Source organism: Vicugna pacos, chromosome 11, assembly GCF_048564905.1.
Source record: "Vicugna pacos chromosome 11, VicPac4, whole genome shotgun sequence".
Taxonomy (NCBI): domain Eukaryota; kingdom Metazoa; phylum Chordata; class Mammalia; order Artiodactyla; family Camelidae; genus Vicugna; species Vicugna pacos.
This window is the reverse complement of record NC_132997.1, coordinates 18,103,939-18,215,751: the sequence shown is the minus strand read 5'-3', so window position 1 is coordinate 18,215,751 and position 111,813 is coordinate 18,103,939. Positions and strand designations below refer to the sequence as shown.

The 111,813-nt window shown below is 43.6% G+C and overlaps 1 protein-coding gene and 1 long non-coding RNA gene across 2 annotated transcripts; one reads left to right on the top strand and one right to left on the bottom strand.

Moving 5' to 3' along the window:
* The first annotated feature begins 18,045 nt into the window (after positions 1-18,045).
* On the top strand, positions 18,046-64,488 carry LOC140699555 (uncharacterized). The gene is made up of 5 exons (XM_072972210.1): positions 18,046-18,241; positions 26,262-26,736; positions 51,638-51,831; positions 62,629-62,739; positions 64,056-64,488. The coding sequence occupies exons 1-5, from the start codon at positions 18,046-18,048 to the stop codon at positions 64,121-64,123; spliced, it is 1,044 nt and encodes a 347-aa protein (XP_072828311.1). The 3' UTR covers positions 64,124-64,488.
* LOC140699193 (uncharacterized) lies at positions 54,478-56,623 on the bottom strand. The gene is made up of 2 exons (XR_012077203.1): positions 56,293-56,623; positions 54,478-55,937 (listed from the first exon to the last, which is right to left on the bottom strand). It is a non-coding gene; the product is annotated as an uncharacterized lncRNA (long non-coding RNA).
* Positions 64,489-111,813: the final 47,325 nt, after the last annotated feature.

Genomic DNA, 111,813 nt, shown 5'->3' with positions numbered 1-111,813 from the left:
TCTCAATAGATGCAGAAAAAGCATTTGATAAAATTCAACACCGATTCATGGTAAAAACTCTCACCAACGTGGGTATAGAGGGAACGTATCTCAACATAATAAAAGCTATTTATGACAAAGTACAGCCAGCACAGTACTCAATGGTGAAAAACTGAAAACCTTCCCACTAAAATCTGGGATAAGACAAGGTTGTCCACTCTCACCACTTCTATTCAACTTACTCTTGGAGGTCCTAGCCACAGCATTCAGGGAAGAAAAAGAAATAAAGGGGATCCAAATTGGAAAAGAAGAATTAAAATAGTTTCTATATGCAGATGGAATGATACTATATATAGAAAACCCTAAAAATTCCACACAAAAACTACTAGAATTAACAAAAGAATTCGGCAAGGTAGCAGGATACAAGACTAATGTACAAAAATCAGTTGCATTTCTTTATGTTAATGATGAATCAATGGGAAAAGAAAGTAAAGAAACAATCCCTTTTAAAATAGCACCCAAAGTAATAAAATACCTAAGAATAAATCTAACCAAGAAGGCGAAAGACTTATACACAGAGAACTACAAAACATTGATTAAGGAAGTTAAGGAAGACTTCAAAAATGGAAAGATATCCCCTGCTCCTGGATTGGAAGAATCAATATTGATAAAATGGTCATACTGCCCAAGGCAATCTACAGATTTAATGCAATCTCTGTCAAATTACCCAGGGCATATTTCACAGAACTAGAACAAATCATAATGAAATTTATATGGAATCACAAAAGACCTAGAATTGCCAAAGCATTACTGAAGAAAAAGAATGAGGCTGGAGGAATAACCCTTCCAGACTTCAGACTATACTACAGAGCTACAGTCATCAAAACAGCATGGGACTGGTACAAAAACAGACATATGGATCAATGGATCAGGACAGAGAGCCCAGAAATGAACCCACAAACTTTTGGCCAATTAGTATTTGACAAAGGAGGCAAAAACATACACAATGGAATAAAGACAGTCTCTTCAAAAAATGGTGTTGGGAAAACTGGACAGCAGAATATAAATCAGTGAAGCTAGATCACTTCTTCATACCATACACTAAAATAAACTCAAAATGGATTAAAGACATAAACATAAGAAACAATAAACCTCCTAGAAGAAAACATAGGCAAAACATTATCTCACATACATGTCAGCAATGATCTCCTAGGGCAGTCTATTCAAGAAATAGAAATAAAACCAAAAATAAAAAATGAGACCTAATTGAACTTAAAAGATTTTACACAGCAAAGGAAACCACAAGCAAAACAAAAACAATCTACAGAAAGGGAGAAACGTTCTGCAAAAGATGAAACTTGACAAAGGCTTGATCTCCAGAATATATAAAAAGCTCACATAAGTTAATATGAAAAAAAAATCCAAAAATGGGCAGAAGACCTAAACAAGCAATTCTCCAATGAAGACATACAAATGACTAGTAGGCATATGAAAAAATGCTCAATGCTATTTATCAGAGAAATGCAAATCAAAACTACAATGAGGTATCCTCACACCAGTCAGAATGGCCATCATTCAAAAGTTCACAAATGACATGCTGGGGAGGCTGTTGAGAAAGGGGAGCCCTCCTACACTGCTGGTGGGAATGCAGTTTGGTGCAGCCACTGTGGAAAACAGTATGGCGATTCCTCAAAAGACTAGGAATACACTTACCATGTAACTCAGAAATCCCGCTCCTGGGCATATATTCAGAGGGAACCCTAATTCAGAATGACACCTTCACCCCCATGTTCACAGCAGCAGCATTTACAATAGCCAAGACATGGAAACAGCCTAAATGTCCATTGACAGATGACTGTATAAAGAAGCAGTGGTATGCTTATACAATGAAATACTACTCAGCCATAAAAATGAAAACACAATGCCACTTACAGCAACATGGGTGTCCCTGGAGAATGTCATTCTAAGTGACGTAAGCCAGAAAGGGAAAGAAAAATGCCATATGATAATCATTCGTTTGTGGCATCTAAAAAAACACAAAAAACAAAAGAAGATAAATGAACTTAAATGTAAAACAGAAACAGACTCACAGACATAGAATACAAACTTGCATTTGCCAGGAGGGAGAAGGGTGGGACGGGACAGACTATGAGTTCAAGATTTGTAGATACTGACAGGTATATATAGAATAGATAAACAAGGTAATACTGTATAGCACAGGGAAATTAATTCAAGATCTTGTAGTAGTTCACAGGGAAATAGAATATGAAAATAATATATATGTATATATTCATGTATGACTGAAAAATTGTGCTGTATGCCAGAAATTGACACAGCATTGTAAACTCTCTATAACTCAATAAAAATAAATTTAAAAAAAACATAAGAAGGTCTTTGATATTTATTTATTCAAGGCATATTCATGGAGCACCATCTACTGAGTTATGTCAGAAATCGTTCTTGACTGGGAAGCAACTGGAAGTACCGCTGCCATGTCGGAGGACACAGCACCAGCATGTTTCACACCACGGCGAAGAAAGACATTGTCAGTTTAATATGTTTCACATGTTTGCAAGAAACAGTTCTTCTCAAATATAACCAGTTCAGAAATGCCTTATTGTAGGACATAGCAATGTTGTGAGGGAAGGCAGTGACAGAAGTTTCTGGTGCACTCTAAAAGTGACTTAAAAGGGAGAGAGGAAGGGTAATGTTTTATCAGGGCTTACCCAAGGATGATACTAGTTTGGGGTATTATAGTCATTAGAAAGTTATACTCTGTAGTGAGTTGGCAGAGTTGTATGTACTGTGTAATGGGTTGGCAGTAATATCCCAAATGTAGGAAATATTCTGCAAAACCACTCAATTCCCTTTGGGATTACCCACTCATGTGTCTCAGTCGTCTAGGTTCTTTTTTTGGTATCAAATTAGAACACATTATCTTGACCCACTATAAAACTGCCTTCGTTGAATTATGCCTAAGGCTTACGCCCTCGGCATTTACTGAAGGGCAGCCTTATGAATTTCATTGCTGCATCTGTCACAGAAATAAGGACACTGTCTAACATCATTCATCCCTCCCTCATGTGACACTCCCTCCAAAAACGTCTCCCATTCCTTCCTCCCTTCCCTCCTCTTTTCTTTCTTTCTTTTTTCTTTTATTTAAACTTCTGAATGCGGTTGATGTAATTAAGTTCTGACATTAACTACATGGAACCCTGTCCATCCTCTCCCCTTGACTTCCCACTTCTTTTTATAAGTCCTTCCTTCTAATTTATTTTCACTTGCGTTATTTTATTTCCTCCTTGTATTTTTTGGTAACGGGTCATTTGCTCTGACTTCAAATAATATTCTGACAAATTGTTGCTTCCTAGGTATTTTGTTATTAGGAAGAACAGCAGTGGCAGGAGGTTTTGTTCTTGCATGCCAGCACCGGGCGATGGCGATGGCTGCCTGGAGCCTGGTGTGGAGAAGGAAAGGGGTGCCATGCTCGATTGGCAACATCTGCGATGAGCATGTTAGGAGAACTTGTTGGCGCTTCTACCAGGTGTTTGACATCTATGTCTTAAGTGGAATACATGGCTATTCTAACAAGAAAGCATAAACAAGTGAATTAATGACTTTCTGACTTATAAACCTGTGATTTGTAAGTTTCATTATCCCACATCCATTCTCCAAAGCATGATTATATTTACGTGAAATGGAGGGAAAAAAGGGGGGGGGGTTCCTAAACTGCGATAAAAAAAGAATAAAATAGTACAAGCCCCCTGGCCGGGCTCTGCTACTATCTGGATGCCCTGATTGTAAACATGCAGAAACTGAACCTGGAGAGGATGGAGGGCTGCCTTCGTCTCCCAGCCGGCCAGCGGGAGGAGGGCTGGGTGCCAGACCAGGCCCGTCTGGGCAAGAAAGTGGGCCAGGAAGCCCAGCCCTGCGCGGCTCCTTTGGCAAGGGGTCCGCCGCCGCCGCCGCCGCCGGGGGAACTTTTCGGGACTGCAGGCTGGGGCAGGGGCCGGGGGGCGGGGAGCATCCAGACTAGGGATTAGAGGGACGTGGACCCAGAGGAAGGGGGATAGCGGCGATGGCCGGTTTAACGCCAAGAGTGCCCAACGTGCAAGGCGCGACCCCTCGGCCCTTCCGAAGGGAGGTGGCGAGGGGGGCGCCGGGAGGTCTGGGGCCTCGGGCGGGCTGTTGCGGGGTGGGGGGAGCGCAGACCCGGGCCGGGGCGCGGGAGTCGGCGCCGGGGCAGAGGCACCGGTGGGCCCGGGGTGGGCGACTCACCCCGGCCGCCGAGCGGCTCCACGGCGAAGACGCCCCGCCGGCCCCGCGTGGCCCCGGGACGGCCCCTCCACGCCGCCTCGGCCGCGCCCCTCCCGGGCAAGCGGGAGGGCGGCTGGGCGCGGCCCCGGGACACCCCGAGCCGGAGTCGGGGAGGGGCGGGGGGCCCCCAGTGCCGACCAGGAACAGGCCCCTCTCTGCTGCCCTTGGCGCTCCCAGCCTAGGAGCGGGGACCCCCGCCTGGGGAAGCCCGGCCCTCGGTCCAGCAGCCGGTCTGCCCTCCTGACGCCAAAACGAAACCGGGCGGGGGGTGGGGGGGCGACAGCGACCAGACGGGAGCGCGGAAGGAAGCGCAGCCGCTCGTGCTGGCGGTGGGAACAGCGGTGACCGGGACGGCGGCGTCCCCGCGCTCCCAGCTGTGTCCCTTAAGGCAAGTCACTCAGCCTCTCACAAACCTGGTGAGATCCGAGCGGGAAGTGATTCTCAAGACAGGGAAACCCTTTCCAACAACTGCGTAGAGCCTTGTGTCCTGGGCCTGATCTCAAACACCTCCTCGGCCCAAATTTCTTCCTCACTCGGGTACCCTAAAGCTGGGGGTGGGGGGACTTCAGGATCTGAGGAAGTGAGCCGGGGGTGGGGGGGAACAACCCAGAGGCGGTGAACTTATCAAGGCTTCCCTGTCCCCACCCCCACCGTCTTTAGGTCCCTGGGATACCACCACCCCGACCCTTAAGGGGGCCCTGACAGCTGCTAAAAGGGAGGCAGCCTGGTGACCAGATGGGCTGGTGGCCTCTAAGGTGACCTGGCTGGAAAAATCCCAGCAGGACCCAACTTCCCTAGAGGAGACAAGGGAGCTGGTGGACATTCAAAATTGCACCTGAGCCTCTGGGGGAGGGGCTGGAGCAAGTGGCTATTAACTGGGAGGGAGAAGGCAGTCTGCCCATCTCCTGCTCTCTCCCACCGTTCTTCCAACAGCCAACTCAGGAGCCCTCATCAGTCAGAGAGTCATGAACTGCAAGATTCTAACTTTCTAAGTTGGGGAAACTGAGGCCTGCAGCCAAGCCTTGGGAAGAATGAGCCAAGTGCCTGAATTACCAGCCATTTTTAATACCTTGATTTTCAGGCCAAACCCTTCCCTGCCAGCCTCCAGTCCTCTGGGTTGCCCTTCCCAACCCTATCCTCCTGGGCAGCAGATGCCCCTCATTCCCCTCTTACAGGTACAGAGGGGGAAACTGCTTTAACTCAAATCTGACAGGTCATGCAGATCCCAGCCTGGGTCTCCCTAGAGAGAAGTGGAGGAGGGCTGGCTGCTCAGGTGGCTTCCTCCCTGCAAAGTGAGAAGGTGGGAGGTAAAGGGAGGGAACCTTTGCCAGATCTTGCCCTGAATTTGGAAAGTATGGGACCAAATTCCAAGCAGTCTCCATGGTGCATCTGGGGCAGGAAGTCATCTTGAGCAGGAAACTCTACCAGCAGAAATGCAGTGTCTCAGGGTGAGGCTCCATGTAGGCTCAAACCACACACACACACACACACACACACGCCCTCCCACACTCCCCTCTGGGCCACTACCTGCTCCCTGTGCAGATATGGCAGAGACCTCCGGTGAGGGGATTGGGATCCCCCTTGCCAGGGGCCACATGCTGCGCTCTATTTTGCCTTCTGCTGTGCTAACTGTGGCAGCCCCGTGCCCAGAGGGTACTGAGGCGTGCATGACCCCCTCTGCAGTCCCTTCTTTATCCTCCCTTCCACTGGAGGGGAATCATCTTCCTCTGAGTGATGCTTGAAGGAGTGGAAGGGGCCACACAGCTGCCCCCTCACCACCCCCCTGAGGAGGCAGCAGCTGACATGAGTTCCTGAGACACGTGGCTGCCCCCACAGAGTCACCCCTCAGGCTGAGGCCGGGGGTGCCCGTTGCTGTCAAGCTCCACGGGGAAGCCCCAGCTTCAGGAAGCACATTTTCCACAAACTCAGCACCCAGCTAAGCACTGTGGGAGGAAGGGTAAAGCCAAGAGCCTGGGGCAGCTCCTGCCAGACTAGAGATGGCTGGAAGCTGTGGGCACCTCTCTTGTGGCCTGGAAGGCTCCCTCTGGGGATGGAGGGTCAAAAGCACCCCAGGGCAAGCCAGAAATCCAGGAGTCAGCCTCCTGGTTCCATTCTCAGCCTAATAACTCCAGCTTCTGAAGAAGTTCACCCCCACACGGGGCTGGCTGTGTGGCTGCAGAGCTCTGATGTTGAAACCTTTAGGCCCCAGGGAGGAGAGCTGGCTGCCACAGAGAGGTGGGTTTTAGCTTGAACTCATCCAGCCTTGGAAAGGCGTTCAACAGCTCCCTGGCCTGCCTGTTTCACATGTGTCTCCACTCCTGGTTTGTTCTGCATTCCTTAGAGCACTGCTGGCCCTGCATGGTTGTCACAGGTGGGATCTGACCATATCAATATTCCAACCCACCCTTTTCAACCTGTCACTTCCTGCTGAAAGTTTTCAAGTATCCCCAGAACTTTAAGGTGAGCTTCAAACTATATCTTCCAGCATTCAAGGCGCTCATCTTCCTTTCCAGTCTTATCTTGGTTTCCCCTTCAGCCACTGCTGTAAACTGATCGCCCCACTTGCACTCACCCCCTCACTCTGCATTTCCTCCTCCATCTGTCCATGTCTTGTTCATCCTTTCACACTCATGGCCCCTGCTCTGAACTCTCAGGATGATCCAGTGTGTTCCACATGAGCTCTTTGTGTTCACTACCATGTAGCATTATTTCACTCATGCCAGCTCAGTCACTGCCACTTGACTGTTATCTTTAGGAAGAAAGAAAAGTGCTCTCTCTACTCCCATTGTGCCAGGACCCAAGAATTTAAGTAGAAGGTGGGCGAATCCCCTTTTGCGAGCATTCTACTCAACGACGGCTGTGCCTGACACAAGGTGGCGCCAAGGAGCCCACCCCACTTGGGCCCGATGTTCTGACCTGACAACTCCTGAGCCACAGACACCCTTGATCTTTCCCATGAAAATAAAGGCAAACGGTGAGACAGTTATATCAAGGGGTGAATTATATCCTGGTGCCTGAGGAGGCAACACACAATCTCTGCCAAGATTCCTTCCAAAAGGAGACAGCACAGAAGCACCCACTGAAGCCCAGCTTTGATCTTTCCCTCAGGCTGACTGGGGCACAGTGTGGGTCTAGGGCGCCCAGCAGTGCCCATGCCCCTTTCTGACATGGCCTCTGGGATTAGGACTGGGGGTGATGGGTGAATCAAGCCAAAAATCTGGCAGGTGGCCACTGCCTCCTGCCTGATTCAAACATACCCCCAGGGCAGGCAAGCCTGGCATCCATTTCCAAATCAACCACCAATGACGCCAGCTGGAGCTCCCAGGGAAGTGGCAGGCAGACCATCCCTGGCATGGAGGTGAGGCCCATGGTGGGCGGTGGTCCTCAGGGGCAGTGCACTGCTGGGTTGTCCCTCCCAGACAAGGCTAACTTGCAGCCCTGTCCAAGGTTATTCCTGGGGGTGACCTTTCTCACATGGGTACAGACAGCCTCAGGCGAGTGCAGGAAGCCTTCTAGCTGTGGCCCCCTCTCCTGCCCACCCAGCTCCTCTGGGTAAGTCAGCAGGGGGTCCTGGTAGCATCCACACCTAGTAGAGCAAAGGGCACCCAGCGCCAGCCCAGCAGGTGCTGGCATAGAACGACTGTCTCACGGACACAGGCCTGGGCAGCAGGGGGCTCAGAGCCTGCCTCCTGTTTACTGCCAACCCTCTAGCATCCCTTCCCCCATCCAGGTTGCTGTACCAGGGAATCATCCCAGTAAAACAGGTATCTTTACAGAAGGGCCCAGGAAGAGCAGGACCCGCCACTAAAAAAAGCAAGCCTCAGGGGAGGGTAAAGCTCAGTGATAGAGTGTGTGCTTAACATGTACGAGGTCCTGTGTTCAATCCCCAGTGCCTCCATTAGAAAATAAGTAAGTAAAATAAAATAAAATAAAATAATGCCATTTGCAGCAACATGCATGGACATGGAGATCATCATTTTAAGTGAAGTAAGCCAGAAAGAGAAAGAAAAATGCCATATGATATCACTCATGTGGAATCTGTAAAAAAAGAAAGAAAGAAAAGAAGACACTAATGAACTCATCTACAAAACAGAGTCGCAGACATAGTGAACAATCTTATGGCTTACTGGGGTAAAGAAGGTGGGAGGAGATAAATTTGGGAGTTTGAGAATTGCAGATATGAACCACTATATGTAAAAATAAAGAACAAACTTCTGCATAGCACAGGGAACTATATTCAATATCATGTAATAAACTTTAATGAAAAATAATACGAAAACAAATATATGTATGTATATGCATGACTGGGACACCGTGCTGTACACCAAAAATTGACACATTGTAACTGATTATACTTCAATTAAAAAAAAAAAAGGAAATTTTACAATGGAGAACCAAAGAAAAAAAAAAGAAAAAGAAATGGGTGCTTCTTCATGCACAGGTAAAATGGGGTTCTTCCTAGAAGGGGAGATTTAAGGGACCTGATCCCTAAATCTCTCTCCCACTGGCTTTTCAATATATGAAAGTGTACAATTAGAAATAATTCTTCTTAGATTCTAAAAGCTAGCTCTTAATGACTTTTTTCTAAAAGACAAATAGTCCTATACAGGGGTAATACGTTAGCTCTTTACAGCTAATTAATTGGTTGGCTACTAGTTAGGAAGAAGATGGAGAGTGGGGACAGGGGATACTTTAGGAGGGTGTGCACAGCCAGAGGAAGGAGGGGCGGCAGAGCTAGATTTTTCTTATTTCACAGTCTAGCCTGGCTTAGTCCAACAGCCCACTTGAGATAAGCAGTGGGTAAGCTTATAGATGCATCATCACTGGATCTAAGAATGAGGCACGCTGTAATTGTCTAACTAGGAGTTGAAAGAAATATACAGGCAACCACTAATTATGCAAATTACAACTTATATATAGATGGAGAATTCTTACATTTTTTAGTAAATAATTTGTTACTCAAATTCTCTCAAATCCAACAGACATGTTCCTGGGGGGAGCTTTTTTTTATTATTTATTTATTCAATTAGCATAATAGGAGAAATGTGCACTGCTGTTAATTTATACATTCATTCTTTCTGTGGTTAAACTGACCAATATTCCTTCTGTGCTTACAGGAGTCCGGTACAGGGCAATGCTATTCAGGATGAAAACGTAATGGAAGACACAGTTCCTGCCTTGAAGAGGTTACATCTGGGTTGGGAGATGAATGATACATACACGAAACAACTGGGGAAAACACCAGGCTGGATAAAATCAAGTGTTCGGGTGCTTGGTTCAGACTGCAAGCACTGTAGAGTCTCAGAAGCAAGAAAGATCACACAAGAAGAGAAATCAAAGAGCAGTTACTCTGAAAGGTATTTCATGAAGCTGCTCTTCCTGTCTCAGATGTCAGCAGTAAACTCTATGCCTCTTATCACCCTGGGAAAAGTTGAGATCAAGACCGTGTGATATTCCACACCTGCCCTGGACAGATCCAGCACTGCCCACTCTGAGAACAGCCTGCCAACCACCCAGAGAAGGAACTCAACCATAGACTCTTGAAAGTTCTCAAATAATATTTAAAAATGAAAAAGAAACAATTTCTATTCTTGGTGTGTAAGTTCTTTGTGATGAATTATGAACTTCACTATACTGGTCTGTGGATTGTGGTTTGGACCTGCTACATCCATAGACAAATTCAGATTCATTTTTGTTCAAATTTAGGAAACTGTTGTCACAATTCCATAATCTAATGTGCAGTACACATTTGAATGTACAAGCCAGCTGTTTGGTAGAATGTCCCTCAGTTTGAGTTTTATCAACTGTTTCTTCATAATTAGTCATTTCATGCCTCAGAACCCAACTTAATTTCTGTTTTATGCCTCCACCACGCCAGTCCCTTGGGTCAGGCAACTGCGGCGGTCATTTCAGGCCCAAGCTTGAGGGCTTGTCACAGGCGCTGCCCCTTACCCATGTTGATGAAGCATCATTGAAATTAAATTTCAAATTTTCTGTCTTTAACAGTCTCTCAAAGAGCCTATGAAAGACACTAACAGCATGGACCCTTTCAAATGCCATGTCTTTGTTGTAGGCCCCTGGATCCCTCACCCTTTCAGGGATGGCCCTGGTCCTCTTCCTACATGGTGGTGAGAACAATCTAAGTCCATTTGGACATGTCAGCACTTTCCCTCAGTTCTTGTTCAGTTCTGGAGGCTTCTGAGGTGCTAACTTGTCAGGGTCTGAGGAGGGGAATCTGCCTGATGAACTCATCTCTCCCCGCAGGCGTCTACTGACATGTGACCGCCATGGTTGGTGCCTGGGCCTTGGTTCATGCAGGCTCCTTGGAGGAATGTCTCCCTGGTGCTTTCTGGACTGCTGGCTCTTTCTACTACTTTCCTGCCACTCTCAAGCATGGGAAGCAAGAAACTTGATGAGCGAAATACAATCCCTGACTCACTAGGCTTTGCTGCCTCCCCGGAGCACAAAGCAGACAGAGCCATTCTCGGTGTAAATCATTGACATGTGAATGTAGTTGTACCTCTTCTCCCATTCCCAACCCACCCTCAAATCTTCACTCCAGAAAATCCTTTTCTAACCTGAAGTCTTGCCTTTACTCAAATCTTTTATGTAGACCAGTGGTTGTCAAAGTGTGGTTCCTGAATCACCAGCATCAGCATCACCTAGGAACATGTTAGCAGGCAAAGTATCTTCCACCCCAACTAGCCCTACTGAATCAGGAACTCTAGTTAGAGTAGGGCCTGGTAATCTTTGTTTTAATAAGCTCTCCAGATGATTTGGATGCTAGATAAAGAAGTTTGAAAACTACATATCTACACCTTGAGTTCGTTTTCTTCCCCTACTGCATTGGTTCTCAAATTTACAGAATACAGATACAACAGAATCACCTGGATAGCTTGTTAAAACAGATTCTTGGGTCCAACCTGCAAAACTTCTGATTCACCAGGTCTGATGTGAGGACTGACAATTGGCATTTCTAACAAGTTTCCAGGTGATGCTGATGCTGCTGACCAGGGGACCACATTTCAGAGAACCATTATCCCTAGAAGAGGCTTTAGCTCCTTAATTCTCTTCCTTCCATCTCTCCCTGTAAGATCCATCTAACTATTATTGCTAATGTAATCAAATATATTCTCTAGAAATCTGCTTACATGTAGCTTTTTCCAGTACAGAACAATCTTACACAACTTTGCCAAGTTCACTTATATTTTTGAAAGCCAATATCTGATGTTAGACCAGCAGTGCTTAAGGCTTTTCATCCCAGGTTCCTCTCCAATTCAAGGGCTCCCATAGCTAATCCATCTGTAGGACATCCCACAAGATTCAGAAAGAGGAAAAATGCCTTCTGTTCACCTTGTAAGATCTGTCTTACAAATAGGTCAGCATTTCATTGGCTTCTCCCCAGAACCCAGAGACTGAACAAATGTACTTCCTGGGGAAATACAGTGGAGTCAAAGAAAAGGGGATGGACAGGCAGTTGGAGGGGGCAATGAATGAGCAAATGCTTTGAGAGTCATTTACTTACTCTTTGAGGTGAAGGGGTTTTATCATGGTTTGGGTAAGAAGAGAGAAACAATTTAACCTCATGACATCTTGCAGTTTAATTTTTGGTTTCAATATCCCCAGATTTAAGGAGAAAAAAAGTGGCCACCTCCCCCCTTTCCTGCTTAGTTGTATTGAAATCCACTTCTCCCCTGCAGCATCATGAGGGCCCACAAAGCCCCTGATCCCACTTATTTTTCACCTGGTATCCTGAAGAGACACCAAGTCTTTTTTGGCTTAATTACCACAGAACGATTACTTTAAGTTTGCAGGGCACAGTCACATTATTAGCTAGGCAAGGAGCCACTTCAGAGAACTGTTTCTTCTAATTTGATCTTTTTTTTTGTCATAAAATTCTATTTTGTTAAGTGACCCACATGGTTCTGAATGAAAGCACTGACCAAAGAACAGATTGAATATTAGTTACTACAATCATTTGGATGGGTCAGCATCATTTATTAATAATCCCAAGCATTGTAATATTAGGACAGTCTTGAGGGTGCCCTGCACATGAATAGGACTATGGCACGTAGAGCAAAGTTGCAGAGACTTTTCTGCTGAAACAACGCTCCTATTCCCACTACAGGGACAGATGCGGATTTGTTTCCTTATGCTTGTGTCCAAAAGAATGGGAGTGCTTGTGTTTTTCAGACATTTGCTATGGTTATCTACCTCCATCTTCTTACCCTGCCTGGCATTAAACACAGCATCTTATTCCTTGTGGTGTTAAGTAAATATTTATTGAGTGGAAATCTGGAGACCACCAATTAAAGACTGGGATCAAGGTTTTCTGTTTTACTCTTCTCTTCACAGTGATGCAGCCACTGTGGAAAACAGTATGGAGGTTCCTCAGAAGACTAGGAATAGACTTAACATATGACCCAGTCATCCAGCTCGTGGGCATATATCCAGAAGGAACCCTACTTCAAAAAGACACCTACACCCGTATGTTCATAGCAGCACTATTTACAATAGCCAAGACATGAAAACAGCCTAAATGTCCATTGACAGATGACTGGATAAAGATGTGGTATATTTGTACAATGGAATACTATTCAGCCATAAAAATGACAACATAATGCCATTTGCAGCAACATGGATGTCCCTGGAGAATGTCATTCTAAGTGAAGTAAGCCAGAAAGAGAAAGAAAAATACAATATGAAATCACTTATATGTGGAATCTGAAAAAAAAAAAGGTAAATAGAAAACAGAAACAGCCTCATAGACATAGAATACAAACTTGTGATTGCCAAGGGTGTGGGGGGAGGGACAGACTGGGAATTCAAAATTTGTAGATACTGACCAGTATATGCAGAATAGATAAACAAGATTACACTGTACAGCACAGGGAAATATATACAAGTTCTTGTGGTAGCTCACAGTGAAAAAAATGTGACAATGAATATATGTGTGTTCATGTATAACTGAAAAATTGTGCTCTATACTGGAATTTGACACAACATTGTAAAATGACTATAACTCAATGAAAAATGTTAAAATAAAAAGAAACCAGCAAGTCCAAAACAACAATAGCACCTCACAGAGAAGAGCATCAGATAAGGGAGGAGCAATGCCAGGGAGCAACAGTCTATGAGGGACACCTGTCAACTGTGGTGATATGTGGACCAAACACAGGGACTTGGCCAGAATGGGCAGATGCCTTGGCAGGTCTTGAGGAGCACACGGACTTCTAAGAAGCTGGCCACGTTGAGGGCCAGACCATATTTACTCTCTTGTATCAGTAGTTCTGGCAGGGTGGAGGTGGGCTTTTGGGAGTATCCCAAACCTGGTCTAGCACCATAGAGAGGCAGGAGATGTAAGGCTAAATGAAAATCTGTGGGACCTACCATTTCTACAAGAGGCTATCAGTTTAATGGGGTAAATGAGTGAATGAGCATAAGTGACAATGAGCCCAGCTGCTGCTGATACTAGATAAAGAAAATAATCAGGAACAATAAACACTTAATTACCATACCAAAAAACCATTGCATATAGGAGACAAGCAAACTTTCTGCTTATCCCAAAAGTGATTCTAGAACGTTAGACTTTGAGAACATGCAATGTGTACATGTATATGGTATGAAAGAGTGAGGAAGTCCTAGCCCAAGCTGCCTTTTGTTCATTACTCAGTTCACGAACCCTCCCTGCACAGCCTTTCCTCATTAATTGATCCAGAAGGAACTGGTCCCATTCAAAATTGAGTAATAATCAGAAAAAAGCCACAAAGAAAAAAAAAATACATGACAAGCAAAAATCAGGTTATGGATAGTCACCAGAGGAAGACATGCCATGGAATATGTTTCCCCTTAATTATCAACTAAGTTAAAGAAAATGTTGTCTCTAGAAATAAGAAGTTAAAGGAGAGGAAAGTATTCAAATATATGAAGGAAGGAGCTGATGAGTGAGAAGTCAAAGCTTTGGAAAGGATGAGAAGAGTAAAATAAAACCATTATAGAACCAGAAGCCACAAGGACTCAATAACAAGGGAAAGAAGGCAAGAGAGAGACAAACGTGAAAGAACATAATTAAGCAGACTCTAAGACAAAAAGGAGCATACAGAAGACAAAGGAAAACTATCCTTACTGTATTAGGGAAAAGAACAGGTTAAGAAGAAAAAAGTGCTAAAGGTATAATAGAAAAAGATTTGGAGGATGCTGAAGACTTGACTCTCTTGACCTCACCTCCTTCAGGACATTGCTTGAATCTCACCATAATAATAAGATTTTCCCTGATGACCATAGTTAAAATATCCACCTGGATTCTATCTCCCTTCCCTACTTTATTTTTCTCAATGCAATACCTGAAGTATAAATTACACTGAATGGGATTAACCGTAGCTCAGACACCACAGGGAAAAGACATAACATCCAATAAAATGCAGAAGGGGAAAAACCTGAGGACAAACTGAATGGAACATCAGTGTTGTGAGATCATATCAAGCAGTTAAAATATGTGTAACCGGAATCCTGGAATGGGAGAGGAGAGAGACAAAATATTTGAAGAAATAATGACTTAAAAAGTCTAAATTTGATGAATACTCTCAACTTGCAAATGTAAGAAGCCCAATGAACCACAAAGAACAAAGAAAATCACACCAAGACACATTATGATCAAATTGTTGAAAAGCACTAGCTACAAGAAGAAAATCATAAATGCAGGTGGGGATGAGGGAGGACACAATAACAGAGAGGAAAATGAAAATATGCAGACAGCAGACTTCTGGTCAGAGCCAGAGGACAATGAGGTGGTATCTTTAAAGCACTGAAAGAAAACAGTGCCAATCTCGAATTCAATAAACTACAAACATCTTCAAAAATGAAAGTTAAGTACAGAGTTTTTAAAGGTGAATAAAAACTGAGAAAATTTATTGCCAGCAAGCCTGTGCTACAAATAATGTTCAAATGTACAAAGAAATTCTTCAGACAGAGTGTGAAACTAGAAGTAATTTGGATCTACACCAAAGAATAAAGATCACTGAAAATGGTAATCTGTGATTAAACATAAGATACATTTTCCTCACTTTTAAAATCTCTTTAAAAGATATTTGTTTAGGGAAAGTAAGCATATGTTGTGAGGTTTACAACATATGTAGAACTAAAATATATGACAATAATGCATTTTTTTGAGGGGAGAAGTACCCTGTTATAAGGTTCTCAAAATATATAGGAAGTGTTATAAAATTATTTGAAGGTAGACAATGATAAAATATGTATCTTATAAATTGTAGAACAACTGCTATAAAAGAAAAAGGGGCTGTATCTTCTAAGCTAATAGTGGATAAAATGGAATACTAACAATTTTTTAAGTAGAAAAGGGAGAAAAAAGCAGCAAAGGATAGATGGGGCAGAGAGAAAACAAATAGCAAAAGAGTGTATTTAAATCTAATATTATTCATAGCATTACATGTAAATGACATGAGGTTTCTACAAGCAATCCACTTTGCATGTAAAGTTACAAATAGGAGAGAAGATAAAAAATACCTATGTAAAAAATTCTACATTAATATCAGACAAAAGAGGTTTCACAGCATGGAATGTAACCAGGAGTAAATCATACTTTTTAATTTGTTGTGTGCTTTGGTTAATTTCTAGAGTTTGAAATAATACTTTTTGTTGACAATTTTGTCAAATTTTATCACAGTTTTCTGGGGATAGTATTTTCTGAACTCGGGCATTCTGGAAGTTACACCCCCTACCTGGATCATTATAGGAATGATTACTGAATTTATTGTGTCTTTTTAAGCATCTTTGGTATGATCAGATTTTCCCCTTGTTGCTCTAACAGATCACTTTGATAGATTTCCTAATGCACAGCAGCCTTTGCACTCTTTGAATAAACCCTAATTATTCATGTTGTTTTATTCTTTAGTTACACTGCTAGATTCTATTTGCTTTTTGGAAAAGAGATTACAGTTATCTATTTCTTCTTTACAAAGTTCTGGTGTAAAACTTTGTGCAGTAAAGCTGAGTGAGCTTTGTCAAATGAATCAGGAGCATCTGGATTTTTCTCTCTGGCTTAGAATCATTTAAATGACATAGGAACTATCTGCTCTTTAAAGGTTAGATAGATCTCAGCTATGAAACCAGTAGGTAACATTTTTAGTGAAAGGTCTTTTTGAATTTTCCAATGTCTTCTGTGGTAATTGGTTTATTCAAACTTTTTCATATCTCCTTCCTGGGTTAATTTTGGTCATTTATATTTTACTGAGAAATGATCCATTTCCTCTAGATTTGCAAATTTGTTGCCATGGAGCTTCATATAATTCTGTCTTATAATTAAAAAAAACTCTCTTATATTGTAATTTGTCTCTTTTCTCATTGATAATTATTCATATTTGTACTTTTTCTTCTATTTTCTTAAATCAAGTTTGCACTAGGTTATGTATTTTATTGTTGTTTTTAAATACAAGCATTTGGATTCACTAATTATTCTACTAATTTTTTTTCTCATTTCGTCAGGTACAATTTTTATCTCTATAAATTCTCTCTTCCTAAACTGCAAAATAAAAGTTTACTAATCTTTCTAAAATTTCCTAGATAGACAGCAAATTTCTTCATCTTACATCTTTCTTTTTTTTAGGGATGGGAGTGGAGGTAATTAGGTTTATTTACTTAATTATTTTTTAATGAAGTTACTGGGGATTGAGCCAGGTATGCACTCTACCACTTGAGCTATATCTTCCCCCTGTCTTTTACCTTTCTTACTTAAAATAATTAAAGCGTTATGACCATTATGATTATTTTTTAGCTCAGAATACACTTTTGACCCATAAGTTCATGTGTGAAGTGTCCTCCTTTTTCACTGCTTTCTATAGAGTTTGTCATTTTAGTTTGAAATCTTCTTGACCTAATGTCTATTTAGAAATATATTTCTTACTTTGCAAGTACTTAATGTTTTCTACTTTTGGTCACCATTTTATTATTTATTCTTAATTTTATTGGATTATTAATAACCTTAATGTATACTGTTTTCTTTTTGGATATGTCTGTTACTGATTTCTGTAAATACTTTTTGTATATGAAGACTGTATATTCCACTGGAGGTTTCCAAAATTATTCTAAAGATTTATTAATTTGAATTTGTTGGTATATTATTCAGTCTCTCCTTGTCTTTATTTTTGAGTACCAGGTTCTCTGAGTCTAAAAGAAGCGTACTGATGTCTCCCACTCTAATTACATTTTAAATAGATTCCAATAGGTTTGCTATATGTATTTAATTCCTATTTTATTAAGTGTTAGAAAGCTTATGATATTATAACTTCTTCATAAATGTTGTGCTTTTATTCATCACATTAGATTCATCTGTATTCCGTTCAGTACTTTTACACGTAGGAAAGTGCATAAATCATAAGTACACATAGTTCACAGAATTTTACAAAGTGAACACGCCTGTAAATACTACCCAGATCAAGGTATAGATCAGTAGTTCCCGGGCAGAGGTTGCGGTCCCTCGTCACTGGCAGAGGGTGAAGGAGGCGGCAGGTCTTGTGCTGCCAGGCTTGGGTGGGCCGGGAGGAGGCCACCGCCCGAGGCCAGGCCAGATCAGGGGCCTGGATTCCGGGGTCGGGGTCGGGGCGGCCGCCTCAGCTGGGAGGCAGAGGGGCGGCTGCCGGGGCCGGAACGTGGGGCCCGAGTGTGCCCCGCGGTGCTGGAGGCGGTGGGCGAGGCGGGCCCCCCTCGGCCCTGCCCGGCGGCCGTTGTTGGGGGATGTACGCGTGGGGGGTTCCGGCGGGGGAGGGGGCGGAGGACCCGCCACCGCCGCTGCCTTCGCTGGAGCGCGGGCGGATGCACGGGGCGGCGGGGCCCCCGGCGCGAAGCGCCTCGGCGCCTGTGGTCCCCTCGCTGCGGCGGCCGCCACCGCCGCCGACGGGATCAGTGGAGAAGGGGCTGCGAGCGAGGAGCAGCCCCTAGGGCTCCTGGCCGAAGCTAAGGGGGTCCTGGGCGGGGGCAGGTTATCAGTCACTCGGGCGGGAGGCCGGGCAGGGGGCGGGGCTGATAGGGAGACACGTGCCTGGGGAGGAGGCTTGGACTGCAGGGCACAGGGCCAAGGCGGCCAGGCCCGCTCTCCGCTCATCCTGCAGGCTGGAGTGGCTGCGAGAGGCTGCTGCGGTCACGGGCACGACTTGCGTGCAGGGTGGTGCTGCGCATAACCAGGTCCCGCAGCGGAGGGCATTTGCCTGTTGACAGTGTCTTTAAATTGACATGCGTGTTCTGGATACTCCTGACTATGGTAGTCGTCTCTGTTAGTCCTCTGTGGTGCTCAGAAGTAATGGAAGATGTAGGTGGGAAAAAAAGAAAAAAAAAAAGATACAGAACACTGTGAGCACGCCAGAGTCCTCCCTGAAGCCCCTCCAAGTCCCTGACCCTGCAAAGTTAACCATTATTCTGTCTCCCATAACCATACTTTGGTTTTGTCTATTTTAAATGCTACATAACTGAAGTCATATAATCTGTACCCCTTTGTTTTTGGTTTGTTTGGTCGAACCTTATGTTTGTGTATTTTTCCATGTTTGTGTGTGTAGGGGGAGTGCACATTTTTATTGCTACATAGTATTCCATGGTGTAAACACACTAAAGTGTCTTTACCCAATCATTGATTAACATTTAGGTTGCTTTCACATTTGGTGGTTACAAATTATGTTGCTATAATGATTTTTGTAGAAGTGTTTTTTGTACATATGTGTGCTTAATCCATCGTTTCTATTCCTAGGTATATACCCCACAAAAATTCATAGAGCTACACATTTTTGATACATAAATTTCTGTTCATATGTTTTACTTCAGTAAAATGTTTACTTAATACAAGATGATAGAGAAAGAATATAAATAAGAATCAAAACTAAAAAGCAAAAATGTCAGCCTCAACAAAGATTTTAAAAAATAATTAAGTAGTATTACCAAATAGCATTAGAAAACCTATATATATTAGACAGATGCCAAGAAATTACAGGATGTCAAAATTGGAATGAGAAAAAATGAAGAACTTAAATATTCCAGTTAAATTCCAATAATACTTAATACTTACATATCAATAGTTATGAGCTGAAATGGTGTCTGAAAGACAAACCATCCCCTCAAATTTCAAGTACAGACTGTTTTACACATCAGTGTTACTAACATTTCAAGGAGTAGTCAATTTCTGTCTTATAAAGATACTTACAGAACACAGGAAATGAGTTGCCCAGATTATTCTAGGAGGCCAGTGCAATGACTTCACAGGCAGATAAGGATGACACAAAAAATACTCAAAAGACAAATCAAAACTACGATGAGGTATCACCTCACACCAGCCAGAATGGCCATCATTCAAAAGTCCACAAATGACAAATGCTGGAGAGGCTGTGAAGAAATGGGAACCCTCCTACACTGCTGGTGGGAATGCAGTTTGGTGCAGCCACTGTGGAAAACAGTATGGAGATGCCTCAAAAGACTAGGAATAGACTTACCATATGACTCAGGAATCTCGCTCCTGGGCATATATCCAGAAGGAACCCTACTTCAAAATGAAACCTGCACCCCAGTGTTCATAGCAGCACTATTTACAATAGCCAAGACATGGAAACAGACTAAATGTCCATCAACAGATGACTGGATAAAGAAGAAGTGGTATATTTATACAATGGAATACTATTCAGCCATAAAAACCGACAACCTAATGCCATTTTCAGCAACATGGATGTTCCTGGAGAATGTCACTCTAAGTGAAGTAAGCCAGAAAGAGAAAGAAAAATACCATATGAGATCGCTCATATGTGGAATGTAAAAAAAAAAAAAAAAAAGAACATAAATAAAAAACAGAAACAGACTCCTAGACATAGAATACAAACTTGTGGTTGCCAACGGGGTTGGGGGTAGGAAGGGACAGAATGGGATTTCAAAATTTGTAGATACTGACAGGCATATGCAGCATAGATAAACAAGATTACATTGTACAGCACAGGAAAATTATACAAGATCTTGTGGTAGCTCACAGTGAAAAAAAAATGTGACAATGAATATATGTATGTTCATATATAACTGAAAAATTGTGCTCTACACTGGAATTTGACACAACATTGTAAAATGACTATAACTCAATAAAAAATGTTAAAAAAATACTCAAAAGAAAATGATATGTCTATTTCACTTGTGATGATAGATGCCAAACTCTATTTGAAAGATTAATTATCTATTTTATCTTGGAGTGAAAGGATGGTTTAACATGAGAAAAGTTTATCAACCTAATTCATCACACCAGAATACAATAAAAATTTTAAAATATTTATAACTATTTATTCAAATATTACTAATCCCAATTGATGAAGAAAAATCACTTGATACAACATAAAGAAGTCAATACACATTTATGGTAAGCCCATGAGGAAACAAGGACTGAAGGGAATCACTTTAACTGAAAACCCACAACAAACACTATACTTCTGGGAGATGAAGACATAGTATTTTTAAAATTGGGAACACGAGAAGGATACTCACTATCATTGCTACTTTGTAATATAAACTGGAGGTCTTTTCCAAGGAACAAGAGAGAGGGAAAAAGAGCTGCAAGCATTGGAAGGGGAAAAAAAAAAGCCCTGATTACTTGCATCTTGGTCATGAAAAAGGAGTTCCTAAACAATTCAGAAGCACAAACCATAAAGAAAAACAGAAAAGATAACTTCAATTTTATCAAAGTAAAGAATTGATTCAACAGGAAATAACACTGATAAAATTAACAGACAGATGATAGTTTGGGAGAAAATATTTTCATTGTCTAGCATTGATCAAGAGACTATACGCAGAATTTGCAGGGAGCTCTTGCAAAATTAGCAAGGAAAACATATAATTCTAGTGGAAAAAAATTGGTGAAGGCTGTGTACAGGCAAATTACAGAAGAGGAAACCTTAAGTTCTATGACACATAAAAGAAGCTCAAAGTCATTAGCTATCATAAACTTTCCTTTATTTGAGGGATGAAATTCAGAAAGCAAGATTATACCTAGGCTGGCAGGGACACAGCGCAGGGGATTTATGGCCCTGTTACGCATTGCTGGGGGGAACATAGAGTGAGAGACTTCTGGACAGCAATTTGGCAGTGCAGTTTACCAGCAACTCCACTCAGATATCTATTGCAAAGCAATGCTCAGATAAGTTTCCAGTAATGGGATGTTTATTGTTTGTGGTGCTGGGGAGCAGGAGCCAGGCTAGCCTGGGGGTCCACTCCTCAGGGGATGATGTTTCAAAAGGTGACAGATGCACCAGAGACTACTACACAGCAGTTAGAAGACACAGACTAGAGGCAACATGCAACATAAATGGATCTTCCAAACATGACACTGAGTGAAAAACGTATGAAGCAGAATGTGACTTATTACACAGTATCATTTACATAAATTAAAAATATATGTATACAAAAAAGCAATATACAATTTATAATAACACAGAAAAAACCATATTAGAATAGTTGTTTCCCTTAAGGAGAGGAATTGCAAAGGGGGATTTGGGCAAAAGGAAATAAGCCAACCAACTAACAAACAAGTGTGGATCATGTGTGACAAAGATGATTTGGCACCATGTGTTAAGGAGTGTGAGTGACACAGCCCTCTGTTGTTGGGTTCCCCTTCCCTAGCAACAGCAGCAACAATAACAACAAGGACAACAACAATGAGGATAGAACACTGGCAGGGATGCCAGACCAAGTACAATTTTGAAGTCTGTGGTGGAGTTTGGCTCTAAGTGTAATGGGAAGAAGTCCCGGGGCGGGTTTAAGGAGTGAGTGGTGAGTTTTCCTAGAGATGGTGACAGATACCATGGGATGGACAGGTGTGTAGATACAGGGAGTCCGATCGGGAAGCTCTTATCTCAGGTGGGAGCTGAAGATGTCTCAGATTAGGCTAGTAGCAATGGTGATGAGAGAAGTGGGCTGATTGAGGTTATGTTTTGGACAGAGCCAGGCAGGAGGTGCTGAGAAACTGAATGTTGGTTTTGAGGACAGGAGAGAAATGAAAGATGACACCGAAGCTTTTGCTTTTGGCAACTGGGTGGTGCAATTGACTGATGTTGGGAAAATGGGAATAAAAAGGGGAAACAAAAAATTCTTTTTTCTTTTTTTTGGGGGGGCCATGTCTTTTTGTAAAATATTGTAGTATGATTGATTTACAATATTACACTAGTTTCAGATACACAGCTAAGTGGTTTAGTTGATTTTTGAAGATTATAGACCATTATAGGTTACTACAAAATATGGGGTAACATTCTTTGTGCTACACAACAAAACCTTGTAGTTTGTCTATTTTATGTATAGTTGTTTGTATCCATTAATTCCATACTCTTAATTTGTCCCTCTTCTGCCCCTTTGGTAACCATATGTTTTTCCACCTATGTCTGTGAGTCTGTTTTGGTTTTATATATACATTCATTTGCATTAATTTTTATATTCTATATATAAATGGTATCATATCATATTTGTCTTTCTCTGACTTATTTCATTATTGAAGAATAATATTCTCTAGGTCCATCCACATTGCTACAAATGGTAAAATTTCATTCCTTTTTATGGCTGAGTAATATTCTGTTATATATATGTACCACTTCTTCTTTATCCATTTGCTGTTGATGGGCATTTGAGTAGCTTCCATATCCTGGCTATTGTCAATACTGCTACTATGAAATTGGGGTGCATGTATCTTTTCAAATTATTGCTTTTGTTTCTTCTGGAATTGCTGGATCATGATTGTTCTATTTTTAATTTTTTTGAGGAACCTCTATACTGTTTTCTACAGTGGCTGTACCAATTTACATTCCTACCAAGAGTATACAAGGATTTCCTTTTCTCCACATCCTTACCAACACAAAATTTCTGATTTGGATTATTAAGTGTGTTACATTTAAGATACCTATTGGACATTCAAGTGGACAGATCAATAAGGCAGTTGGACATATGGTCTGAATTCAGGGAAGATGTGTATCTTGGGATTGAATCAGTACATAGAGAGTTAAACAGATGGCACCAACGCTCAGTGTTTATGTCACCTCAATCAAGGTTCATAATTTCTGAATATGAATTTATTTATCTATAAAATGACAATAATATCTGTTTCCTAGCACTATTATGAATATTAAATAAGATAATGCATATAAATCACTTGGCATAGAGCACATAGTAAGTGCTTAACCAAGGCCTCTGTGACTGGAGGACAGTGAAGGGAATGTCAACATCAGGAGAAAGAGGCTGGTGGTTGGGGGATCATGTCAGAATTTTCCCTCCGTGGTAAACAGTTTTCAGTGAGTGGCTATCAGGGCCTTTTTTGCCAGGAGGGACTTGGCCTGGCATTACAAATCATACTGGCAGATCATTGAGGCATTAGAACTCAATATTGTTTTTCAAGACTGTAGATAAAAAGCTTGGATTCCTGTGAACACACACATGCACACAGAACTAAACAAATTTAAAACTTTGATTCTATAGGAATATACTCAGAAATTATAATGAATTGAAGCATTTTTGGCTGAAAGGCATTAGAATAGTCCTGACAATTCTTGAGTCTGCAGTATTGTCCAGGGCTTCTCTGCCAGTCTGGGCATAGTTCTATTTTGTACATGGACTGTTGGTGAGTAGTAAGCACTTGGAGCTTAGGGACAGCTGGCATTTTGTAGCTAAGCACAGTTAGGCCCACCCAAATAGCCCACAATAATCCTCCTTGCTGATTACTTGGTTAGCAAATAATTCTATCCATCTGCAGTCTTAATTCTTTTTCACCAGGCATCATAACATATTCACAAGTTCCAGGGATTAGAATACGGGCATCTTTGAGGGCCATTATCCTGCCTTCCACATGTTAGAGCTAGATAGGTGTTAGCCTTCCTTGAATTATTCTTATTATTACTAATGTTCCTTAAAGACTTGCCTTCAGATCCTGGGGTCCCCACTTACCAGCTGTGTGATCGTAGGTAAGTTAATTTCCTTCATGAAATCCCATTTGCTTAGCTGTGAAATTCCAATCATAGGAGCCATCTTTAAAAAATTTTTATGAGGAATATATGAGACAGGGTAAGTGAGGATGCTGTATACCCCACCCAAAGCAAACAAATCCAATTTCCAGTTTAAAATGGTAGAGTCAATGTACAAAGTTATCTTATCTCACTATAGGAACCCCACTAAAGTGAAAAAATAAAAATGTGAGCAAAAGAAGCCAGCAAATTGTTGGTTGATGGAGGATAAAGGAGACAATGGAGTGGTGCCCTAAGTCCTAGCAGAGGAAATGCCACTGAGAAATGTACTCATTTTCCTGGTAGACCTCTAAGAAGAGGGGAGCTGAGAGGCACTGGGGCTGTGGAAGGTGGGGAGGAAGCCCAATGCTGGGAATAGGCGACTGACTGGTGGAAAATCTATTCAACTCCTAGGCCCTCTTCTGGGAGGCCACTCTCAATGGGATTTTTCTTTGGGAGTTTTGCTCAAGGAATAAATATATAAAAATAGCAAAAGAAAATTTGGATAGGAAAGCTAATGAGGACAGGTGAGGGTGAATTCATTTTACCATTTTACTACTCATTAGAAGATAGATTACAAAGCAACTGTAAAGAGTGGCATTTGCACAGGTATGGATCAATAAAAGAGACTAGCCCTCAAAAAAGAAAGCACCCTCACATGTACAATGGCTTGAGATACTGTAAAGGCAACATTACAAAACAAAGGAAGGAATAGATCACACAATAAATGGAATACGAAAACATGAGGCTAGGTCCTTAGCCTGTCCCCTATGTCACACACACTAAGCAATTCCAGTGATGTCTGTATAAAACAATGTATATAACAAATAGAAAAACACGAATATTAGAAACAAATAAAAATGACTCTCAGGACAAGGGTCTTTTAATTCTTTATTTTTTAATTGAAGTATAGTTGATGTACAATGTTTCAAGTGTACAGAAAAGTGATTCAGTTATATATATATCATCTTTTTCAGTTTAGAAAGAAAGTTTGAGCAAAGGACAAGATTGATAGAATTGATGACATAAAGTTTTAAACACTATATCAAAACTCTCATTTCTTAAAGTAAAAAGAATGTCATGGGAAACATAAAATGAAAAAGTTGAAAAATATTTGCCACTGATGATAGGTAAAGAGGTAATATTTTTCCTAGAGTTTTAATAAATTTGTAAGAAAAATACTAACACTTCTATAGGAAAAAAATGGATAAAGAGGCATAAGTCACTTAGAAATTACCAATGGTCAATAAAGATGGAGGAAAGTTCACATTTCTGATAATCTCAGAAATCTCAGCATCACTTTAACCCTATTTAATTGCCAACTCAGGGTGAGAAAGGGTCAGGTGGTGGCTACTGTCAGATAACTGGGGTTGGGGGGGAGTGTCCAGTCACTAGCTTCCTGGGGAGATATTTGGTGGTAAGTTTCTGGAGACTAAAATCCTCTGGTCAATTGGCCGGGGATTCTTCTTCTGGAAAGCCGTCATTAGAAATGAGAAAGAGATGTGAACAATGCTATTTGAACAGAGATGTTCTTTATTTTCTATTTATACTATCAAAAACTGGAAATAAGTTAAATGAAAAAGTGTATTGGAATGGTAGATTATGGTACATTGGTGATTCTGAAAAAAAATCCGATTTTAAGGAAATATGATTTGTAAATGTTCACTATATAGTTTCTCAGTAAAAGTATAGAATTCATCCTAGAGAACGTATCTCTAGAATTTAGGGCAGGGGATTTCAGTTGGGATCATTATTTGCGTCTTTAATACTTTCTTGGTTTTTATAAGAGGTACCGTATATGTATGAGTCTATGTGTATTTGAGTTTTGAGGTGCAGTATGTGTAAGTCAGTCAGTCTGCTCTACAAGAAACTGATCCAACTCTGGCGCCCCCCGCCGAGCCGCGCGCCGCCTTCCGCGCTCCCCCCCCGCTTCCGGCTCTTTCGGCCCTGGCCTGAGAGGAGGCGCGGGGCCTAGGGAGGCGGCCGCTCCGGCTGCGGGGGTGGCGGCCGGGGCTGCCGCTGCGGGGACGGCGGCGCGCCGGGGGCCGCGCCCAGGGTGCCCCCAGGTGTCCGGGCTGCCCCCGGGGCCGCGGCCCCCGGAGCCGTGTGCCGCCGCCGCGCCCGCCCCTCCGGCTCCGCGCACCGGCCTGAGGAGGACGGCGGGGCGGCCCGCGCACCGGCCGCAGCCCCGGCTCGCCCTCAGCCCGGTCGCCGCACCGCTCCGCCGTCCTCCGGCTCCTCCTCGTCGCGGACACGGGCCCGCCGGCCCCGCTCGCCCTCAGGGCACCGCGGCCGCCGGGCCTCGCCGTCCCCACGCGGGGCCGACGACCCTTCGCGCCGGGCTCCGCCGGTTTCCGAGGCAGCGGCTGGGTGAGTCCTGCACCGACTCCGCCCGGGACGCCGCAGGGACCATCCAGGCGACAATGGCAGCCAGGTAATCCCACCCCTCGACCAGGACTGCGTCCGTCCTCCAGCCCCCTCGCCCGGGGTCCCCACTTCCAGAAGCGCCCAGCGCCCCGAGGCCTGCAGGCCAGGGTCCCCGCATCGAAGGCCCTGCACTCCCGCGGGTCCCCTCGGCGACGCCGTCGCCTGGAGGGTCCCGGTCTGCCCGGGAGCTTCATTTGCACAACGACGGACTCAGGATGCAGCTGGGCGCCGGCTCGGGAGGCAGGGCTGCGCTTCCCGGGAACAGACTGGTTCTGTCAGTCTGGGTGAGGTGTGGGGAAGTTGGCCAGGGCGAGGGGACTGCCCTCCAAGCCGTGGGCCTGGTACTTCTTCAGTAGTTGGTGTCCTCAGGGTTCCGTGGTTTTGTATCCCCGTAGGCCAGAGCCTTGCCCTGGATCTGAGAAAGGCGGGAATGGCTTTGCGGTGAGTTCGGGTTCCTCCAGCCTTCCCAGGGTGGACACCTGGAGCGTAAGCGCGTGGCTCTCCCAGTGGGAGCTGCCTCTGACGTCGGAGTGCGCTTCCCCACAGGCGTCGTGGGTTGTGCCACCACTTACTGGGTTGTGTGGCAGGGATGATGCTCAGCCCTTCACTTTACACGTTCTCTTTGACATTCACAACTCTGCGTTAAAATAATTGCCTCAGTTAAGATAGAATGCTTCCTTTTGAACAGCTGAGGAACCCACAGAGGTTTAAGTAACTTAACCAAAGACCACACAGCTAAGAGGTGGTGGCGTGTGATTCAGTTCATACCTGCCTGGTTCCCAACACCCTGATTTTAACTCACGTTTCCCTGCTGAAGACACAAAGTGTATACGTAACGCTGACATCTCACTGTAACCACCATGCTAGTAGAGCCTCTGGCAGAATTTGGTGTTTTGGAATTTGTTTTCATTATCAGTTCACTAATCTTTTCTATTTTTTAAACCCTGTGATGAAGTTTTCTTGAGTGACTCTCCAACAGTATCCAAGTGCTCTGGGTGCTCTGGTCATAGGTGAATTGACTTGTCACTATGTTAAGATTTCCATAGCTGAACAGGTATTATCTGAATGTTAAGCACTACAGAGAAAGCAAGGAAAACAGAGAACTACCAGTTTCCGTAACCTCCCCTTTCTTCTTCAGTGCACGACCTGTTTGCTCCAGTCTTCTCTGTCTCAGTAAATGGCAACACCCATTGCTCAGCCAGAAACAGTGATGATCTCCCTTCTCCCAATCTGTAAGAATAACTTCATTTGTCTAACCTGTCAGCTCTCCCTCCAAAACACATCCCCCAAACTGTCCTCCTCCTGCCATCACTCTAGTCTAAACCCTGTTACCTCTTGCCCAGATTGTTGCATTAGGCTCCTCTACACTCCACTCTGGTTACCTTCCAGTTTATTCCATACCCAGCAATCAAAATAATTTTTTAAAAAACCATCATTTATACATTTGAGAAGTATTTATTGAACATCTACTATGCGGTTCTGGGCACTGGGGTTACAGTAGTTAAAAAAACAGTCAAAAACCTCTGCCCTCATAGTACTTATATACTAATGGGGGAGTTGGATAATAAATAAGGTAGAGAAGTAAAAGGTTTAAAAAAAAAGAAACTGATCAAACTTTGGAAATTAAAAGTGGATTTTATTGGTATTTCAGGATGTTTTTTTTCTTTCATTTTGAAACATGCACGCTTCTCTCTGTTTCCAAATTTGTTCTCCTTTCTCCAAGAAACACAGTCATACATGCAGTCATTTATACTTATCCCCACTCCCCATTTTTTTTCTTTAAGAGAAAGGAACATATTTAAGTTTGGCTTTTATTTTTACAAGTTTAATAAAAGAGTTTAAGATTTCACTTTGCTAAAAAAGAAAAAAATGTTAGTGATAGAAATCAGGCTTTGTTGCCTAAGTAGCAGAAATGCTAAAAACTCTATCAATATAAGAGTTCTAAATAAACCGATGTCTAAATTAAAATGGTATTTCCAATGGTTAAAGAGGTAAAGGGGCATGGAGAGAGTTGAAGAGAAGAATCAGCTTGGAATGAGGAAGGAACAGGGATGGGCTTGGAATGAAACTTGGAATGAAGAGGAATTACTGAATAGATACACACACAAGCAGTTCACATGACACAGCAATCACGGGGTAAACCTTACTAGGGCATCTTGTCAACGTATTTTTTTTAATTTCTGTAAGTTCTATAACATATAGAAAAATCTGAAAGGTATTGAAAATACAAAGAAAAAATTATCACCAATAATCCTACCATATATTTAAGTGGAGTTACTTCTGATTTCTAGTCTCTTTTTCTCTCTGTGCAGCCTCCTCCCAGATACATTATTTTTAAAGCTATTTATTCATAACTCTAAATAAAAATTGGTATCTCAATTGGTCTTCAGAACGAACCCTCTGGGAAGAACTTGGGTATTTGCTCCCCAGTGTAACTTCTTCTCTAACCTCCCCCCTGAGATTCCCAGTGTGATGGGTGGCTCTCCTCATGGGCAGCAGCCCATACACCCAATCTAAACTGAAGAAGCCAGTTGACAAGCCCTTCACATGCAGATGCAGCTTTTATTGCTTCTTTCTTAAATATGAAACAATTTATTTAACAAGTGCTTATTAAATACCCACTCAATGCTGGGCAGAGTTCTTGGCATATAGTAGTGAATAAAAAAAGGCAAAATATGTGCACTCTTGGAGTTTACATTCTAGTGATGGAAGAGGGGGAAAAAAGGTAAAGTAATTATTCAGTGTTTTTGAGACTGGTATGCGCTCTGGACAAAATCAAGGCAGGGAAGGAAGACAGACCGAATACTGGGGCAGGTCTGCAACTTCAGCTGCGTGGTCAGGGAAAGTGTCACTCAGATAGTGACATTTGAGACACCACAGACTCACAAATTCCCATAAAATAAGAGCCTATTGTATGCCAAACAGGATTAGTGAGTCATTATACACACTTAGGTTGTACACAGAATGATATTCTTCTGTGCAATTCTGGATGTGAGATCATGAAATTTCCAGCAGTGGGAGCAGGACTGGAGCAGTAGGAGGGAGGTCACATGCAAATAGATGAGACCCAGATTGACATCAAAATTTTCAACAATAACGGTGATGCTAAAAGGAAGTGGATCAATGTTTTTGACGTATGAGGGGAATTATTTTCAATTTAGAATGAAATGCTCATTCAAATGGTCAACCCAATAATAAACATACTCAAATGTACCAGTATATTGAAAATCTGCCTCCCATGCACCCTTCTTAAAAGTTACTTGAAGATGTTCTCCTCAACAAATGAAGGGTATAAACTAAGAAAAAAAGTACTGATGGGAAGATATGTTTAGATGAATCCAATAGAGGAAATAAAAATAGGTATTCTACTTCTAATGGAGGTTCTCCAGAGAAACAGATTATATATACAATCCCATTGGTTCTGTTTCTGAGATTATATATATATATCTTCTAGAAAGAGATTTATTGGGAGAAACTGGCTCAATTATGGAGGCTGAGAGGTCCCATATGTCTGCATGTGGGAGACACAGGAAAGCTGGTGGCATAGTCTGAAGTCCCGAGAACTTGGAGCACTGAGAGCAGGAGAAAATCAATGTCTCAACTCAAGGAGTCAGGCAGAGGGAGGGCACATCCAGCCTTCCTCTGCCTTTTGTTCTGTTCAGGCCCTTGACAGGTTGCATGATGGCCACCCACACTGGGAGGGCCATCTGCTTTACTCAGTCCACCAACTCAAATGCTAATGTCTCCCAGAAACACCCTCATAGACACAATCAGAAATAACATTTCATCAGATACCTGGATAGCCCATGGCCCAGTCAAGTTAACATGTAAAATTAACCATCACAAGTAGGTAGGAAAAAGGAGGGACAAGAGGAACATTTTTAGAACCAATAACTAAACAAATGCTAATGTTGATCAATCAAGATATAATGGTATAAACCCAAAGAACATGGTAACCATTTCCATCTCTTGTCAGTGGAAACTACAGCAACACTTAACCATCCAACTAGCTGTCAATAGTGAGGAGACAGGTGGAGAAGGAGAACACAGGATCAGGATGAAGCAGAAACCCTGGAAATCGCATCAGGGCTAGATGGTTGAGAGTAAGTAGACCAGAGAGAATTTCCTGAACTAAAAGGGAGAGTACTTACAGGAACATTTCATAGAGTGTGGTGCCCAGGAAAAGAAAGAGTGCTTTAGGTCATTTTCCCCAGCAGCCCTCCACTCTGATGCAAATGTAGAAAAGACAGAACACACACATTTTTTGCTTGTAGTTTAAATTTACACAATACTGTGAAAGCTAATTTATCAACGCTTCATTCATCCAGTCTAGATTATTTATGTGCTTATTATGTATCAAGTGCTATTGAACTGATGGAACAATAAAGATTTAAAAATTCTCTCAATAAATATTAAAGTAATTGGCTTAGCGATTCACAGGTAAGATCTGGTAAGGAGAGATAGGCATGTAGGTGCAACAGGAGACTAAGCCAGCCTTTCCTGGATGTTTTAATTGTAATGGAGAGTTTGGCATTAGTTTTGATTTTTAAGAAAAAAGAGGACCAATCCAAATCAAAGGCAGCATAGCTCGGAACTGAATTAAAACCTTAGGGGTAAGGGCATCATCTTAACACTATCAGCTTTCTTTCTGATTGTCTTCACACAATGAGCAAAATGTTCTGCTGTAGAAAGCACCAGCACGGGGATCATAGAAGGAGGCTCGATCCGTCATTAGCTGATTTCCACTGTGTCACTTTGAACTCCTCTCAACCTCCATGAACCTCAGTTTCCTAACGTATATATAGGGATAATAATGCCTAACTTACATGGTTACTGAACAGGTGAATCACATTATTCCTAATGCAGCTGGATATACATTAGAGTGCCTGGAACCCAGTTTGATTTAATATGAAATGGTTGTTAATTCACCATGAAAAAAAGATTTTTTTTTTAAGTAACTGATCTCCTGTGTGAGAACAAGGGTAGGTAAGTTCAGACCTATCTAGATCTCAAATAAACTTACTGGTAAGGAAGAGAAATGTTTAATAATAATAAAAAAAATTTAAACCTTTCCATGCTTTGATAGAAAAGGTAACTGGAATCATATTAAGACCAAATGGAAACATATGATCCAGCAATCCAACTCCTGGATGTATAATGAGAGGGAACTGTAATTCAAAAAGATACATGAACCCCAGTGTTCATAGCAGCACTACATACAATAGCGAAGACATGGAAGCAATCTAAATGTCTATTGACAGATGACTGGATAAAGAAGTCGTGGTATATTTATACAATGGAATGCTACTCAGCCATAAAAATAAAATAATTCCATTTACAGCAACATGGATGCACCAAGAGATCATCATTCTAAGTGAGGTAAACCAGAAAGAGATAGAAAAATACCTTTGATATCATTCATATGTGGAATCTTAGAAAAAGAAAAAAAAGACATCTATGAAACAGAAACAGACTTGCAGACATAGTAAACAATCTTATGGTTACCAGGGAAAGGGGTGGGAAAGGATAAATTTGGGAGTTTGAGATTCACAAATGTTAGCCACTTTATATAAAAATAGATTAAAAAAACTTTTTCTTCTGTATAGCACAGGGAAATTTGTTCAATAACTTGTAATAACCTTTAGTGAAAAAAATACAAAAACAAATATATGTATGTATATGCATGACTAGGACATTGTGCTGTACACCAGAGATTGACACATTGTAACTGACTGTAGTTCAATTTTTAAAAAAAGAAGACCAAGTGGAGATCCAATGAACAAAATAACATGGTGCCCTAGTGTCATATCACACTTTAGGCTGGGTGTTAAAAAACACAACAAAATAAACAAACAAAAAAACTTCCTATCTTAAATCTTTAGGAAAATTTATGGGTCTTAACTAATCATATTCATAAAAGAAATACTTTATAGAGCCAATTTTTCTTTTACTAGCATCTTGCATGTATAGCAAAAGAAATATTTCATTTAACTGAAGCCAACAGGTAGCTGGGCAGATTCGGAACACATCTGCTGAAAGTGAGATTAATCATTAAAATGTAAAGCCACCATTATTAAGCTACAATTATTGGCTTCACTGGAGTGAACATTCTCTGAGTAACTGGCCTTTACAGTCTCTCATTCATTGCTTTTTAGTAAATGAGAGTGCTTTAAAAAACTAGCTTTAAACCCCTGGTCAGAGATGGTCCATTGGTGTCACTTGGCTGGAGTGAACTGCAGAATGAAAAAGTTGATGCATTTTTTTTTTCTGTTAAAATGTTCTGTATCCATATTCCTAATTTGTCCATAGCCATTAGGATCAGTGGAATTGCAGATTTCATCCAATACTGACAGGCCATCTCTCAGATCACTAGTTATCCATCCTACTGCTTGGAGTGGGAATTATGGCTGGGTAGGAGAATCATACCAAGCCTGCAGAGACATGAGAGAATGGATTTCTAGTTTCATAAATGCATAGCTGTTTGCATACTTACAACCATGGAAATCATTAGCTGTTTACTGGCAATATGTTTTGCCTTTGCTGCTACAGGGTATCGTAATTGCAAGGCAAAGCCAGCTTGCCAGCATTTTTAAGAAAGGAAAAGTTTCTTATGAAAGTTTATGACACAGTGGACCTCCTGTGTTAGTGCATTAACATTCTTAAAAGACAAAAGCATGGAATAATTTATTTTTTTTCTTCATCAAAGAACATGTAGCATTTATGTTTTATTTTGTTGGGTTTTTTTTTAGATTCCACATATGAGCGATCTCATATGCCAGTTATAGAGGATGAATACAGAGGTGCAAATGTGCTTCACAATGTATGATGGTGAAATTGTGGCTCATTTGTTTATTGATACCATCATTTAAGATCAACTGGAAATTTGGTGACAGGACCACCTATTTTTTATGAAAATATCTTAGTACCTTTCAGTTTTGGCTTCTTATTTCTTAGGAGTCATGGGGAGGGAAGAAAGCAAGCAAGAGGTCAAAACACTCAAATGTTTTATCTGACATCAAATTTTAATATGTCAAAATGTTCCTGATAAAATCAGCACCTCTCTTTCCCCCTCGCTCCCTGACTGCTTCATGCACAGAGATTGATGGTAACAGTTCAGGACCTGAATTGAATGTGACATCTTAATTTGATCATCAAGTCATTTGGTATTACCTAACTGCTAAAATTCCAGTGATAATTTGGCATATGTTAAAAAGCCACTAGAAAAGGAAATTTCACCTACTTCTTACCCTCCCATTTTGCTTAACTGGCTACTCAGCTAGTGGTTTTCTCATCTGTGACATTCTAAGACCCAAGGCCACCCCTTAACCCCGCCTCTCTGCGAACTCTCATTCCCTTTTCTAGTTTATTTCTGACTTAAGCAGATTTCAGTGAATCCCATTTTAGACTGTGAAAGAATTTGTGCTTTTCACTTGATGCCAAATGATAAAACTTAATGTTACCAGCTTTTTTAAATGTTAACTGCTCATTCCTTATTGTAGTTTGATATTGTTATTCAACTACTGTTAATAAATACTAATTAACAAATTGTCAATTGACTTTCCAAGCAGCTGCAGATGGCTTTTACTTTTCAAAACACAGTTTCATCTTTATCAGCAACAGATGAAGAACCACCATATCTGACAACACAGTGATCCATTATCGTCCCAACATATGCATTTTAAATTAGGCTCAATGCAGTGTCTACTAAATGATATATTTTAATTGATTTAATAATGTCTAATGGGTTTGTAATAAATGGGCCTCAATGGATGGAGTCTAAATACAGTTAAAAGATTTTTTTTTAAAGAATCACAAAAGAGAAGAATAGCAATGTTCATAGGAACAGATCTACAAAGGAATGTCTCCTATTTTCCTTATTTTGAAGCATTTTGTAACAAAAGTGTAGGCTCAGAAAGCAAAAGACCAGGAAATTACTGGGGCTGAATAAATGTTTGCAAGAGAAATAAGGAAACTCCATCTCTAAACAACAGAAGAATTTCACTGAATTAGAGACATTCAGAAATTAGTAGAGATTAACCAGAAGCCTAAAAACTCAAATTAGGGAAGTATGTCTTCCCAGACATTGGACCAGAAGACCACACTTCAGGCAGCATGTGACAGACACATTCTTTTACTTGAAGGTTTGGACATATTCATACATGCAAACTAGGTAGACTTAGCCCTGAAGTAATTAAACTATAAGACATCTAACTGGTATTGGAAGAAGATTCTAATGTATCTGAGAAGATATCTAGAGTCTAATTTCCTTGTGCCTGACAAGTGATGAAAGCAGAGAGACAAGTGCGTGTTTCTGCTGTAGGAAGCTTATCCTACTTCCAGCAATAATGGAGTCTCTCACAGCAGATCAAGTCTCCTGCTGAAACCCCTACAGAATCCACATAAAACACAAAATACACATTTTGCTAAGCTATTAAAGAGCAGCCAAGATACCCAGGACTTGAATGGTTAAGATCACAGGAGAAGAGAAACTCATGTAAATTGAATATTCTCTGTGCCACATTCAGGGTAACTGCCAAATTTTGGCATAGGAGGAAAGGCTGGGCATTGGGCAGAAAGTGGATTCTAAGAGGCATGAATCCATCACAGCTTTCAGTATCTCACACATTTAGGGACTCAAAAATTGGAGTTCAGGATTCCCTGGGAAGACAGGACCTGAGGCTAAGACCTCTGAGATGAGAAGTGTAGAGAATACTCTTGGTTTCACCTGAAGGCACTTTATAAATTCTTAAGGTGTACAGGCAACAAGCTAAAAAGTCAAGCAGAAGGCAGGTTGAAAGAAAAAAAAAAAGGAGTTTAGGGCAGTCTCAGATGGGTGACATGGTAAAAAATGGAGCTCAGGGTCTGCTCAGAAGGACTTCAGAACCAAGCTCATTTCCCTCATGGGCAGCAAGCAAAATGCTGAGATGCTGACATTTGCTGCAGAGAAGCAACATGGATGTCCCTGGAGAATGTCATTCTAAGTGAAGTAATCCAGAAAGAGAAAATACCATATGATATCACTTATATGTAGAATCTAAAAAAAAAAAAAAAGGCAAATGTATTTATTTACAAAACAGAAACAGACCCACAGACAGAAAACAAACTTATGGTTATGACTTGGGGAAGGGGGTGGGAAGGGAGGAAGGGATAAATTGGGAGTTTGAGATTTGCAGATACTAATTTTATATATATATATATATATATATATATATATATATATATATATATATATACACATACACATATATATATATATGATAAACAACAAGTTTATACTGCATAGCACAGGGAGCTATATTCAGTATCTTGCAGTAACTTATGGCGAAAAACAATATGAACATGAATATGTATATATTCTTGTATGACTGAAGCATTATGTTGTACACCAGAACCTGACACATTATAAACTGACTGAACTGCAACAAAATATATATTTTAAAAAAAGTTTATTCATGAGGCAGCCAAGTGAGAAGATGAGATGGGAGAACCAATCTCAAATCTGCCTCCCCAAAGGTGAGGGCTTGGGATATTTATGGGATAAAGAGAAGGATGGTCTGAGGCATGGTGGGGAAAGGTGACTGGAGGCAAGAAAAAGGTGATGTCATCCTTGTTCTGTGCAGGGGCACCTAAGGTACATGCTTCTTCATGGGATGTGTGTTCAGGAAATGGTGGTGTTAGCATGTTCTGAGGGTGAAGTTTTTGACCCTCTTATGCCAACAGATCATGGATTGGACACTTGCTGCATAACCCAGTTGGTGGGTCAGTGGTCCCAATTAATCTTAACTAGCTGGGGCTCAAGCTTGAAAACAACTGACTTCAAGTTTCTGAAAAAAACTTGGGCAAACATTGTTTAGGCTGCATGATGCTTGAAGGATATGTGAGTCTCTGTAAAGACAAAGTGAGCTTGATTATTGAAGGCAGGTTACAGTTTACTGTTTCTTAAGCAGGTTATAGTTTAATGGACCTAACCGATGACTGTCCTCAGTTTCACTAGTAAGTACCCTAGGCACTCAGTTGATCTGCCAGAGGTATTAAAGCCTTTCAGAGATTACAAGTTGCTGGAAACAGCCCAGTCTCTTGTTTACTGTGCCTGTTTGTCAGACGATGGGATAAATTTCCTTGGAAGAAAGATAACATAATCCTGAACATCTACAATTTTCATAAATAACATTACACATTCAGTAAAATAGTACAAGATATGCCAGGAAACAGCATTCTAAACAAAAACTGACAGTAGAAACAGATCCACAGTTAAGCTAGATGCTCGTATTAAGAGACGTGGATTTTTAAAAATCCCGATTAATACATTCAAGAAAAATCGATGTCAAGAAGGGAATTTCACCAGAGAAGTAAAGTCTATAAAAGCATCAAGTGGAATTTCTACAACTGAAGAATGTAACAACTGAAATTAGTATCTAAATAGAAGGTTTAATCACGTATTGGACATAACAAGAAGGAGGATTTGTTAACTGATTAAGTCAGTAAAAATATTCAAATTGAAGGACAGAGAGCAGAAAGTTGAAGAACGCAGGAAAGTCACATAAGAGATACATGCACATGGAGAAAAGATCCAACATATACACAGTTGGAATTAGAGAACAAATGGAGGGAGATAATAGTGCAGAAACAGTATTTGAAAAAACAATAGCTGAGCTCCGCCCACCACCAAACTGATGAAAGATATCAAAGAAGTACTACAAACTCCAAGCTGGATTAGTACAAAAGAAGCCACAATTAGGCTCATTGTTGTAAATTTCTGCAAGCCAAAATCTTAAGAGCATCCAGAGAAAACTGACACATTTAAAGGATCATCAATCAGACTGATAGCTGTTTTCTCAAAAGAGAACTAAGAACCAGAAGACAATGCGATGATGTCTCCAAAATGCAAGAGAAAAAAACAAAAATATCAACCTGAAATTGATTATCTAGTGACAATATTTTTCAAATGTGAAGGTGAAATAAACAGTTTTCTAGACAAACAAAAACAGAGAAATTCATCACCAGGAGACCCACACTAAGATACATGCTAAAGGGAATCCTTTGGACAGGAGGAAAGTTACCCCAGAAATCCAAAAAGGAATAAAGAACAAGAAAAAGAGTAGGTGGTAAGCACAATGCTATCGATAGTTTTGCAGGGCTTAAAATATACAGAGAATTACAGTTTAGGAAAACCGTAACACAAAATTAGGGCGGGGTGTCATTTAGACTATCATTTATTATTGGAAGACAAAAAACCTCAATCACATTGAATTGGTCAAGGCTTTGTGATCCCTCTGAAGGTATCTGGGCAGAGTTCAGTCCCAATGAAGTTAGGTACAAAAGGGGCCGGGGACCTCGGGAGCATCAGGCTAAGGGCAGTGTCCAGGGCTGAGGGAGAACAGGATTACACGGCCCTCTCTGAGCAGCGGGACTACCCGTGCCACCAACACTCTCATGTGTAGACTTTAAAATATCCTTACATGAAGAAATATTTTTATTAATACTCTTTCATTGTTTTTCCCCCTCAAATCCCAACTCGATTTATGTTTGGTTATTAAACACAAGGGTCTTTGATGAGTAGCAGGCTGTTCTTTTTTCATTTCATTATCTAGAAAAAAACTGAAACTGAAGTTAAGAACTTGAATGCCATTGTGGCAGATCAAGTGAATTTGACCACAAGACCGAAACTCCTAGATAGTACAGAAGGATCAATGTCCTGGTGGCCTGATGGGGAGTTTGTCATCAGGAGGCAGAATGAAGCTCCAAAACTGGATCAAAAATCATCAGTTTAAGGTGGGCAGGAAAAGACGGTAAGTTTTCCTCTCTCCCTTAGCCGTATAAACACATATAATCACAAAGTTGGCCACATATTGAAAAGTTAGTGGGATGTTCAAATCCAAAGAAATAAACTTACCATTTTGGGGCCCTTGCTACTTGTGGGCTATTGGGCACCTCTTCTCCAAATATGGGGCTACCAATATCTAATTCTCTCTTATTGTGTGTCTAATCTGCTATTAAAATTTTCTATTAAGTTTTTAATTTTTGGTTGTTTGATTTTCCTTTTTTAGATGTTCTATTATTTCTTTAAAGAAAAATTTACACCGTCATTTTTATGGTTTCCTGCTATCAATCCTGCTCGCTCTTTTCCTTTAAGAATAGTAGACACTTGCTCTCTAAGCTGTCTCTGATACTTCTAACAGCTAAAGTGTTGGCAGATCTGTTCTTGTTGACATCAGGTGCTCTGGTTAATTGTGTAGCTTATTTTCTTGCTGACGTGCTAGGTCCTCCTGCTTGGGAAATCATTTATAGGAGTAATCTGAGGCCCAGAATAAAGTATATGTGCCTTCATCTAGATGTGACATATCTTTGCTTCTGAAAGATGTCTGGAGGAACTATCACCTTCAGCCAAGTTCAGGGCTAGAGGGTCTTTGATCCACGTGGGGGTGTGAAATCTACCCGCTTATTTGCAGTAAGTCAGCTTCATTGCTGGCTCTCTTTTACCCCGGGCTTATTCCCCCTTTGAGTTTCAAGTATATAGTACTGGTGATTTCTTAAAGATTTTCTAGTTTGTACAGGCCCTAGGCTTTGATTCAGCCCGGATCACCCCATGAATTACCAAAAGCAAAGTTCAGTTTTGCCAGGATCAGCAAACAGTGTCAGGGCAGAAGTTGCTTCTGAGAGTCTTAATATTTTCTCTCCTTTCAGGTCTGGTAGCTTCTTCCTACCTTGCTAGCTCTCAGGTGCTTTTAGGTAGATGCTTTTTGTATTATATTCAGCTTTTTCAGTTGTTTTCAGTAGGATGCTTGGTATGGATAACCCACCCACTATCCCCAGAAACCGGAAGCCCGAGATAATAGATAATCTGCACTGTGATGATGTTAGCTCACAGAATTTGCAGTTCAAGTAGATAATATGTACTTTCTAAGCTGAAAATTGCTGTTAAATTATCAGTTATTATTATTGCTAGAAAGTAGAAGAAAGAAACCCAGTTATTGTGTGCTGGCTACCACCTCATATGGGGCTGTGTCATCCCCTCAGAATGCCTTTGGTTTTACAAGCTCCCATTCACTATTTAGCCAAAGAAGAATATTTATTAGGGCTTTGCTAGGAAGCAGAGGTCAGCCAACCATTACCTAAGAGCCAAACCTGGTCTGTGGCTTGCTTTTATAAATAAAATTTTATTGCAACAAAGACACACATTCATTTACGTATTGGGTATGACTGCTTCTGTGTTAATAAGTAAAGAATTGAACAGTTTCAGCAGAACCAACATGGACCACACAATATATGATATTCACTCTCTGGCTCCTTACAGAAGAAGTTTGCAGTCCCCTGATGTGAAGTATTATTCCACCCAGCTCTTGCCTGACAAGTGGATGAGCTGGGAGCAAGTCAATTATTTTCTGCAAAATTTTCATGTAATTTTAAATACTGGAAGCTTAGACTTGATGTGATAGACTCTTCAGTCACATTGAAAAATTTAAATAGGAAACAGCAGTAATGCACACAATAAGAATGTCTTCAAATAGCAACATGGTAATTAAATCTTCACTCTTATTTAGCTTAGAAAAATCTTTTCTTTATCCTGCACAGGTGTTACTTCACTTAGTTTTTGCTTTTATAGAGAATGTATTTTCCACTCTCTTTATAAAGTCATGAACTTCATTTTTTCATTAACCTCTGCTCCTTGGGGCTACATGAGGAGAGAAGGCTTAGAGGAAATGAAAATTCACAAGCAGCAAAGAAAAGGGAATCCAGGCACCCATATTTGTGGGAGAGTGGCTTTGAGCAGACACACAGCCCTCTTCCTCTATGCTGGACTAGCAGGGTTTGTGGGGCAGGATGAGTCAGCAGGGGTTTCTGCCAAAGAGCAGGATACTTTCTCAGATGGTTCCTGCTTCTCAGGAATACTGATAGAGACATTAGCACAAAAATCAAAGAAAAAGAAACTGGAAGAGGAAGTAATGTTCAAAGCCCAGTACATTTCTTTTTTGTTCAGCACCAGCTCTAGTGAACAGATCCCCTGTTTCTGTGCATGATGCCCATTAAGCTCCTGCTGTGGCTCCCAGACGTGCAAGGGCTTTCTATATGTAAATGGTGGTGATGTCATTCATTCTATAATTGTTAAGACTGCATCAGTGTCTCTGCAGAATTTTGGTTCAATTGTGAATACCACGGAGTCTAGAAGATGACCAGGTTGAAATGCACCTTTCTGAGGTGAATCAGGAGTTGTGAAAAAATGCACTGGTCCTGTGGTGAAAGTGTGCTGCTAAATTAAATACAAGGAACACAGTAATTTCCCCGACCCAGAGCCCTGTTGGGCAGACGCCTTCCAAGATGTGGTGAGTATATAATAGGCACGGGATCCAGGAGTGAGGAATAAAGAAATAATTAAATCATTTCTTTATAATCAGTTGCCTTACATGCATGCCAATTTGCTTATTAAGCCATCTGAAATTCCCTGGGGATCTGGAGCTGGCTCTTTGCCTACTGATGAGTCTGTAACTCTGTGATAATTAACTGTAATGACTTTGAGAAATGCCCCTCTAAATCACCACCCCATCCTGGGTTGTCAAATGCCACCTGCACCTAGGTGGCTGACTAAGAGCACCCCCATTTTATTCCATTTTTCATGTGGGATCCATTGTCCTCTGTCTTTGCTGGAGAGCCAAGATGCCTCTAAATTCCCTTCTGTGATGTGGTGTGGTAGCGAAGGAGAAGCTGCGGCCACAGAAGGTGGGTATGTGGGAAAAGCTAAGGGGTTCTCTTCTCTAAGACCAGGACACAAAGCCCCCTCTGTTCCTGACCACCTGGGCTCACCATGCTTATTCTGTGAGAATGTGGGTGTTGACCAGACAGTCTGAGGACCCAGGAGTGTCAGAGAAGGGAGTTCTTATGTGGCCAGTTCCTGGTGGCCTGGTGCAAACTACATGAGGCTGCTGGTAATTTTCTGGGCACTCAGCATGCCCTGTGGTGCCCCTGATGCAGGCACATGGCCACGTGGCCAGGGAGCCAGGTGGACTCTGTTCTAGGCAAAGGCAGGAAAGGGATGAGAGAGTCTGGGTTTGCTTAGCCCCTTAGCCTTGCTGCTGGTCCTCTGTCTTCCAGGGCCAGATTTACCTTTCAGTGGTGCCCAAAGGGAGGGCACAGCCCAGCTGGGTCCCCTGGGAGCTGTAGATTTGCTGACTTGCACCTTTGTTGTGCATATTTCTATGTGGGCTGGGAAAACAGATGGCTCCATCCAAGTTGCTGAAAACCCAGCTGGTTACTGCTGCACTTGAATGACCTGGGTTTGGGGACCTGAGTTTTCCTTACCAGAGCCTTGGGCAAGTTGGGAAATATGTCAGTCTTTGAGTTGGAGCACAGGTGGATGAGGTCTGAATCACTGCATCCCTCTGTCCTGTGTGCGGTGGGGATTACAGGAAGAGTGACGCTCAGCATAGTACAACACACCCGGTGCCCCTACTCCCTTACACCCTTCTGTTTTAAATTAGGCAGGATAAAAATTAATTCCAATCAACCAACCAACCAACAACAGAACCATCCTATGGTCTCTCCCACATTTTAAACCAAACATGCACCCAACCCTCCATTATAGGTAATGATGAAATAGACCTTCATAAAAGAAATTCAGAAATCATTTCAATTCAACATTTACAGAGCACCTATGTTTCAGCTGGGTGCTGAAAATACAACATTGAATAATGCAGGCCTTTTTGATCAGAGAGCTCCTAACCCACCTCGAAGAGATATGCATAAAAAGAAGATGTCTGTTTAAAAAAGAAGAAGATGTAGGAGCTATAATAGAGGCTGGTATAGAGTGGCATGGAGCCATAAAGAGGAAAGAATTTCTTTTCCTTCATAGCAGGACCCAGTCCTGGAGCGGTGATGTTTGTGGGAAAGTAAGCCTTTGTCTGAGTCAGAGGTAGGAAGGACTTTCCCAGCCTGCAGAGGACACTGAGGGCTGCTACCCAGTGTCCACTCCCCCGGCTCTCCCTTCCTAACCTCCGTCTATTCGGGTGTCTACCTCTGCTCACGTAATTCTGGGGAAGCCAACCCCACCCCCAGCTCTAGGGGACGATCCCGGTGAGTGTAAGATAATCACAGCAGCCTCATTTCTGCAAAAGTTAGATTTAGAAATGGGTACTTGACCAAAATATTCCGGCCAGTGAGACAGCTGGTTTGCTGTGGAATACCTAGAAATCGCTCTCCTTCCTTAGAAAACAACCCTTGAAGAAAGTTTCCCCTTTCCCCCACACATGTTGCCCCATCTTCCCTAAGCAAAGGGAGGGTTTTCAGGAGGGAAGAGATATGGTTTGCCTGGGGTTAAGTTTAACCAGAGCAGGAAGCATCACGGGGAGATGCGGAGATGGGGAGATGGCGGGAAATAACTGCTGGAGGGCTGTGGGTGCATCTGAGGCCCTGCTTCCCAAAGCAGGCGATGGGGTTGTTACAGTCCTGGCCGCGGCACGGCAACAACACAGCACCTTGACTCAAGGCGACCTTGCGCTGGGGTGTAGGAAATGGTGCAGGCAGGGGAGGTGGTGCAGCTCTAGAAACGGAGGCAGCTCTTTCTAGCAAAGACTATGCCAAAACAACAGCCTCTGTAGGAAGCCTTAAAGCCGCACACTTGCCTTTTCAGCCACTCATTATAATTACTCACCACTGGCATACTATGCGTAAGGTGCTAAGTATAGTATCAGGAGCAGGGCAAGTGCTCAGCACACATTAGCTACCGGCAGTATTGCAGACAGAAAAAGATCCCTCCCTGATAATCTATAAAAATATCCCCGGGGGATCTGTCTCCCCTTCTCCGCCAGGTGGGAAGTCTGTTTGCCCCATTGCACCCTTACGCTGGTAACGCTCACCTTCTTCCTCCGGTCTCTCACTGTGCTGCTGGGCCCCCGGACTGGTGGTGCTGGCAGGGCCCTGGCTGCAGGCTGCATGCGGCCTTGCTGGTCCAAATCCTCAAACTGAGGTTGCTGATCCCACAAGCACAAACCCCTTGGCTCCGTGTCTGGGTCTCTCTGCTTTCAGTTAGACAGGAAACCAAGGCTGGGCAAACCTCCAGGGTTTCAGATAGGCCTTCTGTTCAGGTAAACTTCCAAGGAAGCTTCTGCTTGGGAACAGTAACAGCTCAGGTTCCTTCCTGGGTTTTGGCGTGTGCCTCTGTGACATACCACCCGGTTTGAACTGATGTTGTACTTGGAGTGAAAATGCCCACAAGTGACTTGAATTAAACAGAACTTCGTGGATGAGAGATGCAAGGCTAACTAATCTCAGGGTGTTAAGCTGACGTTTTCTGAATGGCACCAAGCCATCTTCCCTGTGGGAGGTAGGTCTTTGGCCCATGTGCTTGTTTTTAACTGAGTTCAGCTTCATGTTGGATACAAAGCAGCTTCCTGGTGTCCTAGGGAAGCAGCACAGTAAGGTGGGAAAATCAGCTTTAGCCTCCTTCTGCCCTGAGTTCAAACCCTGCTCCAGACCCTGGTAGGTTTGATGAAAGTATTGAATTTCTCTGATCCTATGGCCTTCCTCATAAGATTATTGTGAGGATCAAATTAGTATGTGCTGAGTGACCAGAATGTAATAAATTCTCCACAGATGGTAGATATTATTTCTAAGGCCCCAGGGAGAGGAGATTGCTATTGTACAAGTTTATTCTATAAATCAAAAATAATGTAAATAAAAATAATGGCATTATTGGAAATAGGCTAGTTTGCTCAAGAGAAATGCTTTCAGACTTTCTCATTATACCTGATTCTTTCCAAATCTTTCCTACTGGTTACCCAGGCTAAAGAATGTCCTCTAGAAGCAATATATGGGGAAGAAGTTCTTTAAAATGCTACTAAAACTAACAACAGTGTTTTCCAGCTCAGTTTGGAAGAATGAATATAGCCCTGGGGGAAGAAGTTCTTATTTTACCTTTGCAATCAATTCAGTTTTATCAAAAACATGGGGAAACAAACTAGCATTCAAAAAATAGACAACTACTTTGACAAAGAGAGAAATTCAGCATTTGTCCCCTTTGAAAACAAAGCAGGGACCCTATCCTGACATGGAGATCTCTTTATTCAGGTTCAGCTTCAGAAAATTGTGTGATGTTGAAGTATCTATGAGGATTCGTTCAGCAAATGATATTTGAGCACCAACATTGAAGGGTTCAGTAATCATAGAAAAAGAGCCTATGTCTTAGGTCAGGTTTGAATCGGAGGGGCTCTAAAGTGAGGCATTTGCAGCCAAGAATCTGAAATTCAAAATTCAAAATCGCTCAGTTCTGTGCAGCACTGCACCTTTGGGCTGGCTGTCCCCAAACCATGCCCTTGGGCCATCTCGCTCATCCTTCCACCTTTCTTTCCCTTATGAGAATTTGTCAATTTTATAATCATTTATCAATTAACTGAGAAATGGCTCTCGTGATATAATTCATGGGACTCCAACTGGTAAGACCTGTTCCTAAAAAAATATTTTTTCCCATTTTTATTTTATTTCTTTGCCTTCATTTTTGTTTATTGAGTTATAGTCAGTTTTAATGTTGTGCCAATTTTTGGTATAAAGCACAATTCTTGTCATACATGAATATACATATATTCATTATCATATTCTTTTTAACTGAGCTACTATGAGATATTGACTATGTTTCCCTGTGCTGTACAGTATAAACTAGTTTATCTATTTTATATATACCTGTCAATATCTACAAATCTCCACCTCCCAGTTTATCCCTTCCCACCCCACTCCCCCCGGCAACCACAAGTCTGTATTCTAGGTCTGTGTGTCTGTTTCTGTTTTATACATAAGTTCATTTGTATTCTTTTTTTTTTTAGATTCCGTATATGAGAGATATCTTACAGTATTTTTCAGTGAAAAAAGTAGAAATTAATATCAAAAATCTAAAATAACCAATTAGAAACCAACCACTCTGCTTGATGGATACAAATAAATGTTGGTTTTTGCAAAAAGAAAGTATTGTTTTCTATTTGGAAATAGGTGAACCCTGTCAAGCCAATAAAAAATAAGTCAATTATGAATAAGACAAAGAAATACTTTACAAAAATGTATTATAAAAAGATAAGGAATAACTACATACCTATATATTGGCCGTGTTAGGCTACATGAATAATTTTCTGGAAACAAAAGTTACAAAATTGAGTCTCGAGGGGAGGGGACAGCTCAAGTGATAGAACGCATGTTTAGGATGCATGAAGTCCTGGGTCCAATCCCCAGTACCTCCTCTAAAAATAAAATCAAGTGAATAAACCTAATTATCTCCCCCCCCATAAATAAAATTCATGGATCCAAAATTGAATCTCAAAAGGACAGAAACTTCGGACAGACCACTTTCTTAAAAGAAATGGAGAAGCTGGTCACATCCACCTCGGATGGCCTGAGGAGCTGATGCCTTTGAGTTGTTGGAAAACTTAGCAACTATTTTACAAAGGTAGCTTCTCCCCACCCCAGCATCCACCAGCTTCCTCAGGATGATACTGGGGCTTGTTTAAGTTTAAAACACACAAGTAAACATTCCTATAGACACAGAGCTTATTTGTTTTATATGTAGTACTTTGTGTCTCTTAATCCTTTACCCCATCTTGTCCCTTCCTCCTTCCCTCTCACCACCTGTAATAACTAGTTTTTTCTCTATACCTGTGAGACTGTTTGGGTTTTATTATACATGTTCACTTGTTTTATATTTCAGATTCCACATATAATTGATAACATCCAGTATTTGTCTTCTCTGTCTGACCTATTCTTCTAAGCACAATATCCTCCAGATAATTCCATGTCATTTCAAATGGGAAAAATGTCATTCTTTTTTATGACTGAGTAGTAGTCCATCCTATATGTATAAATGCAAATAAAATTAATTATATATTACTTATGTATTCATTCATTCATTCATCTATTGTTGGACACTTACATTGCTTCCATTTTTTTGGCTATTGTAAATAATTCTGTTATATATATTGAGGTGCAAGTATCTTTTTGAATTGGAGTTTTTCTTTTCTTCAAATATATATCCAGGTGTGGAATTTCTGGATCATATGAGTTTTATATTTAGGCTTTGAGGAAGCTCCATGTTTTTTCCAAAATGGCTGCAAAAATTTACATTCCTACCAATGGTGTACAAGGTTTCCCTTTTCTCCACTTCCTCATGAACATCTGTTACTTGCGAACTTTTTGATGACGGCCTTTTTGGCAAGTGTGAGATGAGATTTTATTGAGGTTTTGATGTTCATTTCTCAGATGATTAATGATGTTGAGCATCTTTCATGTGCCTGTGGACTATCTGTATGTCATCTTTGGAAAAATGGCTACTTAGTATTTGTACCCATTTTTCAATGAGACTTTGTGTGCTATTGAATTGTGTCAGTTTTTATATATTTTGGATATTACCCCTAATCAGATCTGAACTGCAGATATTTTCTCCCATTTCATACCTCAGCTTTTCAGTGTGTGCATGGTTTCCTTGGCTGTGCAGAAGCTTTTCAATTAGATGTAGCCTCAGTTGTTAATTTTTACTTTTATTTCTTCTACTTTTTGTAGTCAGAGCCAACAATTAAAAACCAAATCTGATGTTAAGGAGCTCACTACCTAGTCTTTCTTGCTGTTACATGGTTTCAGGCCTTCTATTCAAGGCTTTAATCCATTCTGACTCCCGTTCTGTGGATGACGTGAGAGAGAAGCCCAGTTGGCGTCTCCTGCCTGTGACCGCCCAGTGGTCCCCACGCTGTTTATTGCACAGATTGTCCTTTCCCCGACTCCGCATTTGAGGCTACATTGCTGTAAATTTCTTGACCACACATGTGTGGATTTACTTCTGGGCTCTGTAGTCTATTCCATTAGTCTAAGTGCCTGTTTTTATGCTGGTACCATACTGTTCATGTCACTACACTTGTGGCTTGCTTTCTCCTTCTCTAAATTACATGTGGAAAACCAGCAGGGGCCAGGGCTCCTAAGCAGTGCAGGGCCTTTTATCCTGGGGTCGCCCAGGTCTGTAGAGCCCACTGGGCTACCTGCTAGGCAGTTGCAGGATGAGTCATGGGACTGGGGACCTGAGGTTTTCTAGAGCCCCAGCTTCCTGCCACTTCCCAGGCAAGCCCTGGGACCCATAAAACCAGACTGACATCTCCCAGGACTATGGAAAGAGCCCTGGGGGAGGAACCGAGGGCCTGGGCAGAGCAACCTCCAGCATTTCAGGTAAACCTGAAGGAGGAGTCACCCAGGTATAGAGCTCAATGGGCTCCCAGTTTAGGGCTTTTGAAGGTAGGGCAGGGGGTGGTTCTTGGAAGAACAGACAGAGGCCAGAGTGGCTGGACTGAGGGCAGCAAGGCCAGGTGGGCTGCTGGCAGGAGGAGGGCCTTCAGGTCTGGCTGAGGACTGGGGCTTTTCCCCAAAGTGCCTCTGAGAGGTTCCCTGTGTGTTAGCAGAGTGACAGGAACAGATCTGTCTTTTAACCATCCTTCCCTTGGGTCAGAGGGAGTGAGAAAGGGAAGCAAAGAGCATGAATCCAGGACAGTGTCACTGGTGGCCTGGACAGGGAGGGGAGGGAGATACAGAGGGGTGATGAATGCACTTGGAGTTGGGACCCAGGGACAGGGGAGAAGCTGGCTGCATGTGAGGGTGAGGAGGACAGATGGAGCAGACAGGGCCCCAGGGTCTTGTTTGAGCAGGTGGGGAGATGGAGCTACTCATGGATGGGGGAAGGGTGGGAAGAGAGTTCCAAAAGGCACATAATCTTGGACACTTACGAGATTAGACCAATTCTGATACACTTTATTTTTACATTGAGGCATATTTGATTTACAGTGTTGTATAAGTTCGTGGTGTACAACATATTGATTCAGTTATACGTGTATATATGTTCTTTCTCACATTCTTTTCCATTATAGGTTATTACAAGTTACTGGATATAGTTTCCTGTGCTCTGTAGCAGGTCCTTTTTTTTTTTAAATCAATTTTGTCTATACTGCTGTGTATCTGTAATCCCACACTCCTGATTTCTCCCTGCCCACCACCACTTTCCCCCTGGTAACCACAGATTGTTATCTATGTCTGTGAGTCCGATTCTGTTTTGTCAATAAGGTTACTTGTATCTTTTTTTTTTAGATTCCACATATAAGTTATAGATTTATGTTTCTCTGTCTGACTTACTTCACTTAGTATGCTAATCTCTGTGTCCATTCCATTTAGTTGGAAACAACATTCTTTCATCCCCTGTAGTGACTACCTAGTATTCCGAGGTGTGCTTATACCACGTCTTCGTTACCCACTCACTGCAGATAGACACTGACTGCGCTTCCACCTCTTGGCTGTCGTAAACAGAGCTGATGTGAATATTGAGCTGTATGTCTGGGAAGTCTAGAGATTATTATACATGAAGTAAGTCAGACAAAGAGAAATATTATATGATATAATTAAGATGAGGAATCTAAACAAAGGTAAAAGTGATTCCATTTTATAATGAAGTCACTGGGAGAAACTGCTTCCTGGGGATTTCAAGCAAGATGCAGTACTGCTGGTGACAAAGAAAGACTCTGTACCTGTTGACCTGGACTCTGTTAATACTGGGTTTGGATAAAACCTGACAGCCATCCTGATGCTTGGGGAGAGTGACTTAAGGACAGGAACATAAAGAAGCAGCAAATGAGACTGACAAGCCTGTCTGGTGATGGCAGCCATCATCTATCTGTCCCTGAGCCACTGTGCATCCAGCCAGAGAAGCTCAGCCTGCCATTCTGGGTGCCCCATGAAGGAGACAGTCTCCTGCCTCCAGCACTGTGGTTTTGAGTGTAGACACTTGAGAAAGACTGTCTTTGAGTCTTTGATTCCATCTCCAGCCCCTGCTACCTGTATAGCCTGAGTCACGGTGCTCTGACCTGCTATCCAAGATCTCAACCCCTTTCAGCAGCTTTTCTTTGGAAATTAGAAGCCCTCAGGCCTCAGGATGCTCTTGCCCAACCCTCCCACGTGCGGGCAGTTTTCTGCTGACCACACAGTGAGTGAGCACTGGCTTATAAGCCTGAAAACAGAACACGCAGACACACACACAGACACACAGACACGAAGATTGACATTAAATATGGGCCATGGGGTGGGATCAAGAGAAAAACAGACACAGAGGAGGAAATAAGAGGGAGAAACGGTACTGGAGTCATCATCTAAATGTGAGACCACTCCTACACTTCTCAGGTCTTATTTGACAAGTGCTTGAGGACGTCCCTAGAAGTACCGTGTAGAATCACCCCCACTGTGCAGGCAGGGAGACAGACAGGCCTGGACAGACACCAGGACTTATCCAGGGTGGAGAACAGGTAAGAAGGAGGAACTGAGTCTGGAAGCCAGGTCGTCTCCTCGCAGCTGCACGCAGAGCCTCCCCGGGAGCCGTGGGGAGGGCACGGCTGCTGTAACTGGAAGAGGTGGGTCTGCGTGGACAAGGGGTTGAGCAGGCAGCAGTCCAGAGGGCTGTGTGTGGAGGTGTTGTCTGAGGAGGGGGGTCAAGGAAGTGGACCCCAGGGAGTGACATCACTTCCTTGATAGCAGACCCCAACAGAATTGGAACCCAGTAACCAGGCACCCACATTCTAGTGACAGCCCCTGCGCCAGCTCACTTGGCTGGAGACAGTTGAGAGAGAAACATGTTCTCCTTCTGTGTCCTGAACTCCTGGGCTTCACCTTCAAGAAAACCTGGCATGAGAGGTGTCTCAGAGGTTGTAGGTTTTGGTTCAGCCAGCAACCAGGCCACCTCTGGGCTTTAACCAGGAGGTCACCTAAGGTAAAAAATGTGGGCTGGAGCAGGCCAATCTGGGCCCAGCCTCCTAAGGGAGCCCCCCCCTAGGCAGGCCCACTTCCCCTCATCTCCTTGTGGGGGAAGGAGGACTTGAGGGGAGGTGTCCCCTCTGGGCAGGAACCAGTCATTGAACACGTGGTAACCTGGTGGTCCTGTCATGGCCACATCTGAGGACAGGTCTGGCCGGGGAGAAAGAGGACTCTTGAGGGACATCTTACATGTGCCAGTGGGAATCCAAGGGATTCAGGTTGTAAGCTTTTTTGTCACTAATGTATATCTGCACAGAGTGGTATGTGTGAGTCTGGGGTTGAGATGTCCTGTGGATCTGAGAACCAGCTGAGACATTCAGAAAGGGCTCTGAGGTTTCTACCTGGCTGCTGGGGACTGTTTGCAGGACTCCACACAGGAGATCACACAGGACCTTGTTTATGGAGTCCCCTGCTCCATCTCCTTGTAAGAGTGGCAGCAGTCCCAAGACACCAACAGAACCCAGGACGGGCTCAGGGTGAGTGCAAGCAAGGAGAATCCACACCCTGGAAGCCTTGGGTCCCAGAGCTGCCCTCCACCTCTCCTGGTCTCCCTCTTGAGAACTGCTGGCAAAGAATCTGATTCCCCATCTCTCCCACCCACCATTGCAGCCCAGGCCCTGCCTTAGCCAGATGCAAAGTCAGTGCCCACATATGAGACAGAATCTCTGAAAGAGCCTTTGATAGAATTTCAGTTCATGTTATGTCAAGGGTGTTTCTGTATTTTTGTACAGATTTTCATGTTTTCCTTCCATCCCCATGTGTCCATGTTGGCCCGACAATCCTGATCACACAGTCCGGGATCAGCCTCTGGGTTCTCATCTCTAAAATGAGATGCTTTGATAGCAGTCAAGGGGATGATGTAGTTAATAGAGGGAGGTGCTGTCAATACTGGGCTGACACAATGATCTGAGAAACTGATGCACTTAGTCATCACCCACCAACACTTTTCCTGGTGATACTGAGAACCTTTATTCTGCCGAGAGCTCTCTTGTCCCATCTCTTGGCACAAGTCCCTGAGGCTTGTGGATTCAATCTGAGCTTCAGCCCTAAATCCCCTGGTGGTCTACGGTGTTGCCTCTGACTCATGTCTCTCCTCTGTTCCACCCCAGGGGGAAGATGTGTCAACAGGGAGCAGGAATGAGGACTGCATGGTGTGGAGCATCCAGAGAGACAGACTGGAGATGCTTGTGGCAAATCTGGTGCCTGCCATCCTGGGAAGCAACCCCTCCAACCTGCACACACTCCTGGGCACCTATAGAGCTTTGGCCACTGCCTAGAAGGTGCTTAACCTTCTATTCCAAAGGTGAGCACTCTGCCCTCATGGGACATCAGTGATGCAGCCACATACTAGTGGTGAGATTTGGGAATGCCACTCCACCAATGTGAATCTGGTTTGCTGCTCTGCACCCTCGGGTGAGAGAGCATCGGGCCCTAGGATGATACTAAGAACAGAGAGGGCCCTTCATGGAAAGTGCTTTCTGGGGCCCTGGCCCCTGGAAAGGTCAGCAGGAGGGGCTGTGGTTGTGCTAACTGGTCATCTCCTCCTGTCCTTGAGGCAGCCTCTGCCTCCTGCATCACTGAATGTGGCCTTGGGTTAAAATGTTTTCCTATTTCAAGTGTAATTTGTGATTCCATTAGCTGCCCCTGTCCTAGGTCAGTGAGAGCAGGGATCCCTGGGAGGGAGAAGTGGGGTCCTAGGCCCACTCAGCTCTGTGTGGTGGGGTTGGTTGGGCTCATTCATTCCTCAGGTATATAGGAAGGCCCACCAGGGACAGGCACATTTATGGGAACAGAACAACAACCATTTAATGCACTGAGCAGACAACAGCCCTGACCTCCAGGGCTTCCATACTCGCAGGAATCACACTGTCACACTAGACATCACATCCAGGTCATGTTCTCAGGACAGTCCATGTGACACAGTCCTGGCTTATATCCTCCCTTCCACTGATGAGGAGGGACCCCTGTATGAGCTGAAATGGGGAGTTTCTTTGATTGAAGAGAGGGGCTCCCTCTCTTGTGGAGCTGTGGTCTGTGTTGATAAGTTTAGGCAGGCAAACCCTGAATCCCACACATCCTATGATTTTGGCTTGAGAGTAGAAGTCTTAGGGCTTCTTCTGGCAAAGGGGAAAGGTCTCTGGAGACCCAGAGAGCTGTTGTTGGGGCTGTGGTGCTGTGAGAAACATCTGGGAGGTCAGAGGGCAGAATCATCCCCTAAGTGAACCCACAGCCATCCCCTCTCCATCCCAGCCCTGTCCCCACCCCGTTCCTGGGACCCAGAACACAAAGGGTAGAGAGCATTCTGCCCACCCTCTGGTGGAGCCTCAATGGTGGGGACTCAGCTGGTGCTCAGGGGACCCAGTGAGCCTCAGGGGACAGCTGAGTCCACCCTGTGGGAGGTGAGTGGCAGGGACAGGAGGGGACCCAGGCAGGCTCCCTGGAGGATTAGGCAAAAGGCAGGGACAGGAGATAAGTCTGAGGTGTGAGGAGGCCCATGGGAAGCCTGGGAGGCAGACACAAGCTTCTATACCCTCCTGGGTCAGACACTCATAGAGCAGCTCCTGTATCCCCAAAAGGGCAGTGTCCAGAGCAGACAGCCTGCCTGTCCTCACAGAGGTGCCATCCAGTGGGGAGAGGCTGGGGGGACAGAGCAGTGTGTCAGACATCCCTGAAAAGGGGAGAAGTGGTCAAACTGCAGATAAAGGGAAGTCCCTTCAGAAGGCTTGTAGCAGCCCCTCCTCTGAGTCCAGGCCCTCCTCTGCACAGACTGCCAGGTGAGATGGGACATGGAGCAAAACTGGCCTCTGGATGGGCAGGAGCCAAGGGCGGAGTGGCCCATGTCCCCACAGGGCTGCCATGAAAGCACAGCATGGAAGGCAAGGCCAGGTCTGTCACTCTGCTTCCCCACTACTAACCCCAGGGCCATGTCCTCCGTCCTGGGAACCGGGCTGCACCCGTACCCAGAGGATTTCCACCAGCCCCCAGAATTTCCCTGCCTGAAGATGGTACTGGCTTATGCAGAGCTGAGCATGCCTGGCTCAGACCTGGAGCACGAGGCCCATCTTCTGGGAGAGCTGGAGCTCCCAGAGGCAGAGGGTGATAGTGGGGAGGATGCAGGGTGGGTGATGGGCTGAGTCAGGAGGGGAAAGCACTGGACCACACAGAGCAGAGCCTCCTGAGGCTGGAACTGGACCAGAAGCAATGCGGAGCCTCAGATCATTTGCCCTGGACTGCATCTGAGAATGCTTCTTGGGCATGGGATCTTGGACTGAGGCTTCACTGACTGGCAGTGAGGACTTTCCTGTTTGGGAAGACATGTGGAAAAGCAGTCATATTGATGAGAGTTTCCCTTCTTAGAGCTACAGCAGCAGCTCAGAGCAAGCTCTGGAAGCACATGGAGACCTAAAGCCTGCTGCACCTCTCCTGCCCAGGACAGCTCCAGAGCCAGAGCCTGCTCCCGCCCCAGCTCTCATTTAAGTTCAAAGCCAGGAAAAGCACCCGCACAGGCGCCAATTCTAGAGGAGGTTCAGGCAACAGCTGTCCTCCATCTCAGAGCCCGAAAATCAGGAACAGCTGCTCTAGCACTTCCTCTACCACCTTAGCCAGCCGCCTGCCCGGCCTCACATCCAGAGCCTCAGCCAACCTCAGCCAGAGCTCCCCCACTGGCCCTGGGGTGCCATTGTGCTTTGGCCCAGCTGTGACCCCACAGGGTTATCGAGTTATAGATCAGAGACCACAACACACCCAGTTCTCCTAGTTACTCAGCTGCTAGAGCCAGGTCCTCCCCGGATACACCTAGAGCTGCTACCCAATCATCAAGGAGCACCAGCACGCGCAGTGCCTTCAGGGCCGGGGGCTGAGCTGCCCCGGGTGCCAGCAGCCGCACTGGAGACGTCCTTCCCCTTCCTTGTAATTCCTTATTTAAAAAAAATAAGTTTGTTCTCTTACATACACTAAATTATTTATTCTATGACATAGTGACTTTAAAGTTTAACTTTGATTATTTTAAATTGTAAATGTACTTGGCATTAAGTACATTCACAATGTTACAATAACCCCTTTTAACGTCCATTCCAGAACATTCTCATCAAAGGAAAGTGCTGTACGCACCAGTCAGGCTCTGCTGCCTCCCCTCCCCTTCAGTGCTGGCACACCCGCTGTGCCTGATGTGCCTGTGAATTTACAGCCCCTGGGTATTCTTATTGGTGACATCATACTACAGTAGCCTGTTGTGTCTGGCTGAGTAATGTATGAGGAGACTGATTATCATGGGTCTTTTTTTTTTTTTTGCTTTAAATATAAATTTTAAATATTAAAAATATGCCATGTCACCAAATTAAAGGCAAGGCCTTGGATGTGTTCCCTCCAGCAGAATTTCCTAGCTGCAGCAGCGGCTCCCACTTGAGATCATATGAGCAGAAAGAGTTGTAATAAAACATATCAGGTGCTCAAGGAAACTGCAGGAAGGTCAGAGCTTCAGGTCAGGAGCTTCAGAGATGAGCACAGGCCCTTCCACCTCTCAGGCTCCCCCAGAAGTGACTCCCTGCCTTGTCCCTGATCCAGACCCCCCGTGGCTGACATCCTGTCATTCAGCTTCTGCAGGGGAAGGGTCTCTGCCTTTTGTCCAAAACCACAAATGAGGAGGAAGGAGGGCCAATATGTCCATCAAAGTAAGGTCAGGGGAGTCCCATGGTCTGAGTTAGTGAGTCCTCAGTCAGTGACCTCCCTCCTCACCACCCAGAGATGGAGCCCCCGATGCAGAGAACATAGGTCCTCACAAAGGAAATTCGAAGCTCTCCCTGGAGGGGGAAAACAGAAGCCCTTGTTTAAACTGGGAGCAGATGAAGTAGAGATCCAAGGGCCCAGGGGAAGGCCTGCTTGGGCTGAGGCTCTACCCTGAGGCTTAGGAGCACAGGCTGAGTGTTGGTTTGTAGAATGTTACTAAGAATCATCATTCCAGGGTCTCTATGCAAAACCAAATTTGCCCCCAGAAAACACATTCAGTACAGATCCTCAAACATCCCTTTTCTACCTTAGATCCTGTAGAAGGTTGAGATGTGTAGCTCGTAAGTAGAGAGAATGATAGGGGATGGGGTGTCCACAGAGCCAGGGCAGCTCAGGTTCTCTGATTTGGCAGGAGGGGACCACTCTCATTGGATGCCAATATTTCCCTAATAGAGCAGAAACCCAGAATACCACAGGCGTAGAGTGGTAAGGTTTTTCCTCTCTCATGGAAAATAATTATGAGTGTAGAGAGTTCATACTGTCAACAGCACACCATGGTAGTCAGCCATTATCCATCTTTCTGCCCCTTTCAGTATTTTTAGCTGGTGTTCATCCTCAAGGCTGTCTCTTGGTCCAAAATGGCTGCTGGAGCACGGGACTTGATCCACCACCATGCGTTCACCTCTGAGGCAGGAAGGAGGAAAGAGGAAGGGTCAAAGGGCCAACTCAGCTGCATCTACTCTATCTAAACAGCCTCCCTCAAACCCACACAGTCCACACAATCCTATTGCTCACTTCTAATCTGCCTGACATTCATCTGGCCACATTCAGCTACAAGAGACCTTAGGAAGTCAACCATTTATATGGAGAATTTCTGTCCTCATTTAGACCATTTTTCTCTTCTTAAGTAAAAAAAAAAAAAAAAAAAAAAAAATGAAAGCCATGTGGTGATGACCTGGGCTGTTTGCCTACACTAAACACCAAGAAGAAGGGGAGGAGATGGAGTGATTTTCAGATGAGTTGGGTTTCGTTTACCCACCATAGAGGCCCTCTGCTTGGTGTCTCTTCATTCCCAGGGGAATTAGAGATGCAGTTTCTAACCAGGATTTTCTAGAGGCAAAGATTCTTTCATTTCCCAGGCAGGCGGCTGGAACCACTGTGGGGCTTTCATCTGCCTGTTCCTTGGAAGCAGCTCAGAGAAGATCCTCTTCTGTTTCCTGATGAGGTGGGCCGAGGTGGAGGATGGGAACTTGGGGAAGCTGTATGTCCAAATCGCTGGATCAAAAATTGAGATCTGCCAAAAAAAAATGTGTCATCAAAAATTAGGCTTATTGGACACGCACACTTTCAGCCTAGAGGTACATACGACATCAGAGTGATTATTAGTAAAAATAGTTCACATCCAATAAAACTCCACATGGTCAAATGCACTACTGACTGATGACGCAAGGAAAATACACTACTGAACAATTTTGGTACCTGCTGTTTGACTCAGGTCAGTTGACAGGATCCAAATAATGGTCACTAAGGAAATCTTACAAAGGCAGACTCTTTAGTCATTAAATTATGTTTTGGACAAGAAATCTTACCACGTATTTCTTTTACATTTGATCCCAAGTGAAATACTTTCAGTAAATGAAAAATAAACATGGCTATCCCTGAGTCAGTCCTGAGGCTGGGAGCCGCCCCCAGCCCCCCATCCCACACCCCCAGGAGCCAGTGCGCAGGCGTGAGCAGAGGCAGGTGTGAGGGCTGCGGGGAAGGGGATTCACCCCTGAACTGGGTGGGTTCCTGGGAGGCCCTGGGTCGTGACAAGGAAGTTGAAGACTGAGTGGGTCACTGACTATGTGACCCTCCTGGCGGCCGGGGAGAAGCACAGAGGCTGGTAAGTGCAGCCCTGCCTGTCGCTCCTCCCCGCCCGCCTGCGCGCCTGCAAGGGCCCCGGGTCTCCAGCTGCCAGGCCGCGATCCTACCCGGGTCCTCGGCTCCGGGGCCGCCGCTACCAGTCGCAGCCGCTCCGCTGTCGGCAGCTTAAGGCCGTTGGGCTCGGGCCACGAAGGCGGGCGTTGCGTGGAGGGCGTCCCTCCTGCGCGCGCCCCGGGCCCACAGGGCAGCGGGGCCGTCCCCTCGGGCGCCTGCAGTGGCGGTGGGGGCGGGGAGGGACCTGGTCTGGGGCTGCGGGACCCGGACTCGGCCACTTGCCCGGAGGCTCGCGGGCTCTGGACCGGGCGGCCGCCTGAGAGGAGCCACAAAGTCGGGGCCCCAGGGCTCAAGTCTCCCCTCGATGTGTCCAGAGCTGTGATGTTGCCTTTGGGCTCTGGTTGCGCATAGATGGTGGGTGCGGAAACCGCATGATGTCCCTGGACCACCAGCTGCCTGGAGAGCATATTCAGATAGCACTTCTTAAAAGACATAAGGGGTAGGATCAGATCCAAAAGGCTCCAGGGTACCTTTGAGCGTTTCACCACTTTATTGACAGAAAGGACAATTACTGACTCTCAGACGCCCCCTGGAGGGCAAGTTGTGACATACTAACATCTATTCAAAATTAGAAAGACATTGCCACCTTTTGACATTTTTGCATCTTGAGGGCCTTCTGAACAGTGTGTGTGTGTTTCCTGTTGGTGGTACTCTTTTCCAGCAACAGGCCGTCGTTTGGAGAAGCAAGCTTACTCTCAGTTCAATGAGCATTTAAAAATTCATTTTGAGCAGTTACCATAGACACTCAAATATTTGAAAATTCTAATCATTAAAAGGCTTGGTGGCTTTTTGTTTTGGCGGGGTCCTGTGATAAATTTTGCACGAGGAAGGGAAGCCGATGGAAGAAGGAGAAATGCTTATTTCATGACATTCTGCTATGCACTGTTTCAATTTTGAATATGTAATTGCAGGTGAATCTCAGATTGGCTCCAGCAAAGGCATATGCTCTTTTAGAATACTTTGTCCTCTGGATTTTTATGTGCTTTTTTTTTTTTTTTTGGTACAAACATGCCTCGTTAGCAGGCTTCAAATCATAATAGAAGATAGTTAAAACAAGGGATCACTGTAATTTACAATGCTTTGTAAGATATTGTCTTTCTCTATTAAAATTTTTTCCTGATGCACCAAATTTTCCACACAAAACACTCAGAAATGACTTAAACAAACAAACAAATGAACAAAAAAACCTACTACCCTTTGTCTCTGATAGTGAGGCAGCCAGCACATCATCTCACTGTTGAAGACAGCGACCTGTGACTGAAAGATGGGGACGGAGTACAGAAGAGGCTCCTGACCTAGAAGTGGCTGTGGCCTGTATCCACCAAGAGGTCACTCCCAGTCAATGAGTCCTTCCCAGGCAGCATGGGATTTTAATTACTGTCATATAGGTTTAGTGAAGTTTCAACAGAGGCATTTGCCAGTGATTGTGTTTTATGAAACAGCCATGCCTGTGGGGACCTGGGAGAGGCAGAGGCATGTTCATCAAGCATCGACCACAGCAAAGATGAGGCAAGAAGAGCAAGTGAGAGAAAGGGGAGTGAGAGAAACAGAGAGACACTGTGACAAAGACAGAGACTGACAGGGAGAAAAAGAGACAAAGAGAGACTCAGAGATCAAGACAAAAAGACCAGCAAGGAAACTGCCAGGGTTGACAGTGAGAGGAAGCTGGAGAGAGACAGGGTGTGTTAGCCAGCTCATCCTGGCCTTGGGAAGGCCAGCACTGTCTCCCCAGTCCTGGGTACAGGGGAGATGACTGTAGGAGAAATGATTCCTCTCTTTGATTGCAGATGGTGTGTTTTCTAGAATTCTGTGTTCTTATTCAGAGAGAAAAGTATTATTCTTCAGATAGTCTAGAAACACCACCAGGGGCCAGCTGGAGCCTACCCCAGACTGCAGCGTGGTACCAGCACAGGTCTTTCTAATGCCACCTGCTTCTTGGTCTTTCTAGGTGCTTTGGTGAGTCTCCTGATATCAGGATGTCATTGCTTTAAATAATGTCCTGAATTGTACTGGAGCTGTTTTTGTTGGGACTTGGAGTCCTGGGAGGGTATTGGTACATTTCCTATGCAGGGACCTAGGGGGAAATTTGGAAGGAAGTAGGTTGGCTGTCCTTTTTCAATATTAGGCTTAAACTGGGAAGATTATGTACATATGGTCTGAACAAACTCTTTGCTGGTGACAAGAGCGACAGAGTATGCTCATCTCTGAAGAAAAGCAATCTGCTTTTTCTGGCCACAAGGCATTCTCTGGCAACTGAGAACCCAGTGGAATGTCTGTGGATCTGTCCTCTTGATGGGTAGTGTTTCTGCAGGGGATCCCACTATAGCAATTATGTCAATTCTGCTGGACAGTGGGCACCGTAAGGCAGATCACCTAGTGCTCCAAATCCCCCCAGCCGTTCCTGCTGGAGAGGGACAGATTAGAGAGTCCAACAGACCCAAGAAGAACTCCTTAGGGAGCTAGACTCAGAAGCAGCACACTTTGGATCCATCACTAGGCCCTCAGAAAGTTTTTCAGATCATAGCTGATTTAGGACACCAAATTAATGATGAGAAACTATAGCTCAAAAGCTGAATGGCTTCTGGAGAGGCAGCCTCTTGATGGATCTCTGGCTGGCTTCTTCTCTTGCCAATGCTGGCAAGAACTCAACACTAAAATGCCAGGATGAACCTCTTTTGACATTCCAAAACTGTAGAGAAAGCTGACTTGATCAGACATCTTTTCAAAATGCTGACCCTGAGAGAAGAAAACTATTCCTAGGAGAGAAATTCAAGTTGTAGCTATTATCATGTCCTAGAAATGTATACACAGCCCTCATCACGTAAGACTACACACTTGGCTTTATTAGCAGAACCTGAAAGGGGGGGGGAAGAGGCTTTTTGAATTTTTTTTTCTTTTTATTGAGTTATAGTCAGTTTACAATGCTGTGTCAATTTCTGGTGTACAGCACAATTTTTCAGTCATAAATTAATATACATATATCCATTTTCATATTCTGTTTCACCAAGAGCTACTAGATCTTGAATATATTTCCCTGTACTATACAGTATAAGCTTGTTTATGTATTTTATATATACCTCTCAGTATCTACACATCTCAGACTCCCAGTCTATCCCTCCCACACCCTTCCCCCAAGGCAACCACAAGTTTGTGTTCTATGTATGTCAGACTGCTTCTGTTTTTGTGTTTAAGTTTACTTGTCTTCTTTTTTTTTTTTTTTAGACTCCACATATAATATGATATTTTTCTTTCTCTATCTGGCTTACTTCACTTAGAACAACATTCTCCAGGGAACCCATATTACCATATTAAAGCAAATGGTATTATGTTGTCATTTTTATGACTGAATAGTATTCCATTGTATAAATATACTACATCTTCTTTATCCAGTCATCTGTAAGTGGACATTTAGGCTGATTCCATGTCTTGGCTATTGTAAATAGTGCTGCTGTTAACACTGGGTTGCAGGTGTCTTTTTGAATTAGGGTTCCATCTGGATATATTGCCAGAAGTGGGTTTGCTGGGTCATATGGTAAGTCTATTCCTAGTCTTTTGAGGAATCTCCATACTGTTTTCCACAGTGGCTGCACCAAACTGCATTCCCACCAACAGTGTAGGAGGGCACTCTTTCTTCATTCTCCAGCATTTATCATTTGCGGACTTTTGAATGACAGCCATCCTGACTGGTGTGAGGTGATATCTCATTCTAGTTTTGATTTGCATTTCTCTGATAATAAGTGATTTGATCATTTTTTTCATGTGCCTCTTGATCATTCTTATGTCTTCATTGGAGAATTGCTTGTTTAGGTCTTATGCCCATTTTTGGATTGGGTTTTTTTTTTCTTATTAAGTCATATGAACTTTTTATATATTCTGGAGATCAAGTCCTTGTCAGTTTAATACTTTGCAAATATTTTCTCCCATTCCGAAGGTTATCATTTTGTTTTGCTTATGTTTTCCTTTGCTGTGCAAAAGCTTGTAAGTTTAATTAGGTCCCATGTGCTTATTTTTGCTTTTATTTCTATTGCTTGGGTAGACTGCCCTAGGAGAACATTGCTGAGATATATGTGAGATAATGTTTTGCCTGTGTTTTCTCCGAGGAGTTTTATTTTGTCTTGTCTTATGTTTAAGTCTTTAACCCATTTTGAGTTTATTTTTGTGTATAGTGTGAGGGAGTGTTCTAACTTCATTGATTTACATTCTGCTGCCCAGTTTTCCCAACACCATTTGCTGAAGAGACTGTCTTTATTCCATTGCCTCCTTTGTCAAAGATTAATTGACCAAAAGTTTGTGGGTTCATTTCTGGGCTCTCTATTCTGTTCCATTGATCCATATGATTGTTTCTCAGGAGGGCCAAAGGGACTCTTCTCCACTGAACAGGAATTAGACTTGTGAGAAGAGGGACAAATCATGTGATTTCACACCACCTGATTAGGATAAGGGGTGATCACCTGTGGCAGCCAGGGCAACTGCTGGCCTGAGAAGGGAAGCCACACAGACAGTTAAGAACAGCTTTTATTCTCAGGGATGCCATAGGAATTTTTCTCCCCTGAACTAGGGACTTAAGTCTTGTGAGAAAAGGTGCAAATCTTGCAAGACTTGACTCCAACTAAAGAGGATTCAGGGTGATCACCTGAGAGAAACTGGGCTACAGCTGGCCTGAGAAATGAAGGCACACAGACAGGAAAGAAAAGCTTTAACACTCAGGAGAGCCAAAGGGATTCGTCTTGCTTGAACAGGGGACTCAGGCTTTTGAGAAAAGGGGCAGCTCTCCTGAGACAGCTGGGGCTTCCGTGAGAGGATGTGTGCTCACTGAGATGAGTCAGACTGGATTCATGATCATGTGAGAAGAAAATGCGTCCTTACAAGATAGGTGTTGTCTCCAGAGCTATGAATACCACCATCTGGCGATGGAGCCCTTTCATCCCTTCAGAAAAAGAACCGACCTGATTTCCAATAAGGGGAATGATTTTACGCCAGAGGAGAGGCCTGAATTCAGCAAGAAGAGGAGCAAATCTCATGAGACCTTAAGAGGTTTCAGGATGACCACCTGAGAGAGGCTGGGCTACAGCTCGCCTGAGAAGGGAGGATACCCAGACAGTAAAGAAAAGCTTTTATTCTCCAGAGGGCCGAGGGATTACTCCCCCCTGAACAGGGGACTAAGTATAGTGAGAAAAGGTGCAAATCGCATGAAATTGCTGAGGCTTCTGTGAGACAATATGTGTTTACTGAGCCAAGGGAAGCTGGATTCACGCTCCTCTGAGTGCAAAAGTCTTAGAGGATAGGATTTGGTCTCAGGAGTGAAACAGGGCACCATCTGAAGATGGAGTCCATTCTTCCCTTCAAATAAAGGACAGGACTCATTTCCAATAAGGGACGTGACTTTCCCATATAGGAGCAGCAAGAATCCATGTGAAAAGTGGCAACTCTCATGAGACTTGGCCCCACATGAAGAGGATTCCTGGTGATCACCTGAGAGAGGCTGGGCTACTCCTCGCCCGAGTAGGTAAGGCATACAGACATTAAGGAAAAGCTTTCATCCTAAGGAGTGCCAAAGGGAGTTATCTCCCATGATCTGGAGACTTAGTCTCTTGAGAAAACTGGGGCCTCTCTCAAGATCTGGCTCCACATGATTAGGATTATTGGGGATCACCTGTCACAGACTAGGCTACTGCTCACCTGAGAGGGCCAGCCATACAGAATGTAAAGAAATGCTATTATTCTCAAAAGGGCTGAAGGGATTCTCTACCCTGATCAGGGGACACAGCCTCAGGAGAACAAGGGGCAAATCTCACGAGGTTTGGCTCCACCTATAGGTTATTCTCGGTGATCATCTGAGAGGCTAATTCTGGCCTGAGAAAGGAAGTCATACAGACAGTGAAGTAAAGCTCTTATTCTCAGTGGCTCAAAAAGGCTTCTCTCTTCCAAACAGAAGACTCAGTCTTGAGAGAAAAGTGGAAAAACTCACACAATTTTGCTCCACCTGATCAAGATTAGGGGTGATCACCTGTGAGATGCTGGGCTGCTTTTTGCTTGAGGAGGGACACCATGCAGACAGTAAAGAAAAGGTTTTAACTTCAGGAGTGCCAGAGGGATTACTCTCCTCTGTACAGGGGACTTAGTCTCAGGAGAAGAGGGACAAACCTTGTGAGATTTGGCTCCACCTGATCAGGATTATTGGAAATCATCTTTGAGAGGCTGGTCTACTGCCCACCTGAGAAACGATGCTATACAGACAGTAAAGAAAATATTTTATTCTCAGGCTGGCCAAAGGGAATTTTCTCGCCTGTACAGAGGACTTAGTCTCATGAGGAAAGGGGCAAATCTCAGGAGGTTTAGCTCCACTTGAAGATGATTCAGGGTCATAACCTAAGAGAGGCTGGGCTACTGCTCGGCTGAGACTTTCTACTGCCACCACTGAAGCCTATGTACTGCTCTCCATAAAAGAGGCACATCAGTGTCACCCAGGGCTCTGTGACTTTTTTCTGTCTGCCAGATTCTGTCAACCTGCCAGGCCTTAAAAGAATGCAATACACCACCCCTCCCCTATTTCTTAAAATGTAGAAAGCTCTTGGTTTCCCCTACCTAAAACTTCTTTTTAATGCCTTGACTGATTTAGAAAATGCCACAAAACATGGAGAAGAAAATAACGATCACTTCTGATACCACCTCCATGTTCTCCCCCACCTTCCTGCAGCTAAAAGCTGCCACGTGGCCCTCTCTGAACAAATACATTGGCTGAAGCTCTGATCCTGGATGATAAAAAGGTAAAGACCCCAGGAGAAAGACTTTTCCCTTCCGCCTTCCCCGTTCTTCCTTCAGACCTGGAATGTGGACAGCAGATCCAGAAGAGGCTGCCATGTGACCTTGAGGAGCCAAGCAGAGACTGACAGCCTCACCCCAGATGGCAGTGCTGCCAGATGACAGTGGTCGGCTTTCTCAGCCCTGGACACAGGACAAATGAGACAGTTCAACCATTGAATGTTCAGCTCCTGCAGTAAGTTTTCAGTTATTAGTAACAGAAATGCTAACTGTTAACCACCAACATGAAATGACTGTTTATCTTATGATGTTTCTCTTCCTGTCATTTTCTCTGTTCACTTATAATTTTTACATACAAGCTGACAAAAGGATCATACATGAAATTATTTTATTTTCATTTGTTTATTATCTGTCTCCCCACAGAGTGGTAAGACTCATGAAAAGAAAGATAGGGTATATCTCATATAAGATTTTATTTCCTGTGTCCAGAACAATGCCTAACATGTCTCAATGTTCAATAAATGTTAGTTAAAGTTATACCAATGAATTAATTAGTAAGTAAATGATCATTTTAATGTGAGCCCTTTTCTGGCTGTGAATTCATTTTCTGTTATCTTAATTTTTTTCCCCTGATGACAGTTCTCTCCCATGCACATGTCATTATTTAACCGGTCACTTGCTGATGGACATTTTTTATGCCACTATAAAAGTAGTCATATGTGCATTTTGGGTCTTATGCAATTATTTTTATGATAAATGATTAGAGAGGAATGCATGATTTAAATATTTTAATACATATTTCCAAAATTGTCTTTGAAAGCAGTTTTTAGAACCAATTTACATTTCCAAGAGAAAATCATGACTGTTTCTCTGCATCTCCACCAACATTAGGTGTTAATAATTTCTAAACTTTTTCATTTTGGTAAGTGAACAGTTATGTCTCAAAGTTGTTTTAATGTGCATTTCCAGATCACTGGAGTCACAGAGTGTTCTTTTGCCAGTCTGTGGCTCTTTTGCAGGGCTTTTCAGGTCCTAAGCTTCAAAGGGGGGTGCGGGACCTGCATCTGCCATGGTCTATTGGAGGTGTGTGACCACAGATGGTTAAAGTGGGGTTGGCCAGTATTCAAGGCCCTCAAGGAATTGTAGGGGAGGAAGCCAAGAGCTAGACCCCTGAAGCCCCTGAGATTCCAGGATTAGAACCATTGAACTGGGACTCTTCTTTACTGGAAGCTGGACCACTTCCCTAGTCCCTTGCTAAGGGCCATGTTGGGACAGACACTTGTTCTGGTGTGAGGTTCAGGCGTGATGGCAGGAATTTGGGTAGCCCCAGATGGGGCTAAGACTGCTGTTGGGGGCTGGCATGGGCCAGGGGAAGTTGATGTCAGGCCCTGAGCTACCTAGAAGGTTGTTAAGAACTTCTGAGAAGCCCAAGCAGGGTTAGAAGATGATGAAGGAGAAAGGGAGGGCCATTCCAGGAATCAGAGGAAAAGGCACTGAGCCTCTTCAAGAATGAGGTGCGCTCATGCCCAGATCAGCCCTGTCTTCAGGACCACACAGCCAGCCAAAGCTTGGAGCAGAGACCCCGGTGCACATCCTCATAGCCACAGTCTACATCAGCAGGTTACAAGTCCAGAAACACAACCCCTCACACCGCATTTGCCCACTCCCTTAACACCCCCCCAAACCCCACCAGATGACATCACCTCCCAGCCCAGCCCACTCCCTAAAGAAGGCCATGGTGGAAGTTGTTTAAATATCTCCTGCCCCCACCCTACAACCCTAAGCCAAGCCCTGCAACACAGCACAGTTTTTCCCATTTTACAGATGAGGAGATTGTGCACCAAGTCAAGACCATTTTCTAGTGCCTCCAGGCTGCACAAAGGGCAAAGAGCTACAGGAGCCCCAAAGTGTTGGGAGCCTCCTGAAGGAGGATGCCAGGAGCTGTGCTGGCAGAGACAACAGTCTCCAGACACCCATGCCCAGCATGGCCAGAAGGGATCCCACCAGGGACACAGACCCAGACTTCCCAGGCTGGACCTACTGCTCTGAGCAGAGACAGCATGCTGCAATGCTGCCCTATGCTGGCAGCCTGGGATCAGGTCTGATTATGATGGGCATGAGAATCCCAGGAGACAGGACTCGGAGGATACAGGCACCTTGACCTGGGTGGGGACTGCTGTGGGAAGCTGGGCAGTAGTTCGATCAGAAGCTGGGTAGGCCCTGATCTCAGTGAAAATGGCAATACTTGCCATAATTTTCCATGAACTAGGCATGGCTCTAATGTTTACATACATTATTAACTCATTTACTCTTAATTCTTAATAGGGGAAGCATGCTAATTTTTCTCATTAGAAAGAGGAGGAAACTGAGGCACTAGAAGGTTATGTAAGTTGCCCATCTACTAAGAGACCAAGTACAATTTGACTCCAGGCAATCTGACTCTACAACCCTTTAAACTATCTGCTCATCAAAAACAGCAATAGGAGAGTCTGCTTTTATGTGTCCCAACATGGTGTCACTTTCTGTGGTTTCTAGAGCCTACCTCACCCCCGGCAACTGCTGCAGAAGAGCAGACATCCTATAGCCCTGACTATAAACCATTCTCTGCCTGGGTCACTTGGAAGGACCAAAACCCTGGATTTCACATGGGCCTGGGACTACTTTGAGCCTTTCATGGGAGTTAACAAGGCGAGGATCTTGACAGAGCCCAGACTTTAAGGGAATGGCCTAGGTCTTCCTTGTCCAAGGCCACCCAAGATCCAGAGGAAAGCCAGGTGGGTCTCTGTGTAGAACAACTGTATGCACAGTGTGCATCCTCTGAGCTGCAGACAGCTCTGGTCCCCCTCTACTCTTGCCCTGGTTACTGCAAAAGTTTCAAGCTCAGTCCTCTCCAAACCATAGGTCAAATGAGAACATCCTGCTTAAGTCTTTACTACAACTCAACAACAACAAAATAAGTAAATAAAAAATGGATGAAGAATACGACCCAGCGATCCCACTCCTGGGCATAATCCAGAGAAAACTCTAAATCCAAAAGACACAGGCACCCCAATGTTCACAGTAGCACTATTTACAATAACCAGGACATGAAAGCAACTCAAATTTCCATCAAAAGATGAATGGATAAAGGTGTGGTACGTATATACAATGGATACTACTCAGCCATAGAACGAGAATGAAATGTTGACATTTGCAGCAACATGGATGGATCTAGAGGTAATCATACTAAGTGCAGTAAGTCAAGCAGAGAAAAATAAATATATGATTTCACTTATATGTGGGATCTTTAAAATTAAAACAAGAAAGAAAGAGACTCAGACATGGAAAACCAATGTAGAGTTACAAAGGGAAAGGGGAAGAGGGATAATTTAGGAGTTTGGAATTCATAGATACAAACAACTATATATAAAATAAACAACAAGTTTCTACTGTAGAGCACAGGAAACTGCATTCAGTATCTTGAAATAACAAAAAATAATGAAAAAGAATATATATTTATATGTATGTATAATTGAATCACTATGCTGTACACCAGAACACAACATTGCAAATTAACTAATCTTCAATTAAAACAAATGGGTGAAGGATTTTAAAAGATATTTCTCCAAAAAAGATACAAAAATAGCCAAAAAAATATAAATAGAAGCTCAGCATCTTTAGTTATTAGGGAAATGCAAATTAAAATCATCATGTGAGATAACACCTCACACCTATTAGGATCTAAAAAAATTGTTTAACACAAGTGTTGGTAAATATGTGAAAAAATTGGAACTTTTGTGTACTGTTGGTAGGAATATACAACGGTGCAGATGCTATGGAAAACAGCATATCAATTCCTCAAGAAACTAAAAATAGTATTGCCAAAAGAATAAATTGTGTAACTACCTATGGTGGTGAATGTTAACTAGACTTATTATTGTGATCATCTCATAATGTATACAGATACTGAATCATGATGATTTACACCTGAAACTAATATAATGCTATTTTCAATTCTATCACAATAAAAATAACTAGCAATATACAGACTAAAAATTACATATGATCTAGCAATTCCACCTCTGGGTATATACCCAATATAACTGAAAGCAGGATCTCAAAGAAATATTAGTACACCCATGCTCACAACATTCACAATAGCCAAAAGGCAGAAGCTACCCAAACGTCCATTAATAAGAGGAACAAGCAAACAAAATGTGGTAAGTATGTACAATCTGACCTCATAATGGAAGGAAATTCTGACGTGCTACTACACGGATGAATCTTGAGGACATAAGGACATAAGGATAAATCGGTCACAAAATGATAAACACTCTATGAGTCCATGCATATGAGGTCCCTAGAGTAGTTAGAGTCATAGGAACAGAAGGTAGAATGGAGGCTGTAAAGAGCTAGGGTTGGGAGGGAAGGGAAAATGGGGTGTGGTGGTTTAATGGGTACAGAGCTTCAGTTAAGGGAGATTATAAAAGCTCTAGGTCAATGTACAATTCTGTAATGTCTGTTTTATTCAAAATTTGTTCAAAAATAAATTTTGCTTAACTTTTTTACATTTAATTATATAAAATGCTGTTTAATGTGTATAAATATGAAACATCTAACAGAATCATCTAAATAGTATTTCAGTATCTAGTATATTTAGGTAACACAGATGTTTTGAATTAAAACTCATGCTGATGGCCTCCTGGAATACCAGTTAGAATACAGATAAAAGGACTGCACTTACCTTGCTTTACCTCTTCATGGGAAAACACTATGTATTATTAGATTAAGTAATTGTACAACTAAGGTTGAAAGTGACAGCAACATTATTCACTGAACCAGTGTGTATTTTATTACTAATTAATCAAGCTATGAAAATTATACATGCCAGATAAATACCAATTTTACCAGTTTTGTACCTTTCAGGGCATAGATGGCCTTCCAGATGTTTTCCATAAGTAGTTAGCTCCCTCTGTATTCATAAGCAACACAGCAAGTTCTTAGTCTAGTCCATCATTATATATTCCCTGGGAATCCCCTCAGAGATTGACAAAAATGATAAATTAGCTGTTGATTCAAGATCTGTTCTTTTTCTTTTATGTAATTTCCTAAGAAGCTTGAAAGTCAAAATTCTACCATATAACTTGTAATAGAAAATATCCAAATGCACAAACTGGTGCAGAGGGTGTGTAACTAAATAAAGTGGAAGAATTGATAATACAAAAATCATGCTGAGTAACTTTTATCATTTACCACAAATGAGTCAAATAGCAACTTGCTTTTACAGCTCTGGAGATGGATGGTTGAACATCTGTATGACTATACTTAAGGGCCGTTGAGTCATTCACTTTAAAATGGTTAAAATGACAAATTTTATGTTATGTGTATATTATCACAATTAAAAATTTAATTACAATTAATTAAATTAAATGAATCCTTTAATGGCTCCTCTGACTGCTAAAAAGTTCAGACTGCTCAAGCTGCAATGAACACCTTCTGGACTGGCACCCAGTAACACCTCCTCCCCTGGGAATTACACCAATAATCAGGGCTGCAGCAGTAGTGGAGGTCTTGCAAGAGCCTGCCCCAGGCTACACACAATTGGTCTAGAGATGGCCACTCATCCAAACTAAGCCAATCAGCACCCTTTCCAAAGGCTTCCCCTCTCCCATCCAAACAATTCAGTACCACTAAAGAGCCATGCTCTTCCCACCTTTCAGCCCTGGCTCATGCTCTTTTCTCTCCTACAAATACCTTCTCTCCTGATTTGTCCAGTGAAAATTTACTCAACCTCTAAGATATATTCAAGCCCCATCAACCAGGAAGTCTTTGTGACCCACACCCCGGATGGCACATACAACCAACCATCTGGTACTGCCTTTGGCTGTAACGCTCCCCTCTCTCTGCACATGTCTGTTAACAAGTCTACTGGAACCCAACTTGCTGGAAGAGTCTCAGAAGCAGAGGCTCATCTTTGTGTTCACACTCCCCAGGTTAGGATCTGGCACCTAGTGGGTGCCCTGAGTTTACAGAATAAATACATAAATTCCAAGTAAATATCACCAAAGCTCTTTCACAGAACCAACAACTGAGACTCAAAGATGTGGAAATCCCAGTCTAAATTCCTACAAATTTTAAACATCTCTGTGTCTCATCCTATCCCCCAGGCCTCTCAACTGCAAAAACACTTCACTAAGCACTTGGAACTCCTGGTTAATCACATAGTCAATAAAAAGCCCACATGTTGATATAATGTAAAGTACAACAGAAAACTAAGACAGAGAAAATTCTTTAAAGCAGGAGAGAAAATAACAGACTCCTTAGACTGACAGTGGGCTTCTCAAAAGTGCGCGCACACACACACAGGGCAGAAAATAGTGGTATGAAACTCTGATGTACTAAAGAACATTTCTGACCTAGAATTCCAGACTAGGGGAAAAATAGCTTTCAAGAAAGAGGGTGAAATATTGATTTTAAAGCAAACAAAACTGAAAGAGTTTACTGAGAAGCAGTTTGCACTAAAGGAAATGCTAAAGGAGGTATTTCATGCAAAAGGAAAGTGATCCCAGGAGGAAGGACTGAGACACAAGAAGGAATGGAAAGGAAAGGGCATTTAATAGGTTGGTAGATATAAATGAGCACTGTCCACAACAGTGATGTCTGTGGAGTAAAGCAAAAGTAAAAGAATAAAAATACAAGGCAGCAGATGTGTTGTCCAGGAAAATAGTAAAAATACTGGTTAACGGTAGAATTGGTAAATTAAGAATGCAGATTTTAATTTAGGGGAAAATAACAGACTCAAACAAAGAGGGGCAGAGAGGAAAATCAAGGGGGAAAGTGGAGAGACAGATAACAAACCCAAGGAAGCAAGAAAGGAAAGGAAAGAAAAAGAAAGATAAAAGAGGATGATGAATAGAAAGAACAAAATAAGATGTTATTTTTAACATGAATACATTGATATCTATATTAAATGTAAGACAATTAAATGCTTTAAATGGCAAATAGTTGTAAATCGGACTTTTAAAAATTAAACTATATCTTTACAAAGGTCACATCTAAAACATAAAGATACAGAAAGACTGTAAGTAAAAAGGAATAAAAGATATACGCTGTGTGAACACTAACCCAAAAAGAGCTAGTGTGGCTATGTTAATATCAGACAAAATAGATTTTAAAGTAAAAAAGTATTACTAGAGATTAAGAGGATTATTACATGGTAATACAAAGTTCAACTTACCAAGGAGATGTAACAATTTAAGGTGGATAAGTACTTAAAAAAGGAATCTCAAAATATATAAAACTCAAAACTACAGATATAGAAAAACCAAAATATCATTGGAAGGATTTAACACAAGCCTCTCAGGAATAGCCAGAAAAAGCAGTCAAAAGCAGTTAAATTCAGTGAAGAAAAAGACAATTTGATCAATATAGCTATTAACACATTTAATCTAATGACACACCTACAACTCACACCCAATGAGAACAGATTACACATTCTATTTGAAACATTTACAAAAATACCATGCTTAATTGAAAGAGTAGTAAACATGATTTTCAACAATGCAATCAATAATGGCAAGACATGATGAAAAGATAATGAGAAAATCCCTGTATATTTCAAAATGGAGAAATACATTCTTAAACAACACAGTGGACAAAAAGGAAATACCAAATGGAACTTAGTGACTCTTTAGAACATAATAATAACAAAAATTCCACCAATAAAATTGGTGCAGCCACTATGGAGAACAGTATGGAGCTTCTTTTAAAAACTAAAAATAGAGTTACCATATGATCAAGGAATCCCACTCCTGGGCACATATCTAGAGAAAACTCTCACTCAGAAAGACACATACAGCAGCACTGTTTACAACAGCCAAGACATGGTAGCAACCTAAATGTCCATTGACATATAAATGTATAAAGAAGATGTGGTATTTAGGTGGAATACTGTATGAATTAATGCCATTTGAAGCTACATGGATGGACCTACAGATGATTATCCTATGTGAAGTAAGCCAGACATAGGAAAGGTAATATCATGTGATATCACTTACATGTGGAATCTAAAAAAGTGACACAAGTGAATGTATTTATAAAACAGAAATAGTCCCACAGACATAGAAGACAAAATTAAAGTCACCAAAGAGGAAAGGGGAGTGAGGAAGGATGAATCTGGAATTTGGGATTAACAGATACACACTACTATATATAAAATAGATAAATAATAGGAACCTACTGTATAGCACGAGGAACTAAATTCAATGACTTGTAATAACCTATAATGAAAATTATCCAAAATATATGTTTATATATGTATAACTGAGTCATTTGCTACATACATGAAACATTATAAATCAACTGTCAATAAAGAAAATTTCAATGTTACATGCCAAAATTTGTGCTTCTAAGTAGATTTTTAGTCTTGAAGTAAGAAATGCAGCAAACTAATGAGAAAGCATCCATTTTAGACATTAGGGATAAAAAGTAAAATAACCCAAAACCATACAATAAATAAAATAATATGAGTGGAAATTAATAACATATAAAAAATGCAACATATAAAATGGAGAGATCAAAAGAAAAGAAAAAGCAAGGTTCTTTGAAATGACTAATAAAGTTGAAAATCCCTGGCTGGCAAGAGTGATCAGAAACTGAGAAACAGAGAAAGAAAACAAAAAACAACCAAGATTTTAAAAAGAGAAATTAATTAAGAATCCTATAGATATGGAAAATAATGAGAAAATAATATGAACAATATTGAAAAATTCAGATGACATGGATGTATTTCTTTCAAAAATACAATTACCGAAATTTATACCAAAAGAAATGTAAAATCTAAATAGTCCTATAATCATTAAAGAAATATACATCTTCCAGATCCAGTGGCTTCACTGATGAAGTCTACCAAACATTTAAGGAAGAAATAATGTCACTAGTACAGGAACTCCTAGGAGAGCAGAAAAAGAGGAAGCAAACCCCAGCGTGGTCACAAAGCCAGCACAGCCTTAATACTGAAACTTCACAGAGACAGAGAAATAAAAATTACAGGCCAATGGCCTTCAAGGAAGTAAACACCAAAACTGTAATCATAACAGTGGCCAACTTCATCCAACAATATATAAAGAGGATACTACATTGTGAGCAAACCAGTCTATTCTAGGGACAAAAGTAGTTTAACACTGGAAAATCAATCAGTGATATTCATCGCATTGTAATGGACTGAAAGAGAAAAAGAAATAGCATTTACACTGGCGTCAAAAACTATGAACAATGTATGGACTATATGGATTGAAAGTGTGCAGGAAGAAAACCTTACATTAGCCTTTATTGGCAAGTATCAAAGAACACCTAAGTAGATGGAAAGATATGTGATGAATAAACACTGGAAAAGTAAGTATAGTATAGATTTCAATCCCAGCCAAAATCCCAGCAGAGATTTTGGTAGAAGATGTCAAAAGTTTCTAAAAGTGCCAAGATTGCCAAGACACTCTTAAAGAATGAGATGGGAAAACCTAGCCTACTAGACAATAACACCTATTATAATGCAATGGACATTCAGACAGCATGCTGTTGATCTAAGGATAGAAAGACAGAATGGAACAGAACAGAGGGCCCAGAAAGGACTCTTATGTATACCAACACTTGATATCTGGCAGAAATGCCACAGCAGGTCAGTAGGGAAACAGCATTCTTTATAAATGGTACTTAAATATTCACATGGGAAAGAGACTACTGCTTCACACCACACACCAAAGTAAATTCCAGGCAGACTAAACACCTAAATAGGAAAGAAGCTAGAAAGCTTTTAGAAGTTTAAAAAACTAGAATTTTTTTTAATATGGATAATTTTTATTCCAGTCATCACAAGTAACAGTAGGAAGCTCAATTCAGTTTAAATTTTAATATTGGAATCTACATTTTTTCTACACAATTATCTTGGTAAAGGAAGTAGTCAAATGACACTTCAAAAGAAAGAAAACTCTTGCTTATTGACACCTGAACACTGCTAAATGTTGGTTTTTTTTTTGGTTGGTTTTTGCCACCTTACTTTTAAAAATTGGTTTTTCCTGAAGGCTATTTGAAGTGACTCTTCTAGCCTCTAGGAGAATCTCAGGCCCAGAGCCCAACAAGAACTCTAGATAAAGGCTGCACTAAACTTCCTAGTGCAGTTTTTTATTTCTCCTTCAAGGACTTCAGACTTGAGTAGTCTCAGCATTCCTTTAATCCTATAGAATTGTCTCTACCAAGTTTTCAAGTTACTATTGCGATTACTTTAGTGCCTTGTATGTGGCCTTCAGAAGAAAGAGGAGATCAAAGTAATGAATATTGGGTGCAAAGTAATCAAATTTTGTGAAAGGAGATTCTCAAACCTTAAAGGTATTTTTTTTTTAATCCAGAGATTTTTGTGGGTTTAAATCTAAAAGTAAAATAAATGTAGCAGCTGCCTTAGTTCAGACCAGGAAAAAAAAGCCTCCAAAGTAGAAGTTTGAAGAAGTTTGCATCATAAAATCAGCAGATAACCAAGCAGCAGCACTATGTAAATAACACTTCAAGCTGTGACTAATATTTCTTAGGATGAAGACAAGTTAACATCAGTGATAGTGAAAGGTACTGAATGTACACCATATGGCAATAATGAAATGGCTTCCCAGGTTCCAGACAAAATACTTTATAACTCAGCAATCTAAAACACATCAGCCCAGGCTTTATCAAAGGACAGCCATCTCTTCAAGTTGCTGTCTAGTCTGAGCCACCGGTATTCATGAGACAAAGCTCTCATTTCACTAAAACCACTCCTGGATTTCCTTTTGCCAAACTCTGCATACCAGCAGGCCAGCCTCTCCTCATTCACTGCTCACAAACTGGGGGGCGGGGTGGGGGAGGCCACAGATGTCTGGAAGATACAAATTGGAGGCAATGCTCCCTCCCAGAGGGAACAGGAAACAAAGGACACACTACACCCGACAGCCAAAGCTTTCGAGGTGAGCGGATTCAGAAGTGGGCTGTGAGAACTGAACTTCCAGAGTCTATGTTCCCAGTCTCCCCAGACAAAACACGCCCAGAAGTTGCAACACGGAATCTCATTTGGGCAATTTCACAGCAAGAGAGATAAAAATCACTCCGCTGAAAAATGCTCTAAAAATCAAGTTTAGCCACCACAAAACTATCCGAATCAATAATCCCTATGAACAGCATTCTCCAAGTAGTCAGAGCCCGCAGGTCACTTGATAAGGGCCAGTAAGCCAGTCGTCCTCGCCCTTATTTTCACTAGGGTCTAATACTCACCGCCAGGAATGCAAAACTCTCAGGACCTTGCACGCCGCTTTCACTCACCTGCACTGTGCAAGAAAATATACATACAAGATACGGATTTTATATGTGCAAACCTTCCTGGCACATCGCACCATCTGTACTAGAAGTTTGGATCCTCCAAGATTTAAAGTTGCTGGGAGTTAGACAAGTGCCAGTGCCAAACTCACATAGGCAGAACATTAAACAGACAATAACAATTCTCCTAACAATTTGTCCTCAAGAAGGAAGGAGGGAACCTGGAGGGAAAGTCCACTGGCCCCATCTCCATGGCAGACAGGACCTAGGGTGGCGTCCCAGGCCCAGCGCCCTAACCCCAACCGTCTGCGGAGGCTGGCGCATCCCGAGGCAGTGTCCCTCCCTCAGATTTAGCCAGAGCAGCCCCGGACAGAAACCACAGGCCACTCCACCCCAACACCCTGCCCGCCAGCCCAGCTCCCTGACGCGCCATCGCAGCACTCCCTCCCCACAAGCCGAGCCCCCAGGGACCCCGAAGAGCGGCGCGACACGAACCCGAGCGCGGTCGCCGCCCTCTGGTCCCCCCCCCCCCCCCCCCCCCGGTTAGACCCCGGCGCCCCCCGGCCAGCACCAACCAATCCTCACCCCAGGCCTCCGGGCTGCGCCAGGCCGGCTACCCACCGCCAGGGCGGCGCGCCTACAATGAAGTTTGGCTCCGAAGAGGGAGCGGGAGCAGCTCCGAAAGGGTAAGGAAAGGAGCGCCCCGCCACCTCAGAAGATAGGGCTCCTCCCGCCGCTGGAGTCCTACTGCCTTCCGCCTGCGGTGGCGGCTCAGCGGGGACCACAGCTGATCCTCGGACCCTCCTCCGTCTCCGCCTCCCCTCGCTCTCTGCTCCCCGGGCGGGGCTAACGCGGCTGCCACAGACCCAGAGGCTTAAAAAACTAGAAGTTTTTAAGAGAATATTTTCATGACCTTGAGGGTGAGAAAACTCTCTTCAACAAGACTCAAAAACCACTAGTCACTAAGGGGGGAAAGACATAAAGGAAGTGAAAGAAAGCCACGCTGGGAGAGGTCATTCCAAACCATGCAACTGACATTAGATTCACAAAGATTCTATAAGGAAATTCTGTAAATCAATAAGGAAATACTGGACAAGAGCAGGAGACGAACAATGACTACAAATTGCTTGCTGGTCCTCTCACTGGAGGGTGGACTCTAATTTCCCTTCCCTTAAATCTGGGTTGGCCTCACAGACTTGCTTGATGAATACACATGTCTGGAACATGCACGATTAGATCAGAAGAAGCCTTGCAGCTCCCACCCTGATGCATGTGTGCACACAGTCTGTTCTCTGTTTCTGTGCAGGAGACGCACCTGCTCCTGGAAAATCAAGCTCTCCACCCGAGGACATCACTCCAGTAAGTCCCTCCTCTCCTGCATCAGTGTGTTCACCTCTCTATGGGACCTGGACCCTCGTATCTCCATCAGCTGCTGCCCTATCCCTCCTTCCCTTTAAAGCAGACACGGTCAGAGGCTTGTCCAGACTCCCCTCCAAATGCTCTGCCACTTCTTTCTAGAACCTACTCGAAGCCTCACGCCCAACATTCACCCAATCACCCTGTCAGGGTCACTTGTGGCCTCCATGTTGCTGAATCCAGTGGTCACCCCTCAGTTCTCATCCTGCCCCATCAGCAACTGATACAGCTGACATCCCCTTCTCCATGGAACAGTCCCTTCACCTGGCCCGACTCTCCCTGCCCTACAGCTTCCTGATTCTTACCTCTGTGGCTTCTCCTGCTCAGTCTACTCCACTTCCCACCACCGCAACACACACGTTTTGTTCTTTCCTTTTCACATTTGGTCTTGGAATGATCTCACCTAGTTCCAAGGCTTTAAGTGCTGTCTCTCCCTGACCCACAAACCTTGATTTCCAGCCCAGAATTCCTTTGAATTCCTCTCCTTTATTGTCAGCATCTAACAAGCATCAGCACTAGAGTTCTTGTGTTCAGCTCTAACTGGACTTGTCCAAATGTGAGCTCCATTCTCCATCCCCAAGCCTGCTTCTCCAATAGCCTGCCCCCACCCAGACAGTTCCACCTTTTCTGACGTGGTAAAACTTATCAGTTTCCCTCAAAACCCACACCCAATCCAACAGCAAACTGTAACGTCTCTAGCTTCAACTGAGATCTGGAATCCAACCTCTTCTCACCCATCCACCAGCACCACCCTGGTCTCCTGACAACACAATCACCCCTGCCTGGACCCAGGACTCCTCTCTTGTCCCCTGCAGTCTGTTCTCAGCTATAGCAGCCACAGGGACTCAGTTACTGGGTGTCTATCCTGTCACTCCTGGGCAAAGAGCCCTCCTGCCTCCCCCTCTGGCAGAGCAGAAGCACACCTCTCTCTAAGGTTCCCTCCCAGGCCTCATCCCTGATGCCCTGCCACCCACCCCAGCACCCTGGACTATTTGAATCCCTTGAACACCCCTGTGGCTTGCTGTTTGCTCCACTTACAATGCTCTTCTCACAGACAGATAATTCCATCAGAGCAGTCAGAGCAGAGTCTAGACAAGCCTCTGACACTGTCTGCTTTAAAGGGAAGGAGAGATGGGGAGCAGCTGGAAGGAGAGGGCAGGGGTCAGATCCAACAGAGATGTAAACATATTAATGATCATTCTGCCCTTGCTGGACTGTAAGCTCCAAGCAGGCAGGCTTTGTAGGTTTCATTCACTGCAGTATTGCCAGTGCCTGGAATAGTGCCAGGCAAGTTGTACCAGCCACATCGTAAAACAAAAGAAGAGAGGATTGCACCCAGGTAACTAGGAACCCTGAGCCCTGGAAGACCAACCTAGGAAACTAAAGAAGAGCTGGGCTTGTGATGGGCAGGTCAGGATCTGAAAGCCCCTCCCACTGCTCTGGCTTTCTCCTCCTTTTAATTCCCCTTGGAATCCCAGCAGGGAGGAGGGGCTCTGGAGGGCTGCAGGGCCTTTTCTCCCAGGTTCACAGGGGGTGACAAAGCCCTCTGGGTCACCTGCAAGCTAGTGGCAGGAGGAGTCACAGGGCTAGGCACCGGGAGGTTGCCCAGGATCTCACGTTCCTGAAATTTCCCCAAACCAACCCTGGGGCCCAGCAGACTACAATAACGACTCCCTGGTTGGTGGAAAGAGTCCTGGGGGAGGAGCTGAGGGCCCAGGGCAGACCAACATCCAGCATTTGAGGTAAACCTGAAGGAGGAGTCACCAGGTAAAGGGCTCAATGGGCTCCCAGCCTGGGGCTTTTGAAGGCAGGGCAGGGGGTGGTTCTTGGAAGAACAGACAGAGGCCAGAGTGGCTGGACTGGGGGCAGCAAGGCCAGGTGGGCTGCTGGCAGGAGGAGGGCCTTCAGGTCTGGCTGAGGACTGGGGCTTTTCCCCAAAGTGACTCTGAGAGGTTCCCTGTGTGTTAGCAGAGTGACAGGAACAGATCTGTCTTTTAACCATCCCTCCCTTGGGTCAGAGGGAGTGAGAAAGGGAAGCAAAGAGCATGAATCCAGGACAGTGTCAGTGGTGGCCTGGACAGAGAGGGGAGGGAGATACAGAGAGATGATGAATGTACTTGGAGTTGGGACCCAGGGACAGGGGAGGAGCTGGCAGCATGTAGGGTGACGAGGACAGATGGAGCAGACAGAGCCCCAGGTTCTGGTTTGAGCAGGTGGGGAGAATGGCACTGTTGCATGGACAGAGGAATGGGTGGGAAGAGAGTTCCAGAAGGCAGCTTGGGTCAGACTGAACCTTAGACACTTAGGAGATTAGATTATATCTGATACTTTCCTCATGAAATCACTGGGAGAAGCTGATTACCAGGGAATTTTCACTGACACTGAGGGTCTTCTTACTCCAGCGGATAAAAATCCTATTGTTCCTGGGGAAGGTGACTGTTTATACTGGGGATGGAACTTGGGGAGAGGCATGTGAGGACAGGAACATAGAGGCAGCACCAAATGAGACTATCACAACTCTCTGGTGACAGCAACCCTTCAACCTCCCGTCTGTCCCTGGACAACTGTGTGTCCAGCCAGAGATGACCCTGCCAGGCTGTGTGCCCATGAAGGGGACAGTCTCCCTGCCCCCAGCACTGTGGTTCTGAGTGTGGACAGTGGAACCAGACTGTGTGAGTTTGTGACCCCAGCTCCAGCCCCTGCTGCCTGCATGGCCTGTGGTCATGGGGCTCTGACCTGCTGGCCAAGAATTGAGCACCTTTCATCAGGTTTGCTTTGGAAATTAGAAACCCTCAGATGTCAGGAAGCTCTTGCCTAACCATCCCACGTGGGGGGAGTTTTCTGCTGGCCACACAGAGAGTGAGTACTGGCTTGCACATGTGCAGAAGCACACACACAGAAACACAGACACCTGAACCCCAATGTTCACAGCAGCACTATTTACGATAACCAAAACATGGAAACAGCCTAAATGTCCATCAACAGGTGACTGGATAAAGAAAATGTGGTATATTTATACAATGGAATACTACTCAGCCATAAAAACTGGCAACATAATGCCATTTGCAGCAACCTGTATGCTCCTGCAGAATGTCATTCTAAGTGAAGTAAGCCAGAAAGAGAAAGAAAAATACCATATGAGACTGCTCATATGTGGAATCTAAAAAACAAAAACAAAAAGAAACAAGCAAACAAAAACGAAGCATAAATACAGGACAGAAATAAACTCATAGACAGAGAATAGACTTGTGGTTGCCGGGGGGTGCAGGCTCAGAAGGGACAGACTGGGATTTCAAAATTGTAGAATAGATAAACAAGATTACACTGTATAGCACAGGAAAATATACACAAAATATTATGATAACTCACAGAGGATAAAATGTGACAATGAGTGTGTATATGTGCATGAATGACTGAAAAATTGTGCTGAACACTGGAATTTGACACAACAATGTAAAATGATTATAAATCAATAAAAAATGTTAAAAAAAAAGAAACACAAACACATAGACACACATGCACAGTGACATTAAGGACTATGGGGTGGGATCAGGAGAGGAACAGATGTGAGCTTGGTTGTAAGACAAAAAATCATGGGGTTGGAGGCATCACGTATAAGTGACACCACTCCTACACTTCTCAGGTCTTATCCCACATGTGCCTGAGGACGTCTCTAGAAGTACGACTATAGTCAGCCACACTGTGCAGACGGGGGACCGTCCTGGAGAAACACCAGGATAAATACAAGACGTAGAACAGGTAACAATGAGGAGTTGAGTCTGGAAGCCAGGTCCTCTCCTCATAGCTGCACACAGAGCCTCCCCGGGAGCCGTGGAGACGGCACGGCTGCTGTAACTGTGGAAGAGGTGGGTTTCTCAGGAGAAGGGGGTGAGCAGGCAGCAGCCCAGAGGGCTGTGTGTGGAGGTGTTGTCTGAGGAGGGGGTTTCAGGAAGTGGACCCCAGGAAGTGACATCACTTCCTTTACCACAGACCCCAACAGAAATGGAACCTGGCTACCAGGCACCCACATTCTAGGGACAACCCCAGAGCAACATCACTTGGCTGGATACAGTTCACAGAGAAACATGTTCTTTCTGTTTTGTGAACTCCCGGGGCTTCTACTCCAGGAAACCCTGGAGTGAGAGGTTTCTGAGAGGCTGTAGGCATTGGTTGAAACCTCAACCCCAACACTTCCGGTCTATTATGAGGCGGTCACTTAAGGTAACACCGGCTGGCCTGGAGCAGGCCAATCTGGGCCCAGCCTCCTCTGGGAGCCCTCCCTGGGCAGGCCCACTCCCCTCATCTCCATGTGGGGGAAGAGGGACTTGAGGGGAGGTGTCCCCTCTGGGCAGGAACCAGCCATTGAACACATGGTAACCTGGTGGTCCTGTCATGGCCACACCTGAGGACAGGGCTGGCAGAGGGGAAAGAGGACTCCTGAGGGGCCTCTTCTCTGTGCCAGTGGGAATCCAAGGCCCTCAGGTTGTCAGCTTTCTTTTCCCTGATGGAGGTCTGTGGAGAGAGTGGTGTGTGCATGTCGAGACTGGAGCTGTCTTATGGGTCTGAGAACCAGTCAGGACAACCAGACAGGGCTCTGAGGTTTCTGCCTGGCTGCTGGGCACTGTGTCTGCAGGACTCCTCACAGGACCTGATCCATAGACTACCCCATGCCATCTCCCTGCAGGAAGGGCAGGTGACCCACGACACCAACAGAGCCCAGGACGGGCTCAGGGTGAGTGTGAGCGAGGAGAGTCCACACCCAGGAAGCCCCAGGTCCTAGAGCTGCCCTGCTCCTCCCCTGGGCTCACTCTTAGAGACCTGCTGGCAAAGGAATCTGATTCCCCATCTCTCCCACCCGCCCTCACAGCCCAGGCCCTGCCTTGGCCAGATGCAAAGTCAGTGCCCACATACGAGTCAGAATCTCAGAGACTTTGACAGAATCTTGGTTCATGTTAACTCAAGGAAGTTTCTGCATTTTTCTATAGACCGTCCTGTTTCTCCTCCATCCCCATGTGTCCACATTGGCCTGAGGACCCTGATCCCTCCCACCCTGGGATCAGCCTCTGTGTTCTCATCTCTAGAATGGGATGTTGAGGCAGCAGTCACAGGGATGAAGTAGTTCATCAGGGAGGTGCTGTCACTGCTGTGCTGACACAATGATCTCAGACACTAATTCATTTAATCATCGCCCTCCGCCCCTTGTACTGGTGATGCTGAGAACTTTGAATCCGCTCAGGGCTTCCCTCTTCCACCTGTGGCACAAGAACTTTAGGCTTAAACATTTGGTCTGAGCTCCAGCCCCAATCCCCTGGGGGTCCCTGGTGCTGCCTCTGAACCATGCCTCTCCTCTTTCCACCCCAGAGGGGAGCTGGACCATCAGGGAGCAGGGATGAGACCTACAGGGTGTGGAGCCTTCAGTGACACAGGCTGGAGAAGCTGGTGGTGAAGCTGGTGCCTGCCGTCCTGGGAGGCCACCCCTCCTACCTGCACACATTCCTGGGCAAGTATAAACTTTCGCCACCACCTAGCAGGTGCTGGACCTTCTGTTCCAAAGGTGAGCACTCTGTTCTCATGGGACATTGGTGACTCAGCCACTTACTAGCAGTCACATGTGGGATTGTCACTCTACCTCTGTGAGCCTCAGTTTGCCCCTCTGCACACTGGGGTCAAGAGAGGATCAGGCCATAGGAGGGCAGGAACAGAGGGGGCCCTTCATGGAAAGTGCTTCCTGGGGCCCTGGAAACGTCAGCTGGAAGGGATGTGTTTGGGCTAATTGGTCATTGTCCTCCTGCCCATGAGGAAGCCTGTGCCTCCTGGGTCACTGGGGCTTTGGCCTTGGGTGGAACTCTTTTCCCATTTCAAAAGGGACTTGTGGTCCAATAGCTGTCCCTGTCCTAGGAGAGTGAGGGCAGGGACCCCTGGGAGGGAGAAGTTGGGTCCCAGGTCCACTCAGATCTGTGTGATGGGGCTGATTGGGCTCATTCATTCCTCAAATAGGAAGGTCCACTAGGGACAGGTGCTTTCCTAGGAACAACCATCATTTAATGCATCCAGCAGACAACAGCCCTGCCCTCCAGGGCTTCTATTCTCCCAGGAGTCACCGTCACACAAGATGTCACATCCAGGTAGTGCTCTCAGTACAGTCCATGTGACTCCTTCCTGATCTCCTCTCTACGTTTTCCATGCAGGCCCATTTCAATTCAGCAACCTGGGTGTTTGCTACTGAACACCATTCAGTGCTGGGGAGGCAGGGTGTCCACAAATCTGATATTTGCTCCAGTAGCAGCTGCCCGCTGGGGACAGTACCTCTCAGACCTTGACTGTCCCCAGCACAACCTCTCCTGATGCCTCTGTCTCTGCTCCCTTGGTGGGCTCCAGAGCCCAGATCTTTTTCTCAGCATGGCCTGTGCCTCCCTTACCCTTCAGGTTCATGGAATTTGAGGCAAAGGAGGAAATGTAGACTCAGGAGGTGCAGTGGATGAAGGGGGTGCAGGGCTTGCCTCCTCCAGCCCCACCAAAGCCAGAACCTCGGGGGTCCCCAGCCCCAAAAGTGGGCCCTCAGTCAGGTACTTACGTGCCCACTGCAGCTGAACACAAAGGTAACAGGGGGTTAGGGACAGCCACTGTCCCCCCAATCAGTCCTTTTCCCTCAAGGGGGTTACTGGTCTTTCACCCTCAACAGCCATCAAGGGGTCTCAGCTGTCCTTTGTCACCCTAGGGTACTGATTTGGTCAGTTACAAAACTCCCACCTCCCTGTCTAAGGCCACCACATACAGCCTGCCTGAGAAGCAGGCTGGATGAGGAGACGATTGGAAAATTGGAGGTTCCACACTTCCTCACATGTGACTCTCTTAGAACCTCCCCCTTAACTCTCCCTCCTCATTCCCCATCACTGTGGGTAAAGATACAGTTGGCCTTGACTCGAACGACACCCACGTCCATGTTGTTCAAACACTGTCTGAACCAGCATGTGCGCTGCATGGTCAGAAGCTGGACGCAGGAGCCCCTCACCTCTATTTCCTCCTCCCGCTCTGCCCCAGTGTGTGTGCCCAGGAAGCTACACAGATCCCAGTGTCCCTGGGAGACCATGGCACCTAAGAAGAATCCCCCTGAGGCTGTGAAAGAGCATGTGGACACCATGGAGGGGCTGGTGGGGCCTATCCCCTCAGCCACTGGGGAGGAAGATGCAGAATTCCAAGAGGACAGAAATGAACTGAAGCAGGAAGAGAACAGGACCTACATGGACCCGGATCTCCTGAGCTACACTGATAAGCTGTGCTCCCAGGAAGCCAGCGTCACCAAGGTGGGCTGGGCCTGGAGCCTGGGGGCTGCAAGATTCTAGGGATTGGCACTCTTAGCACCCAGGACTGGGTTTCTGCCCGGGCCTTTGGGACTTAAGTTCTGATCCTTATCCCTGAGTGCTCTCGCTTGCTTTCTTGCTCTCTCTCTCTCTCTCTCTGTGTGTGTGTGTGTGTGTGTCTAGCTGACTGCCTCGGTGGTTTAAAACAGGCTACCATGTGGAGGACAATGGTGTGGGTCTGTTTTTCACTTTCCCTCCAGGTATTCATGACTCAAAAGTTACTCCAGGCCTCTTCCTTCCTTCTTAGGGAGAGGCAGTCATTCACCCTGATTCCTGGCAGAACTGCTTTCCACAGAAACACAGCTGGACCTCCTGGCCCTAGCTGAACAGTTGGAACAGAAGGAAGGACTCACCCTTGAAGAGGTGAGCCAGAGGAGGGAGGGACACTTAGGGAGACAAGGGAGGGATGGACCCCAGGTAGAAAAGGGAAGGCGAGAGACACCCAGGTAACCAAGGGAGGCAAGGACCCAGGTCAGCCGGGGGAGGGATGGGACCACAGAACAAGAGACCCACCTGGCTCTATTCATCCCTCCCCTGCCTGAAAGGCCTGGCCTTGTGGAGGGCCTGCTAGGGACTGGGTGCGATGCAGGACCATAGGAAGGAGAGGATGGGGCCCAGAGGGAAAGGAAGGACACACAAGTGGGAATAAGGCCCAGGAGGACAGCAGGAGTGCTCTAGTGTCTGTACTTTGACTGGAGTCCTGGTGATGCCCCCTTTCTTGCTCCCCAATGCCATCATCCCCCTACCCAGCAGTCCTTCTCCCCTCACTCATGTATGCGGGGCCAGTCACTGTCCACCTCCCTCCTACCAGCTGATGCAGAAACAATTCCCTGCCCTGAAGGAGGAGTTGGGTGTGAGGGCACCCACCAGTCACAGTGCACCCCATTTGGACTTAAGCACTCGTGAGTCTAATGTTGGCCAAGATGGCAGACACATGACCAAGGCCCCCAGCTAGGGGTTAGTGATAAAGACAGCCCACCAGACACTGATTTTGAGGAACTTCTAAGGCACTACTTAGCAGACAATGGCCTGTTCAGGACCAAAGGCTTTATTCCTCTCCAGGACATCACGGTTTCCCTCCATTCTGAGCTGGACAGCGCCTTTCGCCTCCCCAGGGTCGAAAGCGCACTTCACGGAGCCTGGGACCCAGTGATGCTTCAGTTCTCAGAGAGATGTGTCCTCTTAGGGAGGCCCCAGGGCCAGGGGATGGGTCCAGTGAGCACAAGGAGGAGCTCCACAGCCTGGCCTTCCTCTTGGCCTCTCAGTCCAGCCTGTGGCCCTGGGGTATGTCCCAGAACTCTGCCCCAGGGCCCTTAGATTTGGCTGCCCTGAAGGTCGGGGGGCTCCCCAGGCCCCTTCCCCTCAAAGAACTGGCCTCAGCCCAGCACCTCCACCAGCTGTCAAGGAAATGGCCTCTAGTGGAGGCCCAGTGTCTGCTGGGAAGCTGTTCCTGACTAGGCCTGACCTCAGGATCTGGGGGGCCTGCCTTGACTCTGGGGCTGGCTCGCCCCTAACAGGCAAAACAGACAAGGTGTGACCTGTATGTCGCAGGGACGAGGAGGAGGAAGAGAAAGAAGCACTGCACCCAGTAGGGAACAGCAGGCCAGCCCTCCACTATCAGTCCCCAGGGGGTCCCCAGGGGACCTTAGGGACCCCTCATCATTCAGTGCTGACCCCAGCTGAAGTGGGGGGCAGGGAGGAAGGGCAGGGAAGGAGGGGGCACCATCAGGGCCAAGGTGGGGTGGGGTGGTGGGGAGTTAGAGGCTGGCGGAGGTCGGTCTGGGTGGCTGTGGGTGGGAGCAGCACCTTGGGGTGATGTATGTAAAATGTTAATAATGAAAGTTTTGTTTGGAAATGATCTCAGAACACTGCAGTCTTATTCATGTGTGTGCTGCTCTACAGAGAGGGGTCCTGAGAAGGAGGCTGAGGAGGTCCCAGTAGCTACGGATCCACAGAGGGCTGACTAGACCTTCCTCCGCATTGACACGGGGTCCTCAGACTGCTCCTGGGAGCTGTGGCTCTCACTTTCCCCAGGGACCCCTGCATTGTCCTTTTCCCTCGAGCCTGATGGGCCACGGGCCTGTGGGGCATCCCATCATCTGCACCCCTGAGCAAACAAGTGATGGAGAGCTGTTTCCATGCCTTTCAGCCCTCTGGACACCAACCAGTTCTCTAGAATGGAGCCTGGAGACAGCCCTTGTCCTTGGGGAGCTTCAGTCTGCTTCTCTGAGGCAGCCAGATGACAGACCAGGGTTTCCTGTCTGGGTGTCCTGACCAGAGGGGAAGACCTGGCCTGAGAGACAGGGCTTTTTGCCTCTCTGCACCATTGTAGAGGGAGCCTCTTCTAGCCTCCTGGGATTACTGCAATGTGGGGAGTGGTGGAGGCAGCTCCCTCTTAAACCCAAGGACACAAGGGGAATGGGCTGAGAGGAAGTTCATGGGGCACCTGTGTAAAAGGGGAATGACAGTCAGCAGCGCTGTGGGATTTGTGGGATTTCTGTGTGGGAGCATAATGTCCGAGTGAGGGAGGATGACCCATCTTGCTGTGGCCTTAGGGACTAACGAGTCTGCAAAGGCGCCCCACAATTACTATTTGTTCCCTTCCCACCCATGGCTGGACCTGTGTGTGGACTGGTGTCAACACAGATTTGTATTTGCGTATGAAACAGTTTCTCCTATAAGGGACCCCCTCTACACTGTTGGTGGGAATGCAGTTTGGTGCTGCCATTATGGAAAACAGTACGGAGTTTCCTCAAACAACTAAAAAGACTTACCCGATGACCCAGCAATCCCTTCTTGTGCATATATCCAGAGAAAACTCAAATTGAAAAGATACATGCCCCACAATGTTCACAGCAGTACTACTTACAATAGCCAAGACATAGAAACACCTAAATGTCCAACAACAGATGACTGGATAAATAAATTGTGGTACATTTACACAGTGGAATACAACTCAAGGCATAAACAAGAATAAAATAATGCCATTTGCAACACATAGGTAGACTTGGAGATGGGCATTCTAAGTGAAATTAGCCAGAAAGTGAAATATAAATACCATATGATATCACTTAAGTGTGGAATATAAAGGAGAAGAAGCAAATGGACTTATCTGCAAAATAGAAACAGACTCACAGACAGAGCGAACAAACTATTGTTATCAGAGGTGAAGGGAGTGGGAACGGGTAAATTGAGAGCTCGAGATTTGCAGATACTAACTACAATACATAAAATAGATAAACAACAGGTTTATACTGTAAAGCACAGGGAAATAGATTCAACATCTTGCAGTAACCTTTAATGAAATAGAATATGAAAGCAAATATATGTATGTTCATTTATGACTAAAGCATTAAGCTGCACACCAGAAATTGACACAACATTGTAAACCAACTACACTTCAAAAGAAAATTATACAAACACACACACACAAACGCAGGCAGAAGAAACATGAAGTGGGTAAATTCCTTGAAAACCACAAACATTTATAAAGAATAATATGAATGCCACAAAATCTGTTCCAGCAAGTAGAAGCAAAGTGATTATGTCCCAACTTATTTTATGAGGCCAGCATAATGTAACACCAAAACCTGACAATGACAGCTCAAAAAAGAAAATTTCTGACAAACATCCCCAGGATACACACCCAAATTCTCAACAAAATATAAGTGTGTTCATTTTCTCTGGCTGTTATGACAAATTATTATAAAGTATTACAAATTACAAACTATATCATTAAATTACAAATTACTATTTACTAGCTTAAAATATCTCAAATTTATTACAGTAATGTTTTGCAGGTCAGTAGTCTGATGTCAGTCAAGGTGTCAGCAGGGCTGATTCCTTTTGAGGCCTCACAGGAGACTCTGTTCCCTTTCCCTTTCTGGCTTCCAGAGGATGCCTGCCCACCTTGCAGTTGGTCCCTTCTTCCATCTTCAAAGTGCATCACATTAGTCTCTGCTTCTACCATCTCATGGTCTCTGACTCAGTTCCTGTGTCCCTCCTTTTATATTAAGTAAACCCAGAAAATTTATGATAAATTTATCTCAAGATTTTTAACTTAGTTACTTCTGCAAACTCCCTTTCGCCATACAAGGTAACACTCACACGTTGTCATAGAAGTGATTAGACATGGACCCCTTCGGGGAACCATAATTTAGCCTACAGCAAGAAATCCACAAGAACACCTGCCATAAGCATCCACATGAATAGACGATCACCAAGTGGAATTTATTCCAGGAATGCAAGCCTGGTTCAATAGTCACAAATCAACACCGTAACCTACCCTATGAAGAGTCTAAAGAAGAGAACCCATGCAGTCACATCAATTAATACAGAAAAAGCATTAAACAAAATTCAACACCCATTCATATAAAAAATGCTCAGAAACTAGGGGTAGAAGGGCACTGCCTCAACCTAACAAAGAACATCCGCAAAACACCCACATCCCACATCGTAATGGTAAAAGAATGAATGCTCTTCTTGGTTTGAAAACAACGTTAGAATGTCTGCTCTCTTCTGTCAGTTTGCACCTTAGCACTACAGGTTCTAGTCAGTGCAGTGCGGCAAGAAAGGAAATGAAGGCACACCGACTAGAAAAGAAGAAATATAATTGTCATTATTTACAGATGACATCATTGTCTATGGAGAAACTGCAAGGAATCTGTAAGAAAACTCATAATAAATTATAATAAATAGATTTAGAAAGATCCCAGAATATGAGACCCATACATAAACATGAATACACAGCATTAATCATACTTCCATACACTAGCAGTGACCTGAGCAATTGAAAACTAAAGTTTAAAACATATATAATAGGTTTGAATTCAAAGTGGCACCATGGAACCATCCTGAATTCACCTCCTCCCAGAAACACACCAAATCTACAGCTACACGTGGAACAATTTCCTCTGGAAAAGCCTAAGAAATGGTGGAGCAACCCCTTCACATCAGGCAAACCAGAGCGAAACCACATCAAAGCAGGTGGGAAAGGCTGAGTCACGGTTTCACCAGAAACCCCACCCCTGGTGTGCACAGACACACTCAGGAGAGAACTTACAGCAGGGAACTTCTACCTGCGGTGTGAACAGTTTGTACCCCCGCACTGGGGACTCAAACTTTGAAGACTGACAACTGAGAGAGAAACCCCCAAAGCATCTGAATTGGAAGACCCTCAGGACACATGGCTGTGAGACCCACTGGGCTCCGGTGAATTCAGGAACCACTCTTAAAGGGCCTGTGCTTTTGGTCCAGGGCCAAGTGCAGAAGTGGCCCTTTGAAAATCACCCACACTTTACGTGAAAGAGACTCATTTCCAAAATTTAAAGCATTGGTCTGAGGGGCAGGGGCTGCTGGGCTCCTCCCCAGGGACAGAGGTTGATGGGTACCATCCTCCTGCTCTTCCTCTGCCTTAATAAAACTGGCAGGTACCATCTTTTTTTTCCCTTCCCTTTGGGTGCCAGCTTTATGCTCCAGCCAGCAGGTGCCACCTTCCCCGCTCTCCCTCTGTCTTGCTGTATTTCTTACTTCATCTTTTCCCATTTCTTCTGCTCCTCTTTATTCAGAAGGTGTCATCTTTGCACCCTCCCACTGCCTCACTCCAGCCATATTTGCACTCTCCCTCTGATAGGCTGCAGAGTGAGAGTATCTCCAAGCAGGGAATGTCTACACACTGGCGACCCAGGTTTTGTGGCTTCCACTCAGGGCATGCTCCTTGATCACCTGGCTCTGGAGGCCAGGACCAACTGCATGTCTCACTCCCATGGATCTGTAACAGTTGGAGAGACACTTCCTGGAAGGCTACCACTTTCAGACCTTGCACATTAGACTGAGACACATCCCCAGCCTTTGTGAAAAAAGGCCTCCTTTTCTCGTCTAAGAGCTTTGGACTTGGAGGCAGGCTTCAGGTTTGGCACACATCAGGGGGCTACTGAGGTGCTCTCAGGGAAGGTAGGCTGGGGGTGCCATCATTACACTCTCAGCCTGTCTTGATATACTTCACCGACATTTCCCAGAAAGGAGCTTGTATACTTATCTGAAGCCCTGTTCTTTGTGACTGTTCTCCAGGGGACACCTCCAGACTTCCTAGCTCTAGGGGCCAGCAGGGACTACATTAGCAGTCCCAAGCCTCAAGATATTTATATTCTTCAAAAGCTGTTACCGGGGGTTATGGAGTCCAATCAGTCTGAACCTTTGTGTTGAGATCCTCACCTTTGAGATACTGACTGATCTTGGCACACCCTCACCTGCTGGAAGATGTCAAAATAAAATTAGCTGCTTTGATAATCATAGTTTCATTGACAACCAAGAGTAGGCAGGGCTAACTGACAAAGTTCATCTCCCACACAACTCTTCAAGACTGGGAGAGGTGGCTGTTTTACTTAATGCATAGAAACCAACACAGAGAGTCAAGTGAAATGAGAAAAACAGAAGACTGTGGACAATGTTTCAAATGAAAGAACAAGATAAAACCTCAGAAAAAAAAACAATGAAATGAAGAAAAGTAATTGGCCTTATGAAGAATTCAAAGTACACTTATATAAAGCCCACTGAACTCAGAATAATAATGGATGAACACAGTGAGAACTTCAACAAAGAGTTAGAAAATATAAGAAAGTTCCTAACAGAAGTCACAGAACTAAAGAATACAATAATTGAACTTAAAAATACACTAGATGAAGCACAAGAAAGAATCCATGAACTCAAGGACAGGTATGAGGAACTCCCTCAAAGATAGAAGCAAAAAGGGAAAGGAAGGGAAAAAAAGTGAAGGCAGCTTACAGGATTAATGGTGCAACATCAAGCACAATAACATTCTCATTATAGGAGCTCCAGAAGGAGAAGAGAAAAGGGGGCAGAAAACATATTTAAAGAAACGAGCTCAGAAACTTTTCCTAACCTGGAAAAGGAAACAGACACCCAGTTACAGGAAGCCCAGAGAGCTCCAAAGCAGACTGGTAACTAGTAAGAATCAGTAAATTTTGGAACTTCCTACAAACAAAAATCCAGGACCACCAATATCACAGAAATACAAAATATCATATGAGATACTATGAACAACTACATAGAAACAAAGTGAAAAACCTAGAAGAAATGGACAAGTTTCTGGAAATATACAGTCCACCAAGATGGAATCAAGAAGAAACTGAGCTCTTGAACAAACTGATCACTAGGCATGAAATCAAATTAGCAATAAAAACCTCCCTACAGATAAAAGTCCACGACCAGATGGCTTCACTGGGGAATTCCACCAACCATACAAAGAAGAACTCATACTAGTCCTACTCAAACTCTTCCAGAAGACTGAAAAAGAGGGAGTACTCCCAAACTCATTCTATGAAGTCACCATCACCCTGATACCAAAACCAGGCAAAGACACTACCGAAAAAGAGAATTATATGCCAGTATCACTGATTAAAATACATGCAAAAATCCTCAACAAAATATCCGCAAACAGAATCCAGCAGCACATAAAAAAGTTCACAAACCATGATCAAGTTGGACTCATCCCAGGAACACAAGGATGGCTCAACATAAGCAAATCAAACAATATAATACACCACATCAAGAGAGAAAGGACAAAAAACACATGATCATCTCAATAGATGCAGGAAAAGCATTTGATAAAATTCAACACCCATTTATGATAAAAACTCTCAACACAGTGGGTATAGAGGGAACATATATCAACATAATAAAAACTATTTATGACAAACCTATAGCCAGCTTAGTACTCAATTGTGAAAAACTAAAAACTTTCCCACTAAAATCCAGGGCCATCAAAGTTGTCCACTCTCACCACTCCTATTCAACAGAGTCTTGAAGTCCTAGCCACAGCAATCAGGCAAGGAAAAAGAAATAAAAGGAATCCAAATTGGAAAACAAGAGGTAAAATTGTCACTATATGTAGATGACATGATACTATAGATAGAAAAACCGAAAAGTGCCACACAAAACTACCAGAACTAATCAAAGAATTCAGCAAGGTAGCAGGATACAAGATTAATGTACAAAAATCAGTTGCACTTACTTACACTAACAATGAATCAATAGGAAAAGAAAGTAAAGAAACAGTCCCTTTTTAAACACCACCCAAAGTAATAAAATACCTAGGAATAAATCTAGCCAAGGAGGTGAAAGACTTATACATAGAGAACTAGAAAATATCGACTAAGGAAATTAAAGAAGACTTAAGAAAATGGAAAGATATCCCATGCTCATGTATTGGAAGAATCAATATTGTTAAAATGGTCATTCTGCCCAAGGCAACATACAGATTTAATGTAACCTCTATTAAATTACCCAGGGCATATTTCACAGAACTAGAACAAATAATAATAATAACATTTATATGGAATCACAAAAGACCCAGAATTGCCATAGCACTGCTGAAGAAAAAGAACGAGGCTAGAGAAATAATCCTCCCAGACTGCAGACAATACTACAGAGATACAGTCATCAAAACAGCATGGCATTGGCACAAAAATAGACCTACGGAACAATGGAACAGAATAGAGAGCACAGAAATGAACCCACAAGGTTTTGGTCAATTAATCTTTGAAAAAGGAGGCAAGAACATACAATGGAATAAAGACAGTCTCTTCAGCAAATGGTTTTGGGAAAACTGAACAGCAGCAATGTAAATCAATAAAGCAAGAATACTCCCTCACATCATGTACAAAACTAAACTCAAAATCGATTAAAGACTTAAACATAAGACAAGACACAATAAACCTCCTAGAAGAAAACATAGGCAAAACATTATCTCACATATATCTCGGCAATGTTCTCCTCGGGCAGTCTATTCAAGAAATAGAAATAAAAGGAAAAACAAACAAATGGGATCTAATTAAACTTACAAGCTTTTGCACAGCAGAGGAAAACATAAGCAAAACCAAACAACCTATGGAATGGGCTCACTCTAAGCCAGGCATCCACCATACATGAGCTGCTGGGGACTAAGTGTTTTATTCACTGAAGTAGCTGAACAACTAGTACATGTCCTAGCACATACCGACACCACTTGCTGAATTAATTACAAACTGGGAAGCCCAGGAGGAGTTAGTGGTTCTGTTCAGAATTCTCTCATATCAGAGTTTTCACCAAGTGACACAGTAATCTATTTCCTTATCAGTCTGTCTCCTACACCACCTGCAGCATTCCTAAGGGTGGGTGGGAACATGGACCAGGGCCAGGCAGAGAAGATGCTCTAACTGATAAATCTCACCAGGAGAGGATGTTGCCTGAGACCATACAACACTGTGACCCAAGTCTAACAGTCTCACTTCCACAGACTCTGCTTCACACTCCAGGATGATGTCCAAGAGACTGAGGGGAGGGAAGACACTGGTCTCACCAGGCCTGCTCACTTCCAGGGAGTAACAACTAGAGTACTAACCTGAGGCAAAGGGCTCAGCACTCACCGCTGTGTTTCATTCAATCCTCCCAACCCTGAGGCGGGTATCCCTACCCTTTCTCTACAGAAGAGAAAAACAAGCTCAGTTCACATACAGGTGTTCAGAGCCCACACTATTTCCTGCTCTACTGTGCAGACTCCCAGCCAGAGATTAGAACATGTACCTCTGACAATCTGGTGTGAAGTCAGTCAGTGGGTGGTGGGTTCTTGGGTGTTTATTGATAGGCTGCATAACTCACGTGTTAGATACATATCAAATATTAAATACATTGTAAAGAATGCCACCCAGTTTGGCTGCCACCCCCATACTGCCAAAGACAGGAAACCAGAAGCACCCTAAAATCAGCCCAAAGCCCCTCTCTTGCCTAAATGACTTTGCCCTCCCCTCTTCTCCTCCCCCATAGCCCCCATCAGCAGGCCTCATCCCAGCACAAGAGCCGGGGAAGCAGCACCAAGAGCTACCCTGGTAAGTGTCAGAGGTCAGCGGGAGACATCTCATGACCACGCCCACCTCACTGCGCCACCTTAGAGAGGTTCAGCCTTATCAGATGACTCCACCTGGGCCTCAGCTGCCCAGACCAGCGGTGGACACTAGCCCAAGCTGGATTAGATTCTCTCCCCCAGGAATCAGACTGCTCTGAAGACACATATCTCTGGGGAGCGAGGGTCAGCTCTCTTCTGCCAACTGCATGGGATGCGGTAAAAGTGAAAAGAGAAGAAACAAACAAAAACAGCTATGCAGAGATGCAGGATACAAGAAGATTTTGTAAATGTACAAAGGGTGGGAGTAGCTGCTTTGATCTAGTTTTTAGTTCCTACCTTCTTACCATCTATTTCCCACAAGTAGTGCCTGAAACACTTTAGCACCCTTCCCTATCTTTCACTCAGCTAGCTCTAAGTCATTCTCCAGGTCCCAGCTTAAACAGCACTTCCTCCAGGAAACTGGCCCGGACTACTCCTCAGAGCTTTGCTCCACTTTTTAGGGGTATAAAGGGTAGCACTCTGCACCTCATCATTTCAGTAAATGTGATTAGTTTCCTGTTAAGACTGTAAGCACCAAAAAGTAAAAACCACTTCGATCGTACTGCTTACTACACAGGTCAGGTACATGCTCTGTATCATTACTAAATGAGTGAACATCAAGAAACTGGTGGAGGTACGTAGGAGGAGAAGGATCAACACTGATAAACACCCTTCTGATAAAAATGAAGCTGCTTTGACCCTACCTTCCTCACCCCTTCCAAGTTTCTGCTTCCTCCTTCTTCCATCTCCACAACAGGCCCAAGTTTGCCATGACAATCATCATTTTATACTTTGGTGACAATACATTCAGGAACCCAGGCTGGAAGAAGCACATTTCCACGTAACTCGCCACAACAGAGGAAAGTCTACAGTAGTTTAGTAAAAAAATAATAATAATAATGACAGGTTTTGAGATCTAGACAAATCCCAGTTCTGCTATACATTTACTGGCTGTGAACCCTGGACAAGTTACCTAAGACCTAGTTTCCTCATCTGTACAGTGAAAAAAATAATAACTCAAAGGTGAGGATGAAAATGAATTTCAAACCACAGCACCTAAGGCAAGCTTGCAAGTAATGTTAGTCAGCTGGTGATGGTGAAGTCCTGCAGACCTCATGCCTACACCCCACCCCCAGCTCCTATCAGCCACGGATGGGCTCAGAGCCCAGAGCCTGCCCTAACACTGAGCATCTGAGAGACCCTGGAGAACATCTAACCTGTTGGCTTTCCAACGTATGGGAGCCTCAAGAAGTGAAAAAGAGAAGCCAAAAGGAAGAAACAGTACCTCAGGGTCAGGCAGGTGGGTGGGCAGAGCAGACTGGATGGATGGTGGGGTAGCTTGAGATGTTTTGGGGGAATCGCTTGATTTTTACTTAGTAGGTACATTACTGCCAGCAAGGTGAGGAATAAACTATAAATAGTTCCTGGAAAACTCAACTAGAATGCTTTTCATTAAAGTATTTTTATTAATACTTGAGAATTGAGAACATACAAATTCAATTCATCAGAATGGCATATATATTACAGCTAATCACCAGGAGCACATTATTAGGGATGTTACTAATATCAAAATGAATTTTGTTTCCATTTTACTTGCACTCAAAACTGCTCAGAAATTCTGGATTTTCTGTTGCTTATGTAAAATGGTCTCATCCCATCTCTGAGCTCTGAAAACCAGATAAGAGACTTCTTTTTTAAAAGTCAAATTAACAGCTAAACCAGCACAACTAGAAATCTGGTCTGGAGCCTCTGTACATGATTTATACCACTGCTGGTCCTGCCTTTCAAACAGGTGGTACCAATACCCAGCAAAGTCCCAGGGAGGGATGGAAGGAGGGCTAGAGCTGAAAGTAATAAGGACAAGTTGTTGGAGGAGATGAATCTCAGAGGAAGGCAGGACCTGACTAGGACCCAGCCCTTCTTCACGATGGGCTGGAGGGAAACACCACTGGCATATAAACAGGATGCTTCTCTGGTGCAGGGACTGAATGTGCTGCGTGCAAACTGCATGTAGGTCGTTTGGAACGTTGGCCTCCACCTCATACACACCGAAGGCCAATAATACCTCCAATCAATGCAACAACAAAAAGTAAAACAAAACCTACATACATTTCAATGCCCCTGGAGACTGCATAAAAATCACACCCACTGAGTAGCCCTAAGTAAGTAAACAGAACAGACAAGCGCAGCGAGTAGAAAGTCAAAGAAAGACAAAGAGGGAAACACAAAATTGGATGAGGAACCAGCAGAAAAAGGACATCCTTCAGGGACCGTCCCCTACCATATCAAGTCCCAACTCCTTTTAAAACAAAGCCCTTCAGAACTCGGCCCCACTCACCCCAGCTGCCTCCATTCCAGCTTTCTCCCCAAGGCACCCACCCACAGCCTCACTTCTCAGACAACTCCTGCTTTTCCTGACCGGCTGTGCCGTGTTCAGACTGCTGTGCCTCGGCGTGCACGCTATCCTCTACCTGGAGTGCACGTCTCACGGCCAACTCCCAGTCAGACACCAACACCCAGCGCGAAGGTTTGCGAAGCCGGACACGGACAGCCACACGCCACTCAGGACTTTGTCACCCACAGCACTCTACAGGGGCTTCTGTGTTCCCGCCCAACTGCACCCCATTGTCTGGAACAACAGCTACTGAAGGACAGGCGCCATGTGAGTCCTTGCAGAGAACTGGTGCTGAATGAATTCTAAGTGAATGACCTTGCATGAAAGGTTTTCAAAAGGCTAAAAAGCAAACCATGCAAAAAGCAGACAATAGATATTTTCTGCTATTGAAAGCATGCATTTTCTCAACTCTAATCTTTGGCTGAGTATCACTTGGGAAGCAGACACAGATGCTCTACCACTTCCTAGTTGGGTATCTGTGGGCAATTTAAGTAACCTCGCTGTGTCTCAGACTTCCACTTACCGAAAGGAACCACTCCTGCAGTGTGGCTAAGAGGACTAATGAATATATGCGTAAAAATATAACACAACATATTGACTAAATGGTAGTTCTTACCAGACTGCTGTGATCACAGAAACATTAACAGGACCAGATACTGCACCATCAGAAATATGAGCACGACAAAATTTTTGTTAAAACTATGTTTTTTCAGGAGAGCTGAAAGTCAACAAATCCAACAGCTTGTCTTCCAGCTGCACTGTGCTCTCTACAGTCCTCAGGACTGATCCCTACTGACCAGTTTGTCCACGGCTCCTCAGAAAATGTGGACTCCCAGGTCTCTGGCCTTTGACCACACCTCCTCATCCTCTTCTGTAGCTGCCCACTAAGGACACCTAAAGTCAGGCATTCCTTCAGCTCAGCTCACACATTTTTTCTCATCTTGTCCTCTCTCAAGCCTACAATTATCATCTCTATGGAGATGACCCCACGACCTCTCAGTTAGACTCAGAAAATGTTTCAAGCCGAATTTACCCAAAACAGATGGTTATCTTAATTAGATGATGAAGCATACAGCTTCAACTTCTCTTTTTCATACCATTTTTTCCCCCTTTTCTCCGGTCTTGTACATCTCACCAGTCCTAAGCTTCCTCTTCCTTTCCCACCTCTTAGAACTACTTGCTTGCCAAGGCTTCTTCTTTGGTCTTTCTGTTCTGTCTCACTGGTTCTTAACTTCTCTGGGATAATGAACCCTTTGAAAATATACTGAATGATATGGATTGTTTACTAAAAAGATAAACACACAGAATATATGTATGCGATTTCACCTAACCAATGATCTCAAATAAGGATCTGTGCTCTTGTACACCAGACTACACCTTACACAAATTTCCATCTCCAGATTCTATGTCCCTCTTATTTTCAGGATGCCTTGTGGATACAACCTAAAGGACCTACTTGCATCATAAACTTAACAAGTCCAAACCAGAACCCACTATTTTTCCTTAACAAACCTTCTCTGCCTACAGTATTCCTCCTCTAATGATGGCACCACCGTAAACTCTTACCCTGTAAGACCTCATCATCCTTTGCATCCCATACCTGCCATGATGAAAAGTCCACCACTCCTCTGACAAGAGCCCATTATTGACTCTAACATCTCCATCCTCCACACTGCTACCTCACTTCACCTTTAGAAGGCCACTAGCCTAGTTGAATCCCTACCTTAATTTTCTCCTGTCATTTCCACCAGTGTCGATCTAGATTCTCCCAAAATTTCAAAACTGATCATGTGCCTGCCTCTTTTCAAAAACTCTGATCCTTCTCCATCGCACAAACATAAAATCAAACTCCTTTCTGCCTACAGAGTCCTCCACAATTTGCCACCTAAGTCCTTTTGCAGGATTGGATTCCATAGCTTAGATTGTCCCTTGCACCTATTATCTTTCTATCAAAATCACACCACTCAGAAAGGCTCAATTCAAACTCCACTCTTTATATCCCATACGTAATGTTTAGGGAAGGACTTTTCATGGAAAAGGCAAAATTCCTAATGAACAGATTCAGAAAATAAAAAAAAAATTCTTCCTTAAAATTTTAAGTCCTTCTGGAAACATTAAGCTTTTTAAAATGTCAGTTCTTCAAATATTAATATTTCAATCGAGAAATCCTTCAAAAACCCAGCATCGTTAACCAACATTTACTAAATACTAATAATGCACAATGTAGATTAAACTCTTATATGAAATATCATCAATCTGAAGGTAAAAAGTTATAATCTGGTCCCAGGATTCTAATTCCAATATTATTTGTACTTGGATCTTTCTTAAGAAAGGAAAATATATATAAAGCAAGCAGACTTGACGTTTCACCTAATAGAGACTTAAGTCACGTAACTCCACAGCCGAGATAGAAAGTTACCAGATCTAAATCATCTTCAGGCTAGGAAAAATTCTCATCAGTTAAAAAAAATTTTTTGACTGAGATGTCATAAAATTAGGCTTTTTCAGTACACATTTAAGCATTAATTTTTTCTAAGGGCCCAAGGATGTGATGGGCAATTCCGAGCTTCTCACAACGAGACCTGGTGACTAACACACATACCAGCAGGTCCACAGCAATCAGACCTACTCCAGGTAAGTGATGTTGTGGGCAGTACTGTCTTTCTGTTACCTTCTAGGACCTTATTTCTTTTAGGTCTGACCTAATTTAATTACTCTTATGGTTCCCAGCCTACTGACTTCACGTGAATCTTCACAGCTGTGTACTGTGAAGCACTCTGCTCCTGAAGAGAACGCAAATATTCAAGTATTTTTTTAAAGAATTTTAACTAGTCTTTGTACCTAGCTAACATACGTGGTAAAATATTCCCTCTATGTATTTCTAAAATTATTACCGTTCAAATTTGAATGTTTCTGAAATAAATTTGCTTGTAAGAGTAAAATATGCTAAAATTTCAAAATTATTAACAATACTAATTAAGGAAAATAGGGAGTAATGAAAAGAGCTCTGGCAACTGAAACAGGATCTCAGGCTACAATCTCAAGTCTGACTCTTTAGTTGTGGGACCTTCAGAACTGGCTTCACCTCAAAACACTTTCTCATCTGAAATAGAGCTAGCATTGCCCTCCCCTCTCTGCTGGTGGCTGTTCAGGTAACATGAGATAAGGTACATAGCACAATACCTGACATGAAGTGATCATAAATAGTCTGCTTCCTTCATATAACACAAAAGACACACATGAAAGTTTAGGCATAAGGAAGCCTACACCACAAATCTGCATGAGCACAAAATATCACAGGTAGTTGGTTTTAACAACAAAAAACAAACAAACAAAAACCACCATCAACCCCATCCCAAGAACACTTCTGAGGGATCTCGAGCCAGACAAGGGCGCCTGCATGTGGTTCTGCAAGAACTCCATCAGGGCGGCATACACACAGACCACTAAAGCTTTAACAGGGAAAGTCCACAATCATTATGCTAAAACCTCTGGAAACCTTTATGCCAGTATGAGAGCTCACGCCCGGTAAAAGGGGGGAAAAGTCAAATTAGGCCCAACTCCAAGAGACTCCTTAAATAAGTCACAACAGCGATGCTGACTTACCCTTCCTGAAACGCGAACAGTACCATGCCCAAACCCATTTAAACACTTCAAGATGGAGACATTCCACACCCACACTGGTGCCACTACATGCCTTTTAGAGAGCCTGCGCAGGGGAGCACCCCTGGCACCACGGAATATGCTGAACCAAAGCCGACCGCGGAAAAGGCAGGGGAGGGGGGAAAACAAGACGATGACTTCGGGGTTGTGCACTCGCGCCGCTGAGAACCGCTGTCCAGACCGCAGCTGCCTCAAGCATCTTAAATACTTCGCGGCTTCACTATGGGGACGTCAAGGGAAGGCCGCTAGTCAAGTACCCTGGGGGTGGGGGCCGTTCCCGTCCCGGGGGTACGGGTCCCGGCCTCCGACCCCCGCGCCGCTCCCCTACTCCGCGCGCCATCGAGGGCCGCCCGGGAAGCGCCGCGAGTAACGACCCGGCCCGAGCGGCCCGGCCCCGCCCGAGACCCCCGGCGCGCGGACGGCGGGCAGCCCGGCTGCGATCCGGCCAGGGTCGGGGTCGCGGGTCGGGCACGACGCCATTGCCGCAGCCAACGAGGCGGAGCGGGAGGCCGGGCGGGCGTGGCCGGCACGCGGGGCGCGGACACTCACCACACCACGCGGTAGGAGCCCTCGAGGATGAGACTGCTGGAGCGCGGCCCCACGTCGAACACCTGCTAGCAGACCAGCTCGGGGCCGCCGCCGCCGCCGCCGCCGCCGCCGCCGCCGCCGCCGCCGCCGCCGCCGCCGCCGCCGCCGCCGCCGCCGCCGCCGCCGCCGCCGCCGCCGCGCTAGGTTTAACGCTCCGCGGCTGCCGCTCGGCCCACGCCGCTCCTCCCGGAGGGACCGCGCTGCCGCCGCCTCCGCCGCCGCCGGCGCAGCAGCAGCCGCCGCCTCGGAGGAGCCGCGGAGCTTCTGAAATGACGGCCGCTCACCCCAACTGCCTTCTGCCAACTGACGGGGCGGTAGGCGGAAGGAGGGGCGCGGCCGAGGAGGGCTCTGGGGCGGGGCCTGTCCTGGCAGCGAGCGCGCGGATTGGCTCCTGTGGTCTGGGGGCGGGGCTACGACTCAGGATGGAGACAGGATACCTGAACTTGTGTCCACACAATTTGTATTTTTTTTCTATTAGGAATAATTTTGCTGTGAACATTTGTAAACCAGTTTTTTGGGGATCTAGGTTTTATTTCTCACAGCTGCATACCTTAGATTGTCATGGCTGGGTTATAAGGAAACTCAATGGTTGGCCTTTCTAGAAACTCCAGACTGCTTCCAAAGTGGCTGCACCGTTTTACATATTTCCACTAGCAGACTATGAGGGTTCCAATTTATCTCGACATTATAGCCAACACCTGTCATCATCTGTCTTTTTGATGATAGTCGTCCTCATGTTTCTGAAGTGGCATGTCCTTGTGGTTTTGGATTGCGCTTCCCTGATATTGAGCTTCTTTCATATGATTGTTGGCCATTTGTATATCTTCTTTGGAGAAATCTGTATTAGCAATTATGTATTCTAGATAAAAGGCTCTTTTCAGAAATAAGATTTGTAAAAAATAGTCTCTCATTCTGTGGCTTGTCCCTTACTTTCTTGAGAATATGCTGCCCCAGGGCCTGACATTAGCTCTTCCCTCGCATTGAATCCTCCCTGGACACATACGTGGTGGTCTCCCTCCTTCCTTCAGGTCTTGGCTCAAATGCCTGCTTGTCAGTAAGATCTCCTTGGATCCCTTGTAGTGATCACCAAGTAACAACAATGATGACAGTCCCATGCATCACCATCCGTCCCACTTCCCTGCCTCATTTCCCTTCAAGCTTTTATTACCATGTGCATGTAAAGTAGCCTTTTGTGAATTGTCTAATTCTTAACTGAATTGGAAATTTCATAAAGGATTTTTTTAATCAGTTTGTTACTACTTTATCCCAAATGTAATTCACTTCACGTAATCCAGTATGAATGCAAATGGAAGAATGAATGAATTGCATGAGAAACAATAATATATTTCACTTTATTTTAATAAACCTATGACTTTCTCCAAATCTGCATGTGAATGTACATGCCAGCATAGTTCAGTCATTCTATAGTCGGCTGATACAAAGCTAATTTCTTCATTTTTCTTGGAAAGTAACCTTTGGCTTTGGAAGATTTAATAGAAAATAATAGATGAAAGGCTAAAATAAATAAATAACTACTTAATAAAGACTTAAATGGGGCTACCAGTTGTGCAAATTGAGCTGATGGAAGCTAGAGGATGGGTAGATCCTGGGAAGGGTCATCATCTGCCACTGTGTCTCCCCTCTGAGTGTGAGGGAGTTTGTATGTCCATGGATGCATGTGTGACCAGGCTGGGAGGCCACAGGTCAGGAAGGCTTTTCAGTACCAGCTTCTGCTCTTTCTTGGCCTGGCCTTGTGTAGATTGACAATCAGGTTCAGTCCCTAGGAGTTTTCTGGGAGTGTTTGTATTTCCCTGGGACACAACTAAATAATTACAGCCTAATGTGGTAAGTGCTAGGCTCGAGTTCTATGGAAAGAACAGGATAGTTGCTGAAGAGGCCATGATTTCTTGATCTTGGGGGACCTGGTGTAATCTTCATGATGAGGCAATATTTGGGGCTGTTCTTATAAAATGTATTTGGGGTGAGGAATTCTGAGTTGGAGGAAGGTAATATATAGGGAATTGGAATGGGATCTGGGTAGGAGTTGAGACTGACACAGATGGATGTGGCCATAGCATTCTGGAGTGGCAGTGAGATTGGAGAGGGAGAAATCTGCTTTTGAGATTTTTTTTTAGGGCTGACCTAGATAGTAAGTGTTGCCTAACTGGATGTGGAGGGGAGAGACTGGAAGAAGACTTCTTGCTTGGGTGTTTGGACCAGATGGCCATAAATCAAGAATGGATATTCAAAGGATGGACTCTGGGGACATAAAGGAACAGAAGATCAATTGGTCACATTGATCTCTTTCCTTTTAAGTTTTTATTTTGGAATAATTATAGCATAATTAGTACACTGAGATCCTAGGTAGCCTTCACCCAGTTTTCCTGAATGATAGCAATTACAAAAGTGTAGTACAGGTTAAAATCTGCAAATTGACATTGGTATGATCCATAGAGCTTTTTGGGACTTTGCCGGTTTCCCGTGCACCCGTGTGTGAGCATGCACGTGTATACCTGTATGTATCTGTGCAGTTTTATTACATGTTGATTTGTGTAACCATCACTACAGTCAAGATATAGAATTGTTCCTCATCTGCAAAATCTCTCACATTCTTTCCCTTTTCCTTTTCCTGACCCCTTGCAGTCACGAATGTGTTTTCCATCTCTGTAATTCTTGTCATTTTTGAGAGTGTTAAATAGTATGTAATAGAGTATGTAACCTTTTGATATTGGCTATTTATCACTCAGTAGAATTAATTCCCTTGAGATCTATCCAATTGTTGAGTGTATCAAAAGTTCACTTCTTTCCATTATTGAGTAGTAGTATTCTGTGGTATCAATGCACCAAAATTTGTTCCATACATTGAGGGACATTTGGGTTGTGTTGAAGTTTTAGCTATTACAAATCAAACTGTTACAAATATGCATATGTATTAACTTTTGTGTGTGGATACATTTTCATATCTTTGTGAGAAGTGACCAGCATTGCATCGGCTGTGTTGCATATTAAATGTATATTTAGAATGTATTTTTAAGAAGCTGCCAAACTATTTTCCATAATGGCTGTACCATTTTAACATTCTCAGAAGCAATATATGAGGTATCTAATTTTGCCACATCCTTGGTATTGTCACCATTTTAAAAAGTTTTCACTGTTCTAATAGATAGGTATAGAGTAATATCTGATTGTTATTTTAATTTGCAGTTTTCTAATGGCAAATGACCATCTTTTCATGTATTTGTCTTCTGTGTATTCTTTGATAAAAACATCTGTGTCTTTGCCCAAGTCCTAGTTGTATTGCAGGGCTCAGTATCACCACTATGAGACTCCTCATTCTGCCTAGTTGCTGCTGGGGGAGGGGGTGAGGAAGCACCTGCTGGCCCACCAGACCCTGCGGGGTGGAGGATGGGGGAGGCAGATTGCTGAGTAGCACTCCTCCCACTCATCACTTTTACCTCAGCACTGCCAGGTCAGGCTGAAGGTCCAGTTCTGCACGTGGCCACACTGATTCCACAAGGGGCCAGTTTTCATTTGGTCTTGGCTAGAGTAGAGCCAGTATTAAGAACAAGGTTTTTCTGCCAGATGTCCTTTTCCCTGTCCTTGGGCAAGAGGTGGAGAGAGGCTGTACTTACAACCTTTATCTTCTGGTGGTTCCAGATCCAGGCTTCTCCAGCACCTCGTCAGGGGTGAAGGGGGAAAGAAAACCCAGGGAGCTTCACCACTCCTCACGTTGTCAGCTTCCTGGCCAGTCAGACTTCCCTCCATTTTTCATAGCTTTCCTGTGTTTGTTTGTGGTCTTAGTGCCAGGATTTTTAGTCACAAGAAGGACTGGCAGCAATGGAGTGACTTCATCTTGGCCCCATGTTGGTTTTTCAGGACCTGGGCCACTTCAGGAGGTGGTCTAGACTCAGTAGAGCTTTGTGAAGTGACCTCAGCCTAGGGCCATTGACACCAGGAGATGATGGATGAGGGCTTGGGAGCCACTCCAACTTTGTCTGAACCTTGGAACCTGTGCTTACTGATTGGGACTTAAGAATCAGCTTTCTCATCGTTCAAATGGGGATGATGCTGTTGCTGCTAATAATGCCTGTGTCTGTGACATTAAACATGTAGAGTAAGTTGCAGAATACCTGATCATTACTAAGGGCCCAGTAAAACTGAGCTCTTGCTTTATCTGTAGTTGAGATTCTTGGCTCTAAGAAGATCATTTTTGGGCTTAGTGAGAGTGATCTAAATGAGAACAAAAGCCAGATTACAGGGATTCAAAAACCAAGCAAAAGATGAGAAAAGAAGTCAGTGTACCTTCAAGATATTTCGCTGGACAAGTAGAGAGAGGGTTGTGAAGGGATTCAGGGAAGTGACTAGGGGAGAAAGGAGTGTGAAGTTTTGGTAGGAAAGAATAAAGGACTGAAGAGGGAGAAATAAACAGGTAAGTTACAGAAAGAGCCAGGTTGCTGCTGATGCTTCATTAAATACCCAGTACAAAGAAAAGAAAACTATTCCCTGAGACCAGGCACACTCTCCCGTGAACCCCGTCCAGCACAGAACCCAGTTCCTGGCTGTCATCACTGATGTCACAAAGTATGTTGACCTTTACCACTTCCAAATCAGACACCCACTGGAACTGTAACCCACCACTTCAGCTCCGGGTAGTCTGCAGCTCCTGTTGCAGAAAGGAGAGAAACAGAGGAAAGGTGAGACTGAATGAGGAGCTAGGACATCAGGAATTTTTATATAATAAGCTCCAGTCATTTATTATTATGCCATCAGACATTTACTAAGCATCTGCTTCATTCCAGGCATGTGCTCTGGTTATGATGATGACAAAATAGACATTATCCTTGTGCTTATGGAGCTTTCCTTCGAATGTGGGTGTCAAGCCTTACGTATTCATGCACGGTTGTGACACATGCTGTGAGGGGAAGGGAATTTGTACAGTGGGGTTATATTACCAGGGGGATTCTGCATGGATGTGGAGGGTAAGGAAGGCCTCCCCAAGGTAGAGAGATTGGGGCTGAAATGAGGTAGTGGGTACTGTGGAAGCTGAGAAGCATGGGGAATGTTCTAGACACAGGGCACAGCATTTATGAAAGAGGAATGTGAAATGTTTGTGGAACTGAATGAAAGCCACCAAGACCAATGTGTTCAGCACGTGGGAGCAAGACCTGAGATGGGAGGCGGAGGAAGGTGAGCCATGCGGGCGTCGTAGGCACCCAAGGTCTAGGCTGTTATTCTAAGTATGGCAGTTAGTGGTTATACAGTCATAAGTAGAGTGACATAGAGTACATGCTCTGGTCCACATTTTTTAAAAATGACATTGTGTGCCCTGCAGGACTTATATTAGAGAGAGCCTCGGATGGCTATGAGGAGACTAAGCCCAGTATCAAAGGAGGCAAATTGAGAGAGGAGGGAGTTTGGACAAGGTTTATGGCCGTGGAAATGGAGGGAAGTAAGTGAACTGGAGACTTAGTGATGCATCAGATGCGGAGGCAAAGTAGAGACAGGTGTTTAGATGACTTTCAGCTTTGTGGCTGGGTGACTAGTTTCCAGTTTCCAGTAATCAGGATCACTGAATATTTGGGGGAAGAAAGCATCAGTGTATTTTTAGATTTTTATTTGGTCCAAGATGGATCTTGGACATGATGAAAATCTGGATGCCTGTGTGGATATGAAGGGAAAACAAAGGCTTATGATGGAAACAGGGGCTTTAGCCTGGGCAGTGAAGACTGGGGACACCAGCAGAGGGGTAGGTTTAAATCCAGGAAAGAGGGTATAGTACTGTCATCAAAGGGGACAGTATTAGGAGGCAAGCCTAAGAGTGAGAGGCATGGTGGTGTCTGAGGAGAGAGGCAAAGATTTAAAGATTAGATTTAGAATAGAAATAGTATGAACATTGTGGAAACTGAATGAAGAAAGTGGTAAAAGGCTGGCCTGGCACAGTGTTTTCACTGATATCCCTTAGAGCACTGCATCCTTGGGAGTGTTACTGCCATGTTCTCTCTCTGTCTCTGTCTTTATCTTTTTCTCTCTCTCACACAAAATCATGTTTCATGCTGGAGTAAGTATGGGGATCACTGTTAAGATGGAACAGTTTGTCAGCAACATAACTTTTAAGAGTGTTTGTCTAGCACCATGAGTCTCAAGGTTGACGTCCCATGCAGCAGTACTTACCGACTCTCAGGGATCCAAGTTCGTGTTCTCTGGAACAGCACTGAAGAGACACCTGCTGGGTGTCATTAAGAGACTCGGCCACAGAACTGTGCATCTGTCCCTCTCAACATCCTCCCCTCCATCTCCACTTCTGCTCCCCAAACCCCTCCCTGGGAAAGGTACAGTTTTTTCTCAGGCGTTGAAATAGCAGAGTTCAGTGTCAGGGTTCTGTGGGTTTAGGGCAGTGGAGGTCAAAATATTTGGTGAAATCAGGGATGACAGCCAGGAATCTGGATCCATTCTAGCCAGTGGTAGGGTGAATAGTATGTCTGGGTGTTGGGTGGGATGAATCTTTGGTAACCAGTGAAAGCCTCTGACTTAGCAGCAGGGCTCTAGCTCATTCACAGGCAAACAGGAAACACTCAGAAAAGGATATTCTGGAAGAAACCTTCTGCAGATAATTGGGCTGGGGGTGGGAAGGGGTGAACAGTAAAAGAAAGGAAATAACCAAAAGATAGCCCCTGTCCTGTAGACTGAAATGATTTAAACTTAGAAGGTATGTGCCTGGGATTTGGAGATGGAAGGTTTGTTATTTAAATGTTTAGAACTTGGAAGTTCCTTTATGTTGGTAATCAATGTGTTAGTGTGTAGCTACTTTGCACATAGCTTTGGCCATAAGGGAAAATGAACCTATTTCAATAAGTAACTCTCATCACCACTGGTATGGCAGTGAGATCACCACATCCTCTTCATAGAGGGTTATATACAGTTTTAAAAAGCAGAAGAAGAAGATCACTATAGAAGGCTTAAGCAAACAAGAGTGGTATTATGCGCAAATGGGTATTTTGTGAGGTGGCATTTTGCTGGAATCTGAAGCCCAGAATTTATCTTGCAATCTCCAGTGCCTAGTGTAATGCCTGGTAAAGTCAGCTTTTGATTGAATGGGTGGATGAATAAATAATCCCTAAAATTATTTTTTTTAAAAGAAGAACCAGAAGAGAACACTTGAGACTATATTTACTTTGGAGGTCAAACATAGTCAAAATTATCCAGATGACCTCTAAGTTCTGGCATGAATTTGTAGAACTAGTTTTACATAGTTGATGTTGCTGATCAAAGTGAGAAATGGGTTTTTAACAGGTAGAAAATTACTGACTTTTGCTTGATCCCACATGTCTTGCAAGGAGAAAGCCAAGATGTCAGGCAAGAAGAAACAGCTGGTCTTGCTGTAGCAATGAATAGCAGAATATTGCAGACTTGATTAACATTAAGTTTTAATTCTATTTTTGTAACTTCCTACACATACGTATTCCCGCATAAGAGATGAATGATATGCACACGAGAGCATTTTGTTGAGTGAACGTATAGATGAGTGAATTCACATGAAACTTTGCTGGACGCAGCCTTCTTATTTCTTAAATTATCTATTTGTATCCTCGTGTTTGACATGACCAGCTCTCTCTCAGGCATGCATAAGTATCTATTTGGGATTCAAATTACCTCATAAGGACCCTCATTTTACTGTAGGATGATGGTAAACTCTTGGCATTATCTGTATATCATTATGTCCTCGATATTTCTTATTTTGATTGTCTTGTCATTAACTTTCCTCCTTTAACCCCTCTCTTCCCCCAGGACATGGAGGCTTTCTTTTTTCCTACTCAATTAGTGATCTAATTTTTCTGTCTTTAAAAAAAATTACTGACTTCTAACTACATACAGTCATCCCTTGGTATCTGCAGGGAATTGCTCCTCAAATCCCCAGATGCTCAATCCCTTAAATAAAATTGTTTGTAGTTTGCATATAACCCACACACATCCTCCTGTATACTTGAAATCACCTCTTAATTACTTATAATTTCTAATACAACATAAATGCTATGTAAATTGAAGCTGGAGCACAACGAATACAAGTTTGCTTTTTGGAACTTTATGAAATTTTTCGCCCTGAGTATTTTGGATCTGTGTTTGGTTGAATCCACAAATGCAGACCCCACGGATACAGAGGGCTGACTGTACCATGAATCATACTGGTCACTAGGACCACAGAGATACACAGGATATAGCCCTTCTCTCCAATAAGCTCCAGTCAGTAGATGAAGTAGACATACATGTGTAGCACCAGTAAGACATTGTAGAAAGCACAGAACAGAATATAAGGTTCTGTGTTATTCTGGACAGAGACTTGTTATAATGAGGATCAAGGTGGGCAAGGCAGGCTTTTTAGTGGAGGTTATACTGAAGTCAAACCATCTCACTTACTTCTATGTATCTTTTGTGGCATCACATTCCAAAAGCCAAATGGATCAAGCCCTCAGAAGATCTATTGATCTGTCATCAAATCTTCTTTCCCTTCTGAGAGAAGCTTCCTTTGGGGAGCTAGTCTTTGCTGGGTAATCCCATCAACAGAAAAGCCTGCATTTCAAATCAGTCAGTGAACACAAAACACAAAATAGCTTTATTAGAAATCTCTCAGCTTCTATCATTTACAGGAGTTTATGGCTGAGCTGCCTTATGTTTAAACAACAGAAAATGTTGAAGGGATTTTAACTTCTGAAGACTAGACTCAAACCCAAGATATGGTGGTTGACTCAGACTTCTTAATGCACTTAGAAAATGTAGGATTTTGACTGTTTTGAAACATCTTTGTGAATTATAGAGATAAGACTGAAAATAAAAATCATCTAAATTGTGTATTAAGAATAAATTTTGTGTTGTTTTAAACCTGTAAAATATTCTGCCTTATGTTAAAATGCAGACGATCCTCTCCTATAAAGAATTAAACTTAGAGCAAGAAATTTGTAGCTTGGGTTTTAAAGGGTGCAAGAGGACAATTAGAAAGAAAAGAAGCCTGGAGCATTTTTGTGACGAAAAAATTTGAAATAATCAAAATCTTCTATTTTTGTTCCATGACTTAATAATTAAATTGTACTTTTCTTTTCCCAAAACAAAGAGGCAGAAACAATGATTGCAATAGTTAAATACATATTTATTTCTTTAAAAAAGTTATAACACCTTTAGGATCAAATTACTTTCAAATTTAACTTGATTACTTTCTGAGAGAAATACCACTTTAAAATAAAAGTCTTGCATTCCAGAGAGCATTATAAATACCTAAAAACAAGGGAGGAAAACTGTACTGTTTTAAAGCATGCTGGAATAAATAAAAATATATTTTTTTTGGTGCATGACTAATAGCGAATAGCAATTAGGAGATTTGGAGATGATCTAGTTTGCATTAAACATATTTAAACATTTTAAAATGTGTCATGAATTAAGTCAAGCTTTACCTCAAATAGATGCTGAAAATATCAAAATACACAGAGTTTTCCTGTATTTAAGATCATGATTATCTAACAACCACTTGGCTTTTGTTTTTCCTCAGAGCACAATCAGATGAACTGGAAAAAATGGAGACGCATGGCCGGTCCTCCAAAAACAAGGAAAATGACAAGTCTCTGGATGAAACTGAGCAGTGAGCGCATCATAGGACCCTGTAGATGGCATCCAGGCTATGGGTGGGCTCTTTCCATTTGGAAAATGCAGTATCTTCTGTGCACACGTGTCATGAGTAATGTGAGGATAAACGTGTTTTGTGCATTGTCTTTTACCTCTTAACTTGGCTTTCATCGGGCTTCTATGAAATGCCACACACTGTGCTTTCCCAAAATTGGGGAAGACATCATCCTTGCTTAGGACAACAAAAGCATGTAATTTTTGTGACTTTTTATGGTTATATTTGTTCAAATGCTGTTTATCTGTTTGATACACAGTTTCATAGGAATCTCCACTTTGTCAACCTGATAAATCACATTTCTTTAAAAACAAAAACTTTCTTCTAAACATATTCTAACTCTTGAATAGTTTTTAACAACTGACTTTTGGATTGAAACAAATAGTTTTTGTAAATGTTACTCATAAAAATGAATCTGAAACAGAGTCTGAGAATCATAACTGTATATGAATAAAGGATTCTTTTGTATTGGTAAATATATCTTATTCAATCTCCTATAAGTTAAATTTCATTAATTTAAATAATTAGGAAGTAATCTGAATAAAAAGTAATGAAGCAAGAAGCAAGATTTTTGTATAATTTCACAACAGCCATGCAAAGTCTTTCTGATTTCATTCTTTCTCTATAAAACACATGTAACTATATTCATATGGTTATATATGCATATAGTTAGTCCTATTTGTATACCCATGTGGATGGAGCTATTACTCCAATCACTTGGAATTAATTTTACCCAATGTGGTCTACAAATTCAATGCAATAACTTTCAAAATAACAAGGGGATTTTTCACAGACCTTGAATAAGTTATTAAAGTTTGTGTGGAAACACAGAAGAATCCAAATAGCCAAAACAATCTTAAGAAAGGGGAACAGAAGTAAGGGAATCATGCTCCTGGACTTCAGAGTATAGTACAAAGCTATAGTAAATAAAACAGTATGGTACTGATCCATTTTGATTCTTCAATGCATTCTTTTCTTTCATAGTTAAAGCAGATGTACAGTGCATGTTTGAAAGCCTCAAAACAGTCTGTTGTAGCTAGCATAAACTTTAAGCCAAATCATGTATAAGCCAGAATGACTTATCCATATCTCAGCATGTGAAAATTTCCTCCATCATCTGTCATCCTGTAGTCCAGTAATATAAGGTTACTATTTTGGCATGTTTTTATCTAGTGTGTGTATATGTTGCACATGCACGAATTATTCCATCGACACCATGATGCATACAATTTTTGTAATTTTTATCCATTCTTACATTCTCTGCTCTAAAATTGGATAATATATTTATGTTTACATTATGTCTTTTTTCTGGCTTTCTATTGTCTTAAAATTTTGTCAACATTCTCTCTCTGACTCCTGCAATACATTTTGAAAGTTATAGACAGTGTTACTATTAATTTGTTGGCTGATCTTAATTATGAACATATTTTCTTAATGTATATAGTTTTAATACCTGCCATAAATTTACTCAATATATTTAC

Excerpts from the sequence above, each read along its gene's own strand:
- LOC140699555 (XM_072972210.1), top strand. The coding sequence starts at position 18,046 with ATGTACGCGTGGGGGGTTCCGGCGGGGGAGGGGGCGGAGGACCCGCCA. Across the intron at positions 18,242-26,261 it reads GGGGCTGCGAGCGAGGAGCA|GAGGCGCGGGGCCTAGGGAG; the intron begins GCCCCTAGGGCT and ends CTGGCCTGAGAG. Across the intron at positions 62,740-64,055 it reads GCTACTCCTCGCCCGAGTAG|ACCTGGAATGTGGACAGCAG; the intron begins GTAAGGCATACA and ends TTCTTCCTTCAG.